This window comes from Rhodnius prolixus, unplaced genomic scaffold, assembly GCF_049639745.1.
Source record: "Rhodnius prolixus isolate KJV_2025 unplaced genomic scaffold, Rpr scaffold_43, whole genome shotgun sequence".
NCBI classification, from domain to species: Eukaryota; Metazoa; Arthropoda; class Insecta; order Hemiptera; family Reduviidae; genus Rhodnius; species Rhodnius prolixus.
The window spans coordinates 6,672-135,451 of NW_027411588.1; the positions used below are offsets into that span (position 1 = coordinate 6,672).

Consider the following 128,780-nt stretch of genomic DNA (forward strand, 5'->3'; position numbering starts at 1 on the left):
AAGGCGCCTGTTCCATCCGCCATTATGATTTTTAATGCCTCTTTTATCGATTAAAACAATAATGTAGAATTTTTTTACTATTTTTTTCTCCGTAGGTATTTCATAAAGAATCAACCTATGGAATAAAAATTTAAACTTCAAAAATTATTGTAATTTTCAAATTAACTGTTTTATTTTGACAAGTTCTTCAAAATTAGGCACATGATAATTGAAATAAAACATATTCTGCAATCATTCGTAAATCGTAGTTGATGGTGAACCATAATATAAATCTTCAAAAAAATTTTTTTTGTTTTTGCATAATTTCATTCTTTATTAAATACCTATGGAGGAAAAATTAGTGAAAAAATTCTAAAGTACGATTTTGATATGGATAAAAGGTCTAAAAAGTATTAATGGCGAAACGTAGAAATGGTAAGTGGGCGTGTTATTCAGTTTGGATAACCCCCACTCTACGTACGGTTCTATTGGCCAGTACACACGCCCACAAGGCGCCTGTTCCATCCGCCATTATGATTTTTAATGCCTTTTTTATCGATTAAAACAATAATGTAGAATTTTTTTACTATTTTTTTCTCCGTAGGTATTTCATAAATAATCAACCTATGAAATAAAAATGTAAACTACAAAAATTATTGTAATTTTCAACTTAACTGTTTTATTTTGACAAGTTCTTCAAAATTAGGCACATGATAATTGAAATAAAACATATTCTGCAATCATTCGTAAATCGTAGTTGATGGTGAACCATAATATAAATCTTCAAAAAAATTTTTTTTGTTTTTGCATAATTTCATTCTTTATTAAATACCTATGAAGGAAAAAATAGTGAAAAAATTCTAAAGTACGATTTTGATATGGATAAAAGGTCTAAAAAGTATTAATGGCGAAACGTAGAAATGGTAAGTGGGCGTGTTATTGAGTTTGGATAACCCCCACTCTACGTACGGTTCTATTGGCCAGTACACACGCCCACAAGGCGCCTGTTCCATCCGCCATTATGATTTTTAATGCCTCTTTTATCGATTAAAACAATAATGTAGAATTTTTTTACTATTTTTTTCTCCGTTGGTATTTCATGAAGAATCAACCTATGAAATAAAAATTTAAATTTCAAAAATTATTGTAATTTTCAACTTAACTGTTTTATTTTGACAAGTTCTTCAAAATTAGGCACATGATAATTGAAATAAAACATATTCTGCAATCATTCGTAAATCGTAGTTGATGGTGAACCATAATATAAATCTTCAAAAAAATTTTTTTTGTTTTTGCATAATTTCATTCTTTATTAAATACCTATGAAGGGAAAAATAGTGAAAAAATTCTAAAGTACGATTTTGATATGGATAAAAGGTCTAAAAAGTATTAATAGCGAAACGTAGAAATGGTAAGTGGGCGTGTTATTGAGTTTGGATAACCCCCACTCCACGAACGGTTCTATTGGCCAGTATACACGCCCACAAGGCGCCTGTTCCATCCGCCATTATGATTTTTAATGCCTCTTTTATCGATTAAAACAATAATGTAGAATTTTTTTACTATTTTTTTCTCCGTAGGTATTTCATAAAGAATCAACCTATGAAATAAAAATGTAAACTTCAAAAATTATTGTAATTTTCAAATTAACTGTTTCATTTTGACAAGTTCTTCAAAATTAGGCACATGATAATTGAAATAAAACATATTCTGCAATCATTCGTAAATCGTAGTTGATGGTGAACCATAATATAAATCTTCAAAAAAACTTTTTTTTGTTTTTACATAATTTCATTCTTTATTAAATACCTATGAAGGAAAAAATAGTGAAAAAATTCTAAAGTACGATTTTGATATGGATAAAAGGTCTAAAAAGTATTAATGGCGAAACGTAGAAATGGTAAGTGGGCGTGTTATTGAGTTTGGATAACCCCCACTCCACGAACGGTTCTATTGACCAGTACACACGCCCACAAGGCGCCTGTTCCATCCGCCATTATGATTTTTAATGCCACTTTTATCGATTAAAACAATAATGTAGAATTTTTTTACTATTTTTTTCTCCGTAGGTATTTCATAAAGAATCAACCTATGAAATAAAAATGTAAACTTCAAAAATTATTGTAATTTTCAAATTAACTGTTTTATTTTGACAAGTTCTTCAAAATTAGGCACATGATAATTGAAATAAAACATATTCTGCAATCATTCGTAAATCGTAGTTGATGGTGAACCATAATATAAATCTTCAAAAAAATTTTTTTTGTTTTTGCATAATTTCATTCTTTATTAAATACCTATGAAGGAAAAAATAGTGAAAAATTTCTAAAGTACGATTTTGATATGGATAAAAGGTCTAAAAAGTATTAATGGCGAAACGTAGAAATGGTATGTGGGCGTGTTATTGAGTTTGGATAACCCCCACTCCACGAACGGTTCTATTGGCCAGTACACACGCCCACAAGGCGCCTGTTCCAACCGCCATTATGATTTTTAATGCCTTTTTTATCGATTAAAACAATAATGTAGAATTTTTTTACTATTTTTTTCTCCGTAGGTATTTCATAAAGAATCAACCTATGAAATAAAAATGTAAACTTCAAAAATTATTGTAATTTTCAACTTAACTGTTTTATTTTGACAAGTTCTTCAAAATTAGGCACATGATAATTGAAATAAAACATATTCTGCAATCATTCGTAAATCGTAGTTGATGGTGAACCATAATATAAATCTTCAAAAAAATTTTTTTTGTTTTTGCATAATTTCATTCTTTATTAAATACCTATGAAGGAAAAAATAGTGAAAAAATTCTAAAGTACGATTTTGATATGGATAAAAGGTCTAAAAAGTATTAATGGCGAAACGTAGAAATGGTAAGTGGGCGTGTTATTGAGTTTGGATAACCCCCACTCCACGAACGGTTCTATTGACCAGTACACACGCCCACAAGGCGCCTGTTCCATCCGCCATTATGATTTTTAATGCCTCTTTAATCGATTAAAACAATAATTTAGAATTTTTTCACTATTTTTTCCTCCGTAGGTATTTCATTAAGAATCAACCTATGGAATAAAAATTTAAACTTCAAAAATTATTGTAATTTTCAACTTAACTGTTTTATTTTGACAAGTTCTTCAAAATTAGGCACATGATAATTGAAATAAAACATATTCTGCAATCATTCGTAAATCGTAGTTGATGGTGAACCATAATATAAATCTTCAAAAAAATTTTTTTTGTTTTTGCATAATTTCATTCTTTATTAAATACCTATGGAGGAAAAAATAGTGAAAAAATTCTAAAGTACGATTTTGATATGGATAAAAGGTCTAAAATGTATTAATGGCGAAACGTAGAAATGGTAAGTAGGCGTGTTATTGATTTTGGATAACCCCCACTCCACGTACGGTTTTATTGGCCAGTACACACGCCCACAAGGCGCCTGTTCCATCCGCCATTATGATTATTAATGCCTTTTTTATCGATTAAAACAATAATTTAGAATTTTTTTACTATTTTTTTCTCCGTAGGTATTTCATAAAGAATCAACCTATGAAATAAAAATTTAAATTTCAAAAATTATTGTAATTTTCAACTTAACTGTTTTATTTTGACAAGTTCTTCAAAATTAGGCACATGATAATTGAAATAAAACATATTGTGCAATCATTCGTAAATCGTAGTTGATGGTGAACCATACTATAAATCTTCAAAAAAATTTTTTTTTGTTTTTGCATAATTTCATTCTTTATTAAATACCTATGGAGGAAAAAATAGTGAAAAAATTCTAAAGTACGATTTTGATATGGATAAAAGGTCTAAAAAGTATTAATGGCGAAACGTAGAAATGGTAAGTGGGCGTGTTATTGAGTTTGGATAACCCCCACTCCACGAACGGTTCTATTGGCCAGTACACACGCCCACAAGGCGCCTGTTCCATCCGCCATTATGATTTTTAATGCCTCTTTAATCGATTAAAACAATAATTTAGAATTTTTTTACTATTTTTTTCTCCGTAGGTATTTCATAAAGAATCAACCTATGAAATAAAAATTTAAATTTCAAAAATTATTGTAATTTTCAACTTAACTGTTTTATTTTGACAAGTTCTTCAAAATTAGGCACATGATAATTGAAATAAAACATATTCTGCAATCATTCGTAAATCGTAGTTGATGGTGAACCATACTATAAATCTTCAAAAAAATTTTTTTTTGTTTTTGCATAATTTCATTCTTTATTAAATACCTATGGAGGAAAAAATAGTGAAAAAATTCTAAAGTACGATTTTGATATGGATAAAAGGTCTAAAAAGTATTAATGGCGAAACGTAGAAATGGTAAGTGGGCGTGTTATTGAGTTTGGATAACCCCCACTCCACGAACGGTTCTATTGGCCAGTACACACGCCCACAAGGCGCCTGTTCCATCCGCCATTATGATTATTAATGCCTTTTTTATCGATTAAAACAATAATTTAGAATTTTTTTACTATTTTTTTCTCCGTAGGTATTTCATAAAGAATCAACCTATGAAATAAAAATTTAAATTTCAAAAATTATTGTAATTTTCAACTTAACTGTTTTATTTTGACAAGTTCTTCAAAATTAGGCACATGATAATTGAAATAAAACATATTCTGCAATCATTCGTAAATCGTAGTTGATGGTGAACCATACTATAAATCTTCAATAAAATTTTTTTTTGTTTTTGCATAATTTCATTCTTTATTAAATACCTATGGAGGAAAAAATAGTGAAAAAATTCTAAAGTATGATTTTGATATGGATAAAAGGTCTAAAAAGTATTAATGGCGAAACGTAGAAATGGTAAGTGGGCGTGTTATTGAGTTTGGATAACCCCCACTCCACGAACGGTTCTATTGGCCAGTACACACGCCCACAAGGCGCCTGTTCCATCCGCCATTATGATTTTTAATGCCTCTTTAATCGATTAAAACAATAATGTAGAATTTTTTTACTATTTTTTTCTCCGTAGGTATTTCATAAAGAATCAACCTATGAAATAAAAATTTAAATTTCAAAAATTATTGTAATTTTCAACTTAACTGTTTTATTTTGACAAGTTCTTCAAAATTAGGCACATGATAATTGAAATAAAACATATTCTGCAATCATTCGTAAATCGTAGTTGATGGTGAACCATACTATAAATCTTCAATAAAATTTTTTTTTGTTTTTGCATAATTTCATTCTTTATTAAATACCTATGGAGGAAAAAATAGTGAAAAAATTCTAAAGTACGATTTTGATATGGATAAAAGGTCTAAAAAGTATTAATGGCGAAACGTAGAAATGGTAAGTGGGCGTGTTATTGAGTTTGGATAACCCCCACTCTACGTACGGTTCTATTGGCCTGTACACACGCCCACAAGGCGCCTGTTCCATCCGCCATTATGATTTTTAATGCCTCTTTAATCGATTAAAACAATAATTTAGAATTTTTTCACTATTTTTTCCTCCGTAGGTATTTCATTAAGAATCAACCTATGGAATAAAAATTTAAACTTCAAAAATTATTGTAATTTTCAAATTAACTGTTTTATTTTGACAAGTTCTTCAAAATTAGGCACATGATAATTGAAATAAAACATATTCTGCAATCATTCGTAAATCGTAGTTGATGGTGAACCATAATATAAATCTTCAAAAAAAATTTTTTTGTTTTTGCATAATTTCATTCTTTATTAAATACCTATGGAGGAAAAAATAGTGAAAAAATTCTAAAGTACGATTTTGATATGGATAAAAGGTCTAAAAAGTATTAATGGCGAAACGTAGAAATGGTAAGTGGGCGTGTTATTGAGTTTGGATAACCCCCACTCTACGTACGGTTCTATTGGCCAGTACACACGCCCACAAGGCGCCTGTTCCATCCGCCATTATGATTTTTAATGCCTCTTTAATCGATTAAAACAATAATTTAGAATTTTTTCACTATTTTTTCCTCCGTAGGTATTTCATTAAGAATCAACCTATGGAATAAAAATTTAAACTTCAAAAATTATTGTAATTTTCAAATTAACTGTTTTATTTTGACAAGTTCTTCAAAATTAGGCACATGATAATTGAAATAAAACATATTCTGCAATCATTCGTAAATCGTAGTTGATGGTGAACCATACTATAAATCTTCAATAAAATTTTTTTTTGTTTTTGCATAATTTCATTCTTTATTAAATACCTATGGAGGAAAAAATAGTGAAAAAATTCTAAAGTACGATTTTGATATGGATAAAAGGTCTAAAAAGTATTAATGGCGAAACGTAGAAATGGTAAGTGGGCGTGTTATTGAGTTTGGATAACCCCCACTCCACGAACGGTTCTATTGGCCAGTACACACGCCCACAAGGCGCCTGTTCCATCCGCCATTATGATTTTTAATGCCTCTTTAATCGATTAAAACAATAATGTAGAATTTTTTTACTATTTTTTTCTCCGTAGGTATTTCATAAAGAATCAACCTATGAAATAAAAATTTAAATTTCAAAAATTATTGTAATTTTCAACTTAACTGTTTTATTTTGACAAGTTCTTCAAAATTAGGCACATGATAATTGAAATAAAACATATTCTGCAATCATTCGTAAATCGTAGTTGATGGTGAACCATACTATAAATCTTCAATAAAATTTTTTTTTGTTTTTGCATAATTTCATTCTTTATTAAATACCTATGGAGGAAAAAATAGTGAAAAAATTCTAAAGTACGATTTTGATATGGATAAAAGGTCTAAAAAGTATTAATGGCGAAACGTAGAAATGGTAAGTGGGCATGTTATTGAGTTTGGATAACCCCCACTCTACGTACGGTTCTATTGGCCAGTACACACGCCCACAAGGCGCCTGTTCCATCCGCCATTATGATTTTTAATGCCTCTTTAATCGATTAAAACAATAATGTAGAATTTTTTCACTATTTTTTCCTCCGTAGGTATTTCATTAAGAATCAACCTATGGAATAAAAATTTAAACTTCAAAAATTATTGTAATTTTCAAATTAACTGTTTTATTTTGACAAGTTCTTCAAAATTAGGCACATGATAATTGAAATAAAACATATTCTGCAATCATTCGTAAATCGTAGTTGATGGTGAACCATAATATAAATCTTCAAAAAAAATTTTTTTGTTTTTGCATAATTTCATTCTTTATTAAATACCTATGGAGGAAAAAATAGTGAAAAAATTCTAAAGTATGATTTTGATATGGATAAAAGGTCTAAAATGTATTAATGGCGAAACGTAGAAATGGTAAGTAGGCGTGTTATTGAGTTTGGATAACCCCCACTCCACGTACGGTTTTATTGGCCAGTACACACGCCCACAAGGCGCCTGTTCCATCCGCCATTATGATTTTTAATGCCTTTTTTATCGATTAAAACAATAATTTAGAATTTTTTTACTATTTTTTTCTCCGTAGGTATTTCATAAAGAATCAACCTATGAAATAAAAATTTAAATTTCAAAAATTATTGTTATTTTCAACTTAACTGTTTTATTTTGACAAGTTCTTCAAAATTAGACACATGATAATTGAAATAAAACATATTCTGCAATCATTCGTAAATCGTAGTTGATGGTGAACCATACTATAAATCTTCAATAAAATTTTTTTTTGTTTTTGCATAATTTCATTCTTTATTAAATACCTATGGAGGAAAAAATAGTGAAAAAATTCTAAAGTACGATTTTGATATGGATAAAAGGTCTAAAAAGTATTAATGGCGAAACGTAGAAATGGTAAGTGGGCGTGTTATTGAGTTTGGATAACCCCCACTCTACGTACGGTTCTATTGGCCAGTACACACGCCCACAAGGCGCCTGTTCCATCCGCCATTATGATTTTTAATGCCTCTTTAATCGATTAAAACAATAATTTAGAATTTTTTCACTATTTTTTCCTCCGTAGGTATTTCATTAAGAATCAACCTATGGAATAAAAATTTAAACTTCAAAAATTATTGTAATTTTCAAATTAACTGTTTTATTTTGACAAGTTCTTCAAAATTAGGCACATGATAATTGAAATAAAACATATTCTGCAATCATTCGTAAATCGTAGTTGATGGTGAACCATACTATAAATCTTCAATAAAATTTTTTTTTGTTTTTGCATAATTTCATTCTTTATTAAATACCTATGGAGGAAAAAATAGTGAAAAAATTCTAAAGTACGATTTTGATATGGATAAAAGGTCTAAAAAGTATTAATGGCGAAACGTAGAAATGGTAAGTGGGCGTGTTATTGAGTTTGGATAACCCCCACTCCACGAACGGTTCTATTGGCCAGTACACACGCCCACAAGGCGCCTGTTCCATCCGCCATTATGATTTTTAATGCCTCTTTAATCGATTAAAACAATAATGTAGAATTTTTTTACTATTTTTTTCTCCGTAGGTATTTCATAAAGAATCAACCTATGAAATAAAAATTTAAATTTCAAAAATTATTGTAATTTTCAACTTAACTGTTTTATTTTGACAAGTTCTTCAAAATTAGGCACATGATAATTGAAATAAAACATATTCTGCAATCATTCGTAAATCGTAGTTGATGGTGTACCATACTATAAATCTTCAATAAAATTTTTTTTTGTTTTTGCATAATTTCATTCTTTATTAAATACCTATGGAGGAAAAAATAGTGAAAAAATTCTAAAGTACGATTTTGATATGGATAAAAGGTCTAAAAAGTATTAATGGCGAAACGTAGAAATGGTAAGTGGGCGTGTTATTGAGTTTGGATAACCCCCACTCTACGTACGGTTCTATTGGCCAGTACACACGCCCACAAGGCGCCTGTTCCATCCGCCATTATGATTTTTAATGCCTCTTTAATCGATTAAAACAATAATTTAGAATTTTTTCACTATTTTTTCCTCCGTAGGTATTTCATTAAGAATCAACCTATGGAATAAAAATTTAAACTTCAAAAATTATTGTAATTTTCAAATTAACTGTTTTATTTTGACAAGTTCTTCAAAATTAGGCACATGATAATTGAAATAAAACATATTCTGCAATCATTCGTAAATCGTAGTTGATGGTGAACCATAATATAAATCTTCAAAAAAAATTTTTTTGTTTTTGCATAATTTCATTCTTTATTAAATACCTATGGAGGAAAAAATAGTGAAAAAATTCTAAAGTATGATTTTGATATGGATAAAAGGTCTAAAATGTATTAATGGCGAAACGTAGAAATGGTAAGTAGGCGTGTTATTGAGTTTGGATAACCCCCACTCCACGTACGGTTTTATTGGCCAGTACACACGCCCACAAGGCGCCTGTTCCATCCGCCATTATGATTTTTAATGCCTTTTTTATCGATTAAAACAATAATTTAGAATTTTTTTACTATTTTTTTCTCCGTAGGTATTTCATAAAGAATCAACCTATGAAATAAAAATTTAAATTTCAAAAATTATTGTTATTTTCAACTTAACTGTTTTATTTTGACAAGTTCTTCAAAATTAGACACATGATAATTGAAATAAAACATATTCTGCAATCATTCGTAAATCGTAGTTGATGGTGAACCATACTATAAATCTTCAATAAAATTTTTTTTTGTTTTTGCATAATTTCATTCTTTATTAAATACCTATGGAGGAAAAAATAGTGAAAAAATTCTAAAGTACGATTTTGATATGGATAAAAGGTCTAAAAAGTATTAATGGCGAAACGTAGAAATGGTAAGTGGGCGTGTTATTGAGTTTGGATAACCCCCACTCTACGTACGGTTCTATTGGCCAGTACACACGCCCACAAGGCGCCTGTTCCATCCGCCATTATGATTTTTAATGCCTCTTTAATCGATTAAAACAATAATTTAGAATTTTTTCACTATTTTTTCCTCCGTAGGTATTTCATTAAGAATCAACCTATGGAATAAAAATTTAAACTTCAAAAATTATTGTAATTTTCAAATTAACTGTTTTATTTTGACAAGTTCTTCAAAATTAGGCACATGATAATTGAAATAAAACATATTCTGCAATCATTCGTAAATCGTAGTTGATGGTGAACCATAATATAAATCTTCAAAAAAAATTTTTTTGTTTTTGCATAATTTCATTCTTTATTAAATACCTATGGAGGAAAAAATAGTGAAAAAATTCTAAAGTATGATTTTGATATGGATAAAAGGTCTAAAATGTATTAATGGCGAAACGTAGAAATGGTAAGTAGGCGTGTTATTGAGTTAGGATAACCCCCACTCCACGTACGGTTTTATTGGCCAGTACACACGCCCACAAGGCGCCTGTTCCATCCGCCATTATGATTTTTAATGCCTTTTTTATCGATTAAAACAATAATTTAGAATTTTTTTACTATTTTTTTCTCCGTAGGTATTTCATAAAGAATCAACCTATGAAATAAAAATTTAAATTTCAAAAATTATTGTTATTTTCAACTTAACTGTTTTATTTTGACAAGTTCTTCAAAATTAGGCACATGATAATTGAAATAAAACATATTCTGCAATCATTCGTAAATCGTAGTTGATGGTGAACCATACTATAAATCTTCAAAAAAATTTTTTTTTGTTTTTGCATAATTTCATTCTTTATTAAATACCTATGGAGGAAAAAATAGTGAAAAAATTCTAAAGTACGATTTTGATATGGATAAAAGGTCTAAAAAGTATTAATGGCGAAACGTAGAAATGGTAAGTGGGCGTGTTATTGAGTTTGGATAACCCCCACTCTACGTACGGTTCTATTGGCCAGTACACACGCCCACAAGGCGCCTGTTCCATCCGCCATTATGATTTTTAATGCCTCTTTAATCGATTAAAACAATAATTTAGAATTTTTTCACTATTTTTTCCTCCGTAGGTATTTCATTAAGAATCAACCTATGGAATAAAAATTTAAACTTTAAAAATTATTGTAATTTTCAAATTAACTGTTTTATTTTGACAAGTTCTTCAAAATTAGGCACATGATAATTGAAATAAAACATATTCTGCAATCATTCGTAAATCGTAGTTGATGGTGAACCATAATATAAATCTTCAAAAAAAATTTTTTTGTTTTTGCATAATTTCATTCTTTATTAAATACCTATGGAGGAAAAAATAGTGAAAAAATTCTAAAGTATGATTTTGATATGGATAAAAGGTCTAAAATGTATTAATGGCGAAACGTAGAAATGGTAAGTAGGCGTGTTATTGAGTTTGGATAACCCCCACTCCACGTACGGTTTTATTGGCCAGTACACACGCCCACAAGGCGCCTGTTCCATCCGCCATTATGATTTTTAATGCCTTTTTTATCGATTAAAACAATAATTTAGAATTTTTTTACTATTTTTTTCTCCGTAGGTATTTCATAAAGAATCAACCTATGAAATAAAAATTTAAATTTCAAAAATTATTGTTATTTTCAACTTAACTGTTTTATTTTGACAAGTTCTTCAAAATTAGACACATGATAATTGAAATAAAACATATTCTGCAATCATTCGTAAATCGTAGTTGATGGTGAACCATACTATAAATCTTCAATAAAATTTTTTTTTGTTTTTGCATAATTTCATTCTTTATTAAATACCTATGGAGGAAAAAATAGTGAAAAAATTCTAAAGTACGATTTTGATATGGATAAAAGGTCTAAAAAGTATTAATGGCGAAACGTAGAAATGGTAAGTGGGCGTGTTATTGAGTTTGGATAACCCCCACTCTACGTACGGTTCTATTGGCCAGTACACACGCCCACAAGGCGCCTGTTCCATCCGCCATTATGATTTTTAATGCCTCTTTAATCGATTAAAACAATAATTTAGAATTTTTTCACTATTTTTTCCTCCGTAGGTATTTCATTAAGAATCAACCTATGGAATAAAAATTTAAACTTCAAAAATTATTGTAATTTTCAAATTAACTGTTTTATTTTGACAAGTTCTTCAAAATTAGGCACATGATAATTGAAATAAAACATATTCTGCAATCATTCGTAAATCGTAGTTGATGGTGAACCATAATATAAATCTTCAAAAAAAATTTTTTTGTTTTTGCATAATTTCATTCTTTATTAAATACCTATGGAGGAAAAAATAGTGAAAAAATTCTAAAGTATGATTTTGATATGGATAAAAGGTCTAAAATGTATTAATGGCGAAACGTAGAAATGGTAAGTAGGCGTGTTATTGAGTTTGGATAACCCCCACTCCACGTACGGTTTTATTGGCCAGTACACACGCCCACAAGGCGCCTGTTCCATCCGCCATTATGATTTTTAATGCCTTTTTTATCGATTAAAACAATAATTTAGAATTTTTTTACTATTTTTTTCTCCGTAGGTATTTCATAAAGAATCAACCTATGAAATAAAAATTTAAATTTCAAAAATTATTGTTATTTTCAACTTAACTGTTTTATTTTGACAAGTTCTTCAAAATTAGGCACATGATAATTGAAATAAAACATATTCTGCAATCATTCGTAAATCGTAGTTGATGGTGAACCATACTATAAATCTTCAAAAAAATTTTTTTTTGTTTTTGCATAATTTCATTCTTTATTAAATACCTATGGAGGAAAAAATAGTGAAAAAATTCTAAAGTACGATTTTGATATGGATAAAAGGTCTAAAAAGTATTAATGGCGAAACGTAGAAATGGTAAGTGGGCGTGTTATTGAGTTTGGATAACCCCCACTCTACGTACGGTTCTATTGGCCAGTACACACGCCCACAAGGCGCCTGTTCCATCCGCCATTATGATTTTTAATGCCTCTTTAATCGATTAAAACAATAATTTAGAATTTTTTCACTATTTTTTCCTCCGTAGGTATTTCATTAAGAATCAACCTATGGAATAAAAATTTAAACTTTAAAAATTATTGTAATTTTCAAATTAACTGTTTTATTTTGACAAGTTCTTCAAAATTAGGCACATGATAATTGAAATAAAACATATTCTGCAATCATTCGTAAATCGTAGTTGATGGTGAACCATACTATAAATCTTCAAAAAAATTTTTTTGTTTTTGCATAATTTCATTCTTTATTAAATACCTATGGAGGAAAAAATAGTGAAAAAATTCTAAAGTACGATTTTGATATGGATAAAAGGTCTAAAAAGTATTAATGGCGAAACGTAGAAATGGTAAATGTGCGTGTTATTGAAACTTGTCTCTTCAGGGAGAAAATACTAACATTCTCCATCTGATAAATAAAGTTGAGGCATAGAATAGAATAGTACAAATTAGGGCGGCCTCAAGAGGCCTACGCCACTGCGACCCCTTTGGATCTACGATTATTGTGGCTCCCCGACTTGAGAGCTCGCCCTCCGGACCCTTCCGTTTAATTAGACTCTTAATTATACTCTGTCGAGTGACTCCCGGATAAAGCTCTCGGGCCTTGGTTTTTCCTCCTGGAGAAGTAACATTCTTATCCATACAAGCCCCTCACACTGGCACAACACGTGCAGTGCCGTTCCTCTTCTTCGTGGCAGAACCTACAATGGCTGTCATCTGCCAGGCCCATGCGATGCATGTGTTTTCTGAGCCTGTAGAAGTTGAGGCATAAAAAAATTAATTATTTGGAAAACTAAAATAGAGATCAACTCCTATGAAAAGTTTAACATCATGAGTGACTTTTATTGATAATAATTTAAGTTTAAGCTGTCTTCAGGAAGTACAGCAGATTTTACTTGGTCATTTTGATAAGTACAACACTGTAGAAATAAAGAAACTGAAATCTTAAACAACTAACAAAAATCTCAAATTTTGTACATTTTAGAACTGAAAGTGAATTTGGTACTTTATAAGTACATCGAGGAAAACTGCATCGTCGCAAGAGAGCATTGCGACGATTGCATTGTACAAAAAACTAGAAATTTAAACGAAATAAGAACACCAAAATTAGTTCGAAATAGGTTATAGAATCAGGAGAAATTTGGTAAAACTAAAGAGAACATCGATGCATACTAACGAAAAAAATTAGTCTGATAACTAGAATTTTCTGTGCAATATTGAACTTGGAAGTATCAACTATCAGCTCTAATTTCGATTCGCAAAATTTGCATGGCACTTCTTAGAATGTAAGAAATTTTACCAATTTGAAGTGAACTTTGTAAAAATAATAACAATTACAATCTGATATGTACAATGGTCTGGAAAATTTAGAAAAACGAAATTGACACTGACGCTTACATCTCAAACTTTGTGCACGAAAAATAGAAATTTAAAATTATTAAGTACTACTTAAGTTTTGATTCGCATTATCGCACTTTGTTTTTTTTGTTTTTGTTTGAATTCAAAGTGAAAAATTTAATCTGAATCTTAGCTAATTAGGTTCTAATCATACAAAGCAAAATGTTTTTCTATTAGGAAGTAAATTAATGCCAGTTTTCAATGCTGCAAACATTCTTCTGTTGTTCACATGGGATTCATTTAAATTGCAAATATATTTAAACAATACTCTTATGAAAAACAAAATAAAATTATGATTAATTAGTATTGAGATAAAGGCAAACTGATAGTGGGGGGTTCGCCATTTAACTTCCTGTCTGAAGAACTGGAGCGCACTTCCAGTCGGACTTCATTCCTGGTTTGCCTTTAGCAAATCTTCAGACTTTACTTTACTTTTGGCCACAGGTTTGTGCAATCATCCCGCAGCAAGTATATCTTGGCGCCTGAGGTAAGAACGGCATGATTATTTTGGTCTTTAAACATTAACTAAATACTTTGAACTTCTTGCTCTAAATAATTGATGCCCTTGTATCAATAACCTCATCATCGTCATCTCATCAATTGAAATAGTTTTCCAGATAAATGTGTGATAACTTTACGACAATCTAAGTACTTCCTATTTAGAGGATAAACAATAGATTTCCGTCCTGTTTATTGTCCTCTTCAGGGACAATACAAAATTGTGTAAATAATTACATTGTCATAATATTACAATAAACATGAGAATAAATATTAAAATCAAATAACCTTTAACATAATAAGATAAGTATTTTGAAGAAGCGCTGCAGGTATCTGGTACCTGGAAGTAATAGTAATAGATAAGCAATACACTCCCAGAAAAGTGTAGGTTAACTAACAGTGTTAGTATTAAGGATAGAAGAAAGTTCTTGGAGGGGAAGAGAGAGAGAGAGAAGTGTTGGAGGGTGGCCGAACGGAGTATCTTTGCTGGCCATCCGGCGGAAATAAGCTGCTACTGTGCATAGCAGCTCTCATTGCTTCTCTCCAACGCAGAATTGAAAAGGCAATCGTGCGGATTTCTGGTTTTGGGATTCCTTTCGAGATACCCGATTCGATGTCCTTGGGTGAGTTTGATTGAGGGCCCTTCGGAGTTGAAAAGTAATTAAGAAGGGCGTTCACAGTTTGTTGCCCTGTCTTTCCTCCCACCTACGCAATATTACGAAAAATCAAATTTGAAGCGGATTACCTAAAGTTAAAGAAAATCGGCTGACAATATGTTACAATTACAGAGAACATTCTTCAGTCATTTGATATTTCCTCAAAATCTTCCTCTTCGATTTTACTTTAACTTTGAATAATGATTACAAATATATAAATCTACCATTTTCATCTTTAATATTTTTCCATAAAAATTCAGTCAAGGTTATTCCTGGAAAAACGGGTGGGTAGATTTTCTCTGGAATATCATTTTGGTGTAATGGACGGTCCTATTTCTGGACTAAATTAACATTTAAACTGGGCTAAATGTTATTAAAATTCTGAAGGCAAATTCTTCAAGCGGAAGTATCACTTCCGCCCAATGATTTTTCAGTTTTAGAGATTTTTTTAAAACCGGTTGCAATGATTTCCTGTAAGTTTCATGTATTCATTAGACAGGCATTAGTAGATTTATCGTTTCTAGAGAAATGTGTTCTAGGTCAATTCTGGGTAGAGTTTTCTGTTAGGTTACATTTCCGTTAAATGTAGGATTTCACGAAATGTGGCAAATATTTGGACTGCAGAAAATTCTAGTTGGAATAGTGGCACTTGACTTGATACTTTGCGCAGATGTGGTGGAAATACATTTTACCCTTCGTCAAGATGATTCTCTTCATAATCACCTACCCGTACTCCATCATCCACTCGTTCTTCATCAATTCCACCTGTGTGCCGGCCATCACCAATCCTCTGCTGCTGAAGAGTGCAAAGCAGTTGGCAGACATGATAAGAAATCAAAAGGTAAATACCCTAGGACACCAGACTCATGTTTCTAATTGCATTTTGTTTTCTGAATAGTTTAATACATTGAGATATTTTCACTTTTATTCGCCAATTTACTTGTTACCATCCAGAAAGGTTTGGAAAAATTGATTGTTTTTACGATTTTCTTTTACCAAATTAATTTTTTTTTTTTGGCGCATTGACTGCCTTGGTCATTAGCGCCATTAAAATTTGTTATTTGCCATCTGTAAATCAATGTGTAGATATTGGGGTGGTTTGCAATCTTTAAGAAGAGTTGAGGAAATAAGTGTCAATATTTTTGTGTTAGGATACCCCAGAAATACCAAGAGCCCTGAAAATCTGCTGGTCCATTTCCCAATTTGGTGTTGAGTTCAGAACTTTTTACATACTGTTTGGTTCAAATGAAGCATGGCTCTAACTTTCTTTACTAACTCATTTCAGGTAACATGTACAGAAGTCGTTCTAGCTTTCATCACCAGAATGCAGACAGTGAATCCGATAATTAATGGGTAAGAACTTGTGTAAACTCTGCTGGCAAGAAGTAGCTCGAACAATCTTTAATAATCTAAAAGATAATCTCTTGTGACGCAGAATAGTTCAAGATCGTTTCGAGGATGCGCTCAATCAGGCCAAATTGGTTGACGAGATGATCCAAGCTAATCCGGACCCAAATTACTGGGAGACCACCAAACCACTGCTGGGCGTTCCCCTCACCGTCAAGGAGTGTATCGCAGTCTCAGGTAATTCTGCTAAAACCGAATAACTAATAATTCGAAAACATGTCTAACATGCTGAAAACAAAACTCCCAAATAAATATTTTTAAAATAGATTGTTATTGAATAATTACTGCCGAAATTGCGCATCAACAATACGCCTATACAATAATTACCATCGCTCGAAAATCCGCGTAAACAATTTAGACAAAGTAAAAGAGAAGGTCATGGGAACTGAGCTTAGCAATGAGTTCATTAATTAAAAAAATAGGATCGAATTACGTAATACTAGTAGTTAGAAATCCTCGCTTGGATCACATCTCAAACATCTGGGAGTTCTTCAACAATTCGATTCGAAACTTCTATCGCGATTCTTAAAATTTTTACAAACAAGATCTTTCTTGCACAGAGTTTACTGCAGATTCAGTTGTCTTTCAACCAAGCTTCTTCACTACATCCCACTTTCTATTGCTACAATTCTCTTAATGCTTTTAACTTGTCAATTTTCCTATACTCTGGATTTTTTTTACACTCTTTTATATTTAAATTTTGTAAATCGAATAGAATATTCTGCTCTATTTACAAATCAGACAAATGGAAACATTCACGTGAATACCGATATTAAAGTAACATTTCTTAGTATAACAATTTGTGGTCTCATTAGTCAATTAAGAAAATTTTGAAGGCATTGAAGGCCTCCAAACTCTATTTCCTTTGATTGTGAACTTCATTTAATTTATTTGCTACTATCGATACTAGTAGGGCTTCGATCCGCTAAAGATTATGGGAACCTAATTTTTATTCATGAGATCTCACACCAAATAATTAGTTTATCCTTGAAAAAAACAATCATACTTCTCTTAAGCAAAATAATGATTTGTATATGACTATTAGATTAAGTATCATTATTATCTTGTAAGTTGGTTAATGAAAATGAGAGAAATGGAGCTTTCGCTTGGTGAAATGAATGATGTACTCAGGGTGATTAAGAGCAAAGTACCAGAAGAGTTGTGATCTGTTAGCAATAAAGTAGGTTTCTCCCTCTCTTTAATTAGATTAGAGGAGAAACTGTGTTCATGCCAAATTTTCAAACTTCCGTATTAACTGGAAATATCTGTTGAGTTCCGGCTGCTCACGCAAATAGCGCATAATGTGACGGTGTGCGCGTGTGTAAACGCTCTTCCTGAAACATAAAAAATCAGAGAAAGCACAAACTTTATAGTTAGGGTGGGGATACTTCTGTGTGACCGGAAGGAAGTGGTGACCAACTGGAAGTGTCACTTCGAAAAGTGATTCTTCATGAAGTATCGTAAATACTTTAAGCGATCAATATGCTCAAGTTTTTAAGAGCAGGAAAGCGAGATGGACTTCCTTTTGAAGTGTCATTTCAATGTAAAGTGGGCTTCTGTCAGAGGAAGTCGTTAGAGTGTTCATACCGGAATTAGTTTGTTAAAGTTGTTGTTTGTTGTCTGTCCGTTTGTTAGTTTGTACAAAGAGATTACGTTGTAACGAAAAGAGGAAGAGACAAATTTAACTTTCGAGACTGAATTAAGGCTTTTTCTTCCGAAAGGAAAATATAATTATTTGCAGCTAGCAGCTCGTTAATCAACCTCTATATGTTTCACAGGAATGAGCCACAATGTAGGCAGAACCATACCTGAACAGAGAATCGCTAAGAAAGATGCAGAAGCTGTGGCTAACTTCAGGTCAGCGGGAGCTATACCGATCGCAGTCACAAATACTCCGGAACTATGCTGCTTCTGGGAAAGTTACAATCGCAGAACGGGACTAACTAAGAATCCCTACGATACTAGGAGAGTCGCTGGAGGATCGTCGGGTGGAGAGGTCACAAGAGACTAATTTATGTTTGGGCTAGATTTTATTTTGCCATATCTTCACAGATTGTAGTGGAAATGACGATCAACTGAAGCGTTTGGTGTTGCAGGGCGCATTGCTTGCTGCTGGTGGGTCTGCCTTCGGTCTGGGATCCGATGGATTGGGATCTAGCCGTCTTCCGGCCCATTTCTGCGGCATATTCGCGCACAAACCTTCCCCAAGTGAGTTACTTAGACCTAGAGTACAGTTTTACTCATTCATAAAATAGTTTTAGGAGGTTTGTTCATCTTGAGTTTGGTACATTTTGAACTAAGCATAATTTTACGCCATTTCAGTTTTGCTAACTACATATCTACCGAGACACGAGTATATATTCAAATCAAGAAGCAGAATGAAAAATGTATCCTATGGCGGTCATTTCTTACATTTACATTTCTTTCTAATGGTGCAAAAAATTGAGCTCGTTTGGTTGAAAACCTTTCCAGAAAATACAACCAAGTTTCTATTGTTGTGTGATGCTAATGAAGTTACTTGGAGTTGATACCCTCCTAGATGTGTCTGATGTCCCTTTATATCAGATCTGGCTTTCCCTTCTTCTAAAAAAGCTTTGCCCTTCTGCAATCGCTCTTCTTCCTCAACTTCTTCTCTTGAGAACCAGAGCAGCTTTTCCATTCCCATATCTTTATGATCGCTTATTTTCATCTGCCGAGAATTGTCAGTATTTTGGAAAGTAGATTAAAATTTTAATCACAAGTCGAAAGCTTTTCTAGAAGAAAAAGGGAGAGTGTATAAGCACATTGTAAAGTAATTGCCTATTTTTCAGCGGAATTTTACTTCCATCTACCAATTATATGTCGTGGACGAGGCCGGGAGCACATACATTATTATCAACAATTTTTTTTCTAACAAATATACTCATACTCACTTTATTATTGTTATTATAATGAACAGAAAATCTAGGGTCCACTTGATGCCATCTACTTACTAAATGATGTTAAAATACCAGGGTGACCAGGGTTAACTTAAAAATTCTCTTAGCAATCTTTAGCACCTAATCTTAGCAACATTTTGCAGATATAATCAGCGGAGATGGACACATTCCTACCAACTTCCAAAAAGAGTGGGATGACTACCTGACCAACGCGCCGCTTTCCAGACATGCGGAAGACCTGCCCCTCATGCTCTCGGTTGCTGCACCGCAAACTTCTAAACTTCTCAATCTGGAACAACCAGTAATAACTATATTCGATATTTCAAATTATTAATAATTGGGTTAATTTATTTATTGAGAAACATAAATATAATAAACGTGAAAAGAGATACTTTTGAGAATTTTAGTGTTGAGGCTTAGTGGTTTGTAGCTTCTTCGCCTTTTAGTGCATCCTAAGTGACAGGACAAAGGTAACGATTGGGGGTTGGACGCATATTGGAGGTTTAGGTTTTGGTTACTTTTATTCCCTTGGAATAGCCTCTTATGAAAACTCTTGCCGCAAGAAAGCTTCCACGCTCTGGAAGTGCTTTCTATCTAAAGAGATCTCTTTAGAAAATTACCTTCTTTAATTAGAAAGTTATTGCGAAATTTGCTACACACTTCTCCATAAAAAGATTTTTTTTCTTTCCAAATTGAGCAGTCGATTTTTTCAGATTCCTAAAGTTTGCCATAATTTTTTAATCTAAATGTTTACTCGCATGTTATTGAGCCCGTCTTTTTCAGCGCTCTGCCGGCATCCAAACTGAGTTCTCTAGTTAAATTTTCAGTACGGACAGTGATTTGTAAGAGGCTTCTAAAAAGAGAAAATCTAAGTGCTGGATTCGAACCTTCCTTAGTAATCTCTTAATATTTCATATTTCCCTAAATTGAGCGAAAACTTGATTCGAACTTTCGGCTGAAACACCAGATTTCGAGCACCAGCGGTCACTGTTTTGACTAAACTTCTTTAGGTGGCCTAAGAATATCTAAACAACCAGCATTCTTGTATATTCTTGCTGTGAGGGTTGCACGCTCCATACCTGACCTTAAAGCGTTGGCAGATCCTCGTGGATGCAGTGACGCCTCTGTCAGATTTATTTGCAGAAAGTTAAAGAGACTTCTTCTTTCAGGTAGATTTCTCCAAATTGAAGGTTTACTACTACATCGACGATCGACATCACTTTCCCAACTTATTACATCCGGACATAAGGAAAGCAGTAAGAAAATCAGCTTCCCATTTCGAAAAGTTTGGTGTGGAACCGAAAAAGGTCAGAACTTTAAAGAGTTTACAAGCCGTTAAGAACTCGCCAAGTCTTAAAACGAAGGAATTTTTTTTTTAAGTAAATTCTCATTTTGGCAAGAAATCGTGAAGAAAAATACAACTACTTTTCACTTTTCCAAGTAATAAACACGAGCTCAGATGTGAGTTTAAACGAATAAAGTGCATATTAGCAAGCTGAAGGTAGCAAGCAGCACAATTTTGTTACCTTTTTTTTCATTTTAGCAGAAATCTAACAAAATCGAGTTATAATTAAACAGAAATTTATTTTATTGAAGAAACTGATATAGCGATTTCCATTCAAGCTGTAGTCATTTTCAAGAAAATACAAACGGTTTAGACAAAGTTAAATCTGACCAATCCTAAACAATCGAGGCAATGGCAAAGGGCAAACTGACATGATCTATTTACTTCCTTTATCTTAATAACAGTTCTCTTTCATAAAAGATTTTTCATTTTTTGACTTTTTTTTTAAGATGGCTTCTGATAATAATGAATTTGGATTGTTGTAGAAAATGTAAAAGTTAAAACATGAAAATTCAGCGCGTGAAAGGGATCTCTAGAGATTTTTAATTTTCTTTTGCGAATATGAAGCATTGGTAAAAAACAGATTAATGTCATAGAAAAATCATAATAACCCTACGTACCCAGTAAAATGTCTAGTTTGCAGCTCGTGTTTTGAGTAAATGTACGCTTGTTATAGCGATTTCTTGGGATTTGAGCAAAGGACAAATGGATCTGAAGAGCATTATTATTACTATGACATACTTTTTCCTCAAAAACCAGGCGTTCTTAATGTTTCCTAGTCATTCTATTCCTGTAACTTCTTTTCATATACTGTCATTAATAGTTTAAATTAAGCATAGACAGTTGTTGACAGTTTTTCTAAATTGTGCTTGAAAGTTTGTTGCAGATTATTGTCAAACTCACTGTTTACCTTTTCAGGTCTACATAAGACATTTTCAAAGTACTTTAATGACTCTGATCAGCATCATGTTGCGAATGGGCGCTTCTCACAACATATTCCAGAGATCCGACGATGCTGAGGCAAGCACTTCTTTTATTATATATTCATCACTTCCCTAGACCACTGAATACATAATATTGCCTTTATTTACCTTGCAGGACTTCAGCAAATGGGATGTCCTGCGAGAGATGTTACTCAATATATTCGGCCTTGGTAAGTACCATATCTACTCGGTAATGTACGGCACTGGCAAAATTATCAACGACCTTCTGCCCCAGAGCTATGAAGATCACATGAGAAAAGTCAAACAAGAGATCGCTAACTGTCTGGAGGTTGGTGGATTGCTTACTTTTTTGCTACAAGCTTAGAGCAGGAAAAGTTCCTGCCAGGTTTCCGAAATGGATTTTTCAACGGGATACATATCGATATTTAAAATATTAGGGAAGGTACGCTAATTTTTTTTCTAATTAGCATTCCACTATAGTACGAGTATATAATATTCCTTGTGAAGGCCCTTGTATTCGAAAAAGTATGTGATCTGTCTAGCTGAAGAACGTAAATATGCTTTAAAATGAGCTTTTTGGGTTAGGTACCATCAGGGCAGAGTTGGGCAAAAATTTAATCAATTAAAAAACAATTGAATTAAACCGAAATTTAATTTTAATCATGATTAAAATTAAAAAATTTAATCGGCCAAAATTAGTTGATTAAAATTAAATTCACTTTTAATTTAATTGGAATTTAATCAATTAAAATTTTTAATCATAACTAAAAATTAAGATTAAAATTAAAATTAAATAATCATAAATTTAATTGATTGAATTAAATTCCAAATTTAGTTTTAATCACTTTGGATGATTAAATTTTTTACTTTAATCAAAATTTGAGAGATTAAATTTTTAAAACCAAACATTGCCAATGATTAAACCAGAATCGGACCAATGCATCTTTATTCCGCCTAGCTCGTGCCTCTTCTCTATCAATATTATCACTTTTTTTAAACTTGGCACCTTCATTCTACCAGTCTGGTGTCTCACCTGTACTATGTTGGTGTCTCTCAAGACTTACATAGGACCACCTTACACTCACATTTAAATATGTTCACCACTCACTAGACTTAGATAGGACCAACTTACTCTCACATTTCACCATGTTTACCACTCACTAGACTTAGATAGGACCACCTTACACTCACATTTAACATAGCTGGCGACTCACTAGACTTAGACAGGACCACTTTACACTCACATTTACCCATTTGCAGTGGTTCTTAACCTTTACATAGACGCGGAACACTAACATTAAATAATTTCAAATTCGTTATTTAGCAAGAACTTAAAATTAAATTAAAATTAAAAAAAAGGAACAATTTTTTGTTTTCGTATCTTTCCTAAGTTTCTAAATTTCAAAACATTTAAAATTGAAATTTCGCGGAACATTTGGACCATATTCGCGGAACACAGGTTAAAAACCACTGCTTTATATCTTCTAAAATTACAGATCTGTGCACAAAATAACTATAGTTTATAATTGAGAAAAACAAAGTGTATAAGAGAAAAAAATTCCATGTCAATACGTGCTTCACAGTGAGAGATATAGAAAGCCATAATTTTACAGAATTTCATAACCCAAAAAATTTTCAATCCTTTATATCTTTACATTTATAGATCTGTGCACAAAATAACTATAGTTTTTAATTAAGAAAAACAAAGTTTACGAGAGAACATAATTCCATACCAATTCGTGGTTTACAGTGGGAGATATAGAACGGCCATAATTTTACAGAATTTCATGACCCAAAAAATTTTCAACCCTTTATATCTTCTACAGTTATAGACCTGTGCACAAAATAACTATTGTTTTTAATTGAGAAAAACAAAGTGTACAAGAGAACAAAATTCCATACCAATTCGTGGTTCACAGTGGGAGATATAGAACGGTTATAATTTTACAGAATTTCATGACCCAAAAAATTTTCAACCCTTTATATCTTCTACATTTATAGATCTGTGCACAAAATAACTATAGTTTATAATTGAGAAAAACAAAGTGTACAAGAGAACAAAATTCCATATCAATACGTGGTTCACAGTGGGAGATATAAAACGGCAATAAATTTACAGAATTTCATGACCCAAAAAATTTTCAACCCTTTATATTTTCTACCATTTTAGATCTGTGTACAAAATGACTATAGTTTATAATTGAGAAAAACAAAGGGCACAAGAAAACCAAATTCTATATCAATACGTGGTTCACAGTGGGAGATATAGAACGGCCATAATTTTATAGAATTTCATGATCCAAAAAATTTTCAACCCTTTATATTTTCTACTTATTTAGATATGTCCACAAAATAACTATAGTTTAAAATTGAGAAAAACAAAGTGTATAAGAGAAGAAAATTCCATACCAATACGTGCTTCACAGTGGGAGATATAGAAAGCCATAATTTTACAGAATTTCATGACCGAAAAAATTTTCAACACTTTATATCTTCTACCATTTTATATCTGTGTACAAAATAACTATAGTTTATAACTGAGAAAAACAAAGTGTACAAGAGAACAAAATTCCATACCAATACGAGGTTCACAGAGGGAGATATAGATCGGCCGTATTTTTACAGAATTTCATGACCCAAAAAATTTTGAACCCTTTGTATCATCTACCTATTTAGATCTGTGTACAAAATAACTATAGTTTATAATTGAGAAAAACAAAGTGTACAAGAGAACAAAATTTCATACGAATACATGGTTCACAGTGGGAGATATAGAACGGCCATAATTTTACAGAATTTCATGACCCAAAAAATTTTCAACCCTTTATATCTTCTACATTTATAGATCTGTGCCCAAAATAACTTTAGTTTATAATTGAGAAAAACAAAGTGTACAAGAGAACAAAATTCCATATCAATATGTGGTTGACAGTGGGAGATATAGAACGGCAATAATTTTAAAGAATTTCATGACCCAAACAATTTTCAACCCTTTATATTTTCTACCTTTATAGATCTGTGTACAAAATGACTATAGTTTATAATTGAGAAAAACAAAGGGCACAAGAAAACCAAATTCTATATCAATACGTGGTTCACAGTGGGAGATATAGAACGGCCATAATTTTATAGAATTTCATGACCCAAAAAATTTTCAACCCTTTATATTTTCTACTTTTTTAGATATGTCCACAAAATAACTATAGTTTATAATTGAGAAAAACAAAATGTACAAGAGAACAAAATTTCATACGAATACGTGGTTCACAGTGGGAGATATAGAACGGCCATAATTTTACAGAATTTCATGACCCAAAAAATTTTCAACCCTTTATATTTTCTACTTTTTTAGATGTCCACAAAATAACTATAGTTTATAATTGAGAAAAACAAAGTGTACAAGAGAAAAAAATTCCATACCAATACGTGGTTCACAGAGGGAGATATTTATAGATCGGCCGTATTTTTACAGAATTTCATGACCCAAAAAATTTTCAACCCTTTATATTTTCTACTTTTTTAGATATGTCCACAAAATAACTATAGTTTATAATTGAGAAAAACAAAGTGTATAAGAGAAGAAAATTCCATACCAATACGTGCTTCACAGTGGGAGATATAGAAAGCCATAATTTTACAGAATTTCATGACCCAAAAAATTTTCAACACTTTATATCTTCTACCTTTTTATATCTGTGTACAAAATAACTATAGTTTATAACTGAGAAAAACAAAGTGTACAAGAGAACAAAATTCCATACCAATACGAGGTTCACAGAGGGAGATATAGATCGGCTGTATTTTTACAGAATTTCATGACCCAAAAAATTTTGAACCCTTTATATCATCTACCTATTTAGATCTGTGCACAAAATAACTATAGTTTATAATTGAGAAAAACAAAGTGTACAAGAGAACAAAATTTCATACGAATACATGGTTCACAGTGGGAGATATAGAACGGCCATAATTTTACAGAATTTCATGACCCAAAAAATTTTCAACCCTTTATATCTTCTACATTTATAGATCTGTGCCCAAAATAACTATAGTTTATAAGTGAGAAAAACAAAATGTTTAAGAGAACAAAATTCCATATCAATACGTGGTTCACAGTGGGAGATATATAACGGCAATAATTTTACAGAATTTCATGACCCAAAAAATTTTCAACCCTTTATATTTTCTACCTTTTTAGATCTGTGTACAAAATGACTATAGTTTATAATTGAGAAAAACAAAGGGCACAAGAAAACCAAATTCTATATCAATACGTGGTTCACAGTGGGAGATATAGAACGGCCATAATTTTATAGAATTTCATGACCCAAAAAATTTTCAACCCTTTATATTTTCTACTTTTTTAGATATGTCCACAAAATAACTATAGTTTATAATTGAGAAAGACAAAGTGTACAAGAGAACAAAGTTTCTAAATTTCAAAACATTTAAAATTGAAATTTCGCGAAACATTTGGACCATATTCGCGGAACACCGGTTAAAAACCACTGCTTTATATCTTCTAAAATTACAGAAGTGTGCACAAAATAACTATAGTTTATAATTGAGAAAAACAAAGTGTATAAGAGAAGAAAATTCCATACCAATACGTGCTTCACAGTGGGAGATATAGAAAGCCATAATTTTACAGAATTTCATGACCCAAAACAAGTTCAACCCTTTATATCATCTACATTTATAAATCTGTGCACAAAATAACTATAGTTTATAATTGAGGAAAACAAAGTGTGTATGAAAAAGAAAATTCCATACCAATACGTGCTTCACAGTGGGAGATATAGAACGGCAATAATTTTACAGAATTTCATGACCCATAAAATTTTCAACCCTTCATATCATCTACCTATTTAGATCTGTGTACAAAATAACTATAGTTTATAATTGAGAAAAACAAAGTGTACAAGAGAACAAAATTGCATATCAATACGTGGTTCACAGTGGGAGATATAGAAAGCCATAATTTCACAGAATTTCATGACCCAAAAAATTTTCAACCCTTTATATTTTCTACTTTTTTAGATCTGTGTACAAAATAACTATAGTTTATAATTGAGAAAAACAAAGTGTATAAGAGAAGAAAATTCCATACCAATACGTGCTTCACAGTGGGAGATATAGAAAGCTATAATTTTACAGCATTTCATGACCCAAAAAATTTTCAACCCTTTATATCATCTACCTATTTAGATCTGTGTACAAAATAACTATAGTTTATAATTGAGAAAAACAAAGTGTACAAGAGAACAAAATTTCATACGAATACGTGGTTCACAGTGGGAGATATAGAACGGCCATAATTTTACAGAATTTCATGACCCAAAAAATTTTCAACCCTTTATATCTTCTACATTTATAGATCTGTGCACAAAATAACTATAGTTTATAATTGAGAAAAACAAAGTGTACAAGAGAACAAAATTCCATATCAATACGTGGTTCACAGTGGGAGATATAGAACGGCAATAATTTTAAAGAATTTCATGACCCAAAAAATTTTCATCCCTTTATATTTTCTACCTTTTTAGATCTGTGTACAAAATGACTATAGTTTATAATTGAGAAAAACAAAGAGCACAAGAAAACCAAATTCTATATCAATACGTGGTTCACAGTGGGAGATATAGAACGGCCATAATTTTACAGAATTTCATGACCCAAAAAATTTTCATCCCTTTATATCTTCTACAATTATAGATCTGTGCAAAAAATAACTATAGTTTATAATTGAGAATAACAAAGTGTACAAGAGAACAAAATTCTATATCAATACGTGGTTCACAGTGGGAGATATAGAACGGCCATAATTTTACAGAATTTCATGACCCAAAAAATTTTCAACCCTTTATATCTTCTACATTTGTAGATCTGTACACAAAATAACCATAGTTTATAATTGAGAAAAACAAAGTGTATATGAGAAAAATATTTCATACTAATACGTGGTTCGCACTGGGAGGTATAGAACGGCCACAATTTTACAGAATTTCATGACCCAAAAAATTTTCAACCCTTTATATCTTCTACCTTTTTAGATCTGTGTACAAAATAACTATAGTTTATAATTGAGAAATACAAAGTGTACAAGAGAACAAAATTTCATACGAATACGTGGTTCACAGTGGGAGATATAGAACGGCCATAATTTTACAGAATTTCATGACCCAAAAAATTTTCAACCCTTTATATCTTCTACATTTATAGATCTGTGCACAAAATAACTATAGTTTATAATTGAGAAAAACAAAGTGTACAAGAGAACAAAATTCCATATCAATACGTGGTTCACAGTGGGAGATATAGAACGGCCATAATTTTACAGAATTTCATGACCCAAAAAATTTTCAACCCTTTATATTTTCTACTTTTTTAGATATGTCCACAAAATAACTATAGTTTATAATTGAGAAAAACAAATTGTACAAGAGAAAAAAATTCCATGTCAATACGTGGTTCACAGTGGGAGATATAGAACGGCCATAATTTTACAGAATTTCATGACCCAAAAAATTTTCAACCCTTTATATCTTCTACATTTATAGATCTGTGCACAAAATAACTATAGTTTATAATTGAGAAAAACAAAGTGTACAAGAGAACAAAATTCCATTCCAATACGAGGTTCACAGAGGGAGATATAGATCGGCCGTATTTTTACAGAATTTCATGACCCAAAAAATTTTCAACCCTTTATATTTTCTACCTTTTTAGATCTGTGTACAAAATGACTATAGTTTATAATTGAGAAAAACAAAGGGCACAAGAAAACCAAATTCTATATCAATACGTGGTTCACAGTGGGAGATATAGAACGGCCATAATTTTATAGAATTTCATGACCCAAAAAATTTAGAACCCTTTATATTTTCTACTTTTTTAGATATGTCCACAAAATAACTATAGTTTATAATTGAGAAAAACAAAGTGTACAAGAGAACAAAATTTCATACAAATACGTGGTTCACAGTAGGAGATATAGAACGGCCATAATTTTACAGAATTTCATGACCCAAAAAATTTTAAACCGTTTATATCTTCTACATTTATAGATCTGTGCACAAAATAACTATAGTTTATAATTGAGAATAACAAAGTGTACAAGAGAACAAAATTCTATATCAATACGTGGTTCACAGTGGGAGATATAAAACGGCCATAATTTTACAGATTTTCATGACCCAAAAAATTTTCAACCCTTTATATCTTCTACATTTGTAGATCTGTACACAAAATAACCATAGTTTATAATTGAGAAAAACAAAGTGTATATGAGAAAAATATTTCATACTAATACGTGGTTCGCACTGGGAGGTATAGAACGGCCACAATTTTACAGAATTTCATGACCCAAAAAATTTTCAACCCTTTATATCTTCTACCTTTTTAGATCTGTGTACAAAATAACTATAGTTTTTAATTGAGAAATACAAAATGTACAAGAGAACAAAATTTCATACGAATACGTGGTTCACAGTGGGAGATATAGAACGGCCATAATTTTACAGAATTTCATGACCCAAAAAATTTTAAACCCTTTATATCTTCTACATTTATAGATCTGTGCACAAAATAACTATAGTTTATAATTGAGAAAAACAAAGTGTACAAGAGAACAAAATTCCATATCAATACGTGGTTCACATTGGGAGATATAGAACGGCCATAATTTTACAGAATTTCATGACCCAAAAAATTTTCAACCCTTTATATCTTCTACATTTATAGATCTGTGCACAAAATAACTATAGTTTATAATTGAGAAAAACAAAGTGTACAAGAGAACAAAATTCCATTCCAATACGAGGTTCACAGAGGGAGATATAGATCGGCCGTATTTTTACAGAATTTCATGACCCAAAAAATTTTCAACCCTTTATATCTTCTACCTATTTAGATCTGTGTACAAAATAACTATAGTTTATAATTGAGAAAAACAAAGTGTACAAGAGAACAAAATGTCATACGAATACGTGGTTCACAGTGGGAGATATAGAACGGCCATAATTTTACAGAATTTCATGACCCAAAAAATTTTCAACCCTTTATATCTTCTACATTTATAGATATGTCCACAAAATAACTATAGTTTATAATTGAGAAAAACAAAGTGTACAAGAGAACAAAATTCTATATCAATACGTGGTTCACAGTGGGAGATATAGAACGGCCATAATTTTACAGAATTTCATGACCCAAAAAATTTTCAACCCTTTATATCTTCTACATTTATAGATCTGTGCACAAAATAACTATAGTTTATAATTGAGAATAACAAAGTGTACAAGAGAACAAAATTCTATATCAATACGTGGTTCACAGTGGGAGATATAGAACGGCCATAATTTTACAGAATTTCATGACCCAAAAAATTTTCAACCCTTTATATCTTCTACATTTGTAGATCTGTACACAAAATAACCATAGTTTATAATTGAGAAAAACAAATTGTACAAGAGAAAAAAATTCCATGTCAATACGTGCTTCACAGTGGGAGGTATAGAAGGTCATAATTTTGCAGAATTTCGTGACCCAAAAAAGTTTCAACCCTTTATATCTTCTACCTTTTTAGATCTGTGTACAAAATAACTAGTTTATAATTGAGAAAAACAATGTGTACAAGAGAACAAAATTCTATATCAATACGTGGTTCACAGTGGGAGATATAGATCGGCCGTATTTTTACAGAATTTCATGACCCAAAAAATTTTCAACCCTTTATATCACCTACCTATTTTGATCTGTGTACAAAATAACTATAGTTTATAATTGAGAAAAACAAAGTGTACAAGAAAACAAAATTTCATACGAATACGTGGTTCACAGTGGGAGATATAGAACGGCCATAATTTTACAGAATTTCATGACCCAAAAAATTTTCAACCCTTTATATCTTCTACATTTATAGATCTGTGCACAAAATAACTATAGTTTATAATTGAGAAAAACAAAGTGTACAAGAGAACAAAATTCCATTCCAATACGAGGTTCACAGAGGGAGATATAGATCGGCCGTATTTTTACAGAATTTCATGACCCAAAAAATTTTCAACCCTTTATATTTTCTACCTTTTTAGATCTGTGTACAAAATGACTATAGTTTATAATTGAGAAAAACAAAGGGCACAAGAAAACCAAATTCTATATCAATACGTGGTTCACAGTGGGAGATATAGAACGGCCATAATTTTATAGAATTTCATGACCCAAAAAATTTAGAACCCTTTATATTTTCTACTTTTTTAGATATGTCCACAAAATAACTATAGTTTATAATTGAGAAAAACAAAGTGTACAAGAGAACAAAATTTCATACAAATACGTGGTTCACAGTAGGAGATATAGAACGGCCATAATTTTACAGAATTTCATGACCCAAAAAATTTTAAACCGTTTATATCTTCTACATTTATAGATCTGTGCACAAAATAACTATAGTTTATAATTGAGAATAACAAAGTGTACAAGAGAACAAAATTCTATATCAATACGTGGTTCACAGTGGGAGATATAAAACGGCCATAATTTTACAGATTTTCATGACCCAAAAAATTTTCAACCCTTTATATCTTCTACATTTGTAGATCTGTACACAAAATAACCATAGTTTATAATTGAGAAAAACAAAGTGTATATGAGAAAAATATTTCATACTAATACGTGGTTCGCACTGGGAGGTATAGAACGGCCACAATTTTACAGAATTTCATGACCCAAAAAATTTTCAACCCTTTATATCTTCTACCTTTTTAGATCTGTGTACAAAATAACTATAGTTTATAATTGAGAAAAACAAAGTGTACAAGAGAACAAAATGTCATACGAATACGTGGTTCACAGTGGGAGATATAGAACGGCCATAATTTTACAGAATTTCATGACCCAAAAAATTTTCAACCCTTTATATCTTCTACATTTATAGATCTGTGCACAAAATAACTATAGTTTATAATTGAGAAAAACAAAGTGTACAAGAGAACAAAATTCCATATCAATACGTGGTTCACAGTGGGAGATATAGAACGGCAATAATTTTTGAAGAATTTCATGACCCAATAAATTTTCAACCCTTTATATTTTCTACCTTTTTAGATCTGTGTACAAAATGACTATAGTTTATAATTGAGAAAAACAAAGGGCACAAGAAAACCAAATTCTATATCAATACGTGGTTCACAGTGGGAGATATAGAACGGCCATAATTTTATAGAATTTCATGACCCAAAAAATTTTGAACCCTTTATATTTTCTACTTTTTTAGATATGTCCACAAAATAACTATAGTTTATAATTGAGAAAAACAAAGTGTACAAGAGAACAAAATTTCATACAAATACGTGGTTCACAGTAGGAGATATAGAACGGCCATAATTTTACAGAATTTCATGACCCAAAAAATTTTCAACCCTTTATATCTTCTACATTTATAGATCTGTGCACAAAATAACTATAGTTTATAATTGAGAATAACAAAGTGTACAAGAGAACAAAATTCTATATCAATACGTGGTTCACAGTGGGAGATATAGAACGGCCATAATTTTACAGAATTTCATGACCCAAAAAATTTTCAACCCTTTATATCTTCTACATTTGTAGATCTGTACACAAAATAACCATAGTTTATAATTGAGAAAAACAAAGTGTATATGGGAAAAATATTTCATACTAATACGTGGTTCGCACTGGGAGGTATAGAACGGCCACAATTTTACAGAATTTCATGACCCAAAAAATTTTCAACCCTTTATATCTTCTACCTTTTTAGATCTGTGTACAAAATAACTATAGTTTATAATTGAGAAAAACAAAGTGTAGAAGAGAACAAAATTCCATATCAATACGTGGTTCACAGTGGGAGATATAGAACGGCCATAATTTTACAGAATTTCATGACCCAAAAAATTTTCAACCCTTTATATTTTCTACTTTTTTAGATATGTCCACAAAATAACTATAGTTTATAATTGAGAAAAACAAATTGTACAAGAGAAAAAAATTCCATGTCAATACGTGCTTCACAGTGGGAGGTATAGAAGGTCATAATTTTGCAGAATTTCATGACCCAAAAAAGTTTCAACCCTTTATATCTTCTACCTTTTTAGATCTGTGTACAAAATAACTATAGTTTATAATTGAGAAAAACAATGTGTACAAGAGAACAAAATTCTATATCAATACGTGGTTCACAGTGGGAGATATAGAACGGCCATAATTTTACAGATTTTCATGATCCAAAAAATTTTCAACCCTTTATATCAGTTGTTCTTAACCTTTTCATAGACGCGGAATATGTATATATTTTTCTCGCGGAACACTAACATTAAATAATTTGAAATTCGGTATTTAGCAAGAACTTAAAATTAAATTCAATTAAAAAAAAAGGTACAATTTTTTGTTTTCGTATCTTTCCTAAGTTTCTAAATTTCAATACATTTAAAATTGAAATTTCGCGTATCACTTGGACCATATTCGCGGAACACCGGTTTAGAACCACTGGTCTAGATACTCGTGAAGAAGTCCAAGTGTACAAAAATTAACCGAAAAGTATTTATTGAAGACGCTTAGAAAAATGGTCTCGCCAAAACGTGGTTCGAACCATTGATTGAAAAGCCATAAAAGTGGATGATTAAATTAGTTTGATTAACGATTGAAATTGAACTAATTCGGTGATTAAAATTTTAGTTCAATTTAATTCTCAGATTTAATCATAATTTTTTTAGTTTGATTAAATTAGTTTGATTAACGATTAAATCTGAAATTAAATTGATTAAATAATTGTCATATGATTAAAATTACGATTAAATTCGCCGATTAAATTCTGATTAAAATTAAAAATAAATTTACTCAATTAAAAAATTTAATCAATTAAATTTAGAATTTAATTATTTTTTTAATCAGTGCCCAACTCTGCATCAGGGTAAGTTTTGTACAAAATACGGATGCTCCATTTTCTAATCCAATTTTTTTTATTTTTTGCTACTTCCTCTAGAACGGCCTCGACGATTTTTTTAAAACGAATATCATTGGTTGCTTGGTTGGTCAGCAAAGCCACTCAAGCTTATAACAATCCGAATTAAACTTAAGTCACTGCTCTCTTTCGAACTAATATTGCCCTGTAATCCACTTCTTTAAATTGACATGGAATTAAGCCAGCTTAACTTTATTGAAAAGTTCGTCTTAGCACATACTCCTTGACTATTAATCAATTAGTTTCGAAGTATAGAGCACAATCGGAAAGTTCTTCCGAAGATGCGATAATTTTTTAATGAAATATTTTTGCACGGCCTCTTCTGGTTAAACTGCTCCGAATACTGCCTTTGTGGGCAGCGTTGAACTAGTCACGGCCTCAAATACCGAATATTTTGAAAACATTAAATATTGTTATTTCCAATTAAATTATTCCAAGTAGCACGAATCTTCGCTGTAGCCAGCCACTCTCAAATGTATCCCCTACGCCCAGATATTTGTATAATTTACTATTTCAAGTGCTGCCCCTCCGTTAATCCGATATTTTTCTGCGGCTCCTTTTATGAGAAACTTTCCCTTTGGTATTTGGAGATTAATTCTAAAGTTCCAAAGAAATCATATTTAATTAGCCAATTCATTATCTTATGTGAAGCCATGGGCTTCCATGTACATCAACTTATTCACCTTACAATTTCCAATTTTGATTCCTGTTACCAAAGTTTAACAAAAGTGATTAATGAAGAAGATGAATAAAATGGTGAGAATATCCATCAATTCTTCATCAACTAGATTGTACAGTTAATGAGATCGTAGAATATGCGCCTACGACTCTGGAGGGAAGACTAATTTCATCTTTGGACAGGTTTATCCCAAATGTGCTCACTTTTGTTTGTAACTTGTCTACAATTTGATTTGAATGTTCAAAACAAACAGATCGTCATATAACTCAGAATAATTGCTGCTTATGTTTAGTGATGATAAGTTATATCGAAACAGGAGTTGCTGGAGAATGTAGGAGTGTTGATCTTGCCTGCATTCCCGGAAGTCGCGCCACTTCATTTCCAGATGTACTATAAGTGGACTAATGTGGTGTACCTGACTCTATCCAATCTAGTGGGACTTCCGTCCACAGTATGTCCGGTGGGATTGAACGAAGACGGCCTGCCGTTTGGTGTACAGGTATGTAAACAACCAGAAGATACAATACATACTGAGTGGCCAGTTTGATCGCCATTCATCTTTGTGCCCCTTCCTCAGTACTTCTCAGTAGAGGTCAAAATAGATGATGAATATAGATAATGATTATTACATTTATATTGATGAGTTTGGAATTTCTTGAAGAGATTCCCAAGATTTTTTTTCGAAGGGGGTAAAACAGGAATCACCTTTGGGCAGTAGGGACTTAACATCTAACTAGCATACTAGATCTGGCATGTTTCACCTTTGGGCAGCAGGGACTTACTTAACATCCAACTAGCATACCAGATCTGGCATGTTTTTCAACTTAACATTTTCTGTGAAAAAGAAGTTTTGTTTGCTCAACCATCAATTTTGTTGCAGATTATTGCTAGCAGAAATCAAGACCGGCTGACATTGGCCGTAGCCAGGGAATTAGAGAAAGCCTTCGGGGGCTGGATACCACCGCAAATGGAGAATTCGCAAAAAAAACTAAGATAAATGGAACGTACAACAGATGGACAAAAATAGAATTTGAAACATTAATAGTTGGGTAATGAATCAGCCACCTCCGCCAGTGTTGCCACAACACACGCACTTGATTCTTTCCTCCTTCCTCCTCCCCCCCACACACACTTCTAGTTCCTTCCTTTATAACAACTAATTTAACGAGCCAAGTTTAAGAGATGCTCCAAGCTGAAATGATAAATATCAGTATTGATTTTTGAGTGTGAACAAGCACTTCCTTTTTATTCAATTCTCGAAGAGCTAAATCTTCAAACCCCGAATAACGAATACACATTTAATTCTGGCTGGCATAAAACATTTTGTTAACCCACTTAATCCGACTTAATATTATGTGTATAGTAGGGCAATATTTTCATTAAAATAGCACGTTAGAGGAAAGTTAACCCTTCCCTTTGCTTAAAAAAGACCGAAATTGCCAAGAAAAATGTTACAAATGAAACTTTATAAGTGGGTGGAGGTAGTTACTCGTAGTATGGTTATGTTAAAGGTTAAAAAAGACTTTCAAAATGGAACCACGTGCGCGACTTATTAGCAGGAGCTTCCAATTCAGAGATTCTTTTAGCTACAACTTGCACCGCTGGGGGGGGAAACTGCAAAGTTTGAGCTTTCCTTATGACGTCATTGTCAAGTTTTGTCCAATTACAGACTATCCCCACTCTGTATTGAGTGGGATAAATCGCAGCTTAGAGTTTTAGGGTTTTCCTCTTCATTCCTTTAGGGTTTTATACTTTTTATCTAGCCTTAAATTTAAACAGCAATAATTCAGTTGGTAATGAACAAATCAGTAGGAAATTTTGATCATAGTCCATTCATGTATTATATAACGGCTAAATCTTATGCTGCATTATATAGACTGATGCAGTCGGTTATTATGAGGCAACTAAATAGAAAATACATCAGCAACTTGATACGAGTTTATATGTTGGAACTTTGGGGTATTTAGTTATATGTATGTACATGTTGAACATCTCTTGCATTATACCGAGGTTTGAAAGCTATATTAACCATTACCCAGAGGCACTTCAAATACCTGCAACTTAAGCGCCTTTGACTTCAAAGCAGTGCGGAAAGCCTCAAGTGCAAAAGAGCACGTTGCGGTGATAAAGGTATTGATGACTACTAAATTGGAGTTTTTTTAATCTAACCGGGAGTAAAACTTCCGCCTGGTTCAGCTGTTAACATAGTGTGCATGGTTATCATAGGGGAGAAGGTAGATGCTCAGATTCCAAACTGGCGGGTCGGAGAACGTGCCGATGAATGGAGTTCCTGGCAGCGGTGGACTTGCGCGCCAACTTCATATTGATCGGTTCTAGCAGGGTGTTCCTTGTCCAGCCACAAGTCCCAAGGTAGACCATAAGCTCGTAACACTTCCTCAAGTATTAGATTCATAGTTATTTTTGTTTTTATTTTACTTTCCTTCCTTGTGGGCAGTCGCAGCATCCCTTCTCAGCTGAGCTGAAGCCATCACTAAGGTAAGCTATGTGCTACTTCACCTTCAGCTTCCAAAATAATGAACCATTTATTTATCTCAATAGTAAAGCCCTAATCTGTAATTCTAATAATCAGCACAATATGATCAGATGATTACAAACATTTTGAAACAGACATAACATGGTTATAAAGTCGAATGGTTCACCGAAATTTCTACTTAAATTTCTTTAAACTTGAATTGATATTAAAAATGGATTTTGATCTATAATTTTCATTTGTAACACCTCTCGATGTTGTTATTCTCGATTCGTTTTGGTGGATTTGTGGTTAAGAAATGGATAGATTTTCCTATCATTTTAAGGAGTCATTTCCAAGTAAAGTTTCCGGTTTTACAGAGAACTTAGGTTCTGAGAATTCTTTTCTTTTATTTGAAGTCGTATTTTGAAGAATATTATAGTAGAACATTCAGACTAAAAGAGAAAGTGAAAGAGTGTTGTCCAGTAGGCTGCAAAGGAAAAAACTAGGAGAGAAATTATTAATCTTTCACTTCTGTAGGATAACAGTGGGAAGTTTTATGATCTTCTCTAATTTCCGGTTCTGAGATTTTTCTATTACACATGTTTTGAAATCTCCGGAGACCTATGAGTGGTTTTTGGAAAATCTGCACTGTGTGTAATTATACAGTTAAACAAGTTAATTTTGTAATAAAACGATATAGACTTTAAGAATGATATTGATATCATTGAACATGGTAAAATATAATCTGGTTTGGGAAACTGAAAAGGCAGATGAAAAATATGTGATTTTTATATCCGTAAACTTTTGTAATATTTTAATAAAGGAAGAAAATTAATTTAATCGTTAATGATTTTCGCTTCAGTTTTTCAAAAAAGAAACTAAATTTTTTTATAAAATACTTCAAAAATGGCGGCCATTAATTTTGAAAATAAAATATCCAAAAAATATCTTGGTACTTCTATTTACTAGTGAATTTTGCAATGACGTAGAAACTAGTTAGATTTTTAGAACTGTTTGGCAGAACGCCCAGTTGTGTGGTGTGTGTCACCACTGTTAGTGTGACTTTAAGCCAAGATCTGCAAATTGATGGAGAACTCGCAGCAAGGTAGACTTTGAATTTGCCAAACAGTTTTTGGTGGACAAGCGATTGGTTATTCTTAATGTCTTATCGTCCAATTTCTTTTCACTATCATCAATTATTCATGTTTTCCTTCTCACTTACCAGTAAGCGTACCATTCTTGCGCTTCATAGAACTGCATTGAGCATTGCATTGATATTTTTTATTAATAAAGAATATTTGGTTAAAAAAAAAACACATTATTTTTTATCATATATAATAAAGTTTGGTTAATTTACAGACTAGAAATGTCCAATACACTAACTATACCGTATAATGCGGCAGGTTGGCCACATTATAAAAAAGAAAAAGTCGTATACAAAATAAATTAATCTATTGTATTTCATCATAGTCATTTTTGAGATCTCTAAAAGTTACTTAAAAATAATATATCTAAATATTCAATTTAATATTTGCAAGATGGACTTTTTTTTAGTATTGCAACTGGTGGAAATTGTAACAATAATAGAAAATAATTTTGAAAAAACTAATTTTCACTTAAGATCCATTCCTAGCTCCATGTTTACGAAAACCATGTCTCTGCTAATGTGTGTGTTTATGAAAATGAAAAATCTGAAAAGTCGGAACATTCTCAAACTCATTGTCCATTGGATTCTGTTGCTTTTTCGAGGAATAGGTAATCCGAAATCGCGAATGTCTTTTTCGTATAATATTATAATTTTATTAAATACGAATTTCCTTACTTAGCATCTATATTAAGTAATTTCTAGTGAAATACTTCGATAAATTTGCATCTGAAGAAAATCCATAACTTGGAACCCTTGAAGTAAGAGAAATTCGTGAGTATCATATTAAGTTGTTGTTAATTAATAATGCAATCTAAATGTCTAAAAAGGAAACACGTAAAATATCATTGACTAATTATTTATTTGTTCATTTGGTGTAAATCTTGCACATGGTCCCCTCGGAATGCAGTCGTTAATACTATTATTTAATCAATTATCTTTTGTAAAACAAAATACTGCGCTATTCACGCACTACAATACAACCGTCTTTTAGAGATCTCTAATCAATAATTTTACATAAAACTAATTTAAAATTAAAATTAAAATTAAAAAAAGAAAAAATTATATAAACGTATTGTTAACTCTTAAATTTACCGCCAATTCTTTGAGCAATAATTACATTTGCGCGATTAAGAGCATAACAACCGAAAGGTTACTTTTGCTCAAAATAAAATATAATAAAAAATAATTACATTTCTAAAATGTGGTTAATACAACATTGTTGGATAATATCGCTAATTTAATTTGCCGTAGCACGCATGTCCGAGTTCTTTACCAGATTCGGCCCTCATTGCATCATCAGAGGATTGCACGGTGTGATGAACAATTCAATTTTTTTAAAAAATAATGAAATAAAATTAATGAAACCTAGGAAATGTCTATAGTTAATGGTTATAATTGAGAAATTAGGGTTGCATTTAAGACGACGAGCGCGCTAATTTAAGCACAAAACTCAAAAGCATGCCTGCTAAGACGAATTTAATCGAAATTAAATGAAAATTTAAATGAAATTTCGCGCACACATTTAATCAAACAAATAAACAAACGCTCAATAGCTCTAATGTAATTTAATGACAAAGTATAATAAATTATACTTTTATTAGTAGCGTACCCTAGTGGAATATTTTGTCGTGTCATCAATCTTTAACACTGTTTTAACCTAAAAGTAGTGAAATAAGATTTGGCAGAATCAACAGTAAACATGCTGCTTTGCAAGGAAGAAGAACCAGGAAGCCTCTTGCTGTCCCCACCCACTCCAGGTTGGTAGTCAGACTGGCCTAATATTGAATTCGATTTCCTTCCTGGGCCGTCTCTAGGCTAGAAGCTTTATAGCTCAAAATTACATGTGTAGGTTCGCTAGACGTTTAGTCAGATCAAGTCATTTTGGTGTAGCTGCATGGCAAGCTTGCACACCTTGCAATAATAACTGGTCAAGTTAAAGTAAGCATACATTAGTATCGAAAGAAAACATTTTGGACGGAGTTTTAAAACAGAATAAGTAAGCTTGATTCAGCGAACTAAAATTTAGAAATCTTGTTAGACCAATGCTTCGATCAATATTGATCGATTGTGTTGTTCTAACTGTTCATTGTACAGATTTTCTACCGCATAGCAATCGTCCAACAAAGTGATAATTGTGTTCACGCTGGACGAATCACTGGGTCTCCGTTTGTCCAGCGATGCACTGCTCAGATAAAAGGTCTCTCGCCGAATGGTTAGTTGAGGGTCGTTCCTCACATCGCCAGCTATTGGATCTCCTTTGACTCTTTTCAAGCGCAAACTTCGGAACACCTAGAATCCAACAGGAAAATTATTAATTCTAACAAAAACAAACAAAATAATTTTTATTTTTACTCTGAGATTTGGCAGTAGCTCTTAGCCTAGGCTATCTAAAAGGACTGCCAATCTTTGGCTACCGAACAAAACAGCTGATCATTAACAAAAAGAAACAATTCTATAAATTATGAAATTCTTACAGAGAACAATTGGCATTACTGCAGGGAATGTAGTTCACTATACACCTGCAATTTGGTTAGGGCTGTTCTAATTGTCACTTCCAAGGTTCCACAGTCATGTAGAATACTACAGTATTAGAGTCATCGTCAATTACGGGGAACCGGAACCTCTTCAAATAAACATTTCAGCGATTTCGTCATTATGTGTAATAATTGCGACACTTAATTTAATAATTGAGGCTTCAATCAGAATTTTCATTTTTTACCGATTGGGACAAATCGAAGTATAATTATATTGATCCGAATCATTTGGTCTACCTAAATATAGTTTCATGAATAGTAGCTCTGTCTATATAATAAATCGATTTTACCCTCACCTTATATTTCAAATGATCAGTGTTTACCGAACATTTTCAGTGTAATTGGCTGATTCAATTAATACAATTTCCAACTAATTCACTTTAAGCCAGTAACGAATTTACGCGTGTCTTGAAAATAAAGAAAACATTTACAAAGTTAGTTTGAAGTTTATCAAGTTGCAAAACCCTAAGAACAATCGCTCAAACTGAGCCTCCATTCAAAACGTTAGTACAATGTACGGTTTTACGATATAGAAAAGTTTAATTGGGGCGAAGAGAATTGTGATTAGAGAAAGTTATTAAGAGAAAAGTATTTAAAGCTGATTTTGTTTATTAAGTACCTAATTTGAGATTGAATATAATAAGAGTTTATTAGAATTTTACTGCTAATCGGTTTAATTGGAAAGTGGACTTGATATTCGTGAGGAGCCGAAGGGAAATGTCTGTGGTGTCAGCTGGGAAGAGTCACGATCTATCGATTAGCCGCCCCGAGATGCCTGCAAGCACTGTTATCCACCTTACACCCTAAAATCTGACTGATAGTGAGATAGTGGTAGTCTCTCTTTTACCATTCTTTTCTCTCTAACTGAGCTGTATTTCTTGAAACGAGTAATGTCCCTTAAATTTAATTGGTCTAGGCGTAACGTGCTAACTTTTTCCAGATTCACTTTATAAAAAGACACATCATTCGCCATTTCTGAATAGAAATGTCCCTAAATGAACTTGTGCGCAAGGGCCTGTTAATGTATGTAGTTAGTATGCCAGCTAAAATCAGAACCTTTGAGTCACAATCTCAAATCATTGGAAATGTAAGGTGGCCCTTCAGGCTGGCAGCAATCTCAGTTTTAAAACAGAATAAGTAATCTTGATTCAGCGAAATAAAATCTAGAAGCTGTCTTGGCCACTTCTAGTGACTACCAAAACTAAATATGGAATTTCAAATTCTGCCAGTACTTGTTCTTGCAGAGTACACACTGCGCGGACAGGCTCAGCAATACACTCACCCATGCAGGCAATGAGTAAAAAGCATTTTTCCATATTTAGAGACCCCAAAATAGAATTTCTGGCGGAGTCTGCACGAATGCAAAATTTCTTTCTTTAGTGTCAAGAGAGAGCAAAAAGGAAAACAAGAATTGGCAAGAAAGGGCAATGAATGTGTTAGTGACTGGACTAGGGATGAATGGTACTTAGGCGGAGGGGTCGATAAACTGCAGAGCTCGCACAGCAATTTGATGGACACACGGGATCGTAACAAGGTGCACTAGTCATAACCGTCCTCTGCTCACCACTAATCTTTCACCTTTATTTGGCTTAATTCATTAATCTCAATATTTAATAAAATCAACTTTGGAGCACCTCCCCAGGGACAAGCAGGAAGCGCTGAATTTTAAAAACAGAAAGATCACTTTGTACTTCCTTAACATCCACTGTAATTAATTACTAAAGCGCAATTTATGATCTTTTATAAAATAGTTTCCGCGGTATTCTTATGCACTCATAATTTTATGTTCATGATGTAGAGACCAAAAATAATTAACGTGAAGCTCTTAATAACCATTTTAAGAGTTAGGGAGAGAATTAACAGCAAAACTTCGCGACGCAAATCTAATATTAAGAAGTGTGAACATACTTTCCATCTCTGCCTAAACTATTAAGGGGCGGCACTTTGAACATACCGCCAACATGAAGCTCCACAATGAAGCTGATCTAAGGTTCGGAGAGCGCGCTAATTCCCTCACTCCATCGCATAGGTTTGCATGATGCTTATTTTCAAGAATTAATTTCGCTGGGTCCGCTTTACATTTTTATTGCGTGATATCATTATAAGACTCCATTAAAAAAGGGGTTCTTTTTCTTTGATGTGGATTTTTAAAAAAATTATGGACGAAAAGTTCTTGGCTTAGTCAGAATAACTGAGGCAACAACTGTGCGCAAATTGACAGAACGCACAAACTTGACCTGGAGCTTACTAATCATTACCCGGAGATTTTTAGTAGTTTTCTCAAAAAATCTGTCAGGCCGCTATGTGACCAATGGACCACAATGGACCAATTATCCAATAGGTTTAGGATTTCCTTTGTTTTCTTAAAAAATGTTTGAAAGATTTTCTTTAAAATTGGTGAAGAAATTTCCCTGAAAGGAAATCAAATTCTTTAATTTAACGATTTTCCAGAAAACTTCAGTTAAGGGCCCTTTTGCGCTTTGTGCGGGGGGATGGGGCACCTACCCCCACTCCATAGGTTTAATCGTTATCATTACACACACACTGCCAAAGTGGATTAAATGAGTCGTTAAAATTCCAACTTTAACAAACTTAGCGAGACCATACTTAACGTGGCCCTGGCCCTGAAGTGGGATTGTAAACTCAAACAATGAAGGTAAGTATTCGAGGGAAGAAACATATTTAGAACTATTAAAACAATCCTTACCTATAGTTCTAACAATTTCTTTGAAATATTTTTTTTAAGAAGTTCATTTTTGAGATGGTTTTCAGGAAGGGAACTAGATGTTTCTAAATTTTCGACTTTTTGAAATGGATTTAGAAAATCTTAGTTCGGAATTGAGCAATACGTTCTTGTTACTGGTTTTATAAAATTGCCTTTGAATGGCGATATACTTGAATAGAGTAAAGAAAATGGCCAAAGGACTTTCACAGCCATCTCCTGCACCTATAGGATCACTGTATAGCTCACTAATTAACCGCGCTAGAATAACAAAAACGTTTTGTAGGAACATCCTGGTTTCACTAAATTGAATTCTTGTACTTTCACATTCCTCCTTAAAAATGCTAGCCTCAGTACCTTCCTATCAGTAGCCTATAACCAACAGTGCTGTTGTTCTCTAATCCTGCCTTTTTTCCTTTCTCTTTCTAAAAAATGTCAAAGTTTAAAAGGAAGAGAGAACAGAGATTGTCAAAGTTTAATTAGTTTCATTAAACAGTGGGTGGATAAACTCCATTTATCGTATTTTGCTTGTTTACGAGTGAAGTTGGAAGGTTGGAAATGAGCTAAGTTGGTAGGCCTGGTAGTAACGACCAGAAAGTTCCCCCTTCCCGTGCAAAACTACCCTAATCATTTCTCCAAATCGCATGTTTAGAGATCTTGCCAGCTGGCGATTGACAGACCAGTGATCGCCCACTGCAGGCTGCAAGTGACCAAACATCTACGATCTCTAGTTCGGGCGCAAGTTTGAAATGGAACGAGCAATCTCCACTTAAGTAATGATCAGTTACTCAAACAGTTCAGTATCAAGTCAACACCGATATTATTGCCACAGCAAGCGCGAACCAAGTGGTCCTGTAAATGATTAACTGGCCAGTATGGCACAGTTGCCATTGGCAGCGACTCGTCACGAACTCTGTTGATTGATCCGACGAATGCTCACTATGACGTATTCTATTACAGTTGATAAGGTCACAGTTCGCCAACAGGATACCGAGCTGCTCCCTTTTATACCGGCTAAAAATACTTTAGCCAACAGAAATTCTAATTGTTTCTTACAGCAAGAAATATTGCAATCCAACAGAGTTTAGATACTGGGTTTCACCGGAAGTCATCTTCCGAGGGCCCCTGGACACGAAAAAGTAGTTTTAATGTCTGCTATCTATCATAACTCATAACGAATGCCTAAATTTGATATTATGTTAAAATTTAATTAAAATGTGAATCTGAAAGAACTACCTATTGAAAGTATCTTTCAGTTTCCTTTTGCTTTTCTCCAACCCTTTTTTTTAAATTGCCTGATTACTGATTTCACAGAAGTAATTTTTATTTAAAAGATTCTCCAAGGAAAATGAAATGTAGAGTACTTCTATGGGAAAGTGGTAGAAATACCTGTTCTGACTATTTCAATGCCGTCTGTCATCCTATCTCTTACATAATACCAAAGAGAGCACAAAGCCCCGAGTTTGAACAGAAGGGCTTGTTTAAAGTGTGACTTTCTTCAAGTACTTTGCAGTTTCTTAAGGGTCAAAAACTGGCAGTTACCAAAAATAAAGTTCTGGTGAAATTTCTGAAGAAAACTTTACATGAAAAATCATATTAATTATTAAAGTATATGTTTCCGTCTAGGATTAAGATAAAATAATAAACTAAATGGCGAACGTATTCGGTGGAATGGGCTCTCCTCCATAATATTTAGTTGTTACAAAGAAATCAATTGAAATTAATGGGAAACAATACACATCAAATAAGTAAGCAAGCTCTAACATGGTAAAGAACTTGGTATAAGGCAGTTTTATGCTCTCAAAATAAAAAGCGCATTGAAAGAAAATTGGGTCAAAGGTGGTTTACTAAGATTATTATTGAGAAAATGTTTGAACAAAATTTGCAAAAACTGAAAACTCTGTTGAGTAAATTGTCACTTTTGGGTTGGCTCATAATGTCCATCATGGGCTTAATCAAGAGAATCCAAACACTAGATATTAAAATATACCGGCAAACAAACCCATCAATTTGTTTGTTTTTTCGTTGTCTCAAAAATGGATATTTTTGGAGCAAAGCTAAAGAAGAAAAGAGATTTTCAATTTTTCCCCCTTGAAAGAAAAGAAAGCTCGGTGCTCTAAGAATTTGTGCATTTTTTTTTGTATTATTTTTAGATGAATCTCAAGGTATCACTAAAGTTGTTCTCTAGAGGAAAGCCTGCCCCGCATCGTACACAAAGATCTGTTTATGTACGTGCCAATCAATTTCATACGTACAATACAAGCCAATTTCAATTTCGGAATTTCGCAAGAAATCCTTTTATGACAGCAATTGCTTATTATCAGTAAAAATAAAATAACTCACCCGAAGACATCGCTTGCTGGTGCAGATAAATCTGTTGACAGATGTGTTGCTGGAAGTCATGGTAACCGAAAAGCTCTGGCACTGTCAGTGTAGAGATCTGAACTAGAGTCACTCCCCTCTCTGCAGCCTGTTTAGTAACATCCCCGCCTCAATCATTCAGAAGAGTGTAATCGTACAGGCAGCGCCCGTTGAACGAGATAATGCTTGTTGGCAGTTTCGTCCCTAACATTCAAACATTGAGTTTGTGGCCCATTTCCCAAGGACTGCACACTGCAACTTCCTAGGACTAGTACAGTTATTTCGAACAGTTTTCAAGAAATGCCAATTAAGCGGTACTTTAAGGGATGGTTGAAGATAAGCTCAATTACAAAAACATGACACTGTAGTGGGAAGCTCCTTCATAGAACTGAGCTTAATGTAATATTCTAAGAAAAAGTCAATAATACCCAACTTAAAGAAAAACAGGAAATACTTTCGAGAGCTCTCACTAAGAATGGCTGCTCCAACTGCAAAGCGAACTTTTGGAAACACTACTTCCTTCAAACAGACCATTTTCTGATGTCCTCAAGGTCTGACTTAGGGGGCTTCAAAACCTATATTTTTGTTAAAAACTCTAAATTTGAGGATCGCTTTACCTTTATTACTGCGACCAGTTTCTTTAATCAATTTTCCAGTGAAAATTTTCAATTTCAGCGGTGAGAGTTCAGTTGGCCCGAGATCGGCACTTCAAGCTCAAATTTAGCTTTTATTATTTTCAATTTATATAAGATGTTTTTTAAAAAAAAGGTCATTGAGATAATTCGTTCAGTGGTAAGGCTGGCCGACAGAGTTAGATAATTTGATAAGCAGCATTAGGCGGATTGTCCACAAATATTGACTCAAGTGTAACGTAGTGGAATTATACTCGAACAACATTATAAACTTCTTAACACTCTTTAAAAATATTTTCTAAATTTGCTTCTTAATAAATAACATTACTGACTTTAGTTGTGCATATTAAGCAGACATTTAAAACCACATTAATTTGCATATTTTAGTTGCATACAGAGCAACTAATAGCATTCCAATGTTATGTTCTTTATTAGATTGTTAATAAATGTTGATATTTGCATTTTTTTGAATCATTTTTAAAGTAAGATGAAGCGCACTTTGCATTTGTAAATAGTTCATGCAGAGGGTTATGTACAAAGATACCACTGAGAGGCTTTGAAGCGGACTTTAGTCCATCACTTGCGGCTATTTCTGCAAGCTACTCCCTTAGCGCCCGACAAACTCATCCATTTTGTTCTCCAGTGAGCAGTGCACACGCATGGCAAACGAAGTATGAAGGCCATCGAAATCTACCGCATTCGAATTGTCTATTTTTCTATGTTATCACTCCGATTGGTGTAATCCCAGCATTCTACTGGGAGAATATACATTTTTTTTTCTCTAATTGTTAAAGGTAGATCATTATTTTAAATGATTATATTGTTTTCTGGCGTGAGTGTTTATTTTTTCCAATTTTCGTTAAATACAATAAAAAAGTATCATTTAAAAAAAAGTATGCCTTCGTTTCCGTCGTTCAAAACCTTGTATTTTGGAACACTCGCTTGTTTTGGAATAGTTATTGCAGAGAGCGATCTTGGGGACATTTAGCCAGGAGATCACACGGGGGAGCCTTCGTGAGAATGAAAACTGCTGGTCGAGTTTGGAGCTCACTTAGACGCCTTAATTAATTTTAAAAAGGGTTTCTATTTCTGCGTGGAATGCACTAATTCGTTACTCAAATGGAGTTGGCATTTTTTACAGCAGCGCGAGTACTATTTTTCAGAGATTTACGTCTACCTGGGCATTGTTCGAGTGGTAATTTTAGAAAATTAGATCTTTCTCGTCTACCTAAAGTAGCAGTCAGCTTTAGTACAAAACTTTGTTCTTACTGAGTAAATATTTTTTTGTGTTGTTATAATTTGAAACTGTCACGAAAGAAAGTAAAAGTTCAAAACATCGCAAGGTCAACACGCTCCACTTCAAACACCATACTGCGTCGAATATGCCATGTCCTCGAATTAAGACGCACCAGCTTTCAATTTTTTTTTTTTTTTGATAAGGTTTTTTTCAATTTTGAAAAACAGTGAATTCAATTAGGTTTAAGTTAGAAAAACAGGGGACTGCATTACTTGTAATTAGTAATTAAAAATAAATTAAACAATGGAATCATTTATGGATGGATATATTTTTCGTTCCTTGAACCGGCCCCTAGAGGGCTATCACGATCCCATTAGTCTACTATTAATAATTTATTGAAATGAAATGAAATCTTTATTGCTTATAGAGATAGATCTCATAGCAAGGGTTGACCTGTCTAACCCATACCTACAAAACTTATTACATTTTCACTACAACAATAATCAATTAGAATATACTGGCAAAATTATATAAAGAAAATATATCAGGCATCATTTAACTCAACTAAGGAGTACAATCTTTTGAACATAAGCAAAAAGAAAAAAAAAAAAAAAATAAGAACAAGATATAGAAAAATAAATCATAAAAACAATCAACTGAAGAATAGTTCTCTGCAGTAACGAAGTTAATCTCTACTCAAAAATAAAATAACAATTAATATAATTGGGATTTTTGCTAAAATGGCTTCTTTTTTTTTATTTAAATTATTATTATGTGCACATTATTTAGTGTACTATTAATAGTTTATTGCAAAAGATATTTTTTAAAACGTACAAATATTGAATGTAAAAAGTATTAATACATTTTAGGCAGAGAATTTAAGATACACTTTTTTTAAAAAAAAAATCTCATTGTTACGGAAGAATTAATGTGGTACAAGAAGGAGTTTAATCAGAAGAGGGCAGTGAAAATTACCACGTTCTTGGAAAGTGCGACATCTCGTTCACAATCGTAGAGCGGCTGCTACCTGGAGGTGAACTGGGGAGTCGAAGTCTCGGTTACGTCTGCCTAAGCTTTCTTGAAAGATACAGAGAAGAGGACAGTTTTCTACTTGGGGCCAGTGGGCACTTCCTTCCTTGTGGGGGCTCCAGTTCTTCCTACACTAAAAGGATTATCCTTTCCCCACGTCATGGGAACCCCCAAACATGCACTTATCTCACTGATTTTAACACTTAAATTTGGACTGAAAACTTTGAAACAAAACCTTATTAAGAATAGCTAAACTTCCTTTTACCAGATGATATTGCCACTTCACGAAAAAACTTATTTACCAGATTAAAGCTTATTACAGGAATATACCTGCAAGTTGCATAATTAATTATGACTTCAGCTTGTGTAATATTGGATTGGATGCCACTCAACTACCTGTGACTAAATGGAAGGTTAATTATTTATTAGATTGCTGTAACCGAAAATTCAAATTAAGTAAAGAAAAAGAGACATAAATGGACCGGATTGGTCTGGAAATGGCTGCAAGCGGAGAGTGTCCTGCAGAGGCAACTTATATTATTATTTGTTCAAATCCAAGATTGACGAATGCAATTTGCATTGACATTAACCTCGTTCGTATTATTGAGCCCTTTCATTCTCTTGTGAAAAAAATATTTGACTTCGTAGGACGATTATGTGATTACTTATCGATTTGTGCGGTATCTTATTATCAGTTGGCATAGTAAAGGCAAGTAACCAGAAGCAGCAAGTAGACGTATCGGTATGCCGAAAAAAGGGTGCAATTTAGGCTAGAGAAAAGTCAGTAAAAAGTTAATTTAATGGAGACCGAACAAAAACTAAAAAAAAATAAGAGAAATGATATTACAATACAAATAAAATAAAGAAAAACAATTTTCGCTCGGTGTGGGTCAGGTAATCAGACAATAATATTTGAGTTGTTCAAGTACCAAATACAATCAAATTATTAAAAGGCAAAATATTTTTATCAGCTACAACACATGACTTGTACATTTCGGCGTCATTATTTATATAAATGGTAGCGAGATATTTTATAGAAGGTTTGACAGGTCCAGCTCATGCTGTACTCTTCTTTCTTAAATTATACATTGAGCTTGAAAGTTATTGCTATAGAAGTCAGTTTTCTTTACTGGTCGGCTGCTTCAGCTGTCCTCCCTATATCTTAAATCACGGCCATTTTTCTTTAGTAATAAAGCCTATTTCAATATTTTTGGCGGCTTTACTTCCGATAATTTAAATTAAATTAATTAAAATTTACATTTAAATTAAATGTAACGCATTGTACATCCCACCTGCCATCAATGTACCTCATGTTGGACAGTACATAGCCAAAACGCTCGGATGCTACTCTCACAAACAACTTAAACGCTCATACTCCTAAATCGTTTCCTTCTTCTCTAAGACTACTCGGTAAACTCTCTAAATTAACACCTTTAAAGCCCAGTGTACATTTCTTTATTAAGACATTCGGACTAGAACTGCACGGGACACATAAACGTCACAACCAGAACAGAATCCTTCAATCTGAAATTCTCCGCGATACCACGCTTCATACTTATCTTACTTTAAACACTGATCTCAACTTTCCTCCGTCTCCATACTCTTCACATCATTCTACAGCAGATTTCTATCCATCTGCAAGCTCACGCTAACTGTTAAACACCGTTTCTCCTTACTCATACTCTTATTATTCCACAATGATGATTACCGCGCCGTTGGCCCCGTGACCCTAAAACTGCCTAAGACATTAATTCATCAATTGATCAATAACAATCAAGATCAATACCAATCAGCTTAAATATTTACATATGAGATGCTATTATTTACTTGTTGGTATTCAATACAGTAATACATTTCACACAAATTTATTTATATTAATACACACAATCTAAATGCGAGAAATACATTATATTTATGTATAGCCACATAATATTGGCCAGTGCAACATAGATTTGGCGATAGTCCTCGACATCGGTTTAGGCCCTCGTTTCATGACAATATAATCAGGTGCTAACTAATTTTACTCCTATGTGAATGAAACAATTAGGGATTCACCAGCGATATTTCAACTTGGAATGAATGTATTTTTGAGAAAGCTCAGTGTTCGTTATATTTTTACAAGCCAAAGTGAAAAGGAGATAATTGGAAGGGGCTTAGATCCACCGGTTTTATCATGCCAACAGAACCCTGAAAGCTGATTGGCCAACTAAGTGTGAAGGGTATTGATAAAGTCTACATTGTGCAACATTGTTATGTTGTTAACGTAGAAACTGGCTGGAAGTCACAAATTTCTATATGTAAACAGTTGCCAAAACTCTTAAAAATTTAATTTATCCTTATAAATTAGGTAAAAAGCCGCGGTTTAATTAAATCTTGGTTCTGTTATCACTCGCACATAATACATATTAACTTTACGTTGATTTTCGTTTTTCTCACACCTTGGATAACGATTTCCTTCTAAAAAAAAAATTTAGAAATTTGACTTAATCGCTAAATTTCCTTTCACTAAGAGCAAAGAACATAATTAGATTGGAGCTGCGAGGTTGAAGTCAACATCTGGGCGATCAGTTTCACAAGTACTACAGTGTGACCTCTGCAATCCAAAATAATAGAATAAATTTCTTTTCTAGAAAAATAATTTCTCCAGAAATCCAGGAGCGAAGTGTAATGTGGCAGAAAACGACTATTTCGCTGGCAGATCGTTGGTGCTTTGTATACATATCATTGGTAAGGGAGAGGGATCGCGCACATGTTTCTTTCTAATCAAGCAAATGGATGTTCGGCACTTCGAGTCAGCGCACATGAACAAATGTGGTGCAGAAACCGCGCACTGGCTGCCGGTCCCTGATGCTTGCCGATCTCTGATTTTTATTGCTTGATTATTTTCTATCTATCATTTCGTTTATATTGAATTTTTGTGACATTTCATTTCATTTAAGTAGCATTTTGCTGCCTCATTTTATACATATTAATTTAGAGCAGCAACAGAATAACGACTAGTGACTCACCATTGTTGCAGTCTGTTGATGCTGCATCAAAAGCTTCCATTTTGAATTACCACAACGTACATTCACCAATCTGATAAGGCACATCAGCTATCCTATTTATTGAGCACTTCCTTTTGCATAATTAGCCAAGTAAAGGCTTTTTCCATCTGTAATGTAAAGAACTTAACCACGGAAGTGAAAGTGCGAGGACGCAGCAAAAGAGAATGTGCCTTCCACAATCAACTTGGTTACTGCCACCGCAAGAAGTGGAAGGTCGCGATATTCTCTCCTTGGCTGCTCTTAAAGGAGAACAAAAAGTCTCCCTGTCCGAATCTGCCTACAGACAAAGTTGAGTGAGCAGTCAGTCGATTTCAGGCAGAGTTCTATGCCAAATCATTAGTGTTAGGTGTTTGCTTCAAGCTCTTACCTAATTAGCTTACCCAAATCCTATTCCTTTCTAAACTAAGCGTTTTAAGTGTTAAAACTAAACTCTAGTGTGAAACAATCGTTAGCTATTTGTTTACTGTAGGTCAGCTATTTGAGTTGTAGGTCACAAAATACTGCTGATTTTCAGTAAACATGTAGTTTGACATGATCAATTCCTCGCCTCTAAATGTGAAGGGAAGTCGTAATTTTCAGTCTAAGTTACAGTCAAGCTGTTAGTTCCGGGCAAATTCGTGAGGACCGCACTCTACTTTCTCTTAGTGCGCAATCAATTCAATGAACTTTTTTTGAAACAATTAACGCAAAAACTCTATAGAAAGCCCCAAAGTAAACTAATGCCAAGTCTAACGCGGTTAGAGAAAGGTGTGTGTGTGTGTGTGTGTGTTCACAAAAAACTTTTTGTTTTATATTTCCGGTGAAACAGGTGATTCTCGATGACTCAAATTCACAGCTGAAAATCTACTACGTAATGTTTTATTTTAAAGACCACAGTCGCTAGCACAATGCAAAGTTAATTGTGGTGATTTGGTACGGCTAGCAATGCCAAGGGTTGCTTTGAGAGCATGCCAGTTTGAAAATGGCTTTCTTTGGTTGCAAATTCATAAAGTGAGAACTCTAATTGGTCCAATTGAATCATTCGTACAACTATGACGCCAAGAATCGAACCGTGGCCAATCTAATCTGCATGTCTCCCCGACGCAAACTTTGGTGCGAGAGAGAGGCTGCCTTTCCGTAGAGTGGTTACTTAAGGGGGTCCACCCTTTTGTAGTTTAATATTAACATTAACTCCCACTCCACTATACAGTTACTACTACTATGTACCTAGTTATAATTAAAACTGTCCGGTAGGACAGTTGTATAAGGGTTGATCATCAAAAACTGCAGGAAAAAGCGTAACGTTGAAAAACACCCAAATTTGACAATTTTTTTCTCTTTTTCTATAAAAGATAAAATTCCCAAATTTTTCTTAAAATGTAGGGCAAATCCTCCTTTATAACTGTAATTTTTTTGCAACCACTCAGATCTAATAGATTTCGAGAAAAAAGTTGCCGAAAATCAGCAAAAACGGCATTTTCAGAAAATGTTGTTGTTCTTGTTCTTGTTGTTGTTGTTGTTGTTGTTACCTTTTTTGTAAACTGCGTAGCGCCTAAACGCGCGAACCGATTTTCATGAATGAGGTGTCATTCGATTCGGAATTTTATGTAGATGTGCCTTTTGAGGGTCTCGACTCTGTACATCGAATGGGAGAGGAGCTAGCCCCCTTTATGTAAGGCCCCCTCCAAAATTATTATTACTAATTACTCTGTAAATCTTGGCCCGATTTTGATAAAATTTGGTAGGATGATAGGGTTAGGGCTCCCCTACATAACATTAAAGCGACGATCTAATCTTACACTTATTAAGGGGAAGTATAGCAATCGTTTCAAATTATCGACACGTGAACTGATTTTCATGAATAAAGTGTCATTCGAATCGAAATTTTGTACAGATTTGCATTTTAAAAGTCTCGACGCTACGCCTCATAAGGAGGGGAGTTTGCCCCACCCAAGTAAAGCCCTTTCTAAAACTATTATTACCAATATTTCCATAACGCTTAGTCCGATTTTGATAAAATTTAGCTCGAAGAAGTGATTAAAGGTCCTCTACGTGGCAGTGAAGTGCCATCATGCTCTTACACCTACTAAGAGGAAGTCTTGCAACTGTTAAAATTATCAATGGGTGAACCGATTTACATCAATGAATTGTCGTTCGATTCAAAATCTTTGCCTCTTTGCCTTTTTGGGAGAAGTTCTGTATTCGCAGTTTGTTTTTCTTACTCCTCTTAAAAGGAAGTACTGAAATCGCAGTTTAATTTTGCTAGTTACGTACAAATACCTTCCTATTTTATTCAAAATGCTTTCTCAAAAAAATTGTTATTGAGGATGGCAACTATAATCATTCTTTATAAAGATCTCTCCAGTGGTAGTTACAGTTCCGACTTAACACCTTTTCAGGTTATAATGATAGAATTGCTTATTCCAAATTTTAAACAAATCTGTAAAGCAGATATGTAACTTTGCAAAATAGACAAAAATGAAAATCTATCCAAAAGGTACAAAAATCTTCTTAACAAAAACTTGCAGTTTTAAAAGTTAAGTATAAGGGTTGATTAAACGCCAAAAGGTACACAAATCAGCTAGTACCCAACATTTCATTCACGCTTAGTTCATATAATTTAAGTAATTTTGCTGCATTAACTTTTCCTTCACATTTTTTAGAATTTATTAGATATCACAGACCCTTATGCTGGCCAGTTCATTCATAATATTATTTTGTTATAATTATGATAAAATGTATATTATATCCGTTTTTAAATAGGTACTTTATTTTAACTCTATTCCGAATTATTCTTCGGATTTAGCTTTAATTTGCCCTTTATTCTGAGATGTCACATATATATGCAAAAGTAGAAAAAGACAAAGTTAGAGTCGGCTACTGTTTAAATTTGAATCACGGATTTAAAAGAATATTTCAGTGTTGAATTCGTTTTACCGAAATATTCGTGAGCACAAATAACACACAGTTAATAACAAGTAGATTATTCAACAATAATGATTCATTTCTCAATTGTAATTTAATTTAGACCCCCTAATTTTACTTATAGTAAAATACTGGAATAATTAGATGTCCTAAACGTATGCATATCTCATTTATTTTATATTACATGTATACAATATTGTGGAGAGAACACCAACATTGAGAATGTAATTGAAGAAAACCATATTATTTGCGATAAAGCCAGATAATTATTACCTATTACTATAAACGTTTGGCTACTACATAAAATAACAATTACTTCAATCGAAGAATGAACTTAAACAGACGATTTAAAAAAATAAATAAAATAAAATAAATAAATAAAATCATTGATGTATGTTGATGTAAGCATTTTTTTAAAAAAGTTTTTGAATTTTTTAGCCTCATAATTTTTTTATAATGTTTTCTTTTTAACCTGTAATTAATAGTTTGATTATTATAGATTAATAGATATTAAAGTCAATCTACAGTGCTACTTGAACAAATATTTTGTAGATAAATATGGCCAGCATAAGGGTCTGTGACATCTAATAAATTCTAAAAAATGTGAAGGAAAAGTTAATGCAGCAAAATTACTTAAATTATATGAACTAAGCATGAATGAAATGTTGGGTACTTGCTGATTTGTGTACCTTTTGGCGTTTAATCAACCCTTATACTTAACTTTTAAAATTGTAAGTTTTTGTTAAGGAGATTGTGAATATACAAATTCAAAGAGTGTGAATCAAGACATGTTCAGAATCGGTCATTAAAATTTGTCCACCTATACCGCCTGTGCCATTAAGTTTTGGACCTTATTAATATATTCGGTATATAATTAATAAAGTAACATTTTAATTAAAAATAGATTTAATAAAAAAAAGTACATGGAGAGCGATCTGGTGTTGGTATTGTGAAGGTGGAACTGTCCGAACTCAATTCTGTTGGCTAGCATCTGTGTGCAGACCTAAAGTGCGAATTTAAAGGAGGAGAGAGATAGAAATAGTTAGAAAGAGAGAGAAGCACTATCTGTCATTAAATGGCGTCACAAGAGCATTTCTGAGAGATTAGAGAGTATCCAAGTGAAGTGGCTCAGATATCCTAAGTAAACATGCCAACCTTGTGGCCAGAGAGGTCAGTCTGTACAAGCTGCACGTCATCTGTTCACCTTCTATTGTTAAGACTTGATTTCTTTTCAAAAATAGGGTATGACCTCTTTACAGATTGTCGACCATTTATCTGGCTGACATCAGCATTAATAAACATCAACCAGGAATTGCCTAGACGTGGTGAAATGACCAATTAATAATACTTTTTGTAAACTTTAGAGAAATTTAGATTAATTATTTAGTAGTTTAGAAGCTCCTAGTAACCATTTTTTGGGGTCTTCGTAAGGAACCAAAACCGTTGAGAAGGAGAGCTGATTTCAGTAGATTGAATCATAATTATTCGTGGTTTACGAAGTAGAATTTCCAGCTGCAATGAATTCAATGTCGATTTAATTAGAACTGTTGTTCCCTCTTCATATAAGAAAGTTCAAAAGAACCGCATATTTCATAAACTTCTTACCCAGACTCATCTCTTCCCGAACTCTCCTCGCACTTGGTACTGAAGTACCATTCCCGTACTAAGTCGGACTGCGTACTTTTTACATTTATAAGGGGTAATGTAATGCAAAAATTCCGTGTTCTTGGAAAATTGGTTTTAGAGCAGTCCTGCGTGACAGGTTGTGCTTCTAATTTGGGTCTTATTTGTAAAGGTATAACGTTCATAATGTAAGAAGTAAATATGTTGCGGAAATTTTGAATTTGTGAAAGTGGTATAGGTGTTGGCCAGCCTGGAGTTTGGGGTCTGCTATCAGTGAGGAACCTCCTTGGAGTTTGGATATCGTTCAAATTGGAGCAGAATGAATGAGGTGGACTCAGTTGAGACAGAGAACGGAGAGCCAGCAGACGGCCGAGCTAAGAGCTTGTGTCTCCAATGAACTGCGCCACTCCAACATATTGCAAGGAAGGGCTCTGTAATGTTTGTGTGGTGTGGACAGTGGTCAGCCTGGAGTAGTGTCCTCGTGTTTGCACATCTGTGCCGCCCATCTGGACGTCCGGAGTCAAGCACCATTGAGCATGATCACTCCTTCAGACCCACCCACAATAAATAACTAATAAAACTTTCATATCGCACATCCAAATAAGGATGTTTGTCTAGATTTACGATGATTCAGGTTACTACGTCTGCATCCAACTGCGGCCATCAGCAGTCCCATTGTGAATAGTAATGACGTAAGCAAATCGTAAATAGTTGTTAGCTACCCCAATGTATGCCACACCCTAAGATTGCAAAGTTACCATGACAATTCTTTCATAAAACAATCTTTTTATTGGCTAATTAAGCACAATTATCTCATGAATGAGACACCACTTAGTGCAATCATTAGTGGTTATTGATTTTAATAACAGACCGTAGTAACGTCTATTGCAGTGAAAATCGTGAATATGGTTCGCCACGAGCACGTTTGCATATTTGGTGGCCACTAATATCGCCCAAAGATAGAAAATGATTAGAAAAACATATTTGAGGCTAATTTGCAGACTCGACGCAGGATCCCTCCAATGCAAGTTACGCTTCCGGAGATATTCTGTTTACATCCACTCACACATGCGCACACTTACTCATACAGACTTTACCTGCCAATGGTGTAACAGCTGGTAAACCAACTTTGTCTACCTCTTAGAGTTGAAGAAGTAAAAACACAATTGCGGATTTTCTTTTGCAGAGTTGTGTGAGAGGGAGGGGTGGAGCCGCAAAGATTTTCCTTTTATTCGCTTTTTGAGTGGTTAATGTCTTGATGTACGACTTCTTCCACTACCTGCCAGCTACCACTGATTAGCAAGATCGTAACTTTTTGTAAACACTTTTTTGTACCTAAATAACGGCAGATACAATCGAAATGAATTGGCTATATTGAGAACATTGAGGAAGTTTGAGCCATGAGATTATCTCAGTGATTCAAGTATTGGTCTCAGGATATCTTCAGCCTGCTCTGGTATTTCCTCTTCTTAGCCTTTTATAACTTGCCGTCCGGCTATGGATTGTGTTGCCTCAAGGAAGACCTATCTGGCGGTCGGAAGTGCAAGAATCGCGGGAAGGGGGGGTTCATAGACCTCTTAAGGCTCCCTAAATTCAAATAAAAGGAATTATCGTAGAAAAAAAAAATCTTAAAATAAAAATAAATCAATGGGAATTATTGTGGAATGCTGGAGAATACGTGTGGAATGCTGGAGAACACGTGTGGAATGCTGGAGAACACGTGTGGACTCCTAAATAATGGCGATCGTTGCAGCAAATTATTCTAGAGAAAAATTGCAATTTGTACAATTTCTGAGCAATACTTTGTATTGTGAAAGGAAAAAAAATAAATTTAAGGTAAGTTATGGAAAAAATTTTAGCACAAAACTGTAATTCGGTTAAACATCATTACAATAGTTCTACCACCTACCGGCAGTAGAAACTACAGTCATCTCTACGGACAAGCAACCTAGGGACGATGGAACAGTGTTACTAAGAAAGGTAGACAATTACCAAACTTGAAGCTAAAAAGTTGAAGGTCAGTTCTTTCTGGATAGGTATCAGTACAAAGCTTATTTGTAAGGGTTAGTATGGCTCTCTCTATTGGCGAATGTAGAAAAGTTGCACTTTTAAAAAGCCAGTTGGGTAGGAATTTCCGCAATGACTATTGTCTTCCTGTACTCTCGAACACATTTTCATAAATATTCAATATATTAAATTGTCAGTGAGGATAAACAGATCTTTGGAATATTGTTGCAATTACAATACAGTTGATTAGAAGTAAATACTAGCTAGAATCAGTTTTGAAGTCTATGACTTGGTGAAACAACAGTATAATAATGGTATGCGATGATTCAGCAAAGTGGATGTTGTGCGAATTGGCTACCGGAAGCGACACGCTCGAACGGATAAACAATCAAGCCAAGTGATTGATTATCGAGGAAATAAATTTATAATAGTATCACTGATTGAGTTGGCCATTGAAGGGTGATCGATTGTCCCTTGTTCGTTCACAAACCCTTTATCAGCACATCTTGCCAATATTTTATCCATTTTATTTAACAGCTTACCCTAAATGATATTATCTCTAAATTGATATTATTCATCATCATCATCATCTTTAGCTTACTCCATTCGCATGGCACAGGTTCTAAGTCCACAATGGCTCCCATTAACACGACCCCTGAAGAAAAGTTCAACATTCTAACTCTTAGTCTAACTTCTTATCTAGAACTTCTACCTGAATCTTCTTTGAACCCAACGGTTCAAAATGTGTGCTCTCATCCCCGAATAAAGCTTTCATCTATTACGACTGAATCCACTCACTGAACATTCTCAGCTGCGCTACGTGAACCACAGGACTCTCCCAGGTAGAGAGAAACCGTTCCTCTTGCCCGCTCAATTTTAGCCAAGGAGAACCTCTATGTTCCTGCTCTCAAACTTCACCAGCTCTGTTAAACCAGAGTTATGGATTTGAGTTTCACTTTACAATCACTTTTATTTGGAACTTCTACTCAGAAAAAATTATTTTTGGTGGAAAGAAGTAATAATAATAATATTTATTCTTCATAGGAAATGGGTGGTAAGAAGTAAAAACCGCTGCTAATATTTCATAATGATGTTTAAATTTGCAAAATTCCATTGAGAAATAAAATAAATATTAATCTTTTGTAAAGCTGCCGAAATCGTGCCCGTTTTGATACCAAGCATTTGGCAGAAAATCCTATTATTATTGATTGGCCTCTATTGCCTTTAAAGAGTGACACAACTTGTGGAAACTCAAGAAGAAAAAGGATTTTCATTTTGCTGGCCGAGAAAACGAGATAGAAGTTCCATTCAAAGTTAACGCGTTGATATTTTATTGGGCCACATGTTGGCTGGCAAAATTGGGCCAACTGTGACGCCCTCTGAATTGGCGTATTGTGAGTGTGGCGCTGCCTATCAATCACGACCGCCAACAACAACCAGCCAGCAACGAGCTAGTTCTCACTGCGCTCGCTTTCTGCGCTGTCATCACCCTCCCATCACACAGTGTTGGTCTAACACCAGATGCAGACTGGATGCCGCAGTATTTGAACTTAAAAAAAACCAGACAATTTAGAACAATATGGACATTCTTCACGAATAAAATTCACAATCAACTTAAACTAGCAAAAAAAAAACAAATTTGCCTGCACACTACTCCTTTGGAGCCACTATCCAGAAAAAACTAACTGAAAAATTCAGGAAAGAGACTGATTTTGTAGAAGCATCATCTCAGTTCATCATATGTAAATCAAAGACGTAATTACCCAGAATATTTATTGTGTTGGGGCAGGTGAAGCAACTGTCGCATCCAGCGAGCGGTGGCCCCATTAGGGCACAGGTCACCTCACACTTTCACACTCGCGACCTCCACACACTTCATAATGGCCTCCCCAAGCAACTGGCCAGACCACATTATTTTCAGCCAGATAATGGACAACAACGTGAGGATTATTATTTTTAGCCATAGTTGGAATTTCAGCCCTTTGTCTTTTTGAGTGACAATATACTATCTAGGGTGGTGATATGTATAGTCTGCAGGGTTAGCAAAGGGTTCATTTATCCTTTATGTAAAAAATGTTCACATTCAATTTTCAGAGACCGTTCACTTTGCGAAAAATCATCCCCCCAAAAAAGTATAAAAATGTTTTGGCTCATGATGAATGTATTTATGTGAACTTTATCCTTCGAATGCCAGAGAGCCCAATCTTCAGCTGCAAATCCATGTAAGTTTTGAACAGCAAAATAAGTCCTCCTATATGGGGATAAAATTAAATAATTTGTGTTCATTGTAATTCTAACATGTTCATTGTAATAATAGCAAGATTATAGCCTTCTAAATTATTCAATTACAGTACTCGCGCGCGCATAAGAAACCAACTAACCAAAGTGTGACTCTGAACAAATAGATTTCATGAGAAAATCATTTCCATCATTTTCGAGGAGAAGTCGAAAAAGTGAAAAATCCATTCAGTAAAATGGTAATTTCGTTTGTCAGATTTGTATGGTTGTAACTATCTCGTCATTGGCCCAGATGTAACCAATAGAAATATAAAGATTCCTCATTCTGCAGTCATTCGATTAGGAAATATTTTGTTCACATCCACCATCTTCTAAAGTCCAATTGTTTCGAAGTCTTTAGTCCTAACAATGTATAGTACTGGTGACAAATCACATTTCAATCGTAATTATTGCAGTTAAAGAAAATTGAAATTTGTAAATGGTTGAAAATGTTTAAATTGTAAGCTGGAATTGTCAGCGGGAGAGGGGGGATGTCCCGCCTGTAAATTCATCTCTGTATCGATTCTATTCACAGCTGTAATGACTGGTTTATAGTTGTTGTCTCTTTGTGATTGGGGGCAGAGTTCTTAAAGAAAGAGATTTCCCATGAAAACAGAATTCACGGGCCTTAGCTTAGAGATAGTATTTACGTCACATCTACCAAGACGATTTCTAGTGGTACTTTGACGAAACGCTCCTTCTTCTCCAAATAAACGCTTCGAAAAACTTCAAGCCATCAAGACGTATCTACTTAAAACTCTTTTCCACTATTTAGACTAGAGAACTTCTTTTATATGAATGCCAGGGCCAAAAATTTTATTTGAACTTGAACAGAACTATGGTAGGTATGTCTATCCTAAGGTTTAAAACATTTTGTCCGGAGTGATCTGACGTCACATACGTTCTTCTAGTATCGGCTTCACCACCAACAAATATAATATCGAAGTAAACTACTTTTTTGGCACAACTTCTGAAGTTTAGGAAAACTTTCTCACCTAATTTTGATATAAGAGAATATTTTGGGTGTGTTCACTGCAGAATCGTGATTTTGGTTATTTATTTATTCTTTTAATTAGGAAGGAATTGCCTGGATCCGGCCAAGTTATGCCATCACTTCTTTTCACACCTCATTGACTACAGAACTAATATTAACCTATCTTAGGGCATAATGAGACATTATAAATAAAAAAGAAGTTAGAATATAAACATTTATTCACTCTTAAGTTGAAAAAATAATTTTGAATATATAAATTTATTTATTTATATTTTTAAATAAATATTTATTATTTACAAGAGATCACAATTATAAAAAAATTTTCTTTGAATTCGGCTGCATCACACAGTGAAGGTGCACAAATAAAAATTGAAAACCCAAAGGTATTTCGAAAAGAATAAATAAATAAATATATGTATTTATATATATAAAAGTTATTTACTCACTCTCTCTCTATTGAAAGAGATAAAATTTAAAATTATAGTTAAAGCTAACAATGACTTAGGCAGGTTGTATTCGTAGTTGGATGATTGGTTTGAATGGAATGATGCGTTGCGGTGTTCAGCCTGGTTCAATAGGCAAGCTCGGCGCCGCCCCACGGTCGGTAAGGCTTCTGACCGGAAGTGGTGTATTCCTGGTGGTAGGATGATGGCTGCAGCGATCCCTGGTGAGGATAGCCGTGGTAACCGGAGGCAGGGGTGAGCGTGGTTAAGGTCTTGGTCTCACCACCGCTAGCCATGGCGTTGCCGGCCGTGGCGCCGTTGATATCACAATGGCTGGAGGTGCTTTCGAAGGATGAGTTCGCCGAGGCCGTGGACGAGCCGGAAGTGTCGTGCGTAGGAGTAGGTGGGTAATGTGGCGGCCAAGGTGGAGGCGGCTGCTTGGATAGTTCCCGTTGGGCGGCGAAACACTGTAGGTGCGACATCAGTCGCAGCCTTAATGGATCTTGTAGGTCCAGACCTTCCACCGTCACCAGGTACCTGGCCACTTCGGCCGCACACTCCCTAAAGCCGATACTGTGGTAGTCCATGGCTATTTTAGAAGGGTCATACGGCGTACTGTCCATACCTACGACCAAGAAAAAGAACTTCAGTGTTATGTAACATTTATACAATTTTTTTTTTTTTTAAATCTCTGTATAAAACACTCTCAAGAACTCTGTTCACTGCAATCACGACGACTAAAATCACTGGACAACAAATTGCTCTTAATAAGGAGAAGGTTTTAGATTTGCCATCGAAATAGCCGTTCTGAGGTTGCCAGTGTTACAAAAAGAATTCTAATGAATAATTTATTGTTATTATTTTATTTCTTTTCCCACCACCGCCATATCCCGTTGGTTGGCAATGTATTGCACAATTTACTTATCAACACTTAATTTTGGCTCGATTATTGAGCTTTCTCACCATCAGAAGAGTGAGTCAACGGATCGTAAGTAAATTCAGACAATGCCAATTCTTCTTTCCGTTTCTTTACATTCAGTATCCTTTTTTGTTTGAATACGTGTGCTTTCTCTTCACCACCGACAACAGTTATCATACATCATTTTCCAAGCTTATGGAAACTGCGAGGAGATATTAAAGCAAAAACAAACTTCCTTTAAATCAGTTAAACATCATTGGAGAATCAAAGAGGGCAAGCCTTTTAAATGTATAGTAGGAAAAGAAATTTCTCGTATTTAAGTAACGGAATCTCTAGCCCTAAGGAGAGGAGGGAGTTGAGAAAGTTAGGGTTTATGGAGAAAGGGCTGATCTAGGGCGCCAGCAATATTGGTGGGCAATGAGGCCAAGTAGCTGGTTATTGCAGGGTGCTAGGGCGGGGATGTGGAGACTATGGTGGTGGTGGGGGGGAGGTTGTGAGACCTGGAGGGCGCCGTGCTTCCCACGAGCAGCCCTGCCAGCTGTCCACTCTGCAGCCCTTATTGCCCACACACACACACACACACACTCTATTCCCAACAAATTCACACGCATATTTGCATCACTCACATTCTCGCACCTTAATCTATCCACTCTAAATATACTATAAACCCCCAAACAGCGCTCTCCCCACAGTTTGCACTTTGCTGGTGTCACATTCGGAATTAATTTTATACCATCAACGAAAGATGCAGAGATATGAAAGCAAAAACCACTTCCTCTAAATCAATTTTTTTAAACAGAGATTGTTGAAACATTGCTAATAACAACAAAATTTATCCGATAAAGTGAAACGTTCGCTCAATCGATTTTCTTCAGTTTTTTGTTTTAACGGCTGAAAAAGAGGATACTCCAGAGAGAGAGGGTGGATAGCCCCCCTCAAGTGCCATTTCAATGTAATGTAACATCATTTATATTGAGAGTGGCTAAATTCGGACTTTATGAACTAAATATACCAACTTACTTATCGGATTTGCAACTACTTGAGGTTTTTCAAAAAATAGCTCATTAGATTTTAATAGAATGATTTTGCTACAACTACTTGCAATATGGCAGCGTGTTTACAAACTATAAATGTGTTTGTTAGAAAGAGAGGCATTGTTTCAACAATTTTGAGTTTGAGAGAAATCTAAGAGTTTTAACCATAACAATTATCGAGATCAAGTTGTGGACGCCGAATTTTTTCTGTAAATTCTTGAACTTACATATCAAAGGAAAATAAGATTATAACGTTAAGGTTGGGTTCTAGGCAAATGTGATTCTAAACCAAGGTTGCTAAATATGTGCAAGCAATACTCGTAAATAGCCAATCGAGTTCAGGTTCACAGAATAAAAGACTTAAATGCATTAGTGGGAAAAAGTATTAATGATGAGGGTGTGGAGGTGTGGGTTTATTATAATACAGTGCTGGAGTGAGGTTGTGTGAGTGAGCCACCTGTTGCAGGTCGCAGTGGCGCTCCACATGTCGCTTCCTGCGAACTCTGCCCTTAAACCTCCACTGCTGGCAGGTTCTCACGGCATTAGACCCACAGTTACACCTGCATTCTGAGGGTCACTTCAGCTTCTCACGAAACTAAATTCTTCCTGTTACTAAACTAGTGACTTTATTATCAGGAGCCATATATTTCCGGTTCCAATACTGCATTGTTATAATCGTCTAAACAACGCTCCTAACTCAGTGAACTAGCTGGCTAGTATGAGATTCCAACATGCGATGCAATGTGAACCATTATTTCATATCCAACAAGCGAAACCAGCCAGAAATAAAGAGCAGTAAACTTTGTTCTATTTACTTTAAACCTATATCCTCATTAATTTTCCAGCAAAACTTCTGGGTTTGAAAAAAATGTACGAACATAAAAGAGGACCCACAAAATTGTAAGAGAGTTCGAAAAAATCCAAATAAAAATATTGACCACGTTTATATTGAAGACAGAGCTGGCGAACTTGACGGCCTGATCAGATATCAGATCTGAAATTGCGAATAATATGAAGTATTAAAGAGCAGATAAATTCACCTTTTGCATGCAACGATTTCAAATGGTCCACAGTCATTTGTAAGATCTCAGCTTTTTCTAGTTTAGCAGAGCCTTGTTTTTCAAAAGCCGAAGGCACCAATCGTCTCAACTCCAGGAGGCTGGTATTTATACGGTCCCTACGTCGCTTTTCAATGATTCCTCGCCTCTTCTTGCGACTCAACATTTGGCAAGAGTCTGTGTCGCCAGGTGAGGAACATCTGTAACAGAATAAATCATTTTTTTAAGATCATCACTCATAACTACGTGGCGAAGAAAAATGTACGATAGAACAAAATATGGTGAGTCCGCTAATAGGACGTTAGTGTGCTAGACTTATCTGAGCTGAAGCTGAAGAGCGATCTGGCTCTTTTCCTCAACAGATTCAGCCTGAGTTCTAAGATCCCCATATAAGAGGACGAATTTCAAATAAAAATTGTAGATTTCTACGAAAATAGGCGCACTTTAGCTTAAAAAGTGTAGCGAAAATCGTCAGTGTTCAGATTGATCTGGAAAAACTGGAACATTGTAACAATGTCGCATTCTACATATTCAACAATTTCCTACCCTTAATATCTCACCTCCTGTAACTAACTGCAAGTAATAGGACGTTTCAATCTTGACAAATTTTAAACATTAGGTTGAGTGGAATTCATAAGGTCTTTAGCCACATGCTGTATAGTAAATGTAAACAAAAAGGATTAAATCTGTTTCAGGTGAGAAAATTAAGTGTCGCGAACGGGGGCGACCAACTTTACTATAAATTTCTCATTTTGCAAAATAAATAAAAATAAAGCCTAGCTAGTATAAAACCACAATATATCTTAGCTTCGTAGACTTCTCCTCTGCGGTGGTGTGTGTGCATTGCTGCGAAGTGAACGGTAAGAATAACTTTAAAAAGAGGCATAAAAGATTCAAATGTTTGGATTGGGTGCTGGCAGACAATGAGCGTTTCAGCAAAATCAGTAAAGCAAAAATGTTTTTTACTAAATCGATTTTTCTGTTTTCACTACAAAAGCACTAACGATTTACCAGGGTGTATCGAGCTCTTTTCAAGTAGATCTAATATTCTAATAAAATAAAAATAACTAAATTTAGAGTCAGTAGAAACTTGGAAGTAAGAAAAGTTTTCCATAATTTTTCTAGCCAGTTACCTAAAAGTATTTTTGTGTTCACTATAAAGTGTACTAGACCAATTACCAGTTTGGTTTGAAACCATCTTCGAGGGATTATTGATTTTAGTTGGATTCAGTGAGTTGAGGCAGGCCTCTCTCCTAACTGTCACTTCCGTCTACAACACGGCCACTGTACCAACTCTGCAAAGGAGCGATCAGCGCCCCACCCTGAGTGCCCCCTAGCCACCTGTTACTCAAATAAACGTGCACTCTAGTTTTTTTTTTTTTTGCAAGTGGACAGTGAGCTGGTTAGATGGCAATTGTCCAGCTTGTTTACTTGGAGTGTGAGCAATCAATTACCCTGGTTGTCACCAACTGGACATCGACTACTTTTAGACCAATTTTCCTATTTAATTTTTTTCCAGTCCATTTTTAGCCAGCCAGCTGTATAAACTGGCAACCCAAGAGAAGATTTGTGAAGAAGAATAACTATTTTCTTTATTGAACTCAAACAGCCATTGTTAGCCGTAATTTACTTTTTAAATTGAAATTTTATTTACAAGACGTTGTGAGAGATTGTTTCTTAAAAATCAGTAGTTTATCAAAGAAGATAAAATGCATCATCTGAGCAGCTTCTTTTCCTGAAGCGAAAAATGGACCAGCCACTCAGGGAAACCTAACAACTCCAACAACTTGTTACACGGTCCTCTCAGGCAAAGAACTGCACGATGCAACTACTTCCGTTTGGTGCCCACAAACTCATCTCCCTCTCTCTCCATTCACCATTTAAAGACTCGAGGCAACTACCACTACTTCTGGTAGATCTGCAGCGGCTATGGCTGAAAAGGAAACCCTTTCTAGTATTTGCAATCTCCTAAGTTCCAATCTGACCGAAGTAATTATCTGGAATGAAAATGACTTTTACCTTCTCCGAACCTCATGGTAGTATTCTTCAGTGTTTCAGTGAATTAGATATTTCAGCCACTTTTTTATTTACAGTAAATGAGAGTATAGCGTAAAATTGCCAGAAATTACTCACAGGAGGGCTCAAATGCGCCTCCCTAAAAATCAATTTTAACCCAAAACTTTCCAAGTAAAACAGATATATTGAAAAATTAGTAACTGCATTTAGAAGTATACTGCCTGAAGACAGCTTAACTTGGGGAAAAACTGTTAAAGTCCGTTAATACGGAGTGGGAAGATTGCAATCCTGCTCCCCCATCTGTCTTGGAAGAGCTCTTCTTCGAATGTTTCTGGACAAATTTTCAATAAAGTTAGAGATCATGATGTATGGATGTATGGTAAAAAAATATGGAAATCGTAAAAGCAATTTTCTATAAAAATTGATATTAAGTAAGTGTTAGTTCCGCTTACAGGAATTTGGCTTTCTACGGTGTAGCTCAAACAGTCTTTGAACTTGCTACAATTTTTAATTTTTGAACTAAACCATTTGAATGGACTAGAAGAACGGTACCGGCATTAGGGTTACCTCAAAAGGCCTGTATTTGGCACCTTTACTGCCTTCTCGGGGGTACATTTAAAAGAATATTTATTTTTATTGGATAGTTCATTTCAACAATACGTGCAATATACAGTGTTTTGCTAAATATTCTACGAGGTCTCTAAACAAAAGATCCCCCCGGCTATTTTTTAAAAAACTTTTTCATTGTCATGAAACGTGTATTTCTAAGTATCGAATATTTGAAATGTTGCACTAGTTCCTACAATAACTTTCTGATCTTCTAAGAGTGGTTATTTTGCTAGCTCTTCAGCAGCTGTCTATCTGTATAATATTTTGAATAAGTTTTTTTTTTAATTACTATAATTTTACATGTGCAAGACCTTGTGAGTAAGAAACGTCATTAAATGTCAATATTGAAGTCCTAGAAGTGAACGGAAAGGAGAAACTACACTTAAGTTTAATGATAACCGTTAGGGAGAGCATAGTAGACATTCTTATACTACGGAAGAGTTATAGTTTCAAGGTTGATTGCGTTAGGACCCTTTTTAGTGGAAGATTTATCCTTTGTACTTCCCTCGTTCTAGTGATCAGAGTTAGAGTGAACTTACTGTTCCTTAGACGACTCCTCGGAGAACGCATCGTCACAGTCATCACTCTCAGAGTGCGGTCGCTTGTTAGGTCGGTAGCTGTGCTGTGTCGGCTGGAGGTGCTGCGGTGCCTGTTGTACATGGTGGCCTGCCGGCGGTGCTGGAGGCCAGGGACCAGGAGCGTAGCCCCAGTGTAACTCCGGAGGCGGTGGTGGAGGCGGAGGCCCTTGCTCGCCCACCCCCGATCTTGGTACCACTACGCGCCACAGTTTGAAGCTTTCTTCAACTATTTTAAAAATCAACAAAACTTTTTTGGTTACAAATCTAAAATTGTCCCAGGTTGCACTAATAAGGACATACACGTGACTTGCGGTGGAGTCAAACGCTGCGGCACAAGAAATTCAGGGCAGGTAAAGTGCGCCGGCAGAACGTTGGTGAAGCTGGTCGTTGGTAAAGTACGGTTGTGGAGCGGGCCACGTGTGTACGTACAGTGGCGAGACTGACTACAAGAATGAGGAGTGTGGCAGACCGCGTGGCGTGCACAAGGCGCCGGATGGTGGGGATGTGGCCGTGCGACCAACCCCTCATGCAGGGCACCGCCCCTTGTTGCGGGCGGCCAACAGCCTGGGAAACTCTCCTTATCTCTGGTAACACGCGTCTACAACTTTTCCCTCCCTCCACCCAAAATATTTCTGCATTTTAAAAACAAGCCTCTTTTCCCACTCAACATTACATCTTTTGCACACACATCACTAATTATTGTCAAAGTTTCGGAAAGCATCTGATCACCTACAGGAATTCCGCTTATCTAATCATCTTGGTATTCACTGCTTTTTAAATCGTGAAATTTTAAATTTTCTTTAGCTAATTCAATATTTAACACATTGAATATTGTAATTTCTATCACCCGGTCGGTGATAGAGTCTTAACTTTTATTAATTTTAGGGAACTGCCCAAAAATAATAACATTATAAAAATGAACAAATATGGTATGTAAATTTATTCGACCTAGGCGCCACGACAGTCGAACGTTTAGTGGCGATGCCCGATGAAGTAAGATATGTAGTGCTTCTGGGTAACCCCCCGATCCCTAATTGACCCCCATTTCTTTGCTCGCTCTTTATATAATATATTCTCGATTTGTAAAAGATATTTCTTTTAATAACATTAACTATGTATTATATAACTGCACTCATCTCACCGAAAAGCCATTTTTAGGGAAGAAAATCTCTGAAAAGACTAGAAATCGTTCTTATCTGAAGCTGGAGGAGAGAGCTGAATCTGTAGCTGGACGAGAGAGCTGAATCTGTAGCTGGAGGAGAGCGCTGACTAAAAAAAAGATAAGTGACTAAACGTGTAAAAGCACATCTCAAGTTCTGAGATGGGACTTAATAGTTGGTTGTAGCAATTATTGGGCCACGAGCGGTCCTGGTTGAGTAGATTGGCAGAGTGGGTGACGCCTCCTCGGTCACGTACGGCCGTCGGTTTGGCGTGCGTCCTCGCAGCTTCCTTGACAAGTGGCACTCCGCCGGCAACAGGTCTTATTCACAGTTTTGCGTTGTGTTCTCCTTTAGAAACCCTGTGACATAGTTTAAGCCAAATGTAAAATGAAATCATCTTGTATTTTCACCAGCTCCAGTTTAGTGACAGATTTTTTAACTTGCGGCTCGAGCGAGTCTAAAGACTAGTCCACAAACAATGTGTACCAGGAGCAGAGTGTCTGCGATCAGCGGGACAGCTCCTTCAACTCACATCCTGGCTGTTGTAAATTGCATTGTGTGGCTCTGTGTTACTGGTCACCTGGTGTGAATCATTCACTCACTTCTCTGAGACAGGCGTTCTTTTTGTGTAGTTGACTAGCACAAAATTACAATAAATTTTTTGCTGCCGTTGTGACCTCTACCAACACCTACAAAATGAATAAAAATTGTCAGAGTAATTATTTATTTTATTGAATTATTAATTCTGGAGATCCGATTAATTTCTATTTTCTTGTTTTTCTGTTTTAATTAAATAAGCGCTTAACCTTCTCTTAGGCGAACTATCATGCACTTGCAGGGGAATCAAGCCAGAGTAGAACTGATACTCACTAGATACTCAATCACTAGAGCTTTTCCGGCGCCACTTTCTCTCGCTACAGTTCTCCGGTGGTTAACTGTAAGTTTTTACCACTCTCAAAGCTCTAGGAACAAAATTAATTTATACCTTATTATATAGTGATAAATCCGTACAAACACTAAAATGGCATTAATGGGGAACAATCCATCCTTCTTCATCATATGGAAGTCCCTTTATCAAATTGCCCGATCATTTTGAGTAGTTATAACTAAACGAATACGCCAAGTGTATATTTTTTGAATTATTTAAAGTATTTACTATTAATTGTTCAATTAAAGCTGATAGCCAGAGTATTAACCTAAAATTAGTATCAGCTGATTAGTGGGACCATGGTTATTGTCGCCTGGAATACGAACATGTTTGGGTGAAATAATTGAAATGTAGCAAATTAATTGGCTGCGAGTTTCTGAATTGAAATACCTTTAAAATGCCGTTACAGTATCTTTTATTTCAAGCATTTATTCAAGAAATATAATGTCAAAGAAAGGAAAGCTTCTCTCTTAAGGCAATTTCTGTATAAATTTCATAAATAATCTAATACGAAGTTATTAAGGATTAGAGTTCATAAAATCCAAATTTGAACAGAAAGTGTGAGTTAGAACATGGAGACTAGTAACGTGGGAAATTCGTGTGCTTCGTGGACACAGAGATTGTCTTGATGGTCTTCAAACATGTGCTTCTTCAATTGGGTAAATTTGGCTATAGCTAAGCAGTTTCTTTTCTGACAGTGGAAGCGAGAAGCAGACCAGAGGTGCTATTTTAGAGAAATAATTAGTTAAAAAAGAAGCGGAGGAGAAGTACGCAAAGAAGCAGGTGGTCCGGAGTTGGTCACAGGGCGCCGTGGGAACCTGGGGTTCCGAGACCTCTCACAGTCTGGCGCGTGCCGCTACGGCATGTGACACGCGCGCGCACACTCCCTAACATCTACGTTTAATAAGTACAAGTTTGTAAAGAAGGCAAAATGTTTAATTCAATTTGATGGTATATGTTGATGTACTATAGACCAACTGAAATAATGCTTGATCGGCACACTAATGAACTCGCATCATCTTGAGGGAAAGCTAAACTGCACTATGATGCACTCAGGCTGTGGTGTTACTAGCCAGCCGCAAATTGGCTTAGTGGGGAAAATTATATCCCTATTTATTTTAATCCTATCTCATAAAATTGAGACATTGTCAGCTTAAATGTCACAGCATATTGTCATAAAATGTCACGGCGTTTTAAATTCTTTCACGTGGTGACATCTATCTCCTAAAAAAGAATGAAAATTTAAAATAAAAAATTGGTATGCATGCTCATACGACTTTTTGTTTTTCAATTCGTTTAAAAATAAATTTAATTAAATTTGATTGCATCTTAGCAACCAAAAAACTATGACTACAGACTGCACAAAACGAGAGATAAAAGAAAAGAAAGAAATAAAAGAAAATATCCTTTAATCTAATTAATCACACATTGGTAAACAAAAAGTGCGATTTCCGGTGCCAATTTCGCTGTGCGCTGTAGTTTAGTAAACGACAGTCAACAAAACTATTTATCAGCGAAGCTGATTCGCCTCTGTTCGTGGAACCAAAAAGAAAGACCATTAGCATCCCACAACTCAACTGCCAAAAATTTGGTCATTAGTTTTAGAGTCGACCCAAAATCTGCTGCGGATTGAACCACCTGGTTCAACCACCTAGAAGGCCCTGAATGTATTAATCGCCATGGGAACCAGAAACCCTATTATAGTGGGTGTTTGGTCTTTGCAAACAAACGCGGTAAGTGGACTGTATAGAATAGGGTGTAGTTCTTAATGCGGGCAATCAAATGAAATTATACAAATAAAATGAAATAATAAAGCTTACCGTCCAAGATGTGGACACTGGCGTGACAAAGCTCTAAGGAAATGGAAACCCCAAAGGGAAAAGAGAGTCGACTCCCCCACCCCCTGGCCCCAGATACCTTTATGAGCGTAGATTGTGTCCTCTTGACTAAAGGCGAGCTGATTGAAGGCCAAATAGGCGTTAATATTCTTTATAGCGGTGAACATGCGGTGTAACGAGAATAGCGGAAAACTGCGTACCCGTGAACATGCGGTGTAGCGAATGGAAGTGAACACGGGATAACACTTGAAATTGCGGTGTAACAGAAAGAGTAGAACACTGGACACTCATACAGTTGCGGTGAACGTGCGGTGTAGCGAGAATAGCGGAAAACACTTCCGTACGAGTGCCAGAGAACAAACGTGACGTACTGATCGCGGTAAAACGAAGAGAGAAACTGAAAGCGGACTGCATGGAGCAATGAGCAGCCGGGAACTGTCGTAAGCACGACAACTGCCGAGGTCGATGCGTGCGTTGCGGTTAGCATACATTGAGGGACAGAAAGGAGTTAGATTGAGCCGAAACAGTGGGTTGCATAGCTCATCGTCATCAGTATAATCAACAAAACAAATCACAAACAAAAAGTAACAGCTTTCTTCATTTTGTTGATTTCAAGGTACGTAATCAGCTGAGACTTTGAATGGATGCCAATTAATTTATGTGAATATTAAAACTGTCCGGTAGGACAGTTGTATAAGGATTGATCGTCAAAAAGTGCACGAAAAAGCGTAACGTTAAAAAACACCCAACTTTGACAATTTTTTTCTCTTTTTCTATAAAAGATAAAATTCCCAAATTTTCTTTAAAATATAGGGCAAACCCTCCTTTATAACTGTAATTTTTTTGCAACCCCCCAGACCTAATAGATTTTGAGAAAAAAGTTGCCGAAAATGAGCAAAAACGGCATTTTCAGAAATTGTTGTTGTTCTTCTTCTTCTTCTTCTTCTTCTTCTTCTTGTTGTTACCTTTTTTGTAAACTACGTAGCGCCTAAACGCGAGAACCGATTTTCATGAATGAGGTGACATTCGATTCGGAATTTTATGTAGATGTGCCTTTTGGGGGTCTCGACGCTGTACACCGAATTAGAGAGGAGTTAGCCCCCTTTATGTAAGGCCCCCTTCAAAATTATTATTACTAATTACTCTGTAAATCTTAGCCCGATTTTGATAAAATTTGGTAGGATGATAGAGTTAGGGCTCCCCTACGTAACATTAAAGCGGCGATCTGCTCTTACACTAGTTAAGGGGAAGTATAGCAATCGTTTCAAATTATCGACAAGTGAACTGATTTTCATGAATGAAGTGTCATTCGAATCGAAATTTTGTACAGATTTGCACTTTAAAAGTCTCGTCGCTACGCCTCATATGGAGGGGAGTTTGCCTTACCCAAGTAAGGCCGTTTCTAAAACTATTATTACCAATATTTCTATAACGCTTTGTCCGATTTTGATAAAATTTAGCACGAAGAAGTGATTAAAGCTCCTCTACGTGGCTGTGAAGTGCCATCATGCTCTTACACCTACTAAGAGGAAGTTCTGAAATCGTTAAAATTATCAATGGGTGAACCTATTTACATTAATGAATTGTCGTTCGATTCAAAATCTTTGCCTCTTTGCCTTTTAGGGAGAAGTACTGTAATCGCCCGTTTATTTTTCTTACTCCTCTTAAAAGGAAGGTCTGAAATCGCAGTTTAAATTTGCTTTTTACGTACAAATACCTTCCTATTTTATATAAAAAGGCTTTCTCAAAAAAATTGTTGTTGAGGATGGTTTGGGGACCGCAACTATAATCATTCTTTAAAAAGATCTCTCCAGTGGTAGTTACGGTTCCTACTTAACACCTCATCAGGTTATAATGTTAGAATTGCTTATTCCAAATTTAAAAAAAACAGTAAAGCAGATATGTAACTTAGCAAAATAGACAAAAATGAAAATCTATCCAAAAGGTACAAAAATCTTCTTAACAAAAACTTACAGTTTAAAAAGTTAAGTATAAGGGTTGATTAAACGCCAAAAGGTACACAAATCAGCAAGTACCCAACATTTCATTCAAGCTTAGTTGATATAATTTAAGTAATTTTGCTGCATTAACTTTTCCTTCACATTTTTTAGAATTTATTAGATGTCACAAAACCTTATGCTGGCCATTTTCATCTACAAAAAATTTGTTCAAGTAGCACTGTAGATTGACTGTAATATCTATTAATCTATAATAATCAAACTATTAATTACAGGTTAAAAAGAAAACGTTATAAAAAATAAAAAAAATTACGAGGCTACAAAATTTAAAAACTTTTTTAAAAAAATGCTTACACCAACATACATCAATGATTTCGATTATTTTATTTTTAATAAAAATCGTCTGTTTAAGTTCATTCTTCGATTAAAGTAATTGTTATTTTATGAAATAGTCAAACGTTTATAATAATAGGTAATAATTATCTGGCTTTATAGAAAATAATATAGTTTTCTTCAATCACACTCTCAATGTAGCTGTTCTTCTCACAATGTTATATATATGTTATGTAATATAAAATAAATAAGTATTGCATACTTTTAGGACAGCTAATTATTCCAGTATTTTACTGTAAGTAAAATTAAATTACAATTGAGAAATGAATAATTGTTGAATAATCTACTTGTTATTATTATCTGTGTGTTATTTGTGCTCACGAATATTTCGGTTAGACGAATTCAAGTCTGAAATATTGTTTTAAATCCTCCGTGATTCAAATTTAAACAGTAGCCGACTCTAACTTTGTCTTTTTCTACTTTAACATGCATGTATAAGATGTGATAACTTCAGAATAAAGGGCATATTAAAAATAAATCAGAAGAATAATAATTATTTGGAATAGAGTTAAAATAAAGTACCTATTTAAAAACGAAGATATAATATACATTTTATCATAAGTATAACCAAATAATATTATGAACGAACTGGCCAGCATAAGGTTCTGTGACATCTAATAAATTCTAAAAAATGTGAAGGAAAAGTTAATGCAGCAAAATTACTTAAATTATATCAACTAAGCTTGAATGAAATGTTGGGTACTTGCTGATTTGTGTACCTTTTGGCGTTTAATCAACCCTTATACTTAACTTTTTAAACTGTAAGTTTTTGTTAAGAAGATTTAATAATTTTTGATCCCTTACAAAAAGCATTCCACTTAAAATGTCGGAGTTTGCTAGCATATTTGGCGAATAATTTTTAAGTTTTTATTCACCACAAAAAGAGAAATTAAACAAGTTTCAGCCATGAGGTGGTCCATTTTTTTGTTTTTTTCTAATTTAAATAAGTTTTGCATTTTTGGGCATTTTGAGTTTGAAGTTACTGTTTCAGCTGACCTTCCTTAATACAAACCCTCTGAAATCTAAATGCTCATCGAGCGAGAAGAAAAAAAGGCTTAGTGACAGGAGGGTGGGTAATGGGAGATGGGAGAAGGGCTAATGTAGAGCGTCAATTAGATGTCCGTGTGTCAGTCCTACGTCGCGTTGCTGATGTTGTTTTTTTCCTTTTGTAAAACTTTTGTAAGAAATGAGCAACATAAGGCCACGTGACCTAGCGTGCTTTCCTTTCAAGCTCACATAGGGAGTTAACCAATACAAAGAACAATAATGGTCTAAAATTCCTTTGTTAGACGCTTTCTGGCACTACCTCATCACTATTAGCTTTGTGCCTGAAGTGTGACGCAATAAATGAATCCATCGTAGAGTGTAATTAAAAGTGAGACTGCCAAAGTGGACAAAATGTTTGTGCAGCAACTAGTAGTGGCTTGTCAGGTGAAATCAGATGCAGCATCCTCGTTTCAGCCGATCCCGACTTGTAGTGAAGAGCGTAACGATATCTTTGAATTGTTCATCACATTGCCCCTCGTAGGAGAAGTTGGATTCGTGAAGATTTCTAGATTTTGTATTTTTATCGTAAATATCCGCTTTGAGAATATCTCTTTAAAAGTCTCACTAACTGTCCACAAATAAAGCAAAGTCTGAAGCTACTGGTGCAAAAATTTGTAGTTCAACAAGTAGAAATATTATTTGGATTAAGTGAGCTTATTAATGATTCAAAAGCCCTGTAATAAATACAATATTATTTCTGAAATCCCAACACATTTCAAAAGATTAGCTGCTGGTGTACGAGCGGACGTGATTTTAGGAAATAAACATTGGAATGTAGTACTTAATTAAATGGAGGTGATGACCGGATGTTCATTTTTTGCCAAAAAGGTTCATCTTTCTCATTGTAATGAACAAACAGTAACTGAAATTGTAGATATACTTACAGTTGTGCGTATTTGGTCACAAAATCAATTCTAATTTTTCCCAATCCAAATGTTTCGGGATACTTGTTCAGAGACTGCATTGTACAAATATATTATATTATTGTAAAATATCCACTCGAATGAATGTTAAAAATGTTTAAAATTATAATATTATACAATAAGACCCAGAAGAAAACAATAAATTTTTCGAATCGGTGAAAAATTTAACCAAATCCTCGTAACTTTTAAATCCACAATATTTAATGGACATAAAAAGTAATATTACCTAATTTAACTATTGAAATATTGGATCATGCGCGCGAATTTCGTTAATATGATGATAAATATAGGCATTGCGGAAATCGAAAGTGCATTAAGTTAAGATTTGTCGGTCAAAGCCATTCACTTCAGGAAATATTTCTTGGTGGCTTACATTTTCAGGTTCATTTTATTTAAATTTATTTTAGTGTTTTCTAAAACTAAAATAAAAATTATTTAATGTTTCCGAATTCTGTAGCGCTAACAAACTTCAAGTTTATCTGCACTTTACAGCGTGCGGTTCTCTAGTATTTCCACTTTGAATTTCAAAATATTTAATTTTTAAGAAGCATCCAAATTGCTAAACTGTTCGATACACGAAAATTTACTGCAGAGGAAAGCTATCTCTATTTGTTCTTAAAATTATCTAAAAAATTGTGTCCTTCAGTAATTACTCGAATAAAAGTTATTGATAACATGAATGTATTATCATAAGTTCAGTGAGCGAATCGTTGTAAGTACTATTTGCAAGAAAAACTGGAAGTTGAATTTTAGCCACTATCCATGTAATATATCAAAAACAAATTAATATTCACTTTGTGAAACGATACGTCTAATAAAGAGAAGAATTTGATCGCCGTGTTACTACTGTCAGCTCCCATAGCAGTAGGCAAACGAATTTGGAAATTTTTCTTTATTTGAGCCAGCGAGCTCAGCGCCTTTTCGAAATAACACATTTGGATTCAAGATCCTCAAACGGGCACTTCTTAGAAAAATTGGGATTGAAAATTTGACATGATCGCTAAATAACCTCCCACTTAGTACTAAAAAAGAAGTACTACTAGGTGGTGCAATCTGCCAGCGTCATAGTGAAGCTTTTCAGCGTATAGATCGCGGAGCTGTGACGTCACTCATTGTTGTGGAGGCTGTTTGCGAGCAGGGCCGCCAGAGTATAGGCTGTACCGAAGCAGCTTGAGCCTCTAGTCTCTACCAGTGCATTCTCATGTGGGTCTGGCCTAGTGCCTGGACTTGTACCCTACATAACGTCACTATTTTGACAGCCTTGCTAGAATTCATTTGTGCAGTGTTGTTTTTAATTCAATATTTTTTATCCGAGTCAAACTACCGAGTATCCACTTCGCTCACCATGTGACCAAGTAAGTTTTATTGAATATAACTATCCTAGTCGACAAACTTAGTCGGAAAGTTGCAACCGCAGCAAGTTTATACGTGTATTTCTTGAGTATTATTTTTGATATATTTTTGACTCATAGTTTTATACTATCCACCACATCACAAAATTTGCTATTAGTAATTAAAAAGTGCAAGACCTGAAGGTGAACTGGCCCTAAGTGGACAGTTTGCCAGAGATAAATAAAAGGACTGATACTGAACAATCATGGCTCCTCCCACCAGTCTGATAATCATATTTCGAGTGCGAAGAGCCGATCAGTCCATCAGAAGGGCTGACTGATCGGCTCTTTATAATTTTTTCGGTGGTCAAGGATTTCACTTAATGTTGCTTTGGGACCCATTCACTGGGGTAGCTGTGAATGCCATTTTATTGCAAAGATCATGTTCAACTTTGAAGACTCTTTAGAAACAATTTCAAGTTTGAATACAATTTAATTATATGAATGGCAGCGGGAGAAAGCCGGTGCACACTAGTTTTTTGGGATTGTTTGCAAGACTTTTGGCGGAAACATGTAATGTAGACGGGCACTTTATAAATATGTGTCTGGGAAAACATTTTCTATTTCATTTCCTGTTTAGGTCACGCTATTACTCTCATGAGAATTCTCACTCTTTCAAGGTGAAAGTATAACTTTACAAAGCGCACTTAAAATTATTATTTTTTAAAAAAAACTTCTAATAAATTGGTTAAAAACATTTAGCATTAAGAATGTTTACATCAGTGATCTTAATTTTAAAGGGCTAGGTGGGGGGTGAGGAAGGCGAGGAAAAGACGTAGGAGCGCGGTAATTCAGCTGGAGGCAAGCATATTGGTGATTTAGTCCGGACTCAAAGTTCTGCTTAATAAACATATTTATTAAAACAAATTTGTCTGAAAAATTAAGGATTATAACAGCTGCTGGCATTCTAATAGACGTAAGTGTCCTTTATGATTGGCTCCTAGCACGCACGAGGAAATATTGCGATCATGTACTTTTATTCCAAATATCATATGATCAACCTATGAAAAATAAGTGAACACTGCCATAGGCAGAGTTGGGCAAAAATTTAATCAATTAAAAAACAATTGAATTAAACCGAAATTTAATTTTAATCATGATTAAAATTAAAAAATTTGATCGGCCAAAATTAGTTGATTAAAATTAAATTCACTTTTAATTTAATCGCAATTTAATCAATTAAAATTTTTAATCATAACTAAAAATTAAGATTAAAATTAAATAATCAGAATTTTAATTGATTGAATTAAATTCCAAATTTAGTTTTAATCAATTTGGACGATTAAATTTTTTAATTTAATCAAAATATGAGAGATTAAATTTTTAAAACCAAACATTGCCAATGGTTAAACCAGAATCGGACCAATGCATCTTTATTCCGCCTAGCTGGTGCTTCTTCTCTATCAATATTATCACCTTTCCCAAACTTGGCACCTTCATTCTACCAGTCTGGTGTCTCATCTATACCATGTTGGTGACTCTCAAGACTTATATAGGACCACCTTACACTCACATTTAACCATGTTTACCACTCATTATACTTAGGACCACCTTACTCTCACATTTAACCAAGTTTACCACTCACTATACTTAGATAGGACTACCTTACATTTAACGTAGTTGGCGACTCAATAGACTTATGAACAGGGTGACCAGAGTTATGTGTTCCACCCACTTTTTTTTAAACGGCGGGAAATTTCAAAAAAATAGAAAACACGTATTTAATCAAATCTAGTTTTTTTCAGTAATTGACCCATTTTTTAAACCCCAATTTCCCCAGATACAGTATCTAAGTTTTTTTTCAAATGGAACAAACCAGATCTAGGCAGGCTAGAGCTATTCGATATTCCAGATCTTCGATTGAAGCCAAGGGATTAAGGTTACTGTACACTTTATTTTTTAGATATCCCTTCTGAAAATAGTCTATTGGGGTTAAATCCGTAGTTCGAGGTCAAAATCGAGCTCTTCTTGAACTGGATGATAACTGGGGATAAAAAGTAGATTACCTACGAAAACATCGTAAGGAAAAGGACATATTGTGAACCCGGAAAACCTAGCCCTTCCACCTGTAAACCTAATTTCACTCTGAATAAGAGAATGTTGTGTATATGATGGGGCATTCGAGGACCTACACATTATGAGCTTTTAAAACCGAACGAAAAGCTAAATTCGGAGAAGTATTGTTAGCAAATGCATAATTTAAAGACAGCAGTCCAAGAAAAAAGGCCGGCGATGTTCAATAGGAAGAACATCATACTGCATCATGATAATGCAGGCCAAATGCTGCTTTAAAGACTCGTCTAAAAATTGCAGAACAAGGCTGGAAAATTCTGTCGAATCCACCATATTCCCCGAACTTAGCACCCTCCGACTATCAATTGTTTTTGTCCTTACGAAATTTGTTGAAGGGCGAAACATTTAAAAATGAAGTAGATATCAAACAAGTACTGGTTCAATTTCTCGCATCAAAAATAATACATTTTTCAAAAATGAAATACATAAATTGCGCTCACGCTGGCGAGTAATCATTAATAAAAATGGCAATTATATTATTTAATAAAGTTTATTGGTAAGAAAAAATTGTATTTTGTTTTATTCCAAAAACGGACAGAACTTTCCGGCAGACCGTATATAAGTCTAGTGAGTGGTAAACATGGTTAAATGTGCTTGTAAGGTAGCCCTATATAAGTCTAGTGAGTCGCCAACACGGTAAAATGTTAGTGCAAGGTGGTCCTATCTAAGTCTAGTGAGTGGTAAACATGGTTAAATGTGAGTACAAGGTGGTCCTATATACGTCTAGAGCAGTGGTTCTTAACTGGTGTTCCGCGGAACACTGGTGATCCGCGAATATGGTCCAAGTGTTACGCGAAATTTCAATTTTAAATGTATTGAAATTTAGAAACTTATGAAAGATAAGAAAACAAAGAATTGTTCCTTTTTTTTTAATTTGAATTTAAATTTAAGTTCTTGCTAAATACCGAATTTCAAATTAATTAATGTTAGTGTTCCGCGAGAAAAATATATACATATAATTGCGTTCCGCGTCTATGAAAAGGTTAAGAACCACTGATATAAAGGGTTGAAATTTTTTTGGGTCATGAAATTCTGTAAAATTATGGCCGTTCTACTCGTATATCTCCACTGTGAACCACGTATTGATATGGAATTTTGTTCTCTTGTACACTTTGTTTTTCTCAATTATAAACTATAGTTATTTTGTGCACAGATCTATAAATGTAGAAGATATAAAGGGTTAAAATTTTATTGGGCCATGAAATTCTGTAAAATTATGGCCGTTATATATCTCCCACTGTGAACCACGTATTGATATGGAATTTTGTTCTCTTATACACTTTGTTTTTCTCAATTATAAACTATAGTTATTTTGTGCACAGATCTAAAAAGGTAGAAGATATAAAGGGTTGAAATTTCTTTGGGTCATGAAATTCTGTAAAATTATGGCCGTTCTAAATCTCCCACTGTGAACCACGTATTCGTATGAAATTTTGTTCTCTTATACACTTTATTTTTCTCAATTATAAACTATAGTTATTTTGTACACAGATCTATAAATGTAGAAGATATAAATAGTTGAAAATTTTTTGGGTCATGAAATTCTGTAAAATTATGGCCGTTCTATATCTCCAACTGTGAACCACGTATTCGTATGAAATTTTGTTCTCTTGTACACTTTGTTTTTCTCAATTATAAACTATAGTTATTTTGTGCACAGATCTATAAATGTAGAAGATATAAAGTGTTGAAAATTTTTTGGGTCATGAAATTCTGTAAAATTATGGCCGTTCTATATCTCCCACTTTGAACCACGTATTGATATGGAATTTGGTCCTCTTGTACACTTTGTTTTTCTCAATTATAAACTATAGTTATTTTGGGCACAGATCTAAAAAGGTATAAGATATAAAGGGTTGAAAATTTTTTGGGTCATGAAATTCTGTAAAATTATGGCCGTTCTATATCTCCCACTGTCTACCACGTATTGATATGGAATTTTGTTCTCTGGTACACTTTGTTTTTCTCAATTATAAACTATAGTTATTTTGTGCACAGATCTATAAATGTAGAAGATATAAAGTGTTGAAAATTTTTTGGGTCATGAAATTCTGTAAAATTATGGCCGTTCTATATCTCCCACTTTGAACCACGTATTGATATGGAATTTTGTTCTCTTATACACTTTGTTTTTCTCAATTATAAACTATAGTTATTTTGGGCACAGATCTAAAAAGGTATAAGATATAAAGGGTTGAAAATTTTTTGGGTCATGAAATTCTGTAAAATTATGGCCGTTCTATATCTCCCACTGTCTACCACGTATTGATATGGAATTTTGTTCTCTGGTACACTTTGTTTTTCTCAATTATAAACTATAGTTATTTTGTGCACAGATCTATAAATGTAGAAGATATAAAGTGTTGAAAATTTTTTGGGTCATGAAATTCTGTAAAATTATGGCCGTTCTATATCTCCCACTTTGAACCACGTATTGATATGGAATTTTGTTCTCTTATACACTTTGTTTTACTCAATTATAAACTATAGTTATTTTGGGTACAGATCTATAAATGTAGAAGATATAAAGCAGTGGTTCTTAACCGATGTTCCGCGAATATGGTTCAAGTGTTCCACGAAATTTCCATTTTAAATGTATTGAAATTTAGAAACTTAGGAAAGATACGAAAACAAAAAATTGTTCCTTTTTTTTTTTAATTTGAATTTAATTTTAAGTTCTTGCTAAATACCGAATTTCATATTATTTAATGTTAGTGTTCCGCGAGAAAAATATATACATATAATTGTGTTCCGCGTCTATGAAAAGGTTAAGTACCACTGGTCTAGAGACTCGTGAAGGAGTCCAAGTGTACAAAAATTAACCGAAATGTATTTATTGAAGACGCTCAGAAAAAAGGCCTCGCCAAAACGTGGTTCGAACCATTGGTTGAAAAGCCATAAAAGTGGATGATTAAATTAGTTTGATTAACGATTGAAATTGAACTTATTCGGTGATTAAAATTAAAGTTCAATTTAATTCTCAGATTTAATCATAATTTTTTTAGTTTGATTAAATTAGTTTGATTAACTATTAAATCTGAAATTTAATTGATAAAATAATTGTCATATGATTAAAATTAAGATTAAATTCGCTGATTAAATTCTGATTAAAATTAAAAATAAATTTAATCAATTAAAAAATTTAATCAATTAAATTTAGAATTTAATTGTTTTTTTAATCATTGCCCAACTTTGGCCATAGGCAAGTGTTAGTGAATTTATAGTTAGATCAATAACTAGTATAAATTGAAAAGTTCTAGTTATACGAGGTAACAGATATCGAAGGTTAAATTTGGAGTATTTGAAATTCGTTCCAATTTCAAGCCTCTATATGTCTCTTGCTAATGTTCCGATTTTGATGAATTCTTTCACAAGTTGTAGAGAAATGTCCCCTCTATTACTGATAACATTTTTACAGTGATAATAGTCATTAAGATATATAAGGTAAAATTTTAGAGGTTACGTAAATCGTTCAAAATTCAAACCTCTATATCTCTCTTCCTATAGTTCTGATTTTAATGAATTCTTTATCGAATTGAAGGAAAAAGTTGGCTCTATTACTGGTATAAATTGCAATCTTTTAGCGATAATAGTTATTATGATATAGAAGGTTAAATTTTACCTTTAAAAAGAACACACAAAAAATAGTTTCAAACTTCTACCCTCTATATCTTTTTTCATATTGTTCCGATTTTAATGAATTGTTTACCGAATTCGAATTGTAGGGAATAGTGAGCTCTATATCTTTTATAAATGGCATTGTTTTAGTTATATTAGGTAATTAGATATAGTAGGGTAAATTTTGGTGGTCCTGAAATTTGAACTTCTATATTTCTCTTTTTGTGGTTTAGAGTTTAGTGAATTCTTTACCCAATAGTAGATAAGAGTTAGCTCTATAACTGGTTTCAATTGCAACTGCCGTTCCATATAACGTACAGCATCGATACCCCCATTTGCATTTCTTCATGAAATTCCGAATCGAATGACCCCTCATTCATGAAAATCGGTTCGCGCGTTTAGCCGCAATAAAAAGGAAGAACAACAACAAGAACAATTTTTGAATATTTCGTTTTTGCTCATTTTTGACATCGTTTTGCCCGATTGAATAGTATTTTGCAAAAACGTTACTGGTATAAAGGAAGTTTTGCCCTATATTACAAAGAAAATTTGGGAATTTTATCTTTTATAGAGAAAGAGAAAAAAATTGTCAAAATTATTAAAACTGAAACATAAAATATCGAACTTGAATAAATAAAATAAATGGCATTGTAGTGGTGCCGGAAATGTTGATGGGATCTCAGGCGCGCCTGGCCTTTTCAGTAGCCATATCCAGAACATTTTCTACAGTAAGCATTTAATTTTATAAAAGAAAATGTCTTTTAAAAACAGAATTATTTGTGTGGAAGATGCCAGGCTTTGCACTAGAATGGTTGTAGAAATTTAATTTGTAAACATTTTTGGAGAGGATAATCCAAAAATAGGTGGGGAGATCTGGAATGCAGTCCATCCAAACTTTTATCCATTTCCTCTCCGAAATTGAACTTAATGGAAAATTAGTAAATTTGCAATCTGGTCTCTTTCTAATTTTCATTTTACCACCGAGGTTTTTCTTGTTTGATTGGAGTGGGTGGAAATAAAGCGAGCAGGCCGCGTGACATGACGGCACTATCAGCAGCCTTTGTACTTCAGACAGCTCCTCTCCCCTCCCATCACTCGACGGTTTGCGATAAACTAACTCCATTGTAGACGCACAAAACTATGATAACGCAAGTGTTGTAACTGTGTGACTTTTCTGGATGACAAGTGAAGGCAGTCGGTGAGCCTGTGCAGTGATATCCAGCGGCCAGTCTCCTCAGTGCAGCTCTCTCTTCAACTTCTCCGCCAATAAACAAGAAAGTCTCTGTCGGAAGTTTTTGGCCCGCCAAAAAGCTATAAAACCGAAAAAGTAAAAAAAAAACAGTGAAATAAAAATGAGTTTGAAAGAATATTCTAGCAGCGGAAGTAGCTACTCACCAGATGTTGTTGCATTCCTCGACGAAAGAAGTTCCTCTGTCAAGTTCTTGGCTGCGCCAAAAATGTGGGACAGAAATCGCTCAAAATCCTGGGACAACTCCTTAAGTGAGTACCTACAAATTGGTGCACCCCATTTCTTCCCATCTTACTTTTATTATTATTTTTTATTTTTTTTACAATTTTTTTTTGCTAATCGCTTCCACTTCCTTAGTTTTTGTGTATGAGTTTGTGAGTGCAGACCGCAGAATGAGCAACTTGAATACTTCGTTAGTATGACGTCAGGAAACTGCAAGTTCCTTTCGCTGACTTGATTTTTGATCGAAAACATTTTCAAAATTGATTTCTTTTAACGAAGTAGATACAGTTTTGTTTAAGGCGCAACGACAAGTACAGCTGTTTAGTGTACCACCCGTGTCCAAATAGTGGCAGTGCAAGTCTTTCTTTATATAGACTAAATCTAAGGTCGGAACACCTGGACTCGAATTCGTATCCTGCGCTTGTATTTCCACTGAGCTAATGTCTAGGCTTTCTCTGATCTCTATTGAACTAATGTAGTTTTTGTATTTGAAACAGTTTTTCAGGCAAATTGAGGAGAGAAAAAGTTGGCATATCCTCTAAAGCGTCCTTCGGCCATTGTTTAATATGTGTGTGTACAATATTTAGGAAATGATTATCTAGGAAATCCCAAATATCCGCCCACTGAAAGAAGGCGATTTTTCCAGTTTCCTGTAATTGTAAATTGTACAACACATTGGACCTTCACTTCGTTTGAAACTTTTACGCTGAGAATATTGAGTTTATTTCACTTCTGGAGAATAGTGACGTCACGCTTCTTTCATATTGTAGCGAACATAGGTCGTAATTATAACGTACACAGGACTGTTCAATTATAATACCAAAGAACTTTAATTACGTGAATTGCGGAAAAGTTTTTTGTAGTAGTAAACTGTGGGAGTATTCACATTCGCTGTGTTAGAAAGAGATGGAGTCATGAGAACCTAAGTTTCCAGCAAATACTGAGACTGAACGGTTTTGATAGTTATAGTGAGTGACGTAGTAATGTCGCGCTCAGTTGTCCAGTGTTCAAAGGTGATTATTAGGTAAATTTAATTATATTCAGCTGATGTTAATACGTAATTTCAAGAATAACCGCGGGTGTTCCGGGGCCAATTGTCAGATACACCTGGGATAAATAAAAGTTATGTTTTCAGAACAAGTCTAACTTTGACGAACTTGTGGTAGGTACTTAGTATGTTCGCTCTCTGGAACCGTCGGTGTAAATTGGCTCCCTCGCGATTTCTAAGAAATTAAAAACTGACCCTCATCGCGTGATGTTTGTTTTAACCTAATGCTTTAAATAAGTCAATCAGATAATTTTTTGCTGAGACCAAAGTAGAGCCTAACTTCTTATTATTCGTACTACTTTTTGGCACAGGAAGTTTTCTTCCTCATTGCTGTGAGTGAGTTTGTGTGTGCTGTCAGCCAACAGTGTTGTCCTTCCGTTGCAGATCGATATTTGTGGAAGTCCGACACTCGGGCCTCCCTCAATTAATTAATTATTTATTCGATTTATTGCAACTCTTCCAATAAAATAAATAATTTATTTTAGTTCAATATTTCTAGTCTGTCTTTGATTTCTTCCTGTAGCAAAATTTGAAAAGGCAAAAAAATATTAATATTTTTGTTTAAGAAACACATTATTAAATTCGTTTTAGATAAATGGTGATTTCGTTCATTTTAACCTGTACTTTTTTTGAATAGAGAAATAATTTAATTTTGGACCAAATTGCTTAAAAAATAGTGTTGCTACAAAATCATTTGCAGCATTTTTTAATTAAAGCTATTCAGTATGCCTACGTTTTTATGCAGCACCGGAAGTATTACATGTAGTGGTTTTTTCTTTTTTAATTTTCTAACTTTATACGAGAATAGAGAATAAAGTTAACATAGTAATCATAAACGTGGATTCCTCTCCAGCGTACTGCCCCTCTGGATGAATAATTAATTCTACGAATAAAGACAACATATCTACTGTAACAGTGTATGTATGTAGAACTGGCCAGTTTGTTGAACTATAAGACAGCTGTTGCGTTGCGTTTCATTGATCGGCTTCATGAATGACTGCGCGACCTTCATTGACTTTGCTACATTCTCTTCCACTTTTCCAAAGTCTTTGCTGGCTTAACACTCTTACCAAATCGTCTTCATCCATATCTTCTGCCTTCCATATAATAACAGCTGACAGATTACTCAAATATATTTAGTCAATTGACGGCGTTTCGACCAGCAATTTAAGCAATTAATCAGGCAGCAACATTCCATTTTGATAAATAAAAGAGGTTCTGTAAGTTTTCATAATTTTCTTGACTTTTTCTTTCTGCTCGTGCGAGAAAGCGTTGTAATCATGCAAATTTTAGATTTCATTTTTCAGTTTTCCCAAATCAGAAACTTCCTCAAAACGGATCTTTTCTTTAAAAACTCAATTTCAATAGAGAACTGAATATAATGAGTAATGATGATAATATTGGCAGTTTTGAACTGTACACAGGTGCAATGCGAATCACAACCAGAAATATGGCCACTCCAATTCAGGAGCAGCTGGACAATAATGTTAAGGTAACGTACTCATTGCATTTTCTTATTTTAAGGTATTTACTATAAGGCTATATCGTTTTAGGGCTTCATTAGGGCTACCTTTTCTGCCCTCCTGCCTTCCAGGCACCTTTATTAATCCAGTTGAACAAGGGAAGTGACCATTATAAAAGCGATTTCCACCACCACTCTTCACCCATACTTTTTATAGGTCGCACCATTCACCATCTGCATGGCGTTTCTATCGGCTCTTTTCATCACTTTCCCACAAAATGCCGATTATAATTTATGATTAATTTGAATACTAACGTGAATGGCGATAAAGTTAAACTCTCCTCTTTTTTCGATTTTTTTAAATACAAAATATTGGGTTTAAAGAATATACTGGCCTTAGTCGACCTTGCCAAGCAAAGTCACATGGGAAGGGTCTGGAAGAGTGCCAAAGATAACTCTACTACTCGGCCCAATGCAGAGAGAGGATGCAATGGACCCCGCCCTCTGGCTCCATGCAGTCCTATGGGAGCCTCTAGAGTATGGCGGCTCCCTGTCTTACCGCCCCCGGGTGTCAAGTAACTCCTTGTCTCGCTGCCCCAGTACTCTTAAAAGATTGCCAATCCTTCGATTGCCTTTCATTATTTGTATTATAAATAGTTAAAAATGTGATTACGTTGGTAGTGTTGGATATCGTTGATTCTATCCGGTCGCAGCGCAGCCGGATGTTTATCTTCTAAAACCCTGTGACCTGTTTCGGACCATCCACCAACAGGAGTTGGTCAGTTTGGTGGAAACTTCACTTAGTTTCCCTCTCACACTACACTTGCTGAAGTTTTGTACCGCGTTTATATTAAAATATTTTTTGCATTATCAGTGATTTATTGAGTTTTGTTATTTTTTAGACATCCTCATGGCACTTAAGACAAAACTGTTCTGATTAATCTATTACAATAAGTAACTATTAATGTTGTAATAATACTCATAATGTGATTATGTAGATTATTTCAATTTTGATAATATTCCTTTTCGTAAATGTGAAGTTGTAATTAGTAAACATAATTGTAGATACTGAGGATGGTCCCTGGATTTTGGTCTAAAACGTCTGTTTAAGTAAAAGGTTTTTATACAGAAAATGGCTGCTATTTCACAATTCTAAGAAACTCTGAGAAGTATTCGTTGCGAGATTTTAGAGTTAAAAATTTGTGAAACGAAAAGTTTTATTTATTTAATGTTTAACTCGTTGAGTCTCCATTCTCAAATAAAGTTTAAGGCAATCAAGAGTGCTATGAGGATAGAAAGTTTATTAAAGATTTATATCGATTGATGGAACGATTTCAAAACTTTGGTGTGAAATACTGGGAAAAGTGAATAAACCTTTCTAGAAATCGAGTCGCTAAGAGAGTTTCAATCGAAGCATAAAGTTTCAGTTTCCTGAATTTTTTCCGTTTTGGAAAAACACACTAATCACCCCTCTCTTTGGATAATTGGTAACATATGTTCGCAATATAGGTGAAAGTAAAAATAACAATAATAATAGGCGCTAATAACCTCAGCTGTTGTTGCGCCAAAAAAAATAAAATAATGAAACAAAAAAGAAAGTACCATTATCTACGAATATAAATACCATTGGAAATGTGCTCAGTTGAGTAAGTATTTCTCTAATTTAAAGCAACATGGAATCGAGGAAAGTGAACTTTGACATCTCGGCACTTTAAATGTTTCAGTGATTGTTGCTAACAGTCCCGTTGAGTTGGGAAGAAATGGCAGTGGGCAGAGCAAATGTGCCGATAACATGGGGATTTGAGGGAAGATTTCTTGGTAGCAGAGTCTGGCTCCAGACAACTTGCCTCTTGGAAGCCGCTACTTACCAGAGTCGAGTCTTCAATAACTTGCTTTCAGGTCGTTCCACTACTCAGCCAGATCCCAATAGCCATATTCAAGCACATGCTCAAGTGACGATGCCAATTACAAGTATTTTCAATCGGCATGTCCTCAGCATTGCTCATTGCGAGAGGACAGTTAAGTTCAAACTTTTGCATCCACTCGCTGCACATTGATGAACTTTCAACTTTCTCAAAAAATGAGAAGAGGTACTTTACTTAGATACTAGATGGAAGAGTAAAGTTTGACAGGAAGTCCAAAGAATGTTATGCGTGTGTGAGTGTGTGACGCTGCGAAGCAAAATATCGCAGGCAGCTCCAAGTTGATATTCTTTTAATAAATTTTCTGTAAATCGGTCTACTGGGGATACGATTTGGAAGACTTTTCAGCTATTCTCTGTACCTGTGCGCTGCTTTTACAATCTAATTCGTTCTGGGGGCGAGTCTTAAAGAAGGTTCACAGGATAATTTATTTACTAAGAGCTCTCGAAAAACTTCAATTTCAGACCAGACTATACCCATATATGGCACATATGTGTCTTTATTATTTTAAAAGTTATAAACTTGTACAACATCTATATTCCAGAACATTTCCAGACAACACTTCTAGACGTCTTAAAAGACAGTGGCCTCGCGATCTCCTCTCTGATGAAGAGAGTCAGTAGAATGTAAAATGTTACTTCTCCACTCTGATATGTGTGATATGTTGCTTATTGTTATCCTTGTTGCTTACATAACGCAATGAGTTGATTTTCACTAAATAAATGATTAAAACAAAAAAGTTATAAAAAGAACTAATAATACACGTTTCCATTGGCTAAACTAAATTGATGCTGAACATTAGTGAAATCTACATTTTACATTCTCTTACTATGTTGGTAGGAAGTATTGAAATCATTTCAAGTTCAATTTTCGAAAATATTTTCAGCGCACAGTGTATCTCTCTCTCGCACTCACTTCTAATCACTAACACACCACTTTAATAATAATAGTCAAGTTAGTGACATTTCTAACAAAAATTCAAAAACTTTTTCTCATATAAAATATAATCAAAACAGCTCACTAAGCTAACAGTTGGTTGCAACATTAGCATTTCCTCACCTTGATTGTGTTTAATGTTCTGCAGGAGCTGAAACTAAAAAATAGCATAGGTCTCTGAATACCTTTGTTCACTTTATTTTTTAATTAAGAAGGAATGAAAATATTATTCCTAACTTCATTTCCCTCAGATGGCTGAATGTGAAGCACAGTATTTTCCAGGAAATTTTCATGTTCTTCGAAATAAACAGCGGATGTGTTGTGCACCAAGGCACACTTACAATATTCACTAAACTATCGTCTGTCTGACAGTTTCAATTCATCATTAGCAGTCTCGAACACTACGTGGTCCATCAGACTGACATTCCTTGGTCCATTGTCAATCTGCTTGACCCAGTAAATGGCTTGATCATTACTTTGATCATTTTGCACTGTTTCTGCAGACTGCAGACTGTAGTTACTCCAGTCAAGCTTGCGAAACATTTATTCAAGTCATAGTTGGGCCTCTTGTAGTCTTTTCCTCTAGTTGTAAGAAAAACGATCCACCGTTAGATCATAGCATGTCTTAAAAATGCCAATTTTTGTCATATTTTCTTAGCATGTCTTAAAAATGTCAATGATAAATTTCTCATTAAATCCCTGTTTAAATTGTTTAATAAAAACTGGTACTTTATTGTATCAAAGTCTATAAAACTTCATGATCATGTGCTTGTCTAGATTTTGGAGTGTTTAACGTGGCAATCTGTCTGATCACTGGTTGGTCCTAGACCCAACCAGTTTTATTAACCATAAAATCAAATCAAATCCAAAGCCTAAGATCGGGAATCGAACCCAGTACCACAATGCATATTAGCTTTGCAGCTCTCGCCTCTTAACCGCTCGGCTACCGTGGCGCCTTCAAAGAGACGTTGTGTATCTCCTAAACTTTTGGGATGCCTCACGCACTATTAGGTCTAGGGCTACACTTGTACATAACTTATTCTCTAGTCCATTAGTTGTAGGTGTTAACCTACCTAGAAATTACCCTGATAGAAATATTAAGTGGTCAGATAAAACTCAGCGGTTGTGCCCAGCAAATGGAAATATCTTTTAAATTGCCCTGGAATCCCTCAGCAAGCTCTGTGCTGGATTAGTGGCCAATGTTCATGCGTGTGTATTGCTGATTAACAGGTACGCAGTGGCATGGTGAAAGTGAGTGATGGTAAGACCAGACCTTCGCCAATGAGACTTCAACTCTCCATGGAGTTGCTTAAACTTCAAAAAGAAGAGCTCACACCGCCTAATCACAATTCAAGACCCTCGCCAACTGATTCAAGGGTAATTACTTTCGCAATCAAATATGACATTTGTTTAGTGTACCCGCAGGTCCATGAGAATTTAAAAGTAAATCGTGTATTAAATATTTTGGTTAAAATTTCGTTCATCGGGTTCTCTTACTTTACAATCGCTTTAAAACACTCAAAAAGCTTAAATTGGTGGAAATTAACATAATTTTGGAATATCAACTGAATAACACGTCGATCAGCGGAAATTGTAATTGAACATTTATTGTATTACAACTTAGATTCTGTTCACCTCAAGTACTTCCATCAAAGAGACTTTTTTCTTTTTTTTTAATCGCCTATTTTTTCAGGCGAGCTTTACGTCCAACTACCGGGTCGTGGCCGGAGGCGACTAGCAAACATACTTTACTGTAAATTTCTCATATTAACCATTAAATAAAACCCAAGGCCTAAGACCGGGAATCGAACCCACTAAACCAACAATACATCTTAAGCATTGCGGGTCTAGCCTATAACCGCTCGGCACCGTGACGCCTTCAAAGAGACTTATTGTGTATCTCCTGAATTTTTAGAAGGCCACACACACTATTAGGTCTAGCGCTACATTTGTACATAACTTATTCTCTAGTTCATTAGGTGTAGGTGTTAATGTGACATCGGAACAACCTCCAAGTTTTTACTACAGGATCCGAGAGCATGTCATTGACCAATGCTGGATGCTTAACGGCCATCCAAGAGGCTCCTCAGACTCTCTAAATTTGGCCCAAATTTAGGTAGCAAGAACTTATTGCAGAAAACTAACTCTGAACGCTGTTCCCCGCTAACCCTTCGTTTCACGGCAAGAAAACTTGAGCTGAGTGAATGTAGTTACTTCCGCCTAACTGGGGGGAAGAGCTTCAGGTCATTTAATTGACTCAGTACGCGTATACTAGAACTCAAATATGTTCGCAATGGTAGCTATTCTGATGAGAAGCGAAACATTAGCGGTCTCCCAAGCACCGCTTTTAGCTATTCTATTTGGAAGCATATTGACTGTGGGGAGCAATCGGTTGACAGAAGAGGCAGCAGTGCAGTCCCCTCTCAGATGATGATAAGAATGATAAAGGTCAGACGAAAACACTGAGGAAGAAATCAACTGAGGTCAAGATAGGAAGCCACAGGAAACCTAACTTGAGATCTGTCTTTTCTAGAGATGGCCGTCATTCGTCACCGGAAGTTAGAATTTACTGTTCCGACGTTCCGAGATTTTCTCATAAATCGCGGTCACGATTTTCCTTAAATTCTGTACACTTACCTCTCGCATTGTGATCTATCAATAGAACTTCTTTTCTTTATCTATTCTAGAAATTCTCTTATGTGATCCAGCGGTTACGGGAAGTCGCTACAAGCCTCTTTGTTAATACATTATTTTTTCATGGGAGCTATTAATTTTTAAACCGCCAATTCGAGAAGATTCAGTAAATAATTTCAAGAAACGAATAAAACTTTGTTAAAGCTAAGCCAAAAATACTTGGCTTTTCCATCCTTATCACATTATAGAGGAAAAAAAGAGTAGAAAGTAAAGAAATGCCTATTTTTCAGACAGGCTTTTTACGTCTAACTACCAAATAGATATTTGGTAGTTAATTATTTGATCAAAAACATATTGATCAAAACAATGATTACAATTATTTCATTTCAAAAAGATGGGTACTTGGGAATCATCTGAAGATATTTGCCTCTGATTTGAAAGAAAGATTTCCTGTTTGAAAACAAAGAAAGGAAATGGGTTATACCAACGTGGGTTTGTAAGGAAGCACTTTGGGAAATGCGAAATGGTGAGTCAGTTAAGGCTTTATTCCATTCAAAAGAAGCCATGGATTGTGATGAGACGAACCTCAACGACCAAATTCATTCAGCGTTACAAGAACGTTTCCCACATTTATATTACCTGCCCGTGGTTTCAGTGCTGTAAATGGATGCTAATGAAAAACGAATGGATATGAAGTGAATGGAGTGTGCTGAGGAGCAAGCAGACTAAATCAGACTGCTGAGGAGCAAAAGCTGACTAAATCAGACTGCTGAGGAGCAAAAGCTGACTAAATCAGACCTAATACAAAATCTCTGGGCGGCAAACTGATCTCATTAACTTTAGTTTGCTTACCTTGTGATTAGCTGCAGTAGTTTGGAAACCAAAAGGAAACCCCATAAACTGAGAGAAAGAGAGAATTACTCAAAGCGGTTCCATTCAAATTGTTTCTGTTTAATCTCTATCATACTACATGTGCTACTATGGATCCGGAAGGAAGTGCTATTTACTCACTTCTCATCACTTTTTACGTTATTTTCTCTTACTCATCGTAATTTTTTACTCAAGTAGTGATTTTCTTCTACAAAACTTCAACTATTCTTTCATGCTTCTATCTTTTCCCATCATGAAACCATGTCAACAGTCATTTGTGCCCTAAATAGGGTCAACAGTCATTTGTGCACTAAATAGGGTCAACAGCCATTTGTGCACTAAATAGGGTCAACAGCCATTTGTGCCCTAAATAGGGCATGGAATAAAGAAGTACTTGGAGTTATTAAGAAAAAGAGATTTTTTTATTTACTTAATAAAAGGAGCGAAGGCATGACTGGGTGATGAGACAAAATTCAAGTATCTAAATTAACCAAGTTTAAAAAGCAACCTTTTCTATCTTCACTTTTAGCTGATTTAGGCATTGGTGCAATAAGTTATTAGCTGCTGAAGAAAAGAAATGGAATAGTTTCGAACCAGCAGAGATATTATTTGTCCTTTGCAATGTTAGTCGCCCCTGATTTTCATTAAACTAGGAATGATAATTTTGAATAACCGCTATTTGAACAATTTCAAATAGGTAACTATTTCGAATGGTGTTTGTAGGCGATGGTTGGTCTGCAGCACGGAGGCGAGCGTTGCTGTCCTCTGCAAATCTTACCAACATCCTCAGCTAAATAATGTTCTCCTAAGGAATATTTTATTACAGGTTAGGCCGAAGTTACTCGTAGATTAAACATTATATGAGTTAATATTTCCTCGAAAGGACTGATTTCTGATTTTAAGTTTTCAACGGAATTTCCTGATTGCCTTTCTGTCGGCCATTTGTTTTTCCGCGTTCAGCCAAATCTAAAATCAGATAATCGCGAATAGCTCAAATTTGGTGATTCGTTTAGGCGCCTCTAGGGCGTAAATAGTTTCTATCAAAATCTCAAATCTCTCATCATTTTGCAGTATCCCCCCCTGCGATTTTCTTGAAAATGTTTTAACAATTTTCCGAAACTTTGTATTACATGTTTCATTAAAGTAGATGTATAACTTTTATGTGAAGCACATCCTCAGAAAATTCCATTTAAAGGCTCTTTGGGGGAGGAAGGCGGTGGTTGTTACTGAGTGTATACTCGTATAACTGTCATAGAATCCAACAACAACAACTACAGATTTGGTAGGAAATGGGTTACCGGATGTGCTAATTTCTAGAGGTTTTTTTTTTGTTTCCCGCAATTTTTAAATTAGACTTATTATTGAGGTTAACTTCATAACTATTCATGTGAATACTAGTGACTTCTTTCCAGAAAGATTCATTTTTAAGGAAGTGCTGGGAACGGGTGTGATAGGTATCTTTCTAATCTGCGATTTCTCGGACTGTATTACTTACGTGTAATATTGTGAGCATTAAAGACGTTGATAAAACTATAACTTTGAAGATATAATTGACCGGAAATGTGAATCTCTATAGGAACTATTTTCCTTAGCACTCAGCCTCCTCAAATAAAGATCTCTCGGCTTTGCTGGAAGAACTTTTTATGTAAATTTATCTTCAGCCAGGTTTCTAGTACGATAGTTTATTTAAGTACAGCTTCCTTTTATTTTAGCAAGCAAGCTATAGTAAAAGTTTGAAAAAACATTGAGAAGGGGGTTTGTCTTAAGGAGCCGTGTTCTGATCCACAAACTGCGCTCTGAAGTACTTTAAGAACTCAGGAAGCGCTTTAAGAAGAAGTACGGCAATCGAACATGCAGCTGAAAAAATTTTTGGAATACAGCGGATTGTGAAAGAGTGGTATATCTAGATTATATGATATAAACAAGATGAATGTTTAGGTTCGAATTGTGGGCGTCCAGAGACAGAAGGTTGGTGGACTTGGACTAAGTATTAAAGGAGGTGCTGAACACAAACTGCCCATCTTGGTGTCTAGGATATTCAAGGATCAAGCTGCTGACCAGACAGGCCAGCTGTTCGTAGGAGACGCCATCATTAAAGGTATCTCGCCGGAGTGTGTTTCATTAGTATCTAATATATAGCTTGTAGCCAACCACAGAGGAATTTCTTAATAGGGTGTGGCTCCTTCAGATCACAAAAGTAGGCTTATCATTAAAATTTGTGGAGATGATCAGAAAATTTTTAAGGAATAAAACATGCAGAAATACAACAGGCCGGTTTATTGTCCGCAAAGACTCAGATTAAACTAGAACTTGAAGCAATATTTAAAAAACCAAACGCAAGACATCTAAATTGACTAGCTGCTAAAAAGACCTTCAGATTATCATTAACAAATTAAGGTAAACATGCAACTGGTGATACGATTCATATATTCAACCAATTTTCCAAAGAAATATCAAAATTTCTGTGCAGGAGTTAATAATCATCAGTTTCTTAATAACGGTTTCAACATTCTTGTTCGTCTTATCGCCACTAGATATAACTTTGCTCTCTGTCCCGATGTCTACTCTATCAAATTTAAGACTCAATTTCGAAATTTCACTGCTACCAATCATCCATTTTGTTTATGGTATTGCAGTAAATGGAGAACTGATCACCCACTGCCAGCACGACGAGGCAGTAAACATCTTGAGGAACGCCGGCGATATCGTCATGCTGACAGTAAAACATTATCGGGCAGCCACTCCGTTTTTGCAGAAAGCCAGTAAGTACGCTTGGGTCAAATTGGAAGTACAAATTTCAAGAAGTATTCTCTTGATGTGATCACTTAACTCGCTGCTTACTTTTTATTTTTAATATAAAGTATGATATCATTTAATATTGACTCGATTACAAAAAAATAGTCGTTAATACATGAGAGACGCCCCCTACTTCCCCTTAGCATTGATTAGATTAGATTTCTATAAGCTTTCCCTTTGCTGTGGTCTAATTAGAAACGTGGTATAATATTTACTTAAATTTATGTGTCTAATGCGTGCACATTAATCAAATTAATAAATAATAAGAATTAAATATTAGATTAAAAGAGGAATTGTTGCAGTTTCCAAACATACTGCATCTAAAGTACCTAATTAAATTCAGTTGAAGATCAAAATTTCTAACTGATCAGATTTTTCGCTTTGGACCTACACGAAACTCTAACCCTAACTGTACCCAGAAAAAATAATTTGTCTACTTATGAATATTATATGATGATACAATTGAACAGTTGAGAAGGAAGACAATGAACTGGGTAACAACGACGACGATAGTGAGGGGTGGAAAGTGAATGGCACCTCGAATCATTCTCTGGACTCCAGGACTACCAACAATTCCAGATGGGTGGACATTATTACAGGTAGGAATAACTCTTACGCATTCCTTATCTCTAGATTCCAGTTATCTAACACAGTGAGTAATTAGGTTTTACTAACTATGACTGTTTTTTGTTGCAGTGCCCCTGATGATGGCCTACGTCACTAGGTATATCTTCGGCACGGACAAGTTAAGGCCGAACGCTTTCGAAGTGCGCGGACTGAACGGAGCCAGCACTGGTGTGGTGCACTGCGATGACGCCGCTATCTTGTCGCAGTGGCTCAAGTACATCACCGACAATATTATGGGTCTCACACATCTGCAGGTAAATCTATCACTCTACTGGTTGCTCCCCAATGATATTTATATGCCTCACCAGAGGCGGACCCGGGCACGGTTAGGGGTTTCAGTTTAGTGTTTAATTAGCCTTATCTGTACTAGGAAAGTCTGCAATACTATAAGGAATGTGTGTGTTTTTAAGAGATTAGTTGATTTTCTGAATAGACAGAAAAGTCGGTGGAAGAATATGCGTTGTTCTTAGATCTGAAAGAAAAAGGTGAATGTAATGGCGTGTCAACAAGGCTTTCTTAGATATTAAGTTCAGGGTAGCCATTGGAAGAAAGGTGGTTTGTTTTTTGGTTATTTCCACGAAAAGAGAGATAGGTAAGTAAAATGAAACGGTTCAATAAAGTTTTGACCGAATTCATTTCTTGTGAATCGTATGGTTTGAGGAGCAATGCAGGAGACTTGCTGTGTGAAGGAGGTTTGGTATCCTAGTGGTAAGAGAAGGAGGTTTGGTGACTCTAGTGGTAAGTAAGGGAGGTTTGGTGTCCTAGTGGTTAGTGAAGGTGGCTTGGTGTCCTAGTGGTTAGTGAAGGTGGCTTGGTGTCCTAGTGGTTGGTGAAGGTGGCTTGGTGTCCTAGTGGTAAGTGAAGGAGGCTTGGTGTCCTAGTGGTAAGTAAGGGAGGTTTGGTGTCCTAGTGGTTAGTGAAGGTGGCTTGGTGCCCTAGTGGTTAGTGAAGGAGGCTTGGTGTCCTAGTGGTAAGTGAAGGAGGCTTGGTGTCCTAGTGGTTATTACCCGAATATATTCGGGAAATATGTATAGTTTATTTTGTACTCGTTTATTTTGTATAGTTTATTTTATTAATACTCGTTTAAAGAATAGGCCGGAAACCCCTTAGTTTGGTGGGGAAAATTGTCCAACAGGAAACTGGTGGATGCGGCGGCCGAGAGAGAGGGGAGAGACGGCAGACAGAGTATTGGAAGATTTCGTGTGAGACGGACGTCCATCTACGGTCCATACCGGATTTTTTTTAAGGAACTTTTTCTCAAGGACAAAATAGGAAAACAGAAGTACCCTGCCAGCGTACCTGTCCTCTAAGACTAAGCTTGAAGGGAGCTTTACTTCCCTGAAAATTGCTCCATCACACTGACAGGAGGTACTCAATTTCCGCATTAGTGCAGCAATAGTAGTTAACGTACAAGTAGTAGTTGCCATGATGGGTAAAAACTTTGCCAAATCATTTTGGCACGAACTGCGGTACTATTGCAAGGCTGGCCGACAACTTTGACGAGCGAATCTTCTTAACGGGCTGCTGATTGATGAGTAAATACATGCATCGTACAGGGTTATCAGGGAGAGAAAACGGCACTACCCTCATTGAATGTTTCATTTCAGTTTGATGGGGTATTTGGATGAGAGTCCAGCTCCTTAGAGAAGGAAAGCTCCCTTCAAGCTTAACCAGGTGTCTTTTTCCAATATATTAAATTTGATCAAATAGACAGTGATACTGGTTTGTATGTTTTCATAATGTGTTGCCAGATGAAGTTGTACAATAGAAACTTTCCGGCGGCCGAACGCATAGAATACATGGGCTGGGTGAACGAAGGCGTATTGAACAACAACCAGCCGTGGCAGAACTACCGCCCTAGATTCCTTACACTCAAAGGCACGGACGTTATGTTGTTCGATTCACCACCGGTGAGTATGTTATGTTTAATACTTTACTCTTAATCACCAATTCCGACAGATTAGCATGCATAATTTCGTGCATTACTGATTCAGTTTTGCATGTACTCTTATTTGAATTATGTCTCAAAAAACCTATTTGTTTTGTACAGTTAAACATCGGTGATTGGTCGGAATGCGGACTTGTATTTAAAGTTTATCAGTCGATGTTGCGAGTGATTAAAGATTCAGAAAATGTAGATGAAAGACAGCATTGCTTTCTGATTCAAACTTCTGGCCAAGAATCAAGATATTTCTCAGTGGAAACTAGACAAGAATTGTTGCGGATAGAAAGCTCATGGCACAGTTCAGTATGCACGGCTGTTATTAAACTTGGTGTGAGTAATACTCTACTTTACCAATAATTGGAATACCTGACTTCTTTTCCAGTGCCAGTAGTCTCTGGTATTCAATCAAAACAACCATTCGTAGTCTACTTACAATTACTATTTAAGCAATCTTACACACATTTTAGTCTGCCTCGGCCATTTCCAAGAATGTGATCTAAAATATCATGTACTGTTATTATTAAACCTAATTTCAAGAGTTCAAGTATTTTAAAAAGAATACAAGTATTTACAAAGTACCTCCATACGAAATATCCCCGGAAGATGAAACCTCATTTCGGTACCACCGAGTGAAACTTAGCGATCATAACTATTGAAATAATTTAGCTGTTATACTCATTATCATCTACATCTTTAACATGAAACATTAATATCCAGGACAGTTCGATTAAGGACACTTGTATAGGTAGGCTTCCCTCTTGTAATTTCTTTGTAATGTGCCGGGTTATAATCTAGGTGGTGTTAGTATTAATTAAATAACTTTATTGTCTTGTTTATGTCGTCTATAACCTCGAAAATTGTTTTAAAAGAAAGTCGTGTTGGTGTTCATACCAGGTTTTTATTGCATAATACATTAACTTATAATTTAGTCCGGGTATTGCAAATCAGAAAACAAATTTTGGAAAGTCACATTTCCCTGCGCACCGTCCAACCTTCAGATTAAATACTAGTAAAATAACCCATAACTTCCAAAATAAGAAAGTAATCAGTCTATAATTTTATAATTTGTTGATTCTAGTTTTGCATGACCTCTATTAAAATGATCTTTCAAAAAACTATTGGGCACTAATTGTTTAGTGCAGTTAAACTTCGGTGATTTGTCGGAATGCGGACCATAAAGTTACAATTTCAGATTTTCGGTGTTTGTAACGTTCATCAGTTGTCTGTAGAGTGTATTACTAATTATAACGGTACTTGACATTTCTGGTTTACCCTTCAAGAAATGGTGTAGGAGGCCGAAATTGGTGCATATCTAAGAAAACTATAATTGCTCATTTTTAAGAAAACCTCAGTTTAAAAGATCATTATGACGCTTTTGACCCATTAATAAAAATTTTACTTCATTATTTTTACCACGGGGATGCAAAATTGGTATTGCCTGAAAAAGAGATTATTTAGAAATTCTAAAGATGTGTCTTTCTAGTAATTCCATCATTATCTAGGAAATTCGTGCACCAAACGTTGTGTCCAATAATAGGGCCGATGTGGTCCCATTTTCCGGTGAAATGCATTGTTTTATTATTTTTCTTTGTTCTATTTCTATATTTTACAGAGCAAAAACTTCAACGTAACATCGAATGGGAGATTAGCTGGCCTGACGCTAGACTGGAACATGGGATTCGCTTTATATGATAACGCTTCCAGACAGTTCGCATGGCAATATAAATTCTCCCAGCTAAGAGGCTCATCAGATGACGGAAAAAGTAAATTGAAATTACACTTTCAAGATGTTGAAACAAAAGGAATTGAAACCAAGGTAAACTTTCCTCTTAAGGCCTTTGTGGACATTTATTCTTAATTATTTGACTAAAAGGATTATTAGCTCTTGAAGATTACTTGGCTGGATAGGATATAAGTTTAGGTTACTTTAAGAATAATATGAAAACTACCCTTCTTCACTCCAAGATGATACAGAGAGCAGTCATCCCAGACAGTTGGTTGTAGTATTAAGTTAAGCTGGGCATTTCTCCCCTCAGCTTCTGTACCAACCTACAGCCGATTATCTCCTAAGGGCGTCCACTTCATCAAAACAGTCAAGACATTTCACCTCACGTTCAACCGCCTATAAATTGCAAAACGATGTAACTAAATCAGCGTGAATTCTATATTTAGAATATGAATTCTATATTCATTCATTCATTCATTCTATTCTACCAGATTACAATGGATTCTTGTTGAAATGTGCAAGCTTTGCATGACATAGTTTTAAAGTGAAAAAAATTATTTATAGTTTTTTTTTCTGGAAACTCAGGATTTTTTTTTTTTTACTTTAAATTTCCACTTCATTAGTTAACATTTATCCTATCATGTCATTTTAAACTTTCGGCCGGAAAATAAATTTTTGAGATTCTTATTAACTAGAACTTCAACTCCTCTCTTCCTCACACTATTCTCTGGGGTTAATACACATCAATTTACATTTATGGAAATTAAAAGCAATGCTAGAAAATCATGTTCACAGGAAATCTTGTTCCAAGTTTTTCTGGGTTTTTCTTGGAAGTGCTGAAAAGTGGTAAAAAAAAACCTTATCTCCGCGTTTTATTTTTAACTGCTCTGACATATAAACCCTCAGTTTTTTACGGCTAACACTTCTCTGGAATAATCATTTTGAAATTTCTGAGAACTGAGTTTTGGGTTGATAAGAAAAAGTGTGTTTAATTAGGGAAGAGGACAAAAAAAACTTACCTGTTTGGCTGGATCCGTTCATAAATCTTCGTAGGTAACTTCCAAGTGCAACTATCACATCAAACTATCAGATGATGAACATTTTAAAGAAAATTCGAAAATTAAAAGCACAGTAAGAGAGACTTACCTAAAAGTTCAAACATTTTTTTAAAAGTTGTTTGTATCAGAAGACATTCACACTATATCTCAGTTACCCTTGGGGACAAATTGTTTTCGCGCAATATGAGTAAATTATCACTCATGTTGGTGAAGTTCACTATTCATAAAAAAAATAAACACAATATTTATTTTCTATTTATTTTGCGAGTGAATTTTATATATCTTACTGGAGTGGCGCCCCTCAATCAATCAGGCGTCCCTGGCGGCTATTCTCACGCGGCGGCTATATCGTCACTATATCACAGTTCCTCTGTAAATTGCAGTCAATTAATTCAGCTGATATTTTTTGTTTCAGGGCTCCTTCTTTATCCCACAGTTTTAATGCTATACTTTTTTTCAGGAACTAGAATGCAGTAACCTCCAAGCTTTGCTGTTCTGCATGCATGCCTTTCTGACTGCTAAAGTTGCTTCTGTGGATCCTGCTTTCCTCAGTTCTAGGACACCCTAGATTTAAAATAGTTTAACTAAATGTACATGTATGATTATTTTAGTTAGCACGGGTAAAACAAAAAACAAATCTGATAATGAGATTTTAACAATGAAACTGATATAACTTATTTGTTGTTACAATGTGGATAGACTCTCAAAAATTTAATAACGTTAGGTACATTTAATTTCTACATTTACTATATACTTATTATTTATTTATTTTTGTAAAAATAATAATCATATGTCGGATATATGAAAATTTTACTCTCTCAGTAAACTGGTTGGTTGTGATGGTGTTCAGACAGATATTAGCTGTCTAGCTTTAAGCTAAAGTTTATATTATGTTAATTCAAGTTCTCTTAACCGACTCCCGCCTAAGTTTGACATTGTTATTGACAACAGTGTTATTAGTGACAATGTAAATATTACAGACAGAAAAATACTTGTATATAAAGAATGTATGTATTTGTTTTAATTATTGCAACTTATAATTTCATATGTAAATAATAAAAAATGACGCAGTGTACATAACAATATATGTTTTAACAAAGATTTACACAACTAAAGCTAAAAATTGAATGATGACGATTATATTTTATTGTTTAGAGAGAATTAGTTAGAATTACTATTGTTGAATTTATGTTAAGTTTATGTTTGACAACGGATATTTTCTAGGAATGATATTTACTAATAAATCCAAAAGTAGCACAATTTATAAATTAATGGGCACCTTACTTTGCGATGGCCACTCATTAAATTATTTCAGTAAGACGAAATCGGAAACTTAATGACGATTGAGTTGTTCTGATTCTTGTTATTTTGGACTTTATTTCACATACATATTTCCCTAATGTTTAGATGCCCTTACACAAAACTAGTTCTATATAACTGTAACTATGCTAATCGTAAAATCTGTCCAAACTAGTACACTCGCTAGCCTATAAGACCTTCAACAGCTGCAAACGTAGCGACTGTGATAGGAACCAAAGACTTAGCAACCCAGTGTCAAGAAATTTCAGCATTATAGTTTACAAAAATAAGATCTGTTTTGATTCACAAACATAATTAATTAAATGAAATATACACTTCTTACCATTTAATTTATAAATCAACTGTCTAAAACCTTTAAAACTAAACGAAATTCAAAATAAACATAGACAAATAATTCTTTAAATGATCAATTTTTTCGCAGTCTAACGCGCCTTGTCTTTCTTCCTTTCTGAAATTCTTAAGTTAAGTGAAGGTTAACATTACATCTAGGTTCCCTGAAATTGAGAGATTTGGTAGAACGACCCCTATCAAAAGGGCCAACTTGAGCTCCCGCTGTATCTCTAGTTTCTTGATTAACGACATGCTTCCCTTAACGGTCTCTCGCCGGGCCTTTCCTGCCTCGTCACTGAACTTCTTTCTTTTTGCCAGATCTTTTTAACTGTTCTTTCGTTTCAAAGCCTTCATCATCTCAATACAAAAATTTTCATCCTATTCAGGGAAAATAATCGCTGTAAGGGTGGAGGCCATTTAACGTAGAGGTTTGATCTTCACAACTCTAAAAATTTCTTTCGGATCTGGATGTATGAGTCTCTTTATTCATTTCGTAGTCAGAATTTCTTTTACATTTTCTGAGATCACCATATCCCTTACTTTTAATTATAATGAAACCAAAATTTATACTCTTCTATTACATACTTCAAAAAATTTCTTGTTCGATAGTTAAAAGCGAAGAACAATTACCTAATAAATTTTGTCTAACACCCTTTCGCTCGTAATACCCAGAAAGCATGAATCACTTTTTTCTTCTTTTTTTTTACAAGATTATGAATGAGTTTTCCCTAAACGACCCGCTAAATATCGCCCATTTATCCAATAAAACGTAGATTTTTTTTTTTTTGTATCCCGACAATTTTCGGCCATCACCTCATTGTACGAGGTTGATTATACAGTTTGGTGCAAGAGAACTAGACCATGTTTCCGTCTCACACTAAATTAGCTGACTAAGCGTTATTATCTGTACTGCAAACCTAAAACACTCTTAACGTATCTGTTAAATGGTTGAAAACCATTACTTCAGCGGTGCTAGCAGTAGTGGTATGGTAGAATGTCGCATCAGTTGCCACCCCAGGCAGTTTCAGCGAGAATATACTAAACCAACCTTGCCGCCAGGATACAAGCATTATCAGTCCATAGTGATACGAACCATAACTGTGCACTTTAAATTGATTCTTAAATTAAACATCAATTAACCACTTGCACTTGATTGGATTGTCCATTACAATTAGAAAAATTTGACGGAAAATATCAAACTTGGCTAAATTAACAAAAAAAGAATCAGATACGTATATTGTGAAAAATCTTTCAAATATTTTGTGCCAATAAGTATGACAACAGTCCAAGTTCACAAATTTCAAAGGTTCTATCAAATGTAAATGTATTTGATTTTAAGAAAATATTCAATGACGTTTGTAAAAAAAATAATAATAATACATAATTAAATATTCAAATTTTATTATCAAACCTGTGATATTTGTTTGGTCAATTTAACGAAATTGCCACTATTAACTTTAATATTGTAAATTACTTGTTATTATTTATTGTTCCTTTATTATTTTATTATAAGATCAACATTTTAATATATGTATGATAGTTTTAAATTAAATCTAATCAATTCAATCAAGGTGTGGATAAAGAAGTCTAGTCAGAATAATTCTATATGTACTATTTACATTGTTACAACTTATTAATTATTCATTAGAACGTCTTCACTTTAAATTATTCAATTTATATGAGATTAATTAATTTTATTAACAATTATTTTGTTATAGTAGAAAGTTGAAACTTCTATACTAATTTTTAGATGTTGAAAACAATGTGGAGCCATTGGCCATACTAGTAGCAGCATTTTAATGTAGAATTAACTTCGGCTGTGAGACTCATCGAGTCCCAATGAGGAATTTCTCTTTTAACCACTTTTTTGCTGCCCGTAGTTGTCACCAGTACAGGCTTGTAATTTTTATCTGACCTGATTAGTTTAACTATACCAAAAAGGGGGGGGGGTTCTCTGCCTACATTTCTAATTTTTGTCTAACCACTTTTTTTATACAAAAATCGAATTTATATGGAAAAGCACACGCGTAACTGAGGTCGCCTAACCAGCCACATAGCTGTTTCTTTTACTTGTTTTCCTCAAGCAAACAAAACTATGCCCTCAGAATTAACTGCACAAACGAAATATTCTACCTGACGATCTTATCAATGTCATCCATACTGCAGTATTTAACTAGTGCTTGCCCGGCGTACAATGCTTGGAGCACCCGTTTAACTTCCCCGTGAAAAGATAAGAAAACATTAATTTTTTTCAGTAATATAATAATTCCAATTCTACCGTCAGATTAAGGCTCTAGCTCCTACATCTGTAACACACATAAATCGAACTGGTTACTCTCAGATGCTTTCTCCTGGCGCTTCCTAATCGTTTCTTTATTAAATCTTTTTTGCCGCCTTCAACATAAGGAGAAGCTCTGGTGCATCCATTTTTGTAGCAAATTAGAGTACTTATTGCCGTTCACGCCACAATGGGAAAACAATCCACTGCAGCAAATCCTTATCGATTTCTCCTTACCCTCACCAGACAAGCAATTCTCTAAGGATGTGTTGTAACCCAGTTAAAATTGTTGCCTGTGAGAACCTGTTGATAAAAATAATGCTATTGGTTGGCACTCTTCTTAATAACTCCTGCTGCCAAGCCAATATCTGCTATTTCCCTTGCGAATTTGGTAAAGTCCTCCCGACCATGCCGCCAGCTGAAAATCCTCTTATTTGTAGGAGAACTGGTACTTTCTTAACTAATAAACTTTCGTTTTTCCACCCATTTCAATGAAAAAAAGTGCACGTACTTTGTAACTGTTTGTGAACAGTTTTATTTCAGTTAATATAAAAATTTTAGTACTTTTTTCTATGTTAGAAGAAAGGAATGTAGGTGTGAAATCGAATCCTTATTCATACATAACTAGATAATTTACAGAATATTGAGTTTAATAAATTAAAATTAAACTAAAAAATCCTAATATTTTTTCCACATTATCGATTACTGGTTTATTGTTATATCAGTAATGATTCTAACTTTAAGTATCCTGTTATCAAATACATTACTTAAAAATGCATAAAAAATTGATCAAACATCAAACTGTATAATTTTAGAGTGAAACTTTTTATAAGCATTTCAAAAAAATGGTTTAATAAAGTAAACTAAATAGTAGGCAAAAACAAAAATTATACATATATTATAAAAATAAGTGGAAGCAATTTCCGAGAGTAAAGTTGTATGAGATATATTTAAGTATTTATTGATCGGAGTGTCAGCTTAACAGAAAGGTCTTCAACGCCTTCGTCACCTGAAGCAATACTACTCAAATAAACGAATACATAATTTATTGTAAATAAGTGCAAACTTGCGCACAAAATTATATTATATAAATAATGTTGAACTGAACACGCCTGAGTTAATGAATACAAGTTACAGCTATTTTAATTAAAATGAAAAAGTAAAAATATTTTTGTTGTATACATAATCATGTAAATAATTAAATTCAAAATAATATTTATGTAAATACCATTTAATATTGAAAGTTGTTGAGTTTATTGTTTTATAAATCATTTTGTAAATAGTAAGTTAAAATATTGTCGATCTAGGTTTGCTCACCAAATGCATATTATTTACGTATTATTTTGAGGAGAATACAAAACAAATGAAAGTTTACAAAAATGACGAAAACCACAGTCTTGTGTATCTGAATAGTAAATGAAATAATATGTTCAAAAGAAACCAAAGTTTTAGCAATAACAGTAAAAAATTGTTTCTACAAGACAAGTGTAAAATGGAAATGTACTTCTTCAAAATTAAATTTTTCGAATTTTAATAATATAATAATAAATTATTTGCTAATGATTCATAAATAAATATTATTTAATAATAAATAATATATTAGAAATAATATGATTGTGCCTCTAGAGAGAAAGAGAGTGAATGGGGGCGATACGGTATTGGTAGTTTTTTTGTCAATTAGTGGAAGTTAGCTACACAGAAAGTAAAGTTTGGAAAAAGATTTTTTAGTTTTCATTTTTAAGTGGAAATTTAAATCACAAATGAATGATTATTATATAATGAAGATCTGGTAACGTGCAACTAAATAAATATATTTACATTAAAAATCTCTTAAACATATTTAAACTAATTCGTAAAGATACATTCAGATACTGTATAAATAACTTCATATTTGAAAAACCAACTGTAAAATTCATTGTACCTGTCTCGATCTAAAATATTTTCGCCTTTTTTTCCCAAATAAAACTTTTATTAACTACAAAACTCATTAATATTCTGTTTGCTTTTACCCAGAATAAAAATTGTTGGAATTGACTGTTGTAAGCAGTTCAATTCAATGTTAGGCAGTATCAAAATCAAATTCTCCATCTCTTACCGATCTATTAGGAATACTGGGCTGTGAATGTAATTGTCTTGTTTCAGAATAATTTGGGTAATTAGAAAGGAAAGTGTTTCTGTTTTTAAGATGGAGGTATCACATTATTAGTTAGAAAAATCGATTTTATGGAGTGCTGATGCTGTTGTAACTTTCTTCAAGTACCAAAAACAAAAAACAAAACTATTGCAGTAATATTACATAAAAGATCTTGCTAAGCTGATTTTTCAGGGACTTAACTCTGTGATTGGTTATTAATATCAAACGCGCGCTAAAACTAAAAATATAAAATAAAATCAGTGATATTAGACCTAATAAAATACCTTGCCTATTAAGAAACCTAAAAAAAATTAAATATGCCTCGACTGTTATGTCGAAAGCAATAACCATTAAAGCAACAAATTAATGCTAAAATTTGTCTTAACGATAACCCCCTATGCCAATGGGAATTTTTCTATTGAACAAAAATCATTTGCCACAGATAAAATACTGCCACAATTAAAAATGAAATTAAAATACAAATCTCAGTAAAACTAGTTCAAGTCCCAGCTCATTCTGCAAATGTTTTTGTTAGTTCTAACGTTGTAAGGTCTTAATAAAAAGGCGCGTAATATTTTATTTTTTAAAAGTGTCTGTTCAAAATATTTTAGGATATTAATAAATATATATTATGTAGTCTGCATATTCTGATGGGGTCGTAGCCCCCACGCTTCAGTCGCCTACGCCAATCACTGCTATTCTAACGGGCTCTTCATTGATATTCTATCGTAACAAAAATAACCAAATCCCTGTTTTAATCGAACTAGTGAACGCTCGGATCACTATCTATTCTGTACAGATTCCAATATCTCAAAATATTATCATTAAAAGAATTATATCTATGTCAATTAAGCCCTAAATTCGGTAAATAATAATAATAATTTTGTTTGCCAAACCGTTTCCTCTGTACAAAGCAGTTTTGACATGAAATAAGCACGAATCAAAATTAACAAGTAGAAATAAAATCATAATAAAAAACAAAAGAAAAACTAATGTTGGCCCTGGCGCAATTTAAACTGATTGCATACAATTCCAGGTTCTAAAGTATGCATTTTTTTTATCTCCGAACATTAGTAATATTATTCAAAATGTAAAACTGTAAATTACTCGGAAATAATACATTCTTAATAGGACCTACCCTGACTTTTTAATAGAACACCCTAAAATTTCACATACGTAATTTGAAGTAAACCCTCTAACAACTGTAACGAACACAAAAGAAACTTAGTGATGATTGTGGGGGGTCTAGAAGCGGCGCTCACATTCTGGGACAAGGTCGACTGTATCAGGGTGGACCGCCACAGGCTGCTTTCCAACGTAGACGGGTATACTTGCCACCAAATCTTACTACAATCTCTTTATCGCCTTAACTTCCCACACTCAGCACCAATTACCTTTCCCCCATTCGCCAAGACGATGCCAATGCCAATTTTACAGTAAGTGGCGTTAACATTCAGAAAAGTTTGCTAAATTGGTTTCAGAAAGAAATTAGTGACTGTGCACGGTCCAGTTGTGAGGAGACTGTGATCCCTGCAGCGGCTCACAGCTCAGTGTCTAGTGAAACACATGTCCCGGTTCCCAGTCAAAAACTGGATTAAGATGATTTTAACTAATCCGCATTAAATTAGAACAAAATTCAGAGATAACGCTCCATTTGTTTGCTTTACCAGAGGAAAAGCTATCTGTGCTTATTTACTTAGGAGTTAAGAAAATTTTAGCTTCATTTACTAGTTATTGTCGAACGTAGAAATTTATATTTCCAGTTTTCATCAGAATTATAGGCTTGCCGCGTCTCTGAGCCTGAAAAAAACAATTTTTAGGTGTGTTCTAGGGGCGTGTTTGTGAATGTGAACAAAATAACTAAAAAGCGAGAAATGAAGGATGCAGAATTTTTGGATTTAAATTGGACCCTACAGAGAAAACCTACAGTAATTTAGCGAAAAAAATCCCTCAAGAAGCATATTGTTTTACTGGACTTTATTACTAAAGTGATTAAGGTAAATAAAGGTATTCGACGGAAAGTTTTGTCCCAAGGAAATATTTACGTCATTTCAGGTTAATGGGTGAGGTAGTATTTCCTCTAATTGGTGCGAACGGCTTTGTGCTTCACATACTAGAAAGAAAGTTAAATGAGTGGTTAGCATACCGAGTTTGAAGGAAATTCCGCTACCGGAAGTATATAACATCCTCGCAAAAAGATGTGGATTAATCACTTTAATTAGTACAATTTTTCTGACAATATTTTACAGGGCGATGTGAGAACGGATAGGCATAAGTTCGCCATAAGAATATGTATTTCCGGAATAATTCTGTAGCTTACATTTTGGAATGGCTATTAGCATTATGAGCTTCACTTAAGTTTCTCATATTAAACAAAAAAAAATCTAAGGAGAAGACCGGCAATCTATCACAGAATGAGTGTCATTCTTGGGCATCTATGGGAGAGCCAACTGGCCCTCTTTTTTTGGCGGCTTATTAAAATCTTATCTTCAATTCAATTAGCCACTAGGGTACTGCAAAATGTTTTTATTGAACTGATATCGTTGTATTCAAGTACCTCTAATTCCCACTTTATTTACGATCTCAGATACAAGAATTTCAGTCCTTATTTTGTCTACTTCTGGCACAAGCTGGAGTTAGTTGTTCATTCGCATGTTCCCTGTTATCCATTTGGAACAGTTTGCGTAGTAGTTGGAGGTCTTGCAAGTGAGTCAAAATTTCAAAACTGGTTCATCGTTCTTTCGGCATGGCGTAGTAGAGTAAGCCGCCTCCAAGGGTGGCAGCGGCTGCCTCCACTGCACACTGGTGGCGTGAAGCCCACTTCTAATCAACGGATCTAGGGCTTTTTTATTCTTTGACTTCTTTATTCTCAGCGGTTCCAAGCCAGTTCTGAAACAGAGTACCAGGTGTTCATCAAAGTTAAAATTTAAAGACAAACACCGACATAATACCATGGTCACACAATTTAAAACTAAAACATGCATTTCAAGCCCCCTCTCAGGGTGTGTGTGTCAAGTGGTCTGTCCCCAAATATATTATTTCACCTTGGCCTTTGCAAATGTCAGCGGAATCTGCACTGAAGTGTTTACTTTGTGTGGTTTTGATTCTCTTTTATATTTAATTATTTCTTGAGGAATCTTACTTTTGATAGTTTTACTTTCTATTATTCTTGATGGTGAGAGCGACACTAATCCTCATTTTGGCGTATTGGTTAATCTTAAAAATTATTAAGTAATGTCTACATCAGTACATTAAGCGCTGAATCTCAGCTACAAAACTTAAGGATGGCGAAAGTTACAGTCTTAATGAAATGGGAATTAATGAATCGACTCCGAAACAAACTCAATTAGAGGATAAAAGAAAGTAAAAATGCTTAATAGAGCTTCCGTAAGTAGTTGATTCAAAAACTAAGCGTTACCCAGTTACATTTCCATAAATAAATGTATTTAAAAAAAAATGTGCAAATGGCAACATATGAATATCTTAGTTATTAATGAAAAAAGTGAAGGTGGAGTACAGATTGCCTTGAAGATGACAATCTGTGAGGAGAAAATATGCCGATCGAATGTTAAGCAGTTAAATATTAAAATAAGAAGGATTTCTATATCAAACATTCCAATCGGTAGTGTTTAACATCTTAGTTACAACATCATGACCACTGTTTAGGAATTAACAATCATTCCACTGCAGGAGTTTATCGTGGGCGATTATGATCTGTTCCTTCCTCAACTGGGCAAATAGAACCTCTTGCAGCTCTGCACCTTAATTCAATTATTAGTACTGCGATTAATCTAAATATCAAAATATTTACTTACGCTTTCCTGAAGTTGGTCAGATGCTGCTGGGATGGAGTAACTGGTCTGGTTTCCATCCCACTCAACCAGACTTTAGGAAAAGTGCACTGGTCTCGAAGCGGCAATAATGGATGAATGGGTCGGATTTGCAAGTCTTCCTTGTCTACGCTCTGGAACACCATTATTGCGAAGCTTTCATGCTTGATGCTCCCGTAGCCTATGAAACAGAACCTAAGATAAAATAAAGGGCTGCAACTAATGAGGGACGAATTGCCAGAAATTGCAGAGGAAGGGATTGTAAGAGGGCCTAGAGAGCGTCCCACTTTTCCTTAAACTAAACATTTCTACCACATAAACATTGGGCATGTATTTTAATGTTATACAACTTACTTGTTACATCTCTGACCACTTGCTAACCTTCACCCTCAAATCGGCAGTTATTCTTCTGTTTTATATTAAAGGTTTTCTACATTTATTAATCTCTGTATTATTTATTTATTAATCTCTGGATTCAATGTCTTCTTCTATAATTATTTTCTCTCTAAATGTGGTAAGGCTCACAAGAGTGGATCTTGCTTTGCATACCAATTCTTACATTATCCACCTCTCGCTTACTTATAACCGTATTTAGCTGGATTTAAAATAATTCAATTATAAATATTTTTTGCTTCGAAATTTTCGCGTTCTCTGATTCAATAACACCAGATACAATTACATTTTTCTGTATTTCAATTTTATTTAATCTTATTTTACCTACAATCTTTCCGACCGTTTAAAAAGCATAATCTCCGAACTGTTGGTTCTCTTTGAAAATTGCATACCCATGATTTGTTTAATCTCTTTTTAAAATGAGTTAAGAGATTTAATCGTTTGGTTTCTTTTATTCTTAGGCGACAAAATAATTGTAATGAAGTTAGGAAGAATTACAACCGTAATAGTTATAAACTGAACTAGTTGTAAACCCAAACACCCACTTAAAGTGGATCGATCTCCAGAGACTGTTTTCATCTGTTTATTGCCATATCACTTCTTTCTAACCTGTCTGTCTGAAAACTACTCGATAGATTTTCCGAATACACACACACAGTGTGACCGTTTGCAGCTTTAATATCTTGTTTGATCCCAATTTTTAACTAACGTTTAAAAGGCACGTTATTGACAGTTTCGCAACATTAACTTATCTTAAAAATTAATATATTGCTAAATTTAGGAGTTTGAAGAAAGCATCTTGAATAAAGTGAGAAGCACGTGACGCTTTTAAGAATCTTCATGTACAAAGATAAAGACTTCCAGAATACGTATGAAATCCTTTCCGAAAAAACTGATATAAAAATGAATTCTGAGCGGCTCTGATGTCATACTTCCCTCAAAACTTGTAATACTTAGTGTAGTGATAGGGGCAACACTGTAGGCAGGTTAACAGTGTTGGAGCGTCACATGTATGGTGGTAAAATACATGAGTTGTTGTTCTGCTATCTTGTCTATTTATTAACACTACACTTAGTATAAGTAAAACTTTAACGCTTTACCTGAACCTTATGTCGGGTTTACCTGAAGTAATGCTATAAACATGTTTTGACTTTTCTAGTTACCCAAGTTCATGGCTTTTCGGCGTATGCTCAAATAACCAGCTACTTCTTTACGACATTGGCAAAGCATATGCTTTTATTCATCAATAATCTTTGGTCAGGTTTTTTCCCAGATCTTAATCAGTAAAATATACTGGCGATGTTAGTAAGAAATATAGATTTGGAATTTTGATCCACTCCCATCAAAATTTATTACAAAAAAAAAATACATATTAAAATAACTTCAACAAACTAATTGTTCATTACAAGTAAATAAACAAAGTGAAGCAATGAGAACTGACCTAAGCCGCAAATTAAGTAGTATAGTCTGGTATCGAATGTGACGGTAATTAAAGGATCACTAGGGTCCAAGTCTCTGAACATCTTGTATTCATTGATGAGGTTGTAGTAGAAACGATTTATCAAGTATGAGACCAGTAAATCGTCCTTGAAGCTCGTAGCCGCAACCTCTGAAGAAAGCAAAAGAAACTGCATTTGGAAAGTTACTGTTCAAAGCAAATAACATATTGACAGAATGATGTCAAAGTCAGAACTCTGTGGGCTTGGAGAAGCATAAATATTGCGCATGCTGACGTCATACCACAAATAAGAATCGCTTACGTTATGATCAATCACATAAATAAAAATTCGGACACTTACTTTCTTCTATCAAAATAACTACTCCGTCCACATTTTTATAATGAAATAATCGATTAACTAATTCTTCACTTCTTCTAATAATTTTTGCTGGCGGTAAATTTTTAGTTTTTGGTAATCCATCCTTTAAAATTAATTGGCATCAAAACTTTGAAACTTTGTTGAATACAATTTGAATTTACAAATCCAGCAAGAGTTAACGGAAGAATCTTACAGAGTCAAGAGATGAGGCACTCAGAGAGATAGATGAGGTTCTGGAGGAGGGAGCCACTTCAGCTGCAGAGGTCGAATAATCGTCTGGTGGTAGTTCGCACTTCCAACTGGTGTTCAATCGGTAATCTCTGTCACGGTCTCGACTAAGAAACTTCTTACGCGTACGTTTCCTCTTCTGTCTAGCAAGGTACTCTCTCAGAGTCCTTGGGCTTGCATCTGAATCTGAGAAAATCTCATCCCAATATTCTGCTTTATACTTGACAAGTTTCCTCCATTCCGGTTCCTGAAAATAAACCAGAGTTGTTGGTCAATTTCTAACAATCGGCTGGTTTTATGCGGGTCCGAAGCATAGAATGAACCTCCTTAAGGATCTCCATAAAGAACTCCATATGGTAAAGCATTAAAAAACCTCCATGTTTTGAACATTATACTTCCGGTTTCATACTTCTAATGTAATGCAGAATCAAAAAAGTTAATGAAATATTTTCCGGAAGTAAAAGAAAGTAAAATCTCGACCATTGAATGAAAGTGAAAGAGCACCATTTTATGTACTGGATAACTGTGCTTTTATTGGTGAGGGAGTGGCTTACGGTGTCACTACGTCATCAGCTACACTCCGCCTACTCACACATCCCATTCGCCAATGAGATTAGCCAATCGTGAGTAACCAACCAAACTGAACCAGTTTCTGTAACTCAACCAACCCGCATAGCCACGCCCTGAAGAGGACAATATATTTGTCGAAACGTTGGCAAAAAGACGAGTTGTTTTATTTGACCGATTCCTCGCAAATCTTCCATCCTAAGTTTAACAATTTGCGGTCACGAAAACTATATATTCATGTATAAATAACAATATTTTGAGGGTTAATTTGTTTAATATGTGTTCCAATACTCCATTGTATAGGGCAATACCCTGAAAGCAAATAAAAATTGTACTTATACAATATTCTGAGGGGAAATGGGGAGAACTTACCGCTTTCTCTTCATAGAAATGCCATAGCTGGTCCATGTACTGCTCCCAGTCGGTGGCGAACTCCGATTCGCTGTCTCCAACTGTTTCGTATTGCCGTTTCACAAGAAATTCATCCTCTGGCTCCTCAAAAGGCCCAGCTATTAAATTCTTGAAGTATATTGGAATACTTTCGTATTTTTCTTTCCATGAAGCTTTAGGTAGTGACCTTAATCTTTTTATGACTTTCCATAAAAGTAAAGAAAGAAAACAATAATGTTTAAAATTATTCAACAATATTTTATACTTTTTCAAAAGTTTTACAAATGATTTTCATTAAATTGACGATATACAAGTTTGATCTAGAGTTTAATTGAAATATTTGTCTGGTAATTTTAATCAAGGGCACTGGGGTGAGTTTCTATTAAAAGTGTCATTTTAAAACAATGGTTGTTCTTATCACTTATTTAATTAAAGCACTTTTAAATGGATTGCTACAGGTCCCAGTAAGAAGAAAAGTACTTAAAGAGAGGCAGTACTTGACAAAATGTATTAAGTACTTAATAAGAAGCAGTACATGACAAAATGTATTCTTTCTTGTTAGAGATTTACCGCAAAATAGCTCCCTACATTTTCTGAACTTGGTGTTTACTTAAACAGATATATAACTTTAATTATTTTGGAAAATTAGTTTTAGGCCAACTGTGGAGCAAGAAAGTGAAGAAAGAAAAAGTAGCCTCCCAAGCACCGATTCATTAAATACGGTTTTATAAACTGTAAGAAGGTTTTAGAAAATGGGAGTTTCACTTTTGGAGCTTAAGATTTTAGTAACAGAACTTAGAGAGAGTGCCCAAGATTTCTTTCATGTGCGGTAGTAACGATGTATTTTAGATTATTATTTTACCAGTTTTCTAAATGGCGCCTTTTGAATGACTTACGCGGCTTAGAGGGCTGAGGATCACTTTCCTCGCTGTCAGCATCGGTCTGTTCCTCGCCGCACGCCGAGTCTTCAACCGACGGCACCTCCTTGATAGAACTCAGCTCGTCAATCATCTTCTTGCTGGAATCCCAAGTCGCAACTTTCGTTCTTACTTTCTTTGCTTATTAAAAAAAATCTTGTTCATTCCCTCTTATTGGACCGTTTGAGTGCGTAACTATAGTAACTTCATGAAGCTAGAGGATTATTAAACACATGTGAATTTTAAATATTATACTGATTCTCTTCTATCTATACATCTATTCCTGAACAAAATGGACCATAGCCTCTATTTGTTAAACTATTTTTGGGACTACAGTGTTTAATTGCCAGAGCCTCAATCTGTACATGTATTTCTGAGGACCAAAGTATAAAATTGACCAGGCTTTATGTTTGCGATTTCTGTAGTAGTAGTACTGCGGTTTTCCATTTTAGAAATTTCATCAAGTTTCCACCGGTACTACTGCTTTGACGCCCTACTCTTATGAGGGTTACTCTGGTTTTGGTTCTTCAGGTACCCTATAAGATGAAATTCAGAGCTTAACCCTTCATAATCACCTTATATTCCCTTGATATCTTCCTTTTTGGCGGCCCTTTCTCTTTCTAAGCGGATGTAACATAGTGTTTAGTAACATAGTGGGATCTTTGTATAAATCTTCAGTTTCCTATTTCTCCAAGAAGCACGAGTCAAATTTCTATTTTAGAAATAAACTAGCGGTAAAAGTTTTCTTGAACCAACTTTCTGACCCGTTTCGTTAAAACGGACTGTACGGACTTCCTACTAAACGGACGGTACGAACTTCCTTTCATTTCTTTCTTTCTTTTCTCTAACTTCCTTTGTATCACAGTAATGCTTGCTTAAAGATAACTTGTTTGCACGGACGAGAAACAGTAGAGACCAGTAGATAGTTGGTATGTTTTCAGGATTGGTAATTACATTTTTATTATTTTTAAGGAAATTAATTATAAAGAAAAAAAATTATGGGTTTACTTAAAAATTAATATTAAATTTCTCCCTCTGAGAAGAAAAAGTGCTAATTTTAAATAAAAAAATCCACAAAAAGATACTTTTAATTTGATATAATTTGATGAACAAATAAGTTCAGTTAGTTTTTTATGTTTATGTTTCAATTTTATTGAGAACTGTGTTAACTACATTTCTTTCCATTTACATCTTATTTTACGAAAGTTATTTATTTCTTGCACAGTTTTTGTTATTTCTTATTTGGTTCTATTTTATTTTAATTTACTTTTCATAATTTTAATTTTCTTTGTAGTTTATTTTTGTTTCGTAGACAACCCCTCAGACGGTCGTTGACCATGAGATTTGTCTGTCGCTTTTCATTATGTTTATACTTTACGAAAATATTCAAGACCAACTATTTTTTCTTTTTTTTTTCTTTTTAGGCGGGGTAGCATATGAGGTCATTGGTACCCTGAGCTGTTGGCAGAGCACTGATGGTTTCCGGACAGTGTTCTCTCGTTACAGACAAGCTGTAAGAAGCTCCTAAGAGAAAAACTAAAGACCAACAGTTGGATTCGAACTTGGGATCTCCGAAACTGGTTGAGCTTGTCCGCAAATGAGAGATACTGGATTATTCTAAATTCATTAAATTTACTTAAAACCGTTAAATTTCAATTCGTGCAGTTCTCTAATTTTCTAACCGTTAACTATGATTGCACTGAAAGTTGTACAAAAAGTGCTAGCTCCAGCTTCCTCAGAAACTTTGTGGCAATGCCATAAACATTTCACTTGCTTTCACAAAGAAATTCGTAGACGTGATTGGAAAAATCACTAGACCGTAGAGCACATGCTAGGAACTAAATATCACTTTCCAAACCTCAGACCACATTGTTGCTTCCGCCACAGTGGTCCCTCCTTATCTGACTTACGCTTCACTGTTTACTGCAAAATCGCAAAAGGTAGTACTGCGGTTTTCCATTTTAGAAATTTCATCAAGTTTCCACCGGTACTACTGCTTTGACGCCCTACTCTTATGAGGATTACTCTGGTTTTGGTTCTTTAGGTACCCTATAAGATGAAATTCAGAGCTTAACCCTTCATAATCACCTTATATTCCCTTGATATCTTCCTTTTTGGCGGCCCTTTCTCTTTCTAAGCGGATGTAACATAGTGTTTAGGAGGAAATCTGGAATATTCTATTGTAATTTAGCAAAATCAACATAATTCTTCAGTAATGTGTGGTCCCCATAAAAAGAACGTATATTTTATGTTTTTTAACTTATTCTTGTTCTACTGAAGTCTAACTGGCAGCTATTTTTTATTATTATTTATTATTTTTCATTTATTAAAAATGTTATTGCTTTGAGTAAAATAATGTAAATAAAAAGGTTTAAAAAGAGATATCATCCGTACCTTTTTAAAGTAAACATAATCTTCATCTAGAATTATGAACCAGCTTTTTACCATTTGATATATTGCTATTTATTAAAATTAATCTAAAATAAAAATCAAACTGTTAAACATGTTCAAGAGGCCTCAAAACTCGTGTGTTTGGGAAAAACTCACTTTCAAAACTTGAGACAGTCGCAATGGTTCTTTAGATAGGTGTAGGTAAGAGAAAGGAAGAAGATTAAAAATGAAAACAGCTGGTATGATTATGTAACAGGTGGCTGTGTATGAAAAGGAAAGTAGTTCATGACATGTCCGCTATGTGGCCGCGCAGCGCATTCAGTGGCACACTAAGCCGAACTGGTTTTCGAACTAAATAACATCCGCCCCCGTTATTGCATCAACATCACTCGCAATTACATTCTCCAAATGTTCTTGTTCTGCCATCTACCAGCAGAAGAGTTGTCTGAGCAGTTCCCATCCCATGTTAGCATGTAAACTGTTGAGCAATGTGACAGATTTCCCACGAAGACATTGTAAAAGTTGTAAATTACCGCATCATTTCCTCGCAGATCATATAAAAAATGAAGAAAAGTGACAGGGAAAACTGGTGATTATGGCAATAAAATGTATTTTAAACGAATTCAGGCACAACTTTCTAACTACTATTTAAATATTTCATCAGAGAAAAGTTCTTAAGGGAGAGGTAGGTTAAGCATTCCTCCAAAGTAATGTGCTGCCTCATTACCTTTATAATATTCAATGAAAATGCAACGAATATTACAAATTGGAAAAAATCTGTGTGACTGAACCACTTGTGTAAATTGAGCAGTGATTGCGCACTCAGCTGGCCGACTGGGGGATCTAATTAAAATTGAAAAGCAACTTAGAAACCCAATTAGTTAATAGATCCAGAGCGCAAACGGTTCACAACACAATCAAGAACCGGTTCTGTAACAAATAATAACAGTTGAGCCAAACACTCTCTGGTCTCATTATGGGCAATTATTAAGACTGAGATTTTAAACGGCGAATTGGAACGAGTGCGCCTTGGACATAAGACAAAACAAGTAAACACTGACCTTGTAACATATTCCTCAATTATCCCTCGTATTCCAATATTTGGACCCATCGCCTCTCGCCTACAATCTCTTTTTCTCGACAAGCACAATTCACTTTTGTTCTCTAAGCCAATACTTTAAAAAGAAGTCATTTTAAAATCTTCATCTTCCGTTGTTCGTCTAGCCAAGGTTTTTCTTGGTCTTACTTTGACTTTGCTTACATTTAGCAGTTCTCTGATGCACCAGTTAGTCCAGCTGCTGAGCGGGCTCGGTACCTTAGCATGCTATTTATTCAATTGCTTCTTGATCCTTTCATTAAATTGCACTCTATGTGCATTCAGGAGGAATTTCTTTTAGTTTTAGTTCTTAGCAAATAAGAGTAGTTACCCATATTACTGTCTTCGAGAAGGTGAGTCACGAGATTGCGGCGTTTGGTAAGTGAAATGAACCCTCTCGGTTAGCACTGGGAGACTACAATAGATCCGGTAACTTATGATCAACCTTCATTTTTCAGCTGTGTGGCTCTTCTTGACGATCTATTTCCCCCTGCAGTGGTGACGGGTAAACGGGGAACAAGGGTTATTTGTCCGTGTGTACAGACTAATCTAATCTAAACAAGGAGGCGAACTGAATCAAGGAGAAATAATAGTTCTTTGCAATGACGTTTAGTAGATTAAGACAACAGAATGTCCTTCATTAGCTGGGAAGAATATTGGTTCGTCAGGTACAGTTTCTTAGTTATGATATAGCTACTTAAGTCCGGCAGTCTGCGACGGTGGGCGTTTGTAGATTATTTAATTATAATTAACCCAAATATTCTTCTAAAAAATGTTTCTAACTTTCGGGGGCCCCTTTTTATATTTCTTACAGGGTCCCGCAAAACATAGGCTGCACTAATGTGCATCCCCCTCCGCACAAAAAGCTCTCCTGAATCAGAGCAAGTCTGTTGAGTTAACTTATGGTAGGCACCGCTGCAATGATCAGTTCAGTTTGAAGACATCTTAACAACGATGTTCGGTTGAAATAATATATGATTTAAATGTTGTATTAATAATTAGGGAGGTGAACAAAACATTTTGCGGGATTGTAAAAGAGGCGTGGCCCGACGTCATGTGTGTAAGAACACGGCCGTGGTAATCGCTTGGAAACTGGGTCACTGGGAGAGTCTGTTACACGCGGCGCGGTCCAGCTTGATAACCTCAACTTTGTATTCATTCAATTTCAGTTTCACTTAGAATTGTGTACAAATTTACTTTGCAGCCATTAAATAAAATGACCAGCTTTTATTTAACGGCCGGATTTGGAATTTCTACGGACGTCAAGAGCATCGGATGTTTAATCAATACTTGATGGGGGAAGTAGGACTTATGTCTTGGAAGTGAACTTGCTCTTGTAAATAACGGGGATGGCATTGTGGCTAATACTCGCATGTCTGAATGGGTTCTACTTGGACGATAGTCAGGACAGTTTTGCCTTTCTTCTTCAGTCTGTGCGGCCACTTAGACCGGCTCTCAAAATAATTTTCCAGAAAAAGTCTTGAATAAAACAGATTCATATTTATATTATTTACCGAAATAAGTTTAACTTTTCTTATCTTACACGAGACCGCCTTTTAATGTTAGGTTTTTATGTTTTTGTATGTGTTAGGTTTTAGTAATAGTCAGCTAAACATTCTGAATACTCGAGACATTAACAAAAATTCAGTTATGCTCAACACTTAGTTTGTATTTAGATGCACCACACATTACTACCAGTTCTTTACACCAAAAATGGTGCAGATTTCTTGGAGTCCATCTTCAGTCTACAAAATTAACTACTCAGCGTTCTGTTTGAAAGAGATTTATAAATTCCACAGAAGCTAATTCACCTTCAAATCATTCTTTGTTTTAGATCTATACATTAATGAGTAGAGGGGTGGGTGTTGGTTCGAATTCTTTAACTCTTAGTTAAATTAAAGTTAAGGAGCCCACATTACATTGGATGATGATTTTTCCCTTCCACAAAATCCTCTTGAGAAAGTATTGAAAACATTCAAATACGAACTGGAATGTATATATTATCCACCAATTAGAAAAAAACAACTGTTAAAATTTCGAAATAGATAATTCGCTCAGATTCAACCGAGGGTAACGTCTATAAGGTTCTAGACAAAATCAGTATACCTTTTTACCGAATCAGTTTTCAATTTCTTGGTTATCTATGGTTATCCTTAACAAAAATAGCAAACATTTTTCCAGGAAAAAATTGATTGAGGGTATTTCGAGAGCCCGTTACAACAATCAATTTCATCAGCAAAGGATGCAGACGCGTCAGAGGTAAGACGCTTCTAGAAGAGAAGAGGTTGGAATTAGGCCCACTGGAGCCGCGGAGGTTTCCCTCTTTTTCTCCTTCTTGGTTAATGAACTCTCCACCAATTCAGTTGGATTTGTCAGCACTTGGGAAAGAAGGAATTCCTTCCGTTTCCTATAGTCAGAATCTTTCAGAATAGCTGAGCTTCATATACTTCCGGCACCATATTCTGAAGGTAAAGGATATTCGTCGGTAAAAGATGTGCCATTTACACCGTGGGGGGGGGGGTTCAGTTCTTCCTGGATTCTTCTGCCGTATGCTGCAGTGTGCAACAGAGATGTATGCAATCTGGTAAGACTTAGAAATAATATCTGATTGGAATTACTCCTAGGTCTTAATGGTGACCACACCACTGTAACGTTTAAATAATAATAATGTTTAAAAAACAACAGGCGGGCTTAAAATCGTTTGTCACTCTAGCTATAAAATGGCAGTTCCAATGTGACCTTCTGAATGCGTGATAATATGATTTGAAACTGATTTCTGCCTACCGAACAGGATGGCCTGTAGAAGAAGTAAGCCCTTACCTCCCCCTGGTCCACTCTATCTTAAAGTCATTAAAGGCGTTGATTCAGATGCTAGGCAATTCAAAGACAAACGCAACTCCAAATCTAGTGAAACGAGTTCGCGAGGAAGGAGATTTATTTTATTAAATATAGTTGCTGCGCCCATAAACAAACATAATTAGAGGCATTTCTGGCGAGAGGTTGGCCATCTCTTTAAAGAACTGTTTCAGTGTGATGTAATGAACCAATTATACGAGGATTAAGTAGGCAGAGTTATAGGTCGAGGTAGGATTTTATGTGTTGACTACGCTCAAAATTGGGAGAAAAGTAAAGTGGTACTTTACTCACTACATGCCTCTTTACTGACAACTGACGATTGGTTTTTCAGTACATTCTAGTGGGTTAATATTTAAGTATGATAAAAGACCGCAAACTAGCGTGATTGCACTTGTGCTCGTAATCTAGCCCATTGCAATCATTCCGAGCTGGGGTCAAAGGGCGAAACACCGCTCCCTTCTAGCCACGTTGACCTTGTTACTTTTATGAACTGTCCATTTCGCAAATCACATGCAGCAATTCGATTCCAACTATTATTCTTATTTTAATACAGGTTTTTTTCTCTCTCTCTCTCTCTTTTATATGAATTTAAATAAAACTAAGCAATGTCCTAAAAGCTGAACGACTAAAATTTAAGCAATTGAGATGTGATATCTAGTGGGAAAGCAGGTTGTGTAAGAGGTTCGGTTTGAGGGCCTTCTACGTAGGAAGCTAACCTAGAGGAGAGAGATTGGTGCATTAGTTGAAGTTCACTACTTGAAACGGTACTTCCATTACATCCCGGAACATCCCCTCAATAAATGAAGATAAAAAGAATCTTCAAGAGAGCAACAAGTCTTCATTTGGAAGATGTAAGTCAGGAAAGCATCATTCAAAAGATTCCACTTCCGATCGACTAGTGACTCTCTTCAAACTGTGCAGATTGCTATTTAATTTTCACTGTATTATACAGAGAATGAAACAATACATTTCACCGGATTGCCAGCTTAGAAGAAACTGTCACGGAAAAAAATTGCTAATATAAGAGTATTTCTGACCTACATAAATGATTTGAGGACCAAAGTCAAGAAACCAGCTGGCATCTTAGTCAAGAAAATCGGTTAAACTGAGAAAACCCTGCAGAGAATTAGCATTTTTGTGCAAGTTGAAACTTGCAACTCTGCAGTACATTCAAGTATTGTTAATATTGCACAGTTGGACATTACACTGAAGTCCCAGACCTTTATCTATTCATAGATTTCTATTGCGAGCATGGGAATTTTTAGAGTTCATAGTCACCATAATTCAAAAACTATAAAATACAGAAACTTCTGATTGGATATTTAGCTTAGACCCATCATCGGACTGATGATCAAGTTTGGTCAAAATTAGCATACCTAAACCCGTTTAACATAATCGATTTACTTGAAAACGTCTCTTACAATTTCGTTCGAATAGTCTACTTTTTATGCGTATATTTAAATACGAAAATTCAACGTGGTGGGAGGAGCGTGGTTAGGCCTTCTCTAAAACGCTTTTTGGATTAGATATGGTTCTAGAACTTGAATAATTAACGGCGAAAACTCTAAACGAAATTCCGAATAAAATATATTTGCCGGAAGTGCGATTTTCGCACAGTCAGTCTTAAGTAGGAATATCTTGAATAAGAAAGTTGAATTCTTTCGTGGGCTCTAGGAGAAAAATGTTGTGCTTGGAGGAAAGATCGCAGCCGAAGGAGGGCCGCTCGACTCTTGGGATGGGTGTGTGGCAACGTAGAGGGCGGGGCAGGGCCGGGAGTAGTGCTATGTTATAACTAGGTCGGTGCGAGCGCTGGCAATGTCGCAATCTGGCCGCCGCACTAACCCTAGCTCCAGCTCCAGTCTATATTTGAATATTCACCTCTATCCAATCTCCTTTTTCACACAAAAACAAAACTTAAGTATGTGCGTGTGAGTGAGCTTCAGTAATTACACACTAAGTAATAACTATTTGCTTACATCACATACAAAACTATTGTGGTGAAAATTTAAATTGACATATCGTTTGTTGAGCGTTATCTTAATAAATTAAATTGATGGCCACACTATTATATATCGGAGCGCCGATGCATGCAACTATTTAACAGTTTTAAATGGTTTGAATGGCACTGTTTACAAATTGGTGAGTGCTAGTAAGTACAAATCAAAAATGGGCTTTAATGTCCGCGCGCCAGTCAAAAAAAAAAAAAAAAAAAAAAAAATACTAACACAAAGTATACCTTCAAAATGGTCACTGATGGTTGGTTAAGCTGTTGGAAGAACCATGCGTATTGAGGTAGCCGCACAACCTGGAAAAAAGTTCGGTTGATGAAGTTTGGTGCTAATTAGTTGCTGCTTCCGAATTTTTGTTTTTTGGCATTTAAATGGCATTTAAAGCGGATGCGACCAATATGCTACCAATAAGGTAGCCCCGATTTTGATGTGATTTGGGGTTCCAGAATAATGCAAAACGTTAATAAAATTTTGGATTTTTCAAAAAAAGAAACAAGTAACGCACAGATAAAGTCCACAGAAAAAAAGCAAAAAGAGTTGTTCTGCCACAATATTGATCAAGTAGAGCTATATTAAAAAAATAGCTTTCGTAACAAAATATGTTTAGATATAACAGAAGCCATATATGTTGCCAGCTGGAAGTCATACAAACTCTCATTTTATGTGTTCCAAACTTACCTGACAAACCGCACTATTCTTAATAGTTCGTTCACACAAATCTACTTTCACACGTAAACATAGAGTTCGTTTTTCACACACACCCATAATTTCGAACTTCATATTTGTGTGATAGTTGTACCCCTACATAAAAGAAAGTATTGCTTTTAATAACAGTTGAGTGAAAGCACCCAATTGACTTAGCAAATGATAAAGGAGAATAGATTGCGTTTTGAAGTGGTGAGTTTGGGACCCATAAAGTAGTGAGTTCGCAGCTCTTGCAGTTAGCAACAATTAGTGTACCGATGTATTTTAAAATATTTGATTAAAAAGCTATTATTGGCTAATATTGGTCTATTTGATCGTCATGGCAGAAACTATTCTTTACCTTTATCTTATTGATACAATCTGTGCGCTTCCGTAGATTTCTTTTTTTAATTCAAATAATTTTTTCTGGAGCCCTAAATTAGGTTAAAGTGTAGCATATTTCATTTGCTGATGAATCCGTGCAGGACTAGCTCATTAAGAAATATCTCAAAAACGAACATTGCTGAAAATCCAAACTTTATACTTCGTTTTCACTTTCTGAACTTTTAGTTTTAATAGTTCAAAATAAAATATTACTAGATTTTCTACTTTGCAACCCCACATCGCCCCCCCCCACAGAAACATTGTAGATCCTCCCCTACCCAACCCCGATAATGGCTACAAGTGTTTGTTGGTTTGTTTGTTTTAATGGCAGATTTTTTAAAATAATAAATTCAACGTTTCTTACAATCAAAGCTAGAGCTAGAGTTTGTTCACTTTCACGAATTTCTAGTGCACCACGTGGTCGCACGTTTCTTGAACACCTTCGACAAGCCGAACGCCGCTTTTCTTTCTTGCTTCCTTCCTTTTTTTTACCACTTTCACTGTCAGTGGATTAAGAGAATTAAGAGCAACTCAATGCACAACGCAGGAAGTGCACACAGCATGTTCTCCCTCGCAGCGACACTCTTCATGTACCAATCTCTGAGTTTGCTCAACTTACATCAGTTGAGAACAACTGTAGTTTGCACTCTCAACAAAAACTCAAAGAGATATTAATATCTTTATTGAATGTGAAAGGGTGAACAGATGTGAGTTGAATATTTGGATTTGCAAAATACATTTTCCTTTATTTTTACTAATTCAAGAAGTACATAACGTGATGTTACGAACAATGTTCCACAACGAAAACGAAAATGACAAAGAAATTGGAAAGTCAATTTTTTTACAATTTTAATGTGGATGAAATTTAAGTGTATGGCAATTCCTTTCGATACTATCTTTAGCATTCTACTGCATCTTATTGAGACCACAATATTTTTACACTTCTAATACTAAAACATAATTTAAATTTTTTACGTTTATTTACATTTTTGTTAAATTTAAATTCTTCCTGCAGCAAGAAGTGGGGGGGTAAGTGTCGACAAGAAATTTAATTTTAATTTTTTCATTTAAGATATGTTTACCTTCAAAGTTATTGGCACCTGGAGCTTTTTCCTGTGCACTGCCGGCCTTCGGTGTGTGCTCTCTCGTTGCAGAGAACACTGTCCATCACCCGGACAGTGAGCTGTAAGAAGCTAATAGGAATAGAAAAATCTAAGTATACGCTAACCACTCAGTTTATCTCATCCCTACGTACAGCTAATTAGTTTTAAAAGTATGTTGAAAGTTGGATACGTCCATTAAAGATGCCTGAAGAGATGCCTGTAAAGATACCCTAGCATAACTAAGCTCCGCCCTAACTTGATCAACCAGTTGTTGCAATTGGAAGCTATAGGGCTGCGTCATACAAGCTCAAGCGGCATTAAAAGTGAAAAGAAAATTGATTGTGAGCCCTAACGACTAAAGCAGTCGAGGCGCCAAAAATTTTTTTATAAAATAAATAACGTCCTGTAAAACAACCTGTAAAAGCAATTCTAAATTCGTCATGCAATTCATATTATAGACGTATTTGCCCATTTAATTTCGAAAATTCTTCTTTACTATTTAATTGCCATATTGCCATATTAACAAGCTCAGGATCATATCCAAATATGATTAGCCTCAAGACAATTTGCTCGATTATTATTTAAACCAAAAGTGTTTTCAAAAGTCGATCTTGCACCAAATGTATTTTATGAAATAAGGAAGATGAAGGGCCACACTTCTTCTTATCTATTCACTATATTCTCAGCTGAGGGAGAAATATTTAAAATGTTACATTAGAGTCGGAAGATTTTATTGTAAATGTTGCCAATATTTTAGATGTAGATAGTGTGCCAGTGTAGACATTGCTGAAAAACTTAATCGCGTTTACTACTGTATTGTCAGAAGTCTCGATTTAAGGAAAGATTACACTTAGTAAAGTGTCTTTCTCCTTCTCAAACAAAACGTAGTCATTTAGAAACGTTCAAAAAAGCTTATGGGTTTTAATAGGATGAAAAAATTAATGCCAGTCATTATTATCAACTTTATTATGCCGAGCTGAATATCCTGTAGTAGCTTAATATCCTTTCATCCTATTGAAACTATGATTCAGTCACCAAAAATAATTAACAGTAACTTATGGGTTTTATAACAATACCATTTTAGTAATTTTACTGCAATAAATTTTCATTAATACTGTTATTAAGAATTTATTAGATGTCGCAGAACCTTATGGTGGCCATTTTCAGATAAAAAATATTTGTTCAGTTAAGTTAGATTGATTGTAATAGAGGTATTAAACTATTCTTGAACTGGTTTAAAAAATAATTTTAATGAAAGAATAAGCATCACATGAAGTTAAATATTAAAAAATAATGATTCTAATCCAAATACATTTTACCGATTCTCTTTTGGCTTTTGTTTTTTGACATCAGATTTAAGTGCAAGTTTAGTGCACCAGTAAGAAGTAAACATCGTTGGATTAAGTTCTTTCTCTTTTTTTATTCAAATTAAATTACTATTATTCATGTAAATCAGTTCACGCGTCGATAATTTGTAGGATACTTTAATGTTGCGTAGGGAAGCCCTAACCCCTTTTTACCGGCCAAAATTTATCGAAATCGGACTAATACTTTTTAGTAATAATTTTATTGGGGCCTTACTTCTCTTTCATTGCATTTGTAGCTTTGAAACCTTCAAAACGCTCATCTACATGAAATTCCGAATCGAATGACACCTCATTCATGAAAATTTGTCCGCGCGTTTAGGAGCTACTTTGTTTACAAAACAGGTAACAATAACAACAATCATAATTTTTGAAAATGCCGTTTTTGCTTATTTTTGACAACTTTTACTCGAAATCTATTAAATCTACGTAGTTCCAAAAAAAAAATACACTTGTGGCCTTTATTTTAAAGAAAATTTGGGATTTTTTTTATCTTTTATGGAAAAAGAGAAAAAAATTGTCAAAGTTGGGTGTTTTTCAATGTCACGCTTTTTCGTGCAGTTTGTTGACGATCAACCTTTATACAACTGCCCCCCTACCGGAGAGTTTTAATTTTCAAATTTTT

General features: G+C 34.5%; 5 protein-coding genes across 15 annotated transcripts; 2 read left to right on the forward strand and 3 right to left on the reverse strand.

The window, feature by feature from the left end:
* Positions 1 to 14,493: 14,493 nt before the first annotated feature.
* On the forward strand, positions 14,494 to 35,638 carry LOC141448481 (fatty-acid amide hydrolase 2-B-like). Of its 2 annotated transcripts, XM_074116857.1 has the most exons (12): positions 14,494 to 14,650; positions 15,988 to 16,158; positions 16,603 to 16,670; positions 16,753 to 16,901; positions 18,503 to 18,720; positions 18,821 to 18,932; positions 19,786 to 19,943; positions 20,812 to 20,949; positions 21,906 to 22,007; positions 22,086 to 22,259; positions 34,913 to 35,095; positions 35,477 to 35,638. In XM_074116857.1, the coding sequence occupies exons 2-12, from the start codon at positions 15,988 to 15,990 to the stop codon at positions 35,591 to 35,593; spliced, it is 1,590 nt and encodes a 529-aa protein (XP_073972958.1). In that variant the 5' UTR covers positions 14,494 to 14,650; the 3' UTR covers positions 35,594 to 35,638. The 2 variants fall into 2 exon arrangements, with proteins under 2 accessions (XP_073972958.1, XP_073972959.1); XM_074116858.1 differs by lacking the exon at positions 15,988 to 16,158 and having other exon boundaries at positions 14,510 to 14,650.
* A 1,314-nt stretch (positions 35,639 to 36,952) lies between these two features.
* Positions 36,953 to 107,982, forward strand: Syn2 (Syntrophin-like 2). 9 transcript variants are annotated; one of them, XM_074116850.1, is made up of 11 exons: positions 36,953 to 37,092; positions 87,513 to 87,580; positions 91,639 to 91,785; positions 95,851 to 96,010; positions 96,549 to 96,674; positions 97,179 to 97,307; positions 97,405 to 97,589; positions 99,087 to 99,245; positions 99,386 to 99,610; positions 100,893 to 101,096; positions 102,525 to 107,982. In XM_074116850.1, exons 2-11 carry the CDS (start codon positions 87,518 to 87,520, stop codon positions 102,630 to 102,632), a joined length of 1,506 nt encoding a protein of 501 aa, XP_073972951.1. In that variant the 5' UTR covers positions 36,953 to 37,092; positions 87,513 to 87,517; the 3' UTR covers positions 102,633 to 107,982. The 9 variants fall into 9 exon arrangements, with proteins under 9 accessions (XP_073972951.1, XP_073972955.1, XP_073972954.1 ...); XM_074116853.1 differs by having other exon boundaries at positions 36,966 to 37,092; positions 87,496 to 87,580; XM_074116852.1 differs by lacking the exon at positions 36,953 to 37,092 and adding an exon at positions 77,648 to 77,842 and having other exon boundaries at positions 87,496 to 87,580.
* LOC141448484 (uncharacterized) lies at positions 38,826 to 46,791 on the reverse strand. The gene is made up of 2 exons (XM_074116861.1): positions 45,816 to 46,791; positions 38,826 to 40,505 (listed from the first exon to the last, which is right to left on the reverse strand). The coding sequence occupies exons 1-2, from the start codon at positions 45,873 to 45,875 to the stop codon at positions 40,251 to 40,253; spliced, it is 315 nt and encodes a 104-aa protein (XP_073972962.1). The 5' UTR covers positions 45,876 to 46,791; the 3' UTR covers positions 38,826 to 40,250.
* Positions 61,785 to 76,528, reverse strand: LOC141448488 (uncharacterized). The gene is made up of 5 exons (XM_074116867.1): positions 76,449 to 76,528; positions 72,149 to 72,315; positions 68,202 to 68,466; positions 65,020 to 65,237; positions 61,785 to 62,651 (listed from the first exon to the last, which is right to left on the reverse strand). Exons 1-5 carry the CDS (start codon positions 76,526 to 76,528, stop codon positions 62,155 to 62,157), a joined length of 1,227 nt encoding a protein of 408 aa, XP_073972968.1. The 3' UTR covers positions 61,785 to 62,154.
* LOC141448483 (uncharacterized) lies at positions 107,790 to 116,474 on the reverse strand. Of its 2 annotated transcripts, XM_074116859.1 has the most exons (7): positions 116,248 to 116,474; positions 115,334 to 115,554; positions 114,360 to 114,641; positions 114,149 to 114,269; positions 113,791 to 113,958; positions 111,942 to 112,137; positions 107,790 to 111,015 (listed from the first exon to the last, which is right to left on the reverse strand). In XM_074116859.1, the coding sequence occupies exons 1-7, from the start codon at positions 116,360 to 116,362 to the stop codon at positions 110,838 to 110,840; spliced, it is 1,281 nt and encodes a 426-aa protein (XP_073972960.1). In that variant the 5' UTR covers positions 116,363 to 116,474; the 3' UTR covers positions 107,790 to 110,837. The 2 variants fall into 2 exon arrangements, with proteins under 2 accessions (XP_073972960.1, XP_073972961.1); XM_074116860.1 differs by lacking the exon at positions 113,791 to 113,958.
* Between the last annotated feature and the right edge of the window lie 12,306 nt (positions 116,475 to 128,780).

Coding starts and splice junctions, on each gene's coding strand:
- LOC141448481 (XM_074116857.1), top strand. CDS start 15,988: ATGTGGTGGAAATACATTTTACCCTTCGTCAAGATGATTCTCTTCATA. Junction 16,902..18,502: donor GGAGTGTATCGCAGTCTCAG/GTAATTCTGCTA, acceptor TATGTTTCACAG/GAATGAGCCACAATGTAGGC. Junction 35,096..35,476: donor GCCTGCCGTTTGGTGTACAG/GTATGTAAACAA, acceptor ATTTTGTTGCAG/ATTATTGCTAGCAGAAATCA.
- LOC141448484 (XM_074116861.1), bottom strand. CDS start 45,875: ATGACTTCCAGCAACACATCTGTCAACAGATTTATCTGCACCAGCAAG. Junction 40,506..45,815: donor CCAGCAAGCGATGTCTTCGG/GTGAGTTATTTT, acceptor GTTGGATTCTAG/GTGTTCCGAAGTTTGCGCTT.
- LOC141448488 (XM_074116867.1), bottom strand. CDS start 76,528: ATGCAGTCTCTGAACAAGTATCCCGAAACATTTGGATTGGGAAAAATT. Junction 68,467..72,148: donor CAGTGTCCACATCTTGGACG/GTAAGCTTTATT, acceptor TTTTTAAAATAG/TTGAAGAAAGCTTCAAACTG. Junction 62,652..65,019: donor GAAATCGTTGCATGCAAAAG/GTGAATTTATCT, acceptor TCTTGGTCGTAG/GTATGGACAGTACGCCGTAT.
- Syn2 (XM_074116848.1), top strand. CDS start 84,922: ATGAGTTTGAAAGAATATTCTAGCAGCGGAAGTAGCTACTCACCAGAT. Junction 91,786..95,850: donor CCTCGCCAACTGATTCAAGG/GTAATTACTTTC, acceptor ATGAATGTTTAG/GTTCGAATTGTGGGCGTCCA. Junction 97,308..97,404: donor ATGGGTGGACATTATTACAG/GTAGGAATAACT, acceptor TTTTTGTTGCAG/TGCCCCTGATGATGGCCTAC.
- LOC141448483 (XM_074116859.1), bottom strand. CDS start 116,362: ATGATTGACGAGCTGAGTTCTATCAAGGAGGTGCCGTCGGTTGAAGAC. Junction 114,270..114,359: donor GTGCCTCATCTCTTGACTCT/GTAAGATTCTTC, acceptor TTAATTTTAAAG/GATGGATTACCAAAAACTAA. Junction 111,016..111,941: donor CTGACCAACTTCAGGAAAGC/GTAAGTAAATAT, acceptor ACTCTGTTTCAG/AACTGGCTTGGAACCGCTGA.